The sequence below is a fragment of the Lytechinus variegatus genome, chromosome 13 (genome assembly GCF_018143015.1).
Source record: "Lytechinus variegatus isolate NC3 chromosome 13, Lvar_3.0, whole genome shotgun sequence".
In the NCBI taxonomy this organism is placed as follows: domain Eukaryota; kingdom Metazoa; phylum Echinodermata; class Echinoidea; order Temnopleuroida; family Toxopneustidae; genus Lytechinus; species Lytechinus variegatus.
Window position 1 is genome coordinate 14207429 of NC_054752.1, and position 144179 is coordinate 14351607.

The 144179-nt window shown below is 37.4% G+C and overlaps 3 protein-coding genes across 5 annotated transcripts; 2 read left to right on the forward strand and 1 right to left on the reverse strand.

Moving 5' to 3' along the window:
* Positions 1-34366: 34366 nt before the first annotated feature.
* Positions 34367-56841, forward strand: LOC121426776 (glucagon-like peptide 1 receptor). The gene is made up of 8 exons (XM_041623175.1): positions 34367-34545; positions 40855-40950; positions 44750-44835; positions 45605-45717; positions 47163-47343; positions 53349-53505; positions 55858-55987; positions 56760-56841. The coding sequence occupies exons 1-7, from the start codon at positions 34392-34394 to the stop codon at positions 55971-55973; spliced, it is 903 nt and encodes a 300-aa protein (XP_041479109.1). The 5' UTR covers positions 34367-34391; the 3' UTR covers positions 55974-55987; positions 56760-56841.
* LOC121426657 (diuretic hormone receptor-like) lies at positions 56826-59458 on the forward strand. The gene is made up of 4 exons (XM_041623028.1): positions 56826-56845; positions 57476-57614; positions 58445-58486; positions 59225-59458. Exons 1-4 carry the CDS (start codon positions 56826-56828, stop codon positions 59456-59458), a joined length of 435 nt encoding a protein of 144 aa, XP_041478962.1.
* Positions 59459-67776: 8318 nt separating this feature from the next.
* On the reverse strand, positions 67777-93425 carry LOC121426409 (calcitonin gene-related peptide type 1 receptor-like). 3 transcript variants are annotated; one of them, XM_041622702.1, is made up of 13 exons: positions 93224-93425; positions 88338-88497; positions 80016-80126; positions 79332-79435; positions 78540-78625; positions 77800-77926; positions 77216-77372; positions 75854-75914; positions 75115-75178; positions 74251-74336; positions 73660-73792; positions 71550-71687; positions 67777-69125 (listed from the first exon to the last, which is right to left on the reverse strand). In XM_041622702.1, exons 1-13 carry the CDS (start codon positions 93302-93304, stop codon positions 68673-68675), a joined length of 1761 nt encoding a protein of 586 aa, XP_041478636.1. In that variant the 5' UTR covers positions 93305-93425; the 3' UTR covers positions 67777-68672. The 3 variants fall into 3 exon arrangements, with proteins under 3 accessions (XP_041478636.1, XP_041478635.1, XP_041478637.1); XM_041622701.1 differs by having other exon boundaries at positions 67779-69125; positions 88338-88503; XM_041622703.1 differs by having other exon boundaries at positions 67780-69125; positions 71646-71687; positions 88338-88503.
* Between the last annotated feature and the right edge of the window lie 50754 nt (positions 93426-144179).

Sequence of the window (144179 nt, forward strand, 5' to 3'; positions counted from 1 at the left end):
TCATTTAATACTTATTTTAAGACTAATGGTCCAACGATCTTAATTTGCTGGTTTTGCTTTGGAATACATTACCCATGCAATTTTTCATGAAAATCATCCAGCGGAAATAGCGACGAAGATTTTATTTCATTTTAACTTTCATCAGGCGCCAACTATCGGCTGCTGAGCCTTGAAAAGATGAACGACTTAAAACCAATTCTGCGCTAAATCATCAAATTATCCTCAGATTTCCGGAAATGCAAGACACGAACAAATCTATATACAAGTAACGCCTCCACGAATCCTTGCATTGTTTTGTAAGAAAAAAAGAAAATAGTAGAAGAAGGCTGCATGGTCTAGCGATATCAGTTTCGGCGTGGATCCTAGTTTGCTGATTTCGGTCACGTCTTGCTGTTTCACGGAGACCTTTCGTGGGAAAATCTTGATCAGCAAAGATTCTTCAAGGACAATCAGCCCCAAGCACGTCCTATTAGAAATAGATCCATGATTGAGATTGGGATAGGGGCCAGGAGCAGCTTAGAGGCAGGAATGATTGGGGTGGTATGTATATGCAAAGTATATTTATACCATTCAACACTGTAAAAACTGTGGTGTTAAAACTGACACCAATTGGTGTTAATAGAGGACCATACCCTGAGGTGTTAAAATAGCACCCTAGAGATTGAACATAACACCAAAGAGTGTAAATATAACAACCATAGGTTGTCACAACTGTCTTAAAGTTAGGGCAAAATTCTTAGCCATGTTGTATTTGTGGAATACAGACTCTGCAGTTAAGAAAAAATAACTTAGCCATTCATCCTAAAACAAAATCCGCTCAAAAACTCTTAGCCAAATTCTAAGACAAAATTCTTGTCCAATTCCTTATGGAATGGTTTTGGCTAAGAATTTCGTCTTAGACAGAAAATAAGACAACATGCTTAGAGTTTTTTTTTACTTACACATGCTTATCTCGTTTATGGAATACGAACCCAGATTGCCGATTTTGGTAAAATAATTGGACACATGATCTATTCGAACATATTTTTTTTTTTTTTTTTTTTTTTTGGGGGGGGGGGGTGTAGTGTATTTTTGTGTTTTGGGGAGTAACTTAAGTTTTGTAAGGTTGTAAGGAATAACATAATTTTTTTTAAACTCATAGTTATAGTTTAAGCTTTAGCAAAATTGTATTTTTATTGATATCATTTTCATCATGATTTCGACTTTTTGTAGATACTACTATAATGGCCGTTGTCGTACCCCTGTCTTCATGATCCTTTCTATCATCTATTGACTTATACCTCGTTTATTGTCTATCTGGCAACCGTTGATATTCCATCAATAAAGGCACAATGACGCTTGGACGAATCTGAGATCGATGTTGGCAGGAGGGCTTAAAATGCACATATCCCATCCAATTTTAGCAAGAATTGGACTAACCAAACTCATGAAACGAAACGAGAAAGGTCAAGTCTTGGAAGTGTTTCCCGAAGGGGTAAGATCTGTTGTTGGTTATTTTGAGAAAACCTGATTTGGCGTGTTGGTTCTCTCAGCATCACTCATAGATGTATTTTCTAGGCTTACAGTATTCCGCTGAAAAATGGCTGACTTTAAAAGCTTGAGATAAGGCTGCAGTCACAACAACTAAACCGACTCCAGACCGATCAAAGCTACTAAACATTTTTCCTAGTGTCATATACTCTCGGTCGGTGTGAATTAAGTTTGTCGGTGTGACTGTCTTTAAGGGAAACCTCTAAACGGCCCTTAAATGTCTTGCAAGAAATGTGCTGTGCCTTCTGTTATTGATCAATTAAGAGCTTTGGTGAACAGGCGGTCCCTTTTCAATATCCACCTGCTTCTCGATGCTGTCAAGAAAACCAGTCATTATTTCTGCAAAATGTACACGATTCATCACCACACACCATTCGACAAGTTTTAAGCCGACAATCCACTATTCTTCGAGTGCTTGGCTTTGCTGCAGAGTGTGTCGGGAAGCCAGAAGCATATTGACATAGCAAGGGTAGATGTGTATTGTATTGGGTCAAGGATGTGCTTTTCCTCTGCAGTGCCTAGGCTCGATATGGGTTTCGCGACTCGTCGCCCTCTCCCAGTAATAGATTTTGATGGAGGGAATGTGTTTCGATTGATTGCTATCAGCTTAGGACATGGCAAAGCTGCGCCACCTGAGTGATATTATGAAAGTGGGTTCCGGGATTTAGGACGAGAAAAATCGTAATCATGCCAGCTTACGTACCTCTTAAGAGTTTAAAGTTTCCTGTATGCTTGTATATGTTTTCGTTTGCCTTTCCTGCCACTCATTATCTCCCTCTTAGATTTCCCACTCCCTATTTCGCCTCTTTTCTCTATCTTATTGATCTCTCTTTCTCTCTCCATCTATCTTCAAGACCCTTCCTTTAAATAGCTTCCCATCCCTCTTTCCCCTTACCCACATTCTCTCCTACTTTTCTTCGCTCATCTCCCCCTCTCTATCTCCCTCTCTCGCTTTCCCTCTATATTTTTCTCTCCATATTTTCTTCCACATATCCTCCGTCTCCCCTTCTTTCTAAATCCTTTTACCTATGAAATCATGGTCGAAATCTTATCTTGTTTACGCTTCTTACTAACCACCTACGCTCTTGATGACACTGGCTTAAAAAAAATCCCCTATCAATCAAAAACTTAACTTAATACCCCTGTCTCTCTTCCTGTATATTTTAATCGTCATTTGATTCGATAAAGTTAAAGCCTAAAGATCAATGTATTTATAAAATACATTTCACCGTATTTATAATGAAAAATATTTTATTTAAAGACATACGGTAACAATAGTCCAACATATCCAACAAAGTCAGAATGATATCAAGGCTATTCAGTGTATTATGATCTATATTTAGATTGACAATTCTGCTTCTATTTTGTAACTTCGGGGACAATTGTAGAATTTTTAGATGTTAGGTTTCCTCAGTGATGTGGTGATCAGGCAGCTGTCATATACGAGCAATTTAATGCAATAATCTCTTCAGGGCGAAAAAGAATTAAACACCATCTAAAAAGTGAATGAAAAAGGACACTCTTCTTTTGACGCTTGCATGTAATACTGCATGCAGTATGACGTTTTACGTGTAAAAAAAAATCCCACTAAGTCTAAGCGATGTTTACTCTACTCGTAAAAAACAGAAATCCAGAAATCATTTTGTCTTGCAGAAAGTGAGAATGTATGAACAAATAATTTGATCCTACAGCGAAGGAAAGGGGCTTAACGGCGAGAGTGAACATGAATATATAGAGAGGGAGAGAGAAAGGGGGAGAGACATTAATTCATATACAGACAGATGTAGAGAGAACACAGTTGAGAAGAGAGCGAGAGAGAGAGAGAGGGGTGGAATGCATAAAACTAGAATAAAAATCCAAGTGGTGATCTGAAGTAGATGTGAACGTAGTCATTATATTTTTCATTTCAAGCGTATCAGGTGTCAAAACAAGATAAGAATATAACTTTTGCCATTATCTTGGGTTAATGTGCATAACATTTAACCTTAAAACTAAAGGAGCAACAGAGACAAGGAGGGGGGGGGGGTGAAGTACAAAGAGAAGAGAATGAACTCAATATCAAGTAGACTGATGTTTACACACTTCAGAAGACCGCAAATTGAATATATTTCACTTTCTAAATCACTTACATACACTCTTTTACCCCCGAAAGTAACATTCCTTTTTTTTTATTTTGCCACTATGTTTCAATACATCATTTCTCCACAATAGTCTACGGCATATCTCTTAGAGATGTCTTGCAAGTAATCAATGCTCCTCGGACGTTCTAAGACAACTCTCCGAGCAACCAGCGAATTTCATTCGAAAATTTAGGTTTTCTCCTGAGAGACTTTCTATCCGACATGTCCGAGGGAGATGAACTCCTGCGGACTTTTCATATGGGACTCAGATCATCATCATGAGGAGTCAGGGGCGGAAATCGTTCCCAAAAGGTGGGGGGCAAGGAGCTCGAAAATTTGACAAGCAAAAAAAAAAGGTTATCACCCCAAACTTAAGGTAATTTCGACGAAAATGAATTTGACATGCAAAAAAAAAAGGTTTTCACCCCAAACTTAAGGTCATTTCGACGAAAATAAATTTGACAGGCAATAAAAAAATGTTATCATCCCAAAAGCAAGGTCATCTCGTCCTAAAATACAATGTACATTTCGATTTTGAATGAAGTATTTCTTACCATCATAAAAGACCACAAATACTAGGGGGGACATTTGATAGTGTGTCCCCCTGGGATTTCGCGTAAGGGGGTCACGTCCCCCCTGTCCCCCCCGGATTTCCGCCCATGGGGGGAGTTGCCCTGGGCAGCCCTGCTGGGTACGATAATCATAATGTCTGCCTTTACCTCTCTCATAATTATGCTTACTTCTCCATTCCAACTAAATGATGATTGTTTGTCAAAAATAAGGGACATATAAACTGAACACTTATAAGGTTAACTTGAGTATGTTCACATCTACTAAAGATTTGTCTACACAGGCATGCATCACACTGTGTCTCCTCTCTCCCACTTCCTCTTACCCACTCTCTATCTGTCTTGTTTTCTCTCGCTCTCTGCACTTTCTCTCTCCGTCTCTCTACCCTTCGTCCCCCTTTTCATCCCCCACTCTCGCTCTCCCCCTCTATCTGTGTATCCCATTGTCTCAACCTCACTTGTTTAAAATTCAACAAGGAAATTTTCAAAACTCAATTACATTTCCATTTTGATGTGATATGAGAAAATACCCACAATATGTCTGATTACATTTCAATCTACGTTTTCAAGAAGGACATTTACAAAACTCAGTTACACTTCCATTCATGCACGTTTCTTTCTGTGAGGAGAGTCAGTAGACGACAAGTCACTTAACCTCAACCACAGGTTATGACAATGTTTATGTTTCTATCTTGTTCTGAAAGAAAATATGCATTTGAAATTAAGAAATGATATGAACATGTTCACATCTGCTCTTTCTTTCCGTCTCTTCCGTTCCCTTTCCTCCTCCCTTCTCTATTCATACATTTTTTGTCTATTTCTCCTCTCTCCTTACTCTCTTTTGAAGTATGTATAACATTTAATTTTCATTTCTTTTAGGGACAAAGTCTGTGGACAAAAACTATTTCCTTAAAGGTCAAGTCCACCTCAGAAAAATGTTGATTTGAATCAATAGAAAAAAAATCAGACAAGCACAATGCTGAAAATTTCATCAAAATCCGATGTAAAATAAGAAAGTTATGACATTTCAAAATTTTTCCCTTATTTTCAACAAAATAGTTATATGAACGAGCCAGTTACATCCAAAATGAGAGAGTCGATGATATCACTATTTCTTTTGTTTTTTATTGTTTGAATTATACAATATTTCAATTTTTACGAATTTGACAATCAGGACCTCCTTGCCTGAAGCACAAAATGTTAAAATAATGGAATTCCACATGTTTAGGGAGGAATGAAACTGCATTTTACATGACAATGACGAGAAAATCCAAATATTTCATATGTCATATGATAAAATACAATAGAAATAGTGAGTGAGTGATGTCATCAACTCTCTCATTTGGATGTAACTGACTCGTTCATATATGACTACTTTGTTGAAAATAAGCAAAACTTTAAAATGCCATAACTTTCTTATTTTACATCCGATTTTGATGAAATTTTCAGTGTTGTGCTTGTTGAATTTCTCTCTTTTTATTCAAATCAAGTTTTAGTTGGGATGGACTTGTCCTTTAAACTCAGGATAGGGCAATCTTTATATTATATTTATGTTGCTCTGACACAAAAAATACTGAATATGTTAATATCTTCCTGAGATCATGCATAAATCCACACGCTCATTTTTTTGTCTACCTCTCCTCCCCCCCCCCCTCCTCCCCACTCTCACTTTGTTCTTTTTTTGCCTCTCCCTCTTTCTATCTCTCCCCTCTCGAGATTACATTTTACATGCAATATTACTTATGTGAGGTTCACAGTCAGTTCACGGCAACTTACTTTTCTTTAACCCCGGATTATGACAATGTTTGTATTTGTATTATGTGACGGGTTGCCGATAGCCAAGACTAAGAAAGCCCTCTTAAGTGATGACAATCTGTATTTATCTAATTGTTATACTGTTATGTTAGAGAAGCTCAAACTTAAATAGAGGCACAAATAATTCATTCTGTTAAATAATGACAACGTACCGTGTTGGTCGGACTCCTTGATGCATTTCTGAGATAAAGCTCAGTGAAGTCAAAGTTAAGTCTAGTCTTCGGAATTAATCTTGAAAGAAAATGTTTGAAATTGATCAAAAAAAGTTGTTTTATTGCTCTCATGTGATATAAGTTATCCACATCCTCCCGAAAGCCATAAGCACTGCAGATGTAAATGGAAATATGGAACAATACGCAAATTGTACCACCTGCCTTTTCATCTGTTTTGTCATCCTTTAAATGTGAGGTAGTTTGGAAATCACTCGTTTGGAGTGGCCCTTGTTTTTCGAAATTATATTTCTAAATATTTTGGAAGCTCACCATTCCTTTTAATAACAATCCTTTGAGCGACTGAAATATCACCTTAGTTGGGACGAATCTTGGATTGGTTGGATAGTTTCATTTCGTGCAGACATATAATCTTGGATGATTTCATGCACAACCTGTCCTTGTCACATATCAGCTCTTTTCCAGTCTCTTCAGAGTGATTTACTTCTTTTTCTTCGTCATCGCACCCAACTCTGACACCCGATCGCACCCCTATATCGGGAACCTTGTCCAATAGGCACCGTTAATTTCCTCCCAGTCTCGCCCTCCTATCACCAGGGGTCTCGACCGTGATATATGGCGGGAAACACCGTCCCACAATGGCCAATTAAACGCGCACCCCGATCGCACTGTGCGTCGTATATCGTGACAGTTTTGGCGAATTAACGGCCGAGGTGGCTTCGTCGGGTCGTGAGAAGAGGAAATGAGTTCTGTGTAAATTGAACTTGAAGTACCACAGGTGTTGACGTGCCACTGTTGATCTGGCATTTGTTGCTGTAGGCGATCCCGAAGGTTGTTTTATGATTATTGTCGAAGATACCTCACATGAGCTTTATGGTGTCATTCCAAATAAATTGATAAAAATAAATTGTATTTTTTTAACGTGTTTGTTAGCATTTTGATTAATGACTGACCGTGACCCACCTTTTTTAGGTATCCTGAATTCTGCAGCTTTCTTAAAAAGTACTTATGTTCATTTATTCACATTATTTTTAAGTCGATCAGCTTTGAATAACTTTAAAAAGTCAGAGACGGAAAGAAAAAAAAGTCTGTTGTCAATGGTCATTATAAAAGAAATATAATGAATAATTCATAATGCTTTAATATTTTGACCATGATTTGATGAATGCGAAATATGAATGCCTTTGCGTAAGACAGATTTTATTATTATTATTGTTATCACTAGTTCAAAGTATAAATCAAAATGAAACACATTAATAGCTATGAATTGATTCAAATCAATATATTAAATTCAATTCAAATAAAACATTTATTTTCTTCCATTTCACTACATTTTTCATAAACATAAATTCATACATTAATTAATTTGTTAAAAAAATATATAAATATGTACATATTGGGTTTAAGGAAGAAGGCGTACATGTATATCCTAAAAGCTTAGGCTTGTGGCGGGATACGCCTGGAGACAAAAATACAATACAATACACAAGACAAAGGAAATGGCAGATAAAAGAAAAGGAAAGGGAACAAGAGAGGGAGACGTGAGCGGGGAGGCGGGCATGAATTACTAAATAAAATAGAATGCTCAACAAAATATCAGTGGGGGCAAAGTATAAATGCCGCAACAACAATTTGTCCATGGTTCATGTTATCATGTTTGAAGTCAAAAAGGAGACGTAAGATGGGAAATATATATATATATATGTATATATATAATTAGCGGGTCGCATCCGGGTATGGAAAAAAGTACTGTTCAATATTAAACCGCGGTCTGCTCACACTTCCTCCTCTCCCCATACCAGAGGCACCCGAAATCGATTGAATTTTAGAGTACAACCTAATTTTTTGGGAAATATTCCGTAGTTTAGCTCTTTAAAATGTCTGGTGACGAAAATATTTTTGTCATGTTTTGCTAGGGAAAGAACAAAATTATTTCACGTCTCGTTTGTCCATTAGCTGCATCGCAACGTGTTCATGATGACCTTGTAACCCAGAAAATTAAAGTTTGCGTATTGTGACGTAGTCCTGCGATGCTAATGGGAATTTGTACAGGTTTTAGATAAGAGAACAGTTGGCAAATATATCTGAAACTCTGAAGGGTAGGGGATAAAGTTTACCAGCAAAATGCTGTCCTGCCGAGTTTCTACGGGAGTTACCATAAACAGAAAAAACTAACTTCTCGCATACGGTTGCGTTTTGTACCATTGTCTATCATTGGCATAACTCAGCACTTTACATGGAGTAAAAAAAAAATGAATTTGTTTGTGAATATACGGAATAAATTTGCTACTGAATACAATTTGTTTCTGACAAAAAAAACCAAAATCATTCAATCCTTCTTTTACGTCTTATTTAAAGAATTTTATAACCATAACACACTGTTTTTGGTTCGACGAATAGTATTTACCATAATGAAAATCGTTGACCAATCCCTCTTCAAAATGTGTTTAAAGCTTGGAAACTTTTCCTTTAGGCTTAAGACAGAAAACAAATGATATTAACAACTTCTTTAAATGCCTTTTTTTTACTGTAACTGAGCCGTATTGATACTTATTTATTGTTCCTTAATCTGAGTATTTACAAGCACTTTCCAGATCCGCAGCTTTCTTTTCCGACGCCTTGTTTATTTTCAAGAGTGACCCTTATGTCTGATAGCAACACCCGAACGGATAATCCTCACGTTCGAGTTGCAATCCATACATTATGCAAATGAGGCGTCTTCATCGGGAATAACAGCCATGAATCAATCTACTTACGGAGCTGTCACACTGAAACTGGAAATCTAGGGCCTGTTGCATAAAACTTTTTACCTGAGAAAACTCAGGTTGTTTTTACCGGAGTTTTTGCCCTGTGTTAAAGTCAACGGCAGAAATCAGACTAACCTGAGTTTTAAGTTTTTACCAGAGTTTTCTCAGGTAAAAATTTTCATGCAACAGGCTGCTAGAATTGCTTCTGGTAACAGCACAAATTATTATTAAAGGGAGAGCTCACTCACTGACCAACAATTTACGTTGTCTCTCATTGACTGTGTGTTACAAATGGCTAGTGTTAAAATATAACTTTGGGGAAAATTATTACAATTACAGATGGTAAGTGATCCCTTTTTGTACAGAAAATAAATTAGAATTTTGTAAGGGAAGGGACATGTTTACTACTTGGTAATGTTATTATTGCAATATGATTGCATCGAGTAGCGCATCTAATTTTGTCTGAAGGAGAGCAGCAATAGACATTTCTACTTTGATCGATGAACAGGCTTCGTCCTACAACATCGTTGGAGTAAACTAAACTAAACTAAATTAGTGGGCTATCATTCAAGTGGGTCTAAATTACAAGACTGCACTATTCAGAATGATGCACTGTGGGTATTGAACCTGTCCAGGTATAAGTATTTTAGGACTTCAGGTGGGGATATTAAGGCTGCTGATTCGTACACTCGTTAAGAGTGCGCTTTGAAGTTTGCAAAGCGACCCTTTTAATACTTACAGAAAACAACGTCTGTGAATACCATGTATGTTTCTGACACTGGGTCTTTCATGTTCTTCATCTAAAGAGTTCTTTGATATTTCATATTGTTAACAAAAAACATGCAATTCTTGATATCGAGTATGGCATGTTTGATATCAAGAGATATGATTAAAGGAGAAAATACCTGGCCACACGTACATAACGTCAGCATATGCTGGTTCCAATGTCCAGAGTCCCGTCTTACAATGAGTTGCGATCGATCTGCTCTCATTCAACTATATGGAAATCCATCAATGTCCCATGTTTCCTTTAAAGTTTGTACAATGTCCTTGGAAAACGAAGAGAAGCACACTGAATTTTCAAGAAAACAATGAAAGTATGAATATACATCGGAACCCCGTCTTACAAAAAGTTGCGATTGATCCAATCGATCGTAACTCTATGGAAATCCATCAGTGTCATATTTCTTTTTACAGGAAATTTGCAAAATGTCCTGTGTAAACAAAGGAAAAGCACCAAATTGTCAAGAAATCAAAGAATTTATGGATATACATTCATATCTAGATTCTTTTTTTTTTACAAACATGCATTTAATATGTTGACTTTGCTGGCTTTGCATAGGTGCGATTGATCGAATCAATGGCAATTCTTTGTAAAACGGACCCCTCAGCTAAAAAAAAAAAATATAAACAAACACGCACTGTAGATGTTGACGTTGCTGGCTTTCCATAGTTGTGGTTGATCGGATCAATAGCAACTCTTCGCAAGACTGGATCGATGTGTGACAGCCCCTCATAAGAATGGAATTTGAATCCGTCCTGGGTTTCCACCCCTGTTTTCCTTACGTCTGGTGAAAAGTAAACCAAAACGGGTGTTTAGACGTGACCAATCCGAGAAGATTTGCCTGTGAGTGTTTGGGATGAGAGGGGAAGTGCAAACTGATCCGATACATAACAGATGTCGGGAGATGGAGAGTATGTGTGTGTTGTCTCTGACGGGAAAAGAAGGGGAGGGGACACGTCGAAAATATCATTGTATCAAATATAATATTTTAGGAAGATATTTGTTCTCCCAATGGTTCTGCCAAGAAATGCAATCAAAATTAATTGGATATGGTTGGAGAGAGGGGCACGCACAGCGATTTTGTTAGATTTTCAGTCTCTCTGGGAATTGGGTGTCGAGATGGCCTACTTTTATAGGCTGCTATAGAAAATTCTAAATATGAGGGGGGGGGGACGTTTTTTTTTTCTCGGGATCTCCGATAATGGCTAAGGGGCAATCTCTTCGAGATGGCCAGCCAACAATATGATATTCTTACAGTATTGTTTGATATTGGGCGGTCTCCTTATCTGGAAAGGGGCCGTAAAGAATCAGGGGCGCCTCTTCATGGGCAAAGGGAGGAGCAAAAAATAAAAACAGAGAAAAAAATAAGAGGAATGAGAGGAGGAAGTAAGGGAATAAAGGCCTTTGTCATTTAAGTATTCAATACTACCACTTCTTTTCTTCATTTTGAAAATAGATCAAAATCACATTTAGGCCATGCCATCCTTCCCGAATACTTAAGTGTTTATTCCAAGGATGTGCAAGACAGACAAACGACTTAGCAAGGGTTAATTTACTCATATTTCCTATAATTATGACCCCTTCTGCGTAACATTTCTTTTTTCGTTTTCGACGTGAAGTGAAGTGTCTGCGTATCTAGATTGAAACCACCATTGGAAATTACACAGTAAAAAAAAAAACATTGCTTAAGTCTGTCACTCTAACAACAAGTTTTTTTTTTGTAATTGTTCAATTTCTTTACACAACTTGATCAAAAAAGTTTAAACAGTTTTTTAAAGTTTAAACAGTTTTTTTTAGAAAGATTGGCTTAAACAACAGGCTGAAAATTTTAAACAGCGTTTTCACACAGTGTGTGTATGAGAAGAAGTATTAACGAAGAGCTATCCAATTTATATATTTAAAAAATATCACAATTTATTACTAGTTATACGGCAAATATCCCCATGTGTTTCTGGCGCACTTAAGTGTTCTTTATAAATTTACACGTGTCTATTTCGAAGTTATGCTATAAAAATACACACCCAAAGACAATATGGAGAGCGCCACAATGGACTGGCGTCACAAGACTACATGACATTACGTGAACCTTGCATGAACTCCTCAAATTAGAGATCTTCTCAACCTGGTTTTGAAAACTTTCTCGGCTTGTCAAGTTTCGCCACACTGAGACAAAAAGTCTATAACGTTTGCTCCAGTCAATCAAATCTTCCTACCAAAAAGAATGCTATGCCCTTACCCCACCCCCTGACGGCAAATCTGTTTAATTAGAACGCCAGATAGGACTAATACACAGGGCCCTTTCTCTCTCTGGCTATCTCCCGGTTTCTTTAACTGCCTTCATGGCCATTTGACAAATCCGTTTCCCGAAGCGCCAGGTTCGAAACCTCTACGTCGGGCTCATGATCTCTCTCTATTACTATCCCCTTTTTCTGAACTCCCTTTACCTCTTGTTCAGTGTCATTTGTTCTCTCTTATTATTCCCTTTGAAATCTGTTTTGTTTCACCTATTTATATTCATTTTCCCGGATATAGTCATTTTGCTCTCACCCCTCTTCCTGTCACTTCCTGTCACTTCCAGAACTCCCCCTCCCCCTTCCTAACACAAGAACACCCAGATTTATAATTTGACAATCGGGAACTCACTATTAATCGACAAAGTGGGGACGTTTGTTTCCGGTCTCATACACTCAATAATTTGAATTCAATCCACTAACCTCGCACATTTTTAGACATACGTGGGCATAGTTGGCTAACCAAAGACTCTTCTTTCTGCTCACTTGCACCAACTTGAGTTTATAAGGTCGAACGGGGACGTTTAACGAATAACGAGTTTCCTTATGAAACCTTTTAAAATGAGGTGAGGTATTCATTGGCATTGTGATCTGGAGCGGGGACGTCCTAGGTTGTAGGGCGTCCCCAGTTGATGGCTAAGATCTAGGAAATTATTCCCAGAAGTAGGTAATTACAAACACTCACGCCCAATTGCACACAACCGCAAAACTAGGCATGCACAATTTCAAATAAACACATACCCGCACACAAACCCTCCAGAAATGAATATCCAAATGCACATACACTCGCGCATTCGCACATACCAAACACACACACACGCAGAACCCACCCACAAGCAGACACACCCACGCATGAATATTCAATAACACAAACATTCTCGAATGCACACCCTAACCCCCCCCACACACACTCATTCTGATTTCTTCAATGATAACTTTAATTAGTATCCGAAAAAACATAACGTAAATACAAGAACTGCCTCCAAACTCGATGTCCCAAAATGCAATACCGAATTCTCTAAATGCCCGATCACCCTCTCTAGTTTTTTTTTTAAAAAGAACTCAAATCATTTATTATGTCCGGCAAATGTTAAACTGTCAATGGTTCTTGTGTTTCAACTTTTTTTGAGGTTTCCGACTTTGTTTCCTTTATGTATTCTTATATGTATATATTATGTATTTACTTTGTATTTACTTTTTATCATTTGTATATACTTGTTTTGTTTTTATACTTTTAGGGCCCCTTTTAATTAGAGCTTTTGCTAATAGGGCAAACTATTGAAATATATTTTTTTCAAATGAATAAGAATAAATGAATCCTCACGCGGCCACCCTCACCCATGTTCATTTATGATCATGCGTCTATGAACCATATTAATATAGTCTTTAATATCTCCATCATGTTTTATATCTTTTAGCTCTCCGTCTCTCTCTCTCTCTTTGCCTGTGTCTCTCCCTCCCTCTCTTTCTCTCTCTCCTCCCGTCCCCGTGCCTTCTCTTCATCTAATCCTTTCTCTTTCTTCTCATTTTCCAAAGACATAACGACACTAAAATAGTATCATTCTTCCGCCATCTGTGGCTATCACATATCTTTATTTCTTATATTTAAAATTTGCTGGTTTGCTAAAACAATGCAAAGCTGTCTGCGTTGATAATATTACTACGAACGCTAATGTTAATATGCTTAAATAATGTGATTTACAGTGTACGAGTCCTATCCTGTGGACTGCTCAAAGGGCAATGGAGAGGGGGGGGGGGGGAATGAATGACACTTTAAAATCAGCCAATTCCAATTCGTTCCTTTATGATATGGATCACAGGGGATATTCTTTCTACCTCCACGATTCAATACAAGTCAGACTGTGAAAGTGGATTGATTGGGGATATTATGACGACATTCCAAGATATTTGCAAGAAGCGAAATAGGCCACATGGGCATGATCTGCGGTAGCGGAGCAAATCGATGAAAATTTCCCGAAACCGTCTCTTGGGGAAAAACGTAAAGCTTTGATTGTCTTTCTGGAAAGAGCGTCAGTACGATGCACTTAAATTACGGCTCTCGACCTTCAGGCAATCTCTTTCAATCATGTTTACACATTGTTTCAAACAAGAGGACCGAAGGGGGACAACCGAAAAACGAATCTTGATTGGCGCCAAAATTCCAACGGCGGCACAGCAGGATCAACACGCGAGACGCCGTTTGGGCAACAGGTCTCCCTCGCAATGGGCGGTCCACACTTTTCCCCTTTTCCAGGATATGAATATTTAGTTTTGCCGGATTATTGACTCTCTATTGAATATGAGCATTCAAGTTAAATATTCATTCAGAGTAACTCCATGTGTAGAGCATGCACTAAATCACCCAGTTAGGGCTTTTACATTGCCTGGACCGGTCGCACAGAAACGCCGGCTCTTACAATGCATGCGCAAACAGAGACTCTGTCACAACCGGTTATGTCACAGCTACATTGTATGCCTAATGTCCCAACCATTGGCGGCGGAAGCCAAAAATTTTAGGAGGGGACAACCAAAAAAAATTTGACAAGCAAAAAAAAAAAAGTTTCTCAACCCAAAAATTTTAGGGGGGACGTAGGAAAATAAAATGACAAGCAAAAAAAAAAAAAAAAAAAAAAAAAAGGTAATCAACAACAAATTTAGGGGGGGACCGTCCCCCCTTCCTCAAATTTAGGGGGGGACACGTCCCCCCCGTCCCCCCCCTTCCGCCGCCTATGGTCCCAACAACACAATTCTTACATCCAGGATCAACGTTTGACTTCACAATTATGAAGGTGTGACTGGGCTTACTGTCAGCACTCTGAAATTGTGAAGGGCTGTGATGAAAATATGAGCGACGTCGACATTATTTTAGTCACAGTTGGTGTTGGATTGAATATCGTGCAGGATGTGACTGACATAGCTTAATTAGTCCGACAAAGAGCCAAAGAGTTCCTTATGTATGATACATTAAAATTGACATAGTGTTTTACATTCTCTCGTTCAAGGACAATTCCTCCCCAACAATGATTTGAATAAAAAGAGAAAAATCCAACAAACATAACGCTCAAAATCTCATCAAAATCGGATGTAAGATAAAAAAGTTATGACCTTTCAAATTTTCGCTTGATTTCACAAAACAGTTATATGCACATACCGGTTGGTATGCAAAAAGGGAACTGATGATCACTCAAACGCCATTTCTTTTGTATTTCATTATATGAAATATTCTAATTTTCTTCCTTTGTCCTTTTATTCCTCCCTGAACATGTGGAATTACCATTGTTAAACATTTAATGCTTCAGTCAAGTTGGTCCTTGTTGTGAAATCTGTAAAAATTGAAATACAGGGTGTATTGTATAATTCAAACAATAAGAAACAAAATAAATAGTGGGTGAGGGACATCATCGTGTCTATCGTTTGCACATGACTAAATTGTGCATAAGTGGAGTTCTGTGAAAATAGGCAAAACATTATGCTAGTCTGTTTTTTCCTCCATTGATCAAATCAACATTTTTACCTTGACCTTTAAGCGGGGTTTGACCTACCCCTTCCCCCTTCACCACCTTTGTGACGGAAGAATATTCTCGTGAAAGATATAAGGCCATTGTGCTACAATCACACCGACGATTTCGACTACCATCGAAACCATTGATAGTATGTAATGGGAAATTGTCTATGAAAAATGAGAATCTATATTTTATTGGTCGAAATAGACATGAAATGAAATGCTCCGAAAATTTTCTTTGCCCTATTGGTCTTTGGCCCGACAGCCGCTGTGCAGCGCCAGATCGACGAGTCTCTATCCCTTTAATCGTTGAACGCCAAACAAGGTAGCAGCAACTCCCATCTTTTAACGTCTTTTGGTCTGACGCGGCCGGGGTTCGAACCCCCGACCTCACTTCATGACCTCCTATGGCTCTGTAGATCGTAACATAAAACTTAGGAATCATCGTAGAACATTTTTACGATTGATTACATTGACAACACAATTAATCTTGAAAATCAAGCGTACGAATAATCCATAACTTGTGTCGGGACCCTGGATTCGTTTTCGCCGGTGTGAATGTGCCGCCAGTACGGGTATATAGATCACGCAGGCGGTTTTGGTTATGCCATGGTCACATTTGTTCTACGGCGGCCGTACGGCGAGTCGAAAACAGCCGTTTTAACATTTTTTTTCCAAATAAATATAAGTGATTAGAATCAAAATTGATAAAACGGCTGTTTTCGACTCGCCGTACGGCCGCCGTAGAACAAATGTGACCATGGTATTAGTGGATACGTCGTAGAAAATGTAAGTGAACGACCCGGGTTCAAATACCGCCGTGCCATATGTATATTATGCGTCCTCGGGCAAAGCCCTGATCTTCACTCAGTGATATCCACTCATAACTTAAATGTACCCCTGACGGGGTTGCATGCCATTGTGTCTGCTAGTAATGTGAACACAACATGACTGCTAATTGCAACAATGTGTCACAGGGACTTGAGAATGTGTATACCTCCTGTAAGGGTCAATTTCATGTGTATCTACGGATGTCGCGTATGTCCCTCATCTGTTTGGGAATACCTCCACCAAAATGAATTGCTATATTGATTTATAGCATGTTTGATCAAGGCAGAACATAACCATAATACTCATTAGCGAATCAAGTATTGAAAAATGACATTCTTAAGGAAATAATTATAAATGCGAGTCAGTTTTACCGTAAATTGCTATCAAGTGGAAGACACTTAATGTCCTACTTATGACATGCGTGGGAAGAAAATAAAAATGATACAAAATTACAGTTTTTAAGAAAAAAATTGACAAAAAATACTATACCATTATCAGTTTATATTTAAAGTATAGAATGTTACATTCTCCGGATATCACCTGCAAGGGTAGTATGTGATTGCATGTAATCATCACAGTATCAGTGATTACTTAACATTTGTTCCGAGTCTAAACTTTTCATGGTGATGTACAATATGGCTCATTAGAATGATTTACTAGGGTTGGTTTTGGATTATCAAGTGATTTAGACGGTCATTTCGGGGTTTCATCGTCCGCGTATTACCCCCACAATTGCCAGCGTTTAGAGAAAACAACAGCAGAAGTACTGGAAAAAATAATGACGATAATAGTAATATAACATTTATGAGGAATATCCAATTGGCATTGCTCACAATATTTTCCGAGCTTATATAAGAACAGAGGTTCATTTTAACAATTGGACGCACAGTCTATCCTCTAGAAGACACTTTTACCGTTTCTTACTACCCTAAATGCAAATTGGCACTGCTTTCATCACTCACGTTGACTTTTATGTGTGTTTCTAAATATGAAAGAGAATATAAATTCACCGAGCGTTGCCAATTGAGGAGAAAAAAAATAATTTTTTGAACTTATTGAAAGTTAAATTTCAGGTGGGGAAAGATGAAATTATTAGTGAGCTTTCCGAAACCTTTACGTGATACCTAAAGAAAATGTCCACCACAAAAAGGTCTACTTATAGAACGAATTGCTTCCCTAAGACCATCAAATTGATACTGTGATATATAAGAACAGCTGAAAAACTCGGTCCGACAACCTTATTGTCCCATATATTCATTTATGTGTGCATACAGAGGACTCGAGACAGAATATCGTCAACATCGAATTCCAGTTCTTAGGGGCATAATAAACAGCCTTTCCCAATCGCTGAGGACAGTTTCCTTCTCCATCCAAACTAAATGATCACGACTTAAATTTATTTTTAATGTAACAGAACGGAGTTGATTAAATTTGTGAAGTCGTTCTCAAGAGACAACAGTAAATCCCAGGATGTGAACAGAATCCAGTTGTAAGATCAGTGTTCTCGTCTCGAGATGCTCTTTCGGAATTTCTATAGGTTGCTTTTTCAGGATACCGGGCCGGTGGCGACATTACGACGGAAAGTTCACAGGGCATAAATGTACAAATGCCATAGCAATCTTATTTCGGAATAAAATGTCTCGGTATAGGCAATTTCGGCTTGTTTGAATTAGCGGAGTTAATTTGCCAATCTGAGTGAATGTTAGAGGTTTCCGACCCGGGGCGAATAGCGAAGCAAAACGACCGATTGTGCCCATTTAATGAGATTGACGTACACCTTTTTTTCCATCAGGCTGGCGGTTGATTTTCTTTTTAAGTCGAAAAAAGCTTTAATTTAGAGTGAATTGATACATATTTATTAACCTTCTTCCCCTCGAACCCTCGAATTCAACTTGTCTGTTAGTACAGTGAAGAATACTTTCAGACCGCCTGAAGTCATTTTTAATGAATCGGATTATAATATTCTTTGAAGATATTCATTCGCTGATGTAGTGATATGCATGATCCACATTAAATGTAAACATAGGGCAGTTGAGATAAAAATGACATGTATTGATAAATGAACTCTGAAATTATTGTGAAGCGAAAGTAAAGAAAAAAAGTCAGGTGTGGATTTGGTGGAACTTCCGGTCCTACCCGGGTTAATTGTCCCAGGTAAAATGTCCGTGGTGGACATGAGCCCGTACAGTAGTACGGAAAGTTATGTGGTCTTTAGAATTATGATCCGTCAAATTCAGCTGAAATTTGAATGAAATAAAAGTTGATTCCCCCTTTCCCACATGGATATTTTTCATGAACCGTAATCCTCACCCAAATCTATGGAAAAATTGAGACTATTTTTAATCAGTTATTGAGCTCCATCTTGTAGCTCCTTTTTCTTTACCAAAAATAAAACAACAAAACATTCATACTTTATATTTAAAAAAAATATCGGTTTCAAGAATAGCTTTACAGTCAGTATTTACAAAGGAGCACATCACCATCACAACACAGAAAATTTTGTACACCAAATATTATCAATATAATAAACACACTGTGTTGTTGTGGAGTTTTGGATTTAACAGTACTTGACGTTGTCTTCTGAATGTGAAAAATTGTGACGCAGTCGTTTATTTTGGGGCAATGTACCGATCAACCTAACGATACGAATGTCATGTTTGCAACCTGTAAACCTTTTCATAATCCAGCAGGTCAAATAGAAATATGGGGCATCTTTCGATCAAAGCAAGAAAGAAGCTCGCCTCAATGAGTAAGCCTAGGCACATCATCGTCAATTTAGAAACCCTACAAAGTGATATGATTAAGGCTAAACCAAAACACCTATTATCGACGAATGCCTAAGCCCATCTAGTCCAACAAAAATATGTGACCCGATTTTCCTGCTTGTCTCATGTGCTTCTCACATTTCGCTTTCACCCATTCGCCCAATTCCTCGTCACAATTGCACAATTAATCCACTTACGGCTGCCCGGGCATCACGTTTCCACTAAAAGTTCATTGCCAGGAATAGAATGCCATTCTAAACTCTATCGGTTGCAATTGCTATCAAAAGGGCATTTTACTCCAACTTTCCCCTCTTTTGTCTCCTTCTGACAGAGGGTAGTCAGCCACTAATGCACCTTGGAGGAGAAGAGAATCCTTGCCGAGAAATCGCACTTTTCCCCGACATAGAACACTGTGGTAGATGAATCAGTAGAAAACGTGTTGATTCGCTATCTGTAATGAAATTGTCTTCTTTGGCCTACGACACCACTGTATACTATAAATAATTTAATATATTTAATTACTCACTGTAGTTGCAAGACATGCATTCAACTCAAAACATGTATTTCTTCTCATTATGTCTTCATATTTAACAATTTTCTTCTTTTTTTGGTCGTTTTTCGGATAGATCAAAGTGACGCCATTGCATTGGCAGATAAAGGTCGCACACCCCTAATCACTGACAACAAAGAGGGTCGCCGGGTTACAATGCATGTATACGCTTATACATTTACAGTACTTACTACTAAGGAATTTGTTTCCGAACTCTCGTACTCAAAATTTATCTGGCACATCCTTTTCCCTTCCCTCCTCTCCTTTCCATTTATACATTTTATGCCAGCACCAGAATGGGCTCTTTTTAGGATCGATTCGCTGTCTGAATGGATAAATTGCAATCAGCCACTGCAAGAGCGAATGTATTAAACACGTTCAAGCATTAATACACTCTGTCAGAGTTCTGACGGTTCATACCGCTTCCAAAATTGTTTCATCTGCCGATTATATTCTGGACTCTATCACCAAGACTCTACTCTTCATTTTCCTGGGTTTAGTTGTTGTAATAATATTCCTGCAAGATCGAACTTAAAACAATTGGTGCTCAACTTTGTAATAGATAATTTTTCATTGGGGAAAGTATGAATAGAATAAGACAAAAGCAAAATCATTAAGAAAATAATCATTCGTCAGGAATTATCACAAGCTGGGATCTTACGGTATCCTAATTTGATGGGCATCTTCCCAGGTTATGGATTGTTAAACAAACTTTTTGATCGTCCATGTTTTCATGGGGAAGATGAGATACATACGAGGTTATTCTAAAAGATGTCAGTACTGAACTAGCAATCTGTTTGTCTCTCGCTGAATACAATTGCTCATTTTTTTATATGTTCAATTAGTATTTTTACATTTTGAAAGTATATATGAAGTGTCTTGTCAGTGAATTTCAATGCATTTTTGAGAGACGGGTAGATGTTAAGATTTTAATGGCATTTAACATTAGTCAGTGAATGACACCGACTATTATTTTAAGTCATGAATGTTCCCCTGGATATGTTTTGTCAGGTTTTGAGAAATACAGACTGCAAGAAATTAGGGAGTCTAATGTATTTATGATCAAGGCTTCTTTTTTAATTCGAAGTTCGTAAAACCATGTCACTGACCGCTTCACTGTGCGCATATCGCCTTCTCAAGTTCTCCTTCCGACCGAATAGAATATTCTGTAACGACTGCCGTTAGGGCTCACCGTTTCTTGAGAATGAGCGATCCGGCTGCTTTCGATTTAAGATTCAGGAGATTCATGATCGTTGGCCTTCTGGAGTGCTTCTGAAGTGGTGTCCTCAAGGAAGTCCCTTTGTTGCTTTGCGTCCGCTCCCTGAGGCCCAAGTACGTAGCTTGAATCACATACATCATGAAAAAAAAAAGGTCCTAGCAAAGCACGTGGCATTTCTTTCTGGCGACTATTGCGGAACGCAGCCATAGGCCATGCGGACAATCAGAAATTCGCCGGAAGAGTTCACAGCTGATCTTAGCTAACACCCTGAAAGACATGTTACCCGATATCTGATGTTCCCATCTACAACAGTGGACCTTCAAAGTAAAATGGATATTGACAGTATGCTTTTCCATTCTGTTTTCTGAATTTCCCTCCTCGCTTCTCGAAAGCAGCTTTGTAAACAGATTGAAGAGAGTGTGAGTTGTACTTAAATTCCTCACAAAGAATGAGTCGCCTCATTCCGGAAGGACCTCGAGAATTCCGTTGTATCTGTCTCATCTGTTTGATTTTGAAGAGTTTGTAATGGTAAGTTGAAACCTTTGGTTCTCCTTTTTTCATTGTAGTCGACAAATTACTTGAATAATTTTCATTACTCTCTCTATGTAGATTGATTTGTGATTGTGTTTGTATGTGAACAGGTAACATCCACAAGTACATATGCTTCTATTAGTGGTTTGGATCTACGGCTATGCCAGGTAATGATTAATCTTTGAAGGTACCAGCATGGTTGTCGGCAAAATAAATCTATAAACCAGGGCACCAAATAAGGCAAACTAAGAGAGTGCCCAGAACAACCGCGCAATACATCTTTTTATCATAACATTGATCTAAAAAATATAAATCTAGCCATTCAATGGAAACCATTGGTAGTTTTTGTAAAAAAATAATGCAGGTAATAGAAAAAGGGAAACAATTACAGCGCGAAAGGTTCCGCATATTTTCACACCGAAGCGTGCTTTTTACACAGGTTACATATAACATTAATGTCAAATTGCGTTCCATATTTTAAAAGAAAGTAGAGAGCAATTCATCAATAACTGTTGTCATAATATGTATAAAAATATTCCACCGTTCACTCTTTAGTATTATTAATGAACTAACGATTAGGGGCATTTCGATGTTACCGCCCCAAACTTTGTATTTTCTAATTACAGGGGAAGATAGTTTCGTGTTTCCCAAACATACATGCAGCGCAATGCCAATCTCGCTTTGTTATTATCAATACTTAGACTTTAGATTTGATGCAGTGCACAGCTTTAACGCGTCTTTGATCTTAATTCGTATCAGCATTGCAATTCATTAGAGCATGTGGTGAAGAAGATTGGTTCACATTCTTTGCTTTGACGTATCCATACCCTTGCTGCGAGCGTACCGGCGAGATTATGTTCCACTCTTTATTGCAAGCAACATACCTCATTAAGTTACAAATTCTCTATGTTACCTTACATGTCTCTCTCTGTCTTTCTTCATTTTCTTTTTCCGGTCCACTATCTCACCCTTCACTCTCTCCTTTCTCTACCTCTTTTTAAATGTGTGGTGTTGAATCTTATCCGATATCCAATTTCCTCCAACAATTAATCCGTATCATTTCTCGTTCTTCTCGTTCTTAAAATCATTGTCAATGCTTGAAGAATTTCCTGTTGTTTTCCCCGTTTATCTTGCTTTTCCTTTTTACTATTCTTTTTCTTCTTCTTCTTCTTCTCCTTCGTCTTCTTCTTCTTCTAATTTTGTCTTCTTGTTGTACTTGTTGACCTTTTTGTTCTGGTTCCCCTTGTTTTTCGGTTTTTCTTTTGTTCTTGTTCTTAAGGTTTGTTGTTGCTTGTCCTTCGTCATCTCCTTCTTCCTTTTCTTCTTCTTCTCTTCTTCTTCTTCTTCTTTTCTCCTCCTCTTATACTTCTTCCTCTGCTTCATGTTCCTGTCCTTGTTCTTCTTGTTCGTTTTCTTCTTCTCCTCTTTCTCGTCATATACCATCTAACATCCGAATTCTCACATCTCTTAGAAAACACATTTTTCAACGTTTTTTTTTAGAATAGGGTACACTTTGAAAATCGACATTCAGTTTTCATTACGTTAGTCAAATGTCATGAGGTTTTTTTTTTATCCCTGGAATTATCCACATTAAATACGTTATTCAAAGTTGGGTAACAAACTTTGCTAACACAGCAAGCTTTCTACCACCCTCCCCCAAAAAGTAAATTGATAGATGATTTGGTTTAGTCAACATTTAACAAAACTTTCTTTGACAGTGGTTGACGAATTATATAGACTTAATATTATCCCCCGAGACCAATTTAATCTGGATAAACAAGCAAGAAATACAAAAAGCAGTGTAAGCAGTATACTATGTTTCGAATAAGATGAAGATCCACCAAAATCCCATAGTATTTATGTTTTTTCCATAATACGATTATATAAAAAGGTGATCTGCATAATTATGTTTAAACCTGATAAAGGGTAAAAATATATATTTTTTGTGTCAACTTTTGTTCTATATATTTTTTAACAACTTTTTCACATTTTAAAAATAGATATAAATGAGTAACATCCTGAATATGCTTTACTGATCACATCGCTAGGCAACAGTATTACATATTTGGAACGGACAAATGTGAATAAGAATAGTGTAAATGTAGATGTGAAAACAGATATTTGTGGTTTTGTGATATCATCATGCCTTTATACACAGCCGTGTTGACTTGTTTGGATACATCATTGCGAAAGTAAAAAGTCACACTTCCTGCCAATTTGTCTATAACATGAGCACTTCATTTTTTAAATTTCCCTTCTCTTTGGTCAATATGCATCCTCTATACTGCTGCTGGTTGTCGCTGATGGTTATTGCAGATGTATATATGCAGGGGCGGTGTATATCGGGGGGGGGGGGGTTCAAAGATGACCCCTTGTAAATTTTTAAGTAATGAATTCAAGAAATGGAAGGAAATGATCAAATTGGAAAAGGAACTAAGGAAGTATAAGAAAGAATTCAGAGGAGCATAAAGCAGAGAGTCATTCTTGGCACTATGTTACTCCATGATCCAGTGCCGCGATGAGACAAAAAATTGGGGGGGGGCAAGATATGGCTAATCTACAAAATTGCGAGCGAGCAATATTTTTGTGGCAAAAATCAAATTTTGTGATAGATTTTGACATAGTATCCATAAATATTATATTTACCCTTCTTTTTTTCCTTTTCCCCCTTTTCTTTTTTCTTGGTCGAGATTATTATTATTATTTTTTTTGGGGGGGGGGTATGAGCTCCTCTGCCCCCTCCATCTGTACAGTACGCCACTGCCGTAATCATTAAACTATTAAGAAACATTTTTTTACAGGCAATGCGACCTGAATTATTGAATCATGCCATTGTTCCGCTTCTGTGTAAGCATGTGTTTGTTTGAGCGTGTCTGTTGTCAGTGGTTGTTTGAGAGACAGAGAAACGTGTGGGTGTGTGTGTGTATGTGTGTTTGTGACGACATAGGGATTTTAAATTGAGCAAGTGAAAATGCAGTCAGACTTTTTTTTTCTTGTTGTTGGAAAACGTGGACACAGATGGAGCCAGTGAAAACTTAATTACTTCAACGGTTCATCCTTTTTCTTTTATTTAATGATACCATGATGTTTAAAATTCCTGTTTGTAGCTTTGCCGGGTTCTTCAATTCGGTAGTTACAACATAACACTTTAGGTGGCATGTTAGAGCAGCGTATGCAACAGGTCTTTTCTTACAAGCCTGTCAACGCCGCGCGGATGGAATCGCCGCATGCAGGAAGCACACGGTCCACCCCACTTCGGCGTATCAATCTCGGCGGGTCGGGTATCATGAGCGATGGAGCTAGCCCAAGGGCGTCCATACTCAATTACAATTACCTAATGATATACCCATGCTCCCCATATACATTACGCTGGGGCGGGCTGGGTTATTCCGTAGGGAGGGGGTCTGGTTGATGGCTATTTGTGATCGTACTCTACGAGGCTACCTGCAGTGTTACGATATTCTTCCAGACATTGCAAGCCTACGTTCACATCTAATTTAGATCATGCAATATCTCATCTCCCTCCTTGTCTCTCTTTCCTCCACTCACTCTCTCTCCTTTCACTCTCTCCCATTCTTTCCCTTCTCTCTCCCTCCTTCACTCATTTCTGTCAGCGTCGAATGTACTGTAAGATCTTCTGAATGTGTTTACATCCAAAGTAGGTCATGCTCTATCCTTCCCGTGTATTTTTCCTCCTTCCTCCTTATTCCCATTCTTTTCCCGTCTCTTCCCCCTCTCTCCTTTTCTATCACATTCTCTCCCTTTCTTCCTCTTTGTCTTTGTCCCTCCATATCTTTTCCTCTTTTGTTCAGCGTTGGATATAATACAACATGAGGGTGTTCACATCTAATATAGATCGGGCTATCCACTCTCTCTAATGCTCCCTCTCTCGAATCTTTCTCCTCTAACTCTCCCATTCCCCTTATCTCCTTCTCCCCTTCTTCCCTTTCCCACTCTCCTTCTTTATTCCTCTTTTCCTTTCTCCCCTCTCTTCCTTCAACATCGTCTGTGAGAGACTCCCAGTATGTTCACATCTAATGGAGATCGTGATCTTTGTTGTCTCACTGATACCCCTTTTCCTTTCCCTCTCTCCCCCTTTGCTTTTGCCGATCCATATCTCTCTCTCTTCCTGTCACTCCCTCTTCATTCTTTCTTGAATTCGTATGAGAGTCTGTTCACATCTACTCTGGATAACTCTCCCACACTCTTCCTCTCGCCCCCTCTCTCTAATCTTTCTCTCTCTCCCTCCCCTCTATATACCATTCTGTCCCCACCTCTCTCTCGTTCTGCAGTTGTTTTTACTTTTGTTAAATCTCACTCACTCATTCGGATTACATTCCAATCCGTAGGCAAGGGCATCTGGGGACCCCGCCCTTGTGTTTGGATTAAATCCCTGATCTTGGCGCGTTAGTGTTGTTGGCAATCGTCTGCATTTGGTTTAGTGATGGCTAATCTATCTGTATCGTGAAAATCCGATTCCTAAAAACAACTACAAGGTCTCCCCGAATCAATAAAGTACAAGGATAGCATTTTTGTTTGTATGTTTCTTCATTTCGTCTCTTTGTTACTGTCAATTCAATTGGCGACAAGGTCTGTCATTAAGTTGAAAAAATCAAAAAATTGTTTATCTCTTTCCAGAGTGCGTAGAGACTTTCATATATTGATTCCACATTCAACCCCTTATTGGCTTGTTGCTATACATGTAGTATAGAGAATGTATTTTTCTGTTATTTTACGTTGCACACGAAGTTTCATATATATATATATATATATATATATATATATATATATATATATATATATATATATTATATTATATATTGGTTTAGATCCTGATGAAGGGCATGTGCCCGAAAGCTTGATGAAGACGGGTATTGACATTGCTACGGCTCTCTCCATACTACTGATCTCATATATATATATATGTGTATATATATATATATATATATATATATATATATATATATATATATATATATATATATAACTGTGTCAAGATATCTGAAGATGCAAAACTGATGTAACAATGATTAGTTAACCTCATTGTTATACATAGTAAAACAAAAAATAAAATTGTCACGTAATTTTGGAAAAGAATAATTCCGTATCCTTTTCTACCCCTTACCACCCTTGCCCCACGACCCCAAGCATCTATTACATCTATGAACCCACTGCTCAGAGCTATGACATAATTCAATTCACCTAACGATATACGATGGCGGAAATTAAGCGCGGCGGTGCTAAGATTACCAACCCTGGCCGTGTGTAGGGAGGGAACCAGCTGAGTTAAATGTGAAGTTGCCATCGTACTTTGTGCACCTCTTAATCTAGCAACTTAATACGATGGAATGCCGTTGTTTATTCCGAACCGTATCCATAGCCTAAGAATGTAAACATCGTGTCCAATCTGAATTGCTTCTCACCATTTCTTTACGGTAAGTCTGGAGGTCGCTGTTTTCTAGGAACTGCCAATTCTCCGTTGTGTAAACGCAAAGTCGTAATGTTTGTACACAGCGTAAGTGTCGTGAAAAAATGTGATAGGTATACGATATTGATGGGGTTTGCTAACCCCTTGACTACTTATTTGTGTAATTCCCAGAGGCTTTACATTCCTGTCTTCTGCGGGTTAATAATGAAAATGTATAAGATTTCATGTTCCGACGTAAAGAGATCTGTGAAATCCGGAAATATATAACTCAGTAGAAGTAATGGGAAAATGGACCAGCACGACTGTAGGCACGGCCAGCCACTGTTTTTTTTTCTTGTTGATAAATCGGATTCTGAATCAACTCTTCAGCAAAGCGTTCAATTGTGTCCGATCTTTGTTGATTAAAATACTTGTTGTTTACAAGGACTTTTGTTTATACTTGAAGAAGTTTAGGGCATTTAAGGAGCAATTCTGTGCATTATACCATTTCCCCTTGATAGTCGTTCTCCTTGACTTGGGACAATGGTAATTCAAATCTTTCCCGCTACTTTAGTTCAGCTTTGAATGTAGTTTTCCAGATTGACAAGTCTTTTTTTATGCTGATGATCTATACATTGGTATATTATTCATATCTTATGCCAACGACCAGAATAACTCTTGGAGAAAATGATTGAAACTACGTCCTGAAAAATGGATGAACTTTACCGATAAGCAGGGGTGATTTAGAAGTAACACCATGACACTAATCTTTCAAGTCCAAACGAGGGTTGAATCGAAAAATAAACCCTTCGTCCTAAAAACCCAATAAAGCATTTATAAGTATAATAAATATATGTGAAATTGGAAACGACAGAATTCCCATTCGAGGGCTATAAATAGTAAACTGAAAAGAAGTTGATAATCGGTCTCTGCTTCAAGACTAGATACGAAGGAAAAGGTTATGGGAGCGATGCCGGTTTCATGTGCGAAGTTACTAATAATTTTAATATCAACTTGGACTTACAGTGCCAAATAGTAAACTTTAAGAAAGTATTTCAGTCTTAGTTCCAGGAAATGGTGCATATTATGTATATTTATTAAGATTTGATATATACAGATAGAGTTATAAAGATCTAATATTACATCAAGATAAAAAGTAGTCGTTGCCTTAAGAGAGTGTCTAACAGTTAAACAAAACATTAGTAATCAGTATTAAGTATATATGATTTATTATTTTGCAAGTGTGATTGAGATACAATCGTTAGTTGCATTTTTTGCACTAGGAGCTTTATAAAACTTTGTGGAAGAAAGTGTACTCACTTTAATAAATACCGTTCAATTTATCATTGTGAGTTACTTAAACTTTGCACCTTGTAAAAATAGACCTGATAGCAGCTACACAACTTGATCAATTAAAAGCTGACCCCAGATGGTGTCCATAGAGGGCCACACCCTAGTTTGTTAAACATACACCCTAGAGATTGATCAGAAACACCGAAAAGTTTCAAAGTAATACATGTAACTACAGGTGTTTTAATAATAACCATATAGGTGTTGATCGGACACCAACCATTAAGGAGAAGAGTAGAATGACTGGTGTGATCCGATATGCACACCAACTGACACCAAAGTTGTTGTTGTGCATGCCTCCTTTGATGACACCCGTTTGACGGGCTGTAACAGGTTACGGGGAATTAGAATCACCGTTTAGATGCCAGATTCATCCTTTCTCTCAACATTGTCAGGTCAGGTGACGTCCTCTGGTTCGGCTGGATAGAAAGATGAACCTTGCAATTTGGCGTGGAAGTTGGGGGAAAGATGAGAAAAATGAACATGACTCTGATCAGCAGTGAGTGGTTTCTTCTCATATCTCGGCCATCAAACACACTATACTGAGATAAAGGAAATCGTTCTTATTGGTTGAATAGGCGTATTAAGTCGTTGATTGTTTAATTCTGTATATCAATGTTGATCAGGCTCTACTGAGGTATGCATGTTAAACAGCATTTCTGTTCTGAGAGCGTTTCTAGAGACTTGACGAGAAGGTGCCTCCGTAAATAGAAGCAGCCTTTGACCTCATTTTTTGTTTTTAGGAAATTTTGTCCATCCTTTTTGAGGTTTTCGAGGTAGCCAATGGGTATTTTGTTACATATTTACCGACGAAAGTTCTCAGTTGCGCCTTACTTTGCCTCATGCAAAAGGAGGGTGAATACGCTAATGGTAACATCTTTTCGACATGAACTCCCACACGCCCAAAGTGATTCATGTCCTCCGACGGCTCTCTCGAAGTAAACGTGTCAAAAGAAATAAAGGTCGGGGAAATTCCCGCCAATCTCGATAAAAGGCGACCCAAACTACATGCTGTAAGAGGGGGCACATTATCAAAATATCCATATACTCCTTTGTGGAAATAAAACTCACACTTTCAAAGAATTTGCCAGCCTTCATTAATCAACAGAAAACCCAAGAAGTGGGTCAGTTAAGGAGAAAATATAAACTCGATTCTGAATATGACTTGCAAATGAGTTTCCCAACTCGATTCCTTACTCCTTCGTGAAGACATACACCCTCATAACCAAAAAACGGACTTCCTTTGTAATGAGGGTTGTTACATCTTGCATGTTAGACAAGAATAAACTGATATGCAACGCATTTCCCTCCATCAGCAATTGGCCCACATTATGTTCACTTTTCAAAAGGAACAAGAAGGACTGACAATGTCCAGGTGTTTCGTCGTAAGTAGTTGCTCTTAAAATTGAATTGAGGATAACTTTAATGCAGTGCATACGAATTTTGTCTGTTTCTGTCAAAAGCTCGTCCACATCTTTTACATTCTACTATACGCACTAGCATCATTTTTTCTTTCTTTTTTAAGTATGAGTGGGGGGGGGGGGTGAAGACACCAATATTGCGTAAATACAAGCAGTGAACTTATTATTGCTTGGGGTGAACTATTGTGTCACTCCCCTTACTATTATGAATAGTATGTATGACATCATGGATTTACGCCCGTGGAGGACACCACCCTAAAAATATATCGTCAAATCATGGTGTTTTTTAATAAAAATTTGGTGACTAAAATTATTTTACAATTATTTTGGTCAAAGTTCAGATATTTTAATGAAGCATCCACAAACGTTTGGCAAGCACAGGGCAGGGTACGAGCAACCCTCTGATCCATGCCGACTACACCCCTCCTGCCCGGTGCACTGTCTCTCTTCCTCTCTTTCTCTTTCCATCGTCGTGACGGACATCGCCCTGCAACGCTTTTCCGTAATACAATCAATCAATACATCCCCGGTGAACCCCCGCCAAGAGAGATCGATAGTTGTATCCCAAGACTCGGAGGAAGGGGGGGGGGGGGTGGTAGGGTGGTAAGGGGACTACTTTCGGCGACACATCAACCGGCCGCCACGGACCCACTGGGCTCAGAGGTCGACCATACACCCCGCCAATTCGTGGTGGATGTACACTCTCCCCGGATGTAGCAGGAAACACAAAATTAAAGTCTCCAGTTTCACTTCCCCAACGTGAACCGTCCTTTATTTCTTCCCCTTTATCGGTTAAAATTGATGACAATGTCTCCGTTTAGGCGCAGTCGGCCACCTTTGCATATTCTATTTCACGGGCATTTCGATAACCCTCTCTCGTAGAGTGTCCAGAATACGGTATGTCCACACTATCAGTCAGGCAAGGTGGCAAAATTGTGACATGAAGATACACATGTGGCATTATATAGCTCTGATAGTAAATGGATATCATGTAGGTATTGCTGCTTTAAATAGCTTTAAAGTCTTCATTCTTTGTAACATCATGGGGCTTAATATGCAATGGCGAATTTTAGCGGAATTAGGAAATAATCAATTATGGCAGTAAAATGGACAACGGGAAATAGGTGAACCTGAAGAGCAGTTCCGTCCCAAGTTTCGGAGGTGACTAATATGCCGTTGGCCCAGAGACCTGGGGCCGATTGCACGAAAGGGTCTTTGCAAGGGCCGTCTTTCGTGTCGCCCATCTTTTATGATACGCTAGAAGCGGGGTGTTTCTGAAATTTATGATAAAGAATGAGATTTGTTAGCTTGCTTTTAAATCAAATTTTATACAATTTCATGATATATCACATCATTTTATAAACAAATATTTTGTCTATTTTAACGGACGAATGAATTATGTTTGCAGATGATTTATTTAAAATGCGTTTCACATGGCGCATCATAAAAGATGGGCGACACGGAAGACGGTCCTTGCAAAGACCCTTTCGTGAAATCGCCCCTGGGCGAAACTTTTGTTTTGATTCACAATTTTTTTTCTAGATGCGACACCTTCATTATGAACCTTTGACATGTTTGAGGAACACTGAAATTTTAATCTGCTGTCTAGTAAAACCATCTGTGGTCAAATACAATTACATCAGATTTTTGTTTTCTCGCTAAATCTGGCCCAGGGTGAGATTAGGTCTCATTCATGAATTTGTTCATTTCTTCTCTCATCAAACATATCTATTCCGGATTTTCATGATTTCATTGATTATTTCGGTGATACAATTCGTGTTGCATCAATAAATAAATATAAAAGAAGGGCGTTAATTACTATAGGTGAAAATTAGACATGTCAGATGATTAGGTATGAAGGTGGACGTATGTAGAAACACAACATAATCTAATTATACAAAACACATACTTGAGGGCTTTTCATTGTGATCTGTGGTGTAATACACACATGTATATATTTCGAGGGTAATTATTTGTAGGAATGACGCATTTCCTTGTAACCTTATGCTTGAATTGCCGCTGGTGAGAATGTAACCATGGTGACGTTATCACATTTTATTTCATTTGTCCCCTTTTCTGTAAAGAAAATGCTTGCTCGTCTATGCGATGGACACAAACAATTGTATTGCTTTTGACATATGAAATTAGGCCCCCCAAAATGTATAATGATAAATGGGATGTGTTTGTGATGAATTTCCAGTTAATATTTTTTCCTGTTTTGACAGAGAATCTTACTCCAGGCTCTTGCTGGCTAATTCGAGAAGTTCCTTCAGTATAATAACACGCTCTACCTTGAAATGCGATAGACGGAATAGCAGGTATACGCCGTGTCTATACAGAAGAAACAATTCGGGAGGTACTCTTCAACGGATGATTTCAAGTTCAGTGTTGACTTTTTGGTGTTGGTGTTAGGTTAATTTTTTTACACGATTATGACACCAAACATAAAATGAAGATGGTCACGAAAAGTCACTCACTAGTTGTTGAGATGTCAGTAATGTGGATAAGTTTTACAAACTCTGAATAAGTTTTGGAGCTAGGGAAAGCAATCCAAATTCCAACGTCAACGCCAACACCAAGGCCAACACCGGACTGAAGTTTTCGAGGCGCAGATACACATTGACCTGTATTCAGAAGTCCGGTTTAACTAAGGCCATGGTCTAACCCTCTGCTAAAATTACGGAAAGCCTAAAAATGTAAAAACAGTACATGTATGCATCCTAAAGTATGTTCTTTGTTTAGGTGCTCTTTTCCCATGCTTCAAGAGTGAATAACACTATTTTACTTCTATTATACGAAATAATGACCTGCTCATGAGAGAAATGAGCTGGTAAATTGAACCTGCGTTGTTGGACATTTGTTTCACAACTGACTATCGGCAGTTAAACCACATCTGTAGACCCATGCAGGGGCCCGTTTCATCAAGGACTTGCGACTGTTGTAACATTGCCATAATGGCAACTACCATGGTAACAGGGCTCAGCAGCCAACCAGAATCAAGGTTTCCATGGTAGTCACCATAATGGCAAAGTTACAACGGTTGCAAGTCCTTTTATGAAACGGGCCTTCTGAGTTTACGTGTAAATGGCATCTGACTTCAGAATATGGGCCTGTACGTCCTTAAGTGAGCTGGATCCAATTCTGGATTTATTTCCTTGTTGAAGAAAAATAAGCGTCGCTGAGGGAATTCGAACCCAACTCTTCATTACAGGGAGTTTTTTGCAACCACTACGCAGACGCATTTCTGGAACGTAGAATATCTATTGTTAAAAGCCCTTTATGACAAAAAGTCTTTGTCGAAAATTGGTAAATCAAAACAGCAGTGTCATCCTGGGGACCGTTTCATCAACATTTCTGTCTGACAAGTTGTCAGATCTGACATCTTTCCTTGATTCTGATTGGCTGAGAGGCACTGTTACTATAGTAACTGTTGGATAAAACGTCTGACAAGTCCTTTCATGAAACGTTCCCCTGGACTCTTGACAAACGACTTATTTGCCACATATCTGCAATATTTGCGTCAGCACCGAATCTTATAACGATCCTTTGTCACGGTTTACCAATTGCGACAAAGACCTCTAATCTGTCCATTGTGGTTTGACGGCCACTTTCAATAGATTGCCTGTGTTGTAGAATTAGTCCCGTTGCATTCATGAGCTATCATAAGTAAATTAGACAACCACGTTTATTACTCCATAACTAAATCAAATTATCAAAGAACTTGTCACATCGCTTATGGCCTAACAGTCCGCTTGCACGGATACTACCCTGCGTAATCAAGTTATCCGAAATCTGATATATTTGCCGGGATTATATTTTATGTTTGACATTTTGTCATAACTGTCAAGGCATGGATCTATCAGAATTATGATACTCAGTCTTGGCGACTTTAAAAATTCCCTTTGGCCATTGTTATCATGGATCTAATTGCAATATTGTCAGACAATAAAAGGCAAAACAAATAAAAATGATAACATATTAAATAAGGAGGGTGGTAAGTATAGTAACAGTGGAAAAACATGAGAAGAAGTCGTTCGATTTCAAGGTTCATCATCCTTTTCGATATCCGAACAAATATCCGCCTTCAAGTCGGATATCTGGGACCTGTCTCATCATTGTTTACGCGGGAAAACGTCAACAGAATCGATTGTAATATCCTGGCGATCGAACTAATGCTATGAACTTTGATGGTTTAATTCATAACATTCATCACACCAGGGTACCCTCACTGACATATATTACTGCTCACCGTGCACCTAAAATCAAGATATCGTTCTGAACTTTTATATGTCAAAACTCTTTTCTCGGGATTAGGCTATATCGTTTGTACCAAGAACATTATGCTCGTTTGCCTCCGATTAAAGTGCACCTTAACAAAATTTAGGGTTCTAGATATTAGCCTGGGGACATGTCGAGTGTGTCTGTAATCCAAGATGTATTGGGAAAGTTTCAAATTGATACACCGGTTCACGAGCATGCACCGGTCACTCCTTTCGGAGGGTGATGATAATTGCCGGTACTATACTGGTATAAATGGTCATGTCTCCTTGATATACATCTTTGAAACTCATTTACACCTCAGAATGAATGGTATTTGGCTGGGCCCCAAAGATACAGCTAGATTGCAATGATTTATACTTTCTTTCACAAAACCTGGTATCAGCAAATTTTGAAAAGCAATCGATTAAAATAATTTTTTTTTTTATTGTTATTGCTATTTTTATATTCTGAACATATCTCTATCTCTCTGTCAATGCAGCCAGTGGCAGGGGATGCCATTCCAACCACGATGAGGGATCTGAATCCACCGCCGAGCCCTGCCTCACCTAGCAACGAGACTACCTTATCGTCTGTATCCGACTATGACTTCGTCCATGACCTCAGCAACTTGTTATGCGAGATGGAGTATCTCAATAAAACAAAGATGTTTATCGACAGAGGAGGTACGATATTTTTCAAACTCATTAAATAGAAAAATAAATTCCATGTTTTTTACTTTATTGCAATAGTCGCACCTTTTATTTTCTTTGAATGAAATTTACAAGTGACTGTCTATTTAAACCAACAGTGACATGACGTATGCCCATGGTGGAAAGAACACATTGTCACATTCTGTGTTCACAGTTCACATAGTTGACTGTTTCAAGATCTGATTAAAACTATCAAAATGCTGGAATTTTACATTGTGAAGAGAATTTCACACTGTGGATACCTCTCCAGTGTGATTGTTCACAGTGTGTTCACATATATACATGTAGTGGATATGTCTTGTGAACATGCGAGTCACGCAGTGTGAAGATGAGCTTTACAGATAATTCCACACAGTGAACTCACTGTAAGTCACTGTGTGCTTTCCAGCGGGATTATCACTCCACAAAACAGTTGTCCCCTTCCCTTTCCGCAGGTCGCCGCCTAGCCCACGAAATACAGGATACCCCATATCGCTATTATTGTTTACAATAATTCAACGCATGTCTGAACAGCAGTTCAGTGTCTTTTCTTTTTTGGCTGAGAAACCAAAAAGGAAATTTTTCCTAATCCCCGTGTCATCCGAGATATCCAATAGTCACCGGCCTAAAGGCGCGTGCCGTACTCTTGTGTCTATTGCCCCTTTCAGACCACCTTTCTGATCATCACTTGATGGTTAATTTTCTCGTGTGAACGCCGCTAAGCTGTAAAACCAGGAAGGGGAGGGTGGAAAATTTAAAAATATCTATTAACAAATAACTAAGTTATGGAATTTTACAGTTTAACAATATTTTGTGAAAATGGAATTTATTACACGCCGTCATGAATATTTATAAGGCCGGGGGGGGGGGGGCTGATGATAGCATGTATACACTTTCCTCTATCATATGAAATCATAATTATGATAGTATCATACATGTGTGTATAGTATGTCTCCCTTGTAAAAAAATGAGTTGGAGCAACGGATATCATATAATTAAACCAATGGTCAATCTATTTTTGCTATTCGTAGTGGACAATATCAGAATAAAATATTATAGTTTTATTTGATAAGACACACAAGAATAAGTAAAGATATGTCATTATCGGATTACTCACTGAATATTCATGAGGACGTGCATAGAGCTAATTTACAGAAATAATGCAAAGCAACGCCACAACGTCATGTTATTTCTTGTCCGTTTTTGATAAATTTTCATTGTTTTAATTGTCGTATTTTAATGGTTCAAATCAGGTCATTTTTCAGTCCGAAGCACCTCTGTGATCACCACCGTATCAATTCCATTACAAGTAAATTGTGAAACCCCTGGTATTTTTTTAAAAGATTGATCTTAGTAAATTGTGTAGATGTACCTAGGGTGCAGAGGGGCACAAGCTATTCAGCCAAGTCTTAAACAAACCAAAATATCAGATATGATTAATAGCCAAGTATGTCAAATCTTCAAGATACATAATAAAGGGAAGTATTTGCAGATGTTGTTTAAAAGATCTCTGATTTTCTTCACCTTCCATTCAGACTAATATATCCAGGAGCATATCGAAGATATGAATTTCCCAGTAACAAGCTTAAGGGATTTGATGGCATTGAAAATGCTGTTGCCATGTGTCATTTTATGCCATAAAACATATTATAACCTACAGTGTAAAGATGATTTGTCTGAAAGTCTTGCTTAAAAAAAAACAAAACATCGCAATGTACTCCAAAACTAGTCATTAAACCGAAATTATCAGATGCATTTCCTGTGCAGTTTTCCTAATTGACAGGATTGGGACATAAATATCTTAACAAAAACAGTTTATTCGTAGGATATTCATGTTATATGTTTTTCTTAACTATTGGTTTCATCAATCATGCCACAAAAATTGAAATAAAATAACTTTAAGAGAGTAACAAATGCGGCGCTCGTATGATTTTTCCCGATCTAAAAGGAGGACACGCTTCCGCAAAGGAACACGTTCTTCAAATTTATATATATCCATCGGCATTCGCTTGCGATCATTCCGATGTATTTAGGCTAAATCTCCCCTGACTTTGCAATGAGTACGTTGCGAAATATGCCTAGCAGTATTGCAAATCGCTGATTTTCATTTCGGCCTGCAGAAATGAGAATATTGAGGACGTTTGACTAACATTGAATAATGTTGCAAAACCGGATATATCATTGTTGACTAAAAGTTGAGTGTGTTCCCACAGGGGTTACAAGACGGAACTGCGAATGGCATACATGTTCGTAGAATTATTCTTTTGAATTTCAATTAATGAGAGGGAGACTATTAGTGAAATCGTGTTACATTTCTTAAATAAAGATCATTTCTTGAAGAACCTTAAATATTTCTTGAAAGACATGAATGAAAGATTTCGAATTTGATTCGCATTACATCGTCTGCGTACCTCAACATAAAAACAAGGAATACATTATTGACCAAAACAAAGTCACAGTGATATATTTCCAAGAAAATAACTCTACTTGTTACGAAAGCTGGATGTGAGGTTATATTTTGCTAACTATACGTCATTTTATTAATCAAGGTCAATCACCTAATTTCCAGTTTTCAACATTTTCGCTATCTTTGACCGCTTGCCAATGAACCTTTATATATCAAATTTTCGGTGGTCTTGGACTATATAGCCAAATGGAGAGAAGGAGAGAGGGTGAAATATTGAACCTTTATCAAACTTTTGACAGGTTAAAAAGTAAAAAAAAAAAAGTTTTGACTTATTTATGTTTTGAGACCTTAAATACGCCATCACGTTTCATATTCTACCAAGCAAATTGTATGAACTTGCGAGAGTGCTTTAAAAAAGACAGGTGTAGAAAAACGTTTGATTTCGATAAAAAATGAAATGTACAGGGATCCAATTTGTAAAGTTGGGCTTTTATCACGAAATATATGACTTTTTAGTTGATTTCCCTGGGCGCATACTAGTCATGTCCGTCTTTCGAAGCAAGGGGTCTTAAGCATCTCAAGAAGAGGGGTAATATCACATCGGGACTGAGGTGTTGGTGGTGGAGACATGGTAGGGGTAAGGGGAGGGGTGGGGCTATGGTGCATGAAATATGATCGCTTCTTTTTCATTGAAAGGGGCAAGGGGAGGGGTGTACAACGAGAGGGGTATACCCTTAGGGTCATCAGAATACCTGGGAATTGGGAGGGGCAAAATGTTACCCTGATGCTTTTTTTGCGTGTTGGAAAATTAATAGAGGAAACAAAATGCTGTCTGTTGCTCTCTTGAAATGCTTGTGCCCTTTTTTCAGTTGTTAGAAATGTTTTCCCCTTACCCTAACCCTTGAGATGAAGTTTTCCAGGTACCCTTTTCTGAGTATCTGCTATTGAGTAGTCTTTTACGAGTTCTTGTAATTTGCTGATTGCTTAGGCTTATTGTGCAGACAAGATCGCCCCAAAAACCAGACATACTATGCAAACATTAAAAAATAAATTGGTTATGAATATCGACGGAATTAGATTAGATCTAAACACAATGCCCAGCAGTTCTGTTGCCTGTACACCTTATCTGCTCACATGTTTTTCACCCCTTCATCCCTTTTCTGGTTGCGTGAGACCTGTCATTTTGTTTACCGGCTTTTTAAGGCGGATGCAGGGAAGGATTCATGCAATTTCAATCAGATATCTCCAAACTCGAGAAGGAGTCCCTCGAGTAACAAAATGATACGATTACACCAGCTGTGACCAGCGACAAATTGATGGCAAGGGGCTTTACTTTAATTCGGCGGGTGGCATCCTTCAGATTTTTTTTATATTGTTGATGAATAATATTACTTCGATGATATGACTTGATTTGAATTTGTTTACTCATTTTCAATTCAGTTCGAAAACTGACATGCAGAAACATATTAAGTTCTGATAAAAAGATACTTAAAATTCGCCATTTTAGTAAAGGGAACAGCGATGAGAGTTTAATTCCAAAAGGAACTATATCCATTTTTGCGAGGAAAAATACTTCTTATAAAGTGACATACATGTATCTTAGACATGGGGAAAGAAACAATATCGCATAAACAATTTGTTGACGGTTAGCAAAAATTGACTGCAAATTTAGGTTTAATTTCAAAATGAGCTGATCCGAAATAAAGATACATCATTGGTAGTTTCTTTATGTTATGTATAGAGTGTGGCAAGAAACTAACAATCAATATTGCAAGGAAACTTTTTGTTCACAAAATCAATAAATTGCCAGTGTGATTTTCAACACGAAGGTCAATTGCTTTGACATAGTTTAACTTGATCCAACAATGTTATATACCTGCACCAGGAATTTGCTCTTGATTGCAAATGTTATACTTCAACACCCCAGTAGTGTTACTATTCGGATGAATATTAATGTCAATGAAAACCAGAAGGCGAATAGTGTTATCTCAGTATAACAAAACATACCTGTAAAAATTGCTATAGAATAAGATAAATATTTCTTGTTCAACTGCAATCGCTCACTTGTCCAAGTATAGTCAGATTACAAATATCGCTTACGTTAATGATGAAGAATAATGATACCTAGGGGGTTCCCTGTGGTACTCCATGCGATAATTAAAAATAAAATAGCAGTTCAATTAACATTATATGACCAAGTAGATATTGGACGAATGGTGCATAGCCGAAACGGGAAAAGGCAAAATAGTGAGTAGCCTAAATGGGAATTATACCAAATGGTTAATGAACGAACTGGATGCAGACGAACTAAGATTATGCAGTTTACCTTATAAAGGAGTAGACAATGACCAAGAGTTCCTAAATCAGTAAAATGCCACTTCTCCGCTTATAAAAAGAATTCTGGTAGGATTGACACGAATTCGAGTCCATTCGTGCCAGTGACACGACATGTTTTCCTGCGACAATTGATCCGGGCCTTATTTCGTCTAAGATTTAGGGTTAGGTTTACGGTTGCAATATTCAGGGTTGAAGTTGGCCATTCCATCAGGATGTGGAATTTACAGCGGATCAATTGTCGCCGGGGCAAATGTCATGGAACCGTTGGTTCCACATCTCGCTCTGGGTTTCACAAAAAATGATATGGTGCGATATGGAATTCATTAATGTGTAAGAGTTTGTAAAAAGAAATAATCATGGAGCTATGAATGTGCATTGCTGTTTGACCAATATTGAACAGGTAAATTTTGATAATAGCAATGGAACTAATATGCAGCCTTGAAATGGGAATGTTGAGCAAAAAATTTATAGAAATAAAACATGTTTCCGGAATCCCGAGTTTGGAAAAGTTACGAGCTTGTTTCAATGGCAGCATTCTCCGGACAAATTAGAAAGTGAGATGCCGATTTAAGGCACAAAAATTGATATGGTGCGATATGGAATTCATTAATGTGTAAGAGTTTGTTAAAAGAAATAATCATGGAGCTAGGAATGTGCATTGCTGTTTGATCAATATTGAACGGATAAAGTGATATTGTGTTTCCATGTGATGGGTTTCTGTCGTGTAATCTAAATTTTCTTCAGGATGTTGAACTCCCAAGTACGGGTGTAATTTATTCGTAGCATCCATCATTTTGATAATAGCAATGGAACTAATATGCAGCCTTGAAATGGGAATGTTGAGCAAAACATTTATAGAAATAAAACATGTTTCCGGAATCCCGAGTTTGGAAAAAATTACGAGCTTGTTTTAATGGCAGCATTCTCCGGACAAATTAGAAAGTGAGATGCCGATTTAAGGCATTGTTTACTGTTAATAAAAATCATGAATGATGAGGTATCAAGTGATAAAGAGATCGTTCCGTACATGAGATGTTTTTTTATGGAGAGGAAAGATACTTCAAGGGCCCTTATTACTCTCTTTTCTTTTTATTGATGGACATTTTTCTAATGTTTTTTTGTTTTAAATCGTATTCTTATTTATTCCATAAGAGGAATAAGGGAGAATACTTTTTAATATCAATCACCCCTTTGTACCCTCCAAACCGATTGAATAAAAAAAATAAATTATAAATACATGAATAGAGGAATAACAAGACAAATAAATTAGAAAATTACTATTTAGAAATAAATAAAATATTTTGAAATAAAAGGGAAATGACACAGCACAGCAGAAATGCTTCACATTACTTATCTCTGTATATTTTTTGGTTCATGTTCAGGAGCATATAATACTCTCATTTGATGAGAATTGGCATGGTTGAATGAACGTCAGATGCACATAGTACACTCATTATCAGCTACATTGTGATGTTTCCATTTTGCTCAAATAAAAAAAACCCACTCAGTTTGTTAATGTTTTATTGTTCCTTTCTCTCTGTTCTCGGCTCCATCTTTAGTGAGTTTCTGCAATGCATCGCACGATAAACTGCTATGCTGGCCGCCGATAGAAGCAGGAGATAACGTGAGCATCCCATGTCCGCCGCGAACATATCGTAAGTAATAAAAGCAAAACACTGATATCTTTCTTTTAATATCTAACATTAACATTATTGTGAAAATATTTGATGAAACAATGACGAATTCAGTTCGCAGATCACCCCAAATATACATGTATCTTTATTTACTTCAGTATCAGCCACGCTAAATATTTTACCATGTTCACGCCCGCCTCAAACCAATGGTCGTGATGCCAGTTCAGCACACAAGGGTGTTATAATAATCTAAAAACTTTTGGTGTAATGCCCAACACCATCTGTGTAGATGTAGTTTATAACACATGAGGTTGTGGTCTTCCCAGAACACCGACTGGTATCGTTATCAATACCGACGTATTTAACGGTCTAGCAGTAATTATACAATCGCTATTCCAATGGGATATTGTTTTCTAAATTCTTTGTCCCAATATGCAATTGATAGAATAACCCTTGAAAATATATTAGTCCATGTCTCACAACACAAGAACCACCTTTCACACGCGGAATCTTATCCTAAATAATTATTGATAAGACATTACAATCACCACATATACGTCACTGTAATTCATGTGATCATCCTGAAGTTGATTAAACATAATCGGGACCATCGGGTTGTTCTCATATTCAAACTGCACATGCAAATACTACCTTGTTACATATTATCCATGATTGAAATTATTAGTGCTTAAAGGTTAAATTCACCCCTGGAAAAGAGTTTGTTTCAGTTATAGAGAAATATCAGACAGCATAATCATGATAATGCTGAAAATTTCATCGAAATCGAACATATATTTTTAGGTTGTTATATTCAAAAGCTTCTCGTATATTCACAAACGCATACATTCGTAATTCCGAAGCTTCGTTATTCCGAAGGTTCGGATATTCCGAAGGTTCGATATTCCGAAGGTTCGTATTTCCGAAGGTTCGTTAGTCCGAAAACGAAATGAGGTTCGTAATTCCGAAGGTTCGTTAGTCCGAAAAGTAAATGATTAACGAAACTTATTTCGTTTTCGGATTAACGAACCTTTGGAATAATGCTACAAATGTTCGGATTAACGAACCCTTTTACGTTTTCGGATTAAGGAACATCGAGGTATAGGCAATTTACGTGTTTCGGAGTTACGAACCTTCGGAATCACGAACCTACGGAATAAAGAACCTTCGGAATTACGAAGCGTAACCGTTATTTTTGCTCAATACAGGTGATAACAAGATCGGACGCCAACAATATACTGTAAAATACTGTAAAACTTATGATACTGTCCAGCATTATGTATATCTGATCCCCTTTTTTCTTTATTGAAATCAGCTTTGCATTCAATTGCATGGACTTGAGCTTTAAGTCAAAGAAAGTGCACCCATTATAATTACATCCTTGTCGAGTATCAAATAACCATTTATATCCACCGTTGGGTACTGGGTGATAGACCAGGTGAAACCAAATAGCGAGGGACAAGTCTGTAGGAAATTAAAGCTCACTAAGACGCAAAAAGTTAATGAAAAAGAGCTTATATTGATTCGTCTGCGAGAGTGTGATGCGCCACACCGATATGGAGTCGGGATTTTGCCGCAGTCACAAACTTCAAGCTTGCACCGATCTGTTGGTTTGTGTCGTACCATATTGATTTTAACTGTGTTTGGTCGGTTTCAGATTGTGCGTCGAAACTTCCGGTGTGACTGTATAAGTACACGGGTTCCATTTCAATGGCGTCTTATGAGCTTTCTTAGTCGTCCCCGATTTTTATTTTTCCCTTTTTTTTGACTGGCATTGCTTGCTCAGATGATCACTTAAGACTTCATGAACCCTAAATTAACACCTGGTTTTTGTTATGCTATTTACCCTATTTATTTGCCTATCTGGCGGAGGGAGGAGGGCAGGCAGGACCCTGGGAACTATTTTTTACTGGGGTGCTGGGAGAAATTCGACCCAAAAAAATCTGGTTATTTCAGTCCCGAACAATTTGACAAGCAAAAAAAAGGGGGGGGGGAGGTTTCACTACTTAATGAAGGTTATTCTGGCTTTATATTTCTCAATTTATTAACACCTACCGACATTCCTGGGGGTGCTGCCTATGACGAATAATACACGCAGCACCCCCAGCCCAGGTCATGGCGGCAAGATTACTCCAAAGTCAATCGTAGCTTACAAACAGCTTTATGAAACACCCAACAGGGGTTTCAATTCTTTTTAAATTTGAATCGGTGACTCCGAGTTATTTGGTTAAAATAATTTCACTTTACCAACATTTTCAAACATGGTAGGAAAGATCTGGAGACTTTTGATTTTTTAGTGTGTGTGCTATTTGTATTGTTCTTTTCTCAAATCATTTTAAGAATGCCTCTTTTCTCTTTTTTAAAATGACTGTCATTTCCTCTTTAACTTTGTATCCGTCTTCGGCCGATTTTCTTTCACAAACATCCCGGTGCACCTTTCAACTCTCATTGTCTCCATGCTCTTTGCCCCTGTCGTAGCAACTCCTCCCCTTCTTCCTACCTTCCACACTCAGCAAAATGCATCCTATTTCAATCTTTCGAAAGAATGACAAGCGAAAGGTTGCCATTGAGGAGCATGCCTTACATCCAGGGTATTCATTGCTACGACGAAATCAATCTTCGGATAGGTTACCCCGTCAGGAGATAAACGTTTGGTATCACGGCCAAGTGTTTTCACCCATTAAAGGATTTAGATGGTGAACATTAGTGGCGGCGATCGCTTTTGGGTCTAGCTCGTCGAAGATCCCGCTTCAGGTTAAATACCCTCGTTAATATGCCCCTTTTAATCCACCAGTAGATGGATTGCTGCCAAATTTAACCTCGGGTTTAAGAATGTAACAGTTTGCCCTTTTAAAGGGAGGTTTACCAGGAAGTCACAGTCACACGATAGGAACCTCCTACAGTCTGATTAAAACGATTACGCTATTTTGAGCAACATGCAATCGGTCGGTTTTGGGCTCGCTTCCATTGGTGCGACTGTGATATGACGTACTACAGAGCTAGTCAAAAAGGTTATGAAATATATCTCCACATATGACTTAGTGACACAGTCATCTCGAAGAAGATGAATTAGAAGGAATGAACAGTTTTCATATCTTCAACTGCATTCTACTATTCTACAGAATACCTTGTCGAGTTTGTCGGATCAGGCCTAAAATGTGATCTGACTTGATGCTACCTACTACTACTACTACTACTACTACTACTACTACTACTACTGCTGCTGCTACTACTACTACTACTACTACTACTACTACTACTACTACTACTACTACTACTACTACTACTACTACTACTACTACTACTACTACTACTACTACTACTACTACTACTACTACCACTACTACCTACTACTACTACTACTACTACTACTACTACTACTACTACTACTACTACTACTACTACTACTACTACTACTACTACTACTACTACTACTACAACTGCTACTATTGCTGATGCTACCTCTACTTCTGCTACTAATGATAATGATAACTGTTTAGTTACCCAGGGCAGCCAGCGGGGCCTGTATAACATAGTTATGTCATTATTACCCTTCCCCATTCTGAATGCCAGTCGCCTAGCAAGGAAAAAGAAGGTCTCATTTTGATTAGTCTTTAGTATGACACGGCCGAGGATCGAACCCACGACCTCCCGTTCATGAGGCGGACTCTCTGCCACTGAGCCACCTTGCCCGGTAATCGATTTTAACAATTCGGCATCGGGAATGAATATAAATGATAATCCATAACCTTAATTTGCATTTTTTAATCATACTCTCACCTTCTTTCTCCATTTCATTTGTTGTTATTTCTTATCGTTACAGCGTTCAAAGCAACTCGGTTTTGCTTGGACACAGGGGAATGGGCTGCCTTCACACATTACAATGACTGTCACACATTCATATTTCCGGTAAGTAGGCCTATATGAATTCATCAAGATAATCAAATCATTAAGAAGTCCGAGTACTATCGATTTTCCTTCAAGCTCTCCTTAAACAATGGGTAACTTTACCTAAGATTGGTAGCATGTTCGTAGTGTTTAATCAGATTGTTGATCATTTTGACCCCAGGCTTCTCGAGTTAAAATCCGATTTTGAAGATAAAGTTGCAAGGTTTAAAGCCGACATCTAAATCATGTTCTTTTTCAAAATTATTGATTGAAGGATGTGGTCTTTTAATTTGCAGGAAAAGTAAAGTCTTTCTCCTGGAATTCTAGGCGAGGTTTTTCTTGGTATATGTCTACTTCCACAGGTTCTTTATCGAATAGACATCCGAACCAGGAGGCTGTTTACCCTCAAGGATACGATTTGTCGCCTATACTCTTCAGAAAAAAGCACATGTTTTAAACATGGTTTTCTACATGAGTATAGTAACAAAGCCGTGGGATGGAAAACTTGAAATGATCATTGGCATCCCGCAAGTACTTAAAATTTGATCATGAGCTACTATTTAGACAAAATAGCACTAGAAGAACATAAAATATCTATTCATTAGTCACAACAGAAAGAGCTTGAACCAAAACGTCAAGAGGACGGGGGGGGGGGGCATGATAGCTTGTACCTCTTTTAGTGCTCCGTGAGTTTCGGCACTTCTGTCTTTACATTATCTTATATCTCGTCTATAGATCAACTTATCTGTGTTTTTGCCTTTTACTTTATATTTTATCTTGATTATTTTAGGAACAGCCAACGAGTCCTACTTTCTACCTTGCTCTCCGGTACGTTTACCTGATCGGCATCACGCTGTCCCTCGTCCTTCTTCTCATCACCCTCTTCATATTCTGCTACTTTAAGTAAGTCCAACTTCCGCTTCGTTGGCCATTAGACAGGCTTAGATTTGCGACACAGCTTCGATGACAAACCTGACTGGTCAAAAGTACTACTAAGCGCATGCGCAAGTTAAGGTGTATAGCTGTTGTGCGCAAGCAGAATGTTCTTTGTGCGAAGAAACCACGTGGCAGAAAGTTGTGTCACAAATCTAAAGCATTTTGTTGATACGAGACGGGAGAATAATTCACGAAGAGTTTAACTACAAGAAGAGCATAAATTCCTACTTTCTGCCAGAACAATCCAAAGATACAAAGTAATTGATTGATTAGTGCTTTACAGTGCGTTTCAGATATTCAAAGTCCATTTAACTCTGTATTTTTTTTGCTTGAATATGGGAAACTCCTCAGCGTTACAGTGTACCGTATGTATCACGCATCACCAGATTAATTGATGTTGATGACTATAGGTGCAGATACCACTTTTTCCAAGTTTTTGAAAAAATTGATGGACGGGCAGAGGCAGATATATATACTTTCATAGATGCCTGAGTTGGCAACAATCTTTTGATTCGACCCTTTTTCTTCCAAAGGGGTGTGAATGAACGAATGTACTTGCAGATGATCAACAAGATCGTACCACAGTTGGACCAACATTTTCAGAGACAGGTTCGAGGATGGTACAGGCATCTTTGGTAGTTTGGTGGATTTAGGACAGCGCTCCTGCCCATCGTTCAAGATAGACTCAGAGATGAACTATTTGGAAATCGAGTTGTTGCCCTAAACCATGACATTGAATGTCCACCAAGATCGCCTGATCTCACGCCCTGTGATTACTTCCATTGGGGAAACTTAAAACACAAGGTGTTTGTAACTTCACCCCAAGATCTTGGTGATTTGCAGGGCCGAATTCGCCTCGAGAGGGATGCTTTGCGCTCCGATCCTGCAACGGTGAGACGAGATGTCCAACATATCATTCCACGCTGCCGGCTTTGAGTACAAAGGAGATGAGGACATGTTTAAGCTGTGGGTGAATGAGACATTAACCTTTCAATCATCATTTCAGAGGAATGCCTTGACTCTTCATTCTAAAAATTACTTTGAAAACATTTATTCTATCAAGCGCACATTTTATCCACTTTACCAAAACTTGAAAAAAGTGGTATTTGCACCTCTTGTCTTCAACATGAATTAATCCGGTTATGCGTGACACAAATGGTACAAATAGGGTATCAATGGAAAACTGGTGAGTTTTTCTTTCATATCCATACAGAATAATTGCACGAAATTGAATATGATTCGAAAATCAGCCCTCTAGATTTGGATTACCTTTTTTTAAACGCACTTTATAATTGATAATACCTTTTGAAACAGACAGAACTTGGGCTTTAGTTTCACAAGTTACTATTTTTCATGGATGTATTTTACTTTCGTTAGTGCTCAATTCAATTGATTCCTCCTTTTTTTTACAGGGCGTTGCAATGCACTCGTATCGCCATCCACAAGAACCTCGTTGTATCGTTCATCTTTAGATATATTCTGATGATAATACAACTACAACCTCTTCTTACCATGGATTACAGCACTGAATTTCAGCTAAGTTCGTCCAATTTTCAAGATGACAACAAAAATGACTTCGTTCTCCATAAAGTTGTAAGTATATACCGTATTTAGGCTCGGACGTAGTACATTGATAGGGAATTGGCTAACATCAAGACCGGTTTCACTATAGAGGTGTTGTGGCTCAGTGGATAAGTCTTCGGACTTTGAACCACAAGGTCCGGGGTTCAAATCCCATCGCAGCACTAACGTCCTTTGGCAAGGTGTTTATCTATATTTGCCACTCTCGACCCAGGTGTAGTAAATGGGTACCCGGTAGGAAGGAATTCCTTGAATGCTCGTTGCGCCTGATCAGGGTAGCCGTGCTTAAGCCGGGGTAATAGTATGCAGCGCTTAGAAACATTTGTATTAAGTGCTATATAAATGTTGCATATTATTATTATTATTATAAATATACATCGATGGTGACGTAGCAATCATGACAACTACCATGGTAACAGGGCTCAGCTTCCAATCACTATCAAGATTCCAACGGTAGTTACAAATTACGATAATGACATGGTCTCCATAGTTGTAAGTCTTGATGAATCAGGCCTCAGCTGTTTAGGAAACATAACACCAGCAGTATGTGACTTTTTACGCTTTTATTTAATTTGTATTGCATACTGTCGAAGAAAAACTGTCTTGCCAAAAGAATATGACAATCATTTAGATATAAATTTTCTTTTGTATGGGAGACGAACTACTGAGACTGAAGTCGAGATACAACATATAGAGTGATCACTTTATGTGTTCAGCTGAAATATAAACATTTTGTTTAACCATATTTGTTACAAAAATGTCATGATTAGAATTATGTAAATAGCTCTGCGATTTAATTTTTGAGATGCATTTGCTTTTGGTTTATTAAAGGAGAAATTCACCCGGTCGTCAAGTTAGATTTGATAAATAAAATTGAAGAAAAACATAATAATGACGATTTTGGGAATAATTGATGAATTGTATAAAGATAGCAGTTACCTCATATCATGCAATATGATATAAATTGGACAAAATATCATTACAAAATTGTGGGATTTAGATGACATTACATATTGGGCAGCTCATGTCATGTGGCGTCAATTAAATAGAAATCAAACATATTTTTCTTTGGATTTCTTTAACTGTTCGGTGATATACTTTTGCTCTTTTCTGCCTTTGTCCAACTTAATCCTATATTCCCAGTTTTGTCGGACGTGGGCAAATATTGGATAGATTATTCATATATTCGTGGACTATCGGCCTGAGATCCAAAATAAAGGGATTTCTTTCAAAGTTTTTTTTACGTGGGAGAGAGAGTGAATCGGCAACGATTAAAATTTATTCCCTTGTATCTGAAGGAGATGCCTGCCTATGGGCTAAGCCGTCTCAGTTTACCGACATGATGGGTGATTTGTACAGCTTCGTCGTTTTTATCATATTGTTTGTTTCTTTAAATACCACCGTAGAATTCGCTGATACCCAACGTAGCTCAACCGTGCACGAGAGCAGCCGCTCTCATTGCTTGCCCGGTATCGCGGCGTGTTGGATTCCTTGATTAGGTATCTGTGGGGCGTAAGATTGATTGTTTGGCTTTGATACGGATATATGGTCCGTCGCCTCTGTTTTGTATTTTCTTTTCTTTGGACGCCCATGTAATGTTTTATACAACTCCCCTTAACATCGTATAAACGTAATCGATATTGCTTATTGAGTTACGGTATCGTCCATCTCATAGATCATTCGTCGATTGTCCGCTACTAAATAGATATCATTTGCACTCCTTCGCATGTAGCAAGGGCTCATGACTAAAACAGATAAAATAAGATAGAGTGAAGGAAATAGATAGGTAGATAGATAGATAGATAGATAAAATAAGAGAGAGTGAAGGAGAAAGATAGATAAATAGAGATAGAGAGGGGGGGGGGGGTGGAGGCAAAGCCATTTGAACCCCAATATTGAATATAATGACAACTTTTTTTTGTTACAGAGATATAGAAATATTAATATTATTATTCAATTCGAGAAAATCTCGTCATGTCTTGACCAATTTTCCCAATAAGAAATACCATTGCGCCGCTTCAATTACAAAAGTAATCATAGGTCATTTATTTGAATTATGCTAGCACTAGCCATTAAAACATATTTGCTTAAAAAATATATTTTTAGTCTGTAACTTGTTCGTAGCTCGTTGAAGATCGGTGTTTTCAACTCTTCTGCTCAGTCCCATATGATGCCTATCATTTTCGCTGCCCCTTTCCATTATAATTTTCACTGTCTTAAAATCAGGGAGAGGGGGCATTTCGGGGGGGGGGGGGGCTATTTGCAATCTAAACATAAGGCAAATTTTTCTCCATTGAGTAAGAGGGATGTAAAGAGATGAACGACCTCAAATTCACTTTTAAAAGATCTTCTTTCGTTCCTTCTTCCTCTCTCCTTTTCCTTTCGACTACCTGAACATTATGCGGTTTTAGGGAGGTGGTAGCCCCCACCACATTTGACGCCACTCCTGCTTAAAATTGAATGTTTCGTTTCCCTCCCTCTCTGCCCCGACCCAAACAACGCAGTTATTAAGAGATGACAAAAAGCTCTCGACAATAGATAACAGAAGAAAAATGATACATGAGCTTTACACTAAAGACCACATACAAATTGAAATTCCAAGAATGAAACATCAGAATTCCCCCGATTAATTTTACTTTCAATAGTTAAAAGTCACAAATTTCCAATACCCAAGCTCTTTAGAAAACGCATAGAGACGTCATCTTATATTAAGCGCCATAGGCCTGTAGGAATCGAATTGTTTTTGGTATTAATTTGATCGAACGTTCATGGTTATTCTCATAGGCCCACGTTTCACTTGACAGCTTAAGCTAGAAACATCACCAATTTCTATCGCCTTTAGTTATCATTTAAAGTACAAAAAAGGAGCTGCATCAGATATCCCAATGGCCCTGGTATGTATATCATCCTGTAGTTACCATGGCAACTGAAAGGCAAGCTTTGGAATGGATTGGTCTTTTTTGTTTCTTATCATAAGGTGTCAACTCAGATCATGCAGATAGTGCTCTCAATTTCATTTCTTGCTTAGGCATAGAATTCTCTTTTTTTTTACTTTCCTAAAATTCCCCCAATGCCTTCTATCTTTAAGTTAAACCTCTGTTTAGGCCTGGTTAGATGTCGAGCGATAAAGTCCGTCAACTATTTTGGAGATGTACATATCTACGATATTCAACTGTCAAATAAAATAAGCAAGTACACTCTAAAAAATATTGGTTACAAGTGTTCCATGAGGGTAATTATGTGTCCACCAACACTGAGCATTTCTATTGGGCATTTTCATTTATCGAGTAAGATGAAAATTTTGCCCATTCTAAAGTAATTGCTACTTATTCATTTTTTTTTACCTTACTTTGTTTGATGCATCATATGTCATTGAACTTCTACATAATTATGTTGCGTTTGTAAGATTTGCTCTAATCTCCACTCTATCTATAATTTTGGACAGACAGGCGGTGATGGATAAGTGGATATCTTATCTCTTGCCCAGGCCTGCATCTCCTTTTTTACCTTTTAATGGATTAAGGTATTTTTGGTATTCAGATATGGGAAAAATTTAATGAAGAATTTATTCAGTGATCTCCAATTACTAATTTGATCCAAGCAATCAGATGCAAGGATTTCAGTAGCATTTTACAATACTCAGTGAGACACCACTGCATGTATTTGTTTTATGAAATGCCCCCCCTCCTGCTTCCAAATGTTTACCATATAGATAAAATATTTTGAAATAGATACACTGTAAAAAAAATTGAATACAATTTTTACCACCCCGAGGGTAATTATGTGACCAACCAACTTGGGCAGCATTTTACCCAATACGGGAAGCATATATTGTCCAGTAAGGTTACAAAATAAGCCGATCAATTACTTTAGAACAATGATATATCACCTATCTCCTTGCTTTAGAGTGGGCAACATTTTCATCACACTAGATAAATAAAAATGCCCAAAAGAAATGCCCATTGTTGGTTGGACACATAAATACCGTCATGGAGCACTTTTACACAATATTATTAGAGTGTATGCGCAGTGTGAGACGAAGCTTGAAGGGTAAATATCAAAATATTAAATGTATAACTATATAAATTATATAATTTAAATTATATAGAGAAATATTAAAGTGCATAACAAATTTATTCAAATTATGGAATTTGAATAAATTGAATTGAATTGAATTGAATTATAGGAATTGATTAACATATTAACTCTAAAAACCTGAGCAGTAACGCTCATTTGTTACTTATATGTTCGTGAATTCGCTGTAAGAATGAAATCCTGAAAAAATACATTTGAAATCACTATTTATTGCAAAAATGCAAAGAGACTGGAAACACCATCCCAATTTTATTCCATATTGATCATGTTGTAATTAGAATCACAAGAATCGAAATCACATGATTTTTTTTTAGTCGCGGATAATTCAAGTGTCTGCACGTGTTTGATTTATTTTTTTCTTCTTGGGTGTTTTTTAAATCCATACCTTCTTCTGTCCACTCTCAATGCGAAATATATAATGTGGTTCCTTATCACACCTCAACTCACTCATTTTCGAGTGAGATTTGCGTCTTTCTAGAGTGGATTATACCCTTTTTTGAGTGAAAGTGTCTAAAAAGATGCAAAGTTCACTCCAGAAAGAGCTATAATTCACTCTATAAGGATGTGCAGTTCACTCCAAATGGATCGGTCCCTACTGTCACGCCGAGAGGAGTGTGATTAGGGACTACATGCACAGCAAAAACTATGGTGTTAACCGGTGTACATAGAGGACCACACCAGTTATTTTACACCGGTGTTAAATTTGTGGTGTTAGTTTTACACCTATATGGTGTTATTACAACACCTTTGGTTGTGACATTTACACTCTTTAGTGTTCTGTTCAATCTTTAGGGTGTAATTTTAACACCTCAGGGTGTGGTCCTCTATTAACACCAATTGGTGTCAGTTTTAACACCACAGTTTTTACAGTGTGTAAATAAGCTCTTTTGTATTCAGAGACTAGTCTGCTTCCTGCAATTCTTGCAGAATTCAGGTATGAAAATTATTAAATGGAACGCACACCAAAGTTCCTGATTTTTTTAAATTTTATTTGAAATGTTAACTGCTGTCTTTAAAATAAACAAACCATAAACGGTTAACCATTTCTTTATCTTGCTACATCAATCCACATCAATGTCCTTTCTTTGTAACTATTTGCTTTTTTGTTGCAATATCCATCCTTACTCTCGTAAAGAAGTTAACAGATTATTGCACCCTCTTGAGTGTTGATAATACTGATTGACTGATGAATCCGCGTAAATCATTGACCGGATAATTATATGTTTTATTGAAAAAAGACACTTAAAGCTCAGATTGTCAATCTGTGGTTTCCGTCGACGAGTTCAATGAAGATTTACTGTTTGAGAATAACCGGGAATTCCGTTGACGTCCACATTCTCTCCCATTTTTTTGTTTAATGTCCATATCTATCTCAGTATCTTCTTTCTATCAGTCTATGTCTTTCTTTCGTCCTCTACCCGTATATCTATATATTTATCTAAAGACCTTTCGAGATTGGAAGCAAGCACACTCGCAGATCCTCCCACCCGCACACACACTTTACTGCCAAACGAGGACTTAAAAAAATTAATATTTAACACGCTCTGCGACACGCATTCCTAAACATTGCTAAATGCGTCATGTATGTGGAGACGCGCCTGTGTGTGAGGGTGTGTGTGTGTAAAATAATGTACTGGGACATTAGGGGTGTGTGAAAATTTGGGCCATTTTTAATAATACTTTAGAGCCATCTACATCCACATTGAAGCTATTTGAGAGACTGAGAAACGGGGACTGTCCCGTTTTAGGAAAGGCCCCCGGTTAGATAGCGCAGTATCACACTTTCGTCCCCGCTTGTTAAAGGTGATGACAAGTTCACACACTCAAACGCGCACGCCCTCGACACACATGGCACATCAAAATATATTTAAATCAGTTCTCCATTATCTAATCATTCATTTGATTGTCCATTTCCGTTTCAGCCTGGATTTTGTCGGTTAATCCTTGTTCTGCTGGAGTATTTTAGTATGGCCAACATGTACTGGATGTTTGTAGAAGGCCTCTACCTAACCAGCCGGATTGCTGTCGCCGTCTTCAGCACCGAATCCAACTTCAAAATATACCTTGCCATCGGTTGGGGTAAGTATTTTTCTCCGTCATAGTTTTCAAACCACACCCAATATGAGCACACATAGTGACATACTTTCATCGATTCCTAAAATGGTTTAGTTACGTGTACCATAAACAAAAATAGGTTCATATCCACAAATGTCAAATTACTTTAATAATGTTTAAAGTGCATACTTTCGTTTGTCTGTCAAAACAGGTCATGCAACGATAAAACTCACGAGAAAAATTCAATCCATTATATTGATTTCTTCTATTTATGCACAGTCAATGTGGTATTTTGCGCCAATACAGATTCATTCTTTGCAATATGGAAAGGCAAAGTACTAATGTGAAAATGACAGTTGTCTCCTAGAGACGAATAAAGTATCACTCGGCAAAATTCTGATCAAACACTGTACACGATGTATGTTAATGAACGTGTTGAAGTATATTTGCTCTTGTCTTACTGTTCAATCCGTTTACCATAAGATATAGCATGTTTTTAGTAGTCATGACTGTATCTTAATTCGGGTTTAAATTCCCGTGTGAGCACGTCCTGTCGAACACCATTTGCCACGATTGCTGCCATGCATACCTTTAAACCAAGTCAGGGGACTAAGATAGTCTGAGGACATCTGACAGGTGATCCCACAGTTTATGGCTCAAAATGAAAAAAAAGGCTGGAAGGGAGAAAGTGCAAATGTTTTATTCAAGATGCCCTCTGTCGGCGATGATTAGAATGCTTCCATTGATTTTCGGCAGGTACGGAATAATCGCTCCCTCGTCTGAACCTGCCAAGCAACCCTGACTTTATACCTGTAATGAGAGCAGGTTGGCATTTTATTCAGTTTATCGATACATATGATATTCTGCTGAGCAATTTTTTTTTCAAAGTAATGATTGATTTCGATCGGAACGTTTCAATCTCAAATTACATTAAATATATAAAAGAGGGGAAAGTTTGAATGTGCCCATTGAAGGTCACTTTTATGGGCAATCAAAGGGCGAAAATTACCAGCATGTTGCATGAATTTGAAATGTTCAAAAGGATTTAAAAATGCAGGGGGACGAAACCATAAGAAATAAAGATAATATAAAACAATGTCGATAATCTTAGATTTAATACTGAAAGCAAAAATAACAAATGCATAAATTAAATAGTAACTTGGAAAATGGTTCTGGCTCCAGAAGTACAGACAAACCCACAAACAAGTTACTTGCTAAAACCCTACTGAATACTAATTTATTGCGAAAGTGTACAGTATATGTAAACTGTGAAGACCAAATGAGTGAAGACGATGGTAGAAATAGAAGTATTTTTTATTATTATTTGTGTGTTTCTTATTTCTGCATTTACGTGTGATTTTTAGATTCTATGCATTTTTTTTCAATCTTTGTTTATTGGGTTTCATTTTTTCTGCATGTAAATATATATTCAAAAGTACCTATATATAATTCGAACTATTTATTGAAGCCCTTTTGGTGGCCAATTCACAGTATGCGGTTTCTCAGGTACCCAAATGTGCAAAAGTTAAAGTAATATCTTAGATTTTTAAAGGACAAGTTCACCCCATAAAAACTTGATTTGAATAAAAAGAGTCAACAAGCATAACACTGAAAATTTCATCAAAATCGGATGTAAAATAAGAAAGTTTTGGCATTTTAAATTTTCGCTTCTTTTCACAAAATAGTTATATGCACATCTCAGTCGGTATGCAAATGAGGAACTGATGACATCACTCACTATTTCTTTTGTAATTTATTATATGAAATATGAAATATTTTTATTTACTCGTCATTGTCATGTGAAATCAAGTTTCATTCCTCCCTGAACACGTCGAATTCCATTATTTTAACATTTTGTGCTTCAGGCAAGGAGGCCCTAATCGTCAAATTCGTAAAAAATTGAAACATTGTATAATTCACACAATAAAAAAACAAAAGAAATAGTGACATCATTGACTCTCTCATTTGGATGTCACTATTTCTTTTGTTATGACATTTCAAAGTTTTGCTTATTTTTAACACAATAGTTATTAACTATTGTGTTAAAAATAAGCAAGACTTTGAAATGTCATAACTTCCTTATTTTACATCCGATTTTGATGAAATTTTCACCATTGGGCTTGTCTGATTTTTCTCTATTGATTCGAATCAACATTTTCTGAGGTGGACTTGACCTTTAATTTTTCATACTCGTATTCACTCTCTCTCTCACACCCCCCTCCCTCTCTTTTACCATCTCCGTGTCTCTATATATCTTTTACCCCTACGTCTCTCCCTCTCTTGCCCCCCTCTCTCTCTCTCTCTCCGTCCTTTCACTCCCCCTCTCTCTTCTCTTCCCTTCTTTCTCGCTTCTCTCTGTTGTTCACTCCATTACAGTCTCTCCGCTTCTGTTCACCATACCGTGGGCTATCGTGATGGGCTATCACAGCTCTTCCCCTGCTGGGTCGACTATCTTGATACAGCATACATATGGATTCTCAGAGCTCCTCTAATAGCTGCATTGGTGGTAGGTATATCCACATAGATATATCCTGTATAAAGATCCGAAATTTGCCCCTAGAGAGGGATGAGATCCCCCTCTCTCGGGAAATAAAACCAAAGAAAAGAAATAAAACCAAAAGAAATTAAAAAGATAAAAATAAAACAAAAGACAAGCAAAAAAAAATAATAATAAAATGAAAGAAAGAAAGAGAAAAAAAATGTTACCACTCACGAGGAACATTTATTTTGTCCGTGTAGAAAACATGACCAGCAAAAAAGAAGGGAAAAGGGGCCCTAAAGAGGAGGGTATCACTTAGCTCCCTCATCCCAAGGACCGGCGCGGCGCCTGTCCATATTTAAGGGAGAAGGTGCATCTAAAAGTACCATTGTAGTACCAGCCGCGGTGTAGTAATAGAAGTATAATGAACAGCTGTGGCAACAGCCGCTGACATTGTATATACATGTACATGTAGTTGATTTGAGAAAATGAACGACTTGACGTCATAACCCAAGTTTATTTCTCATAATGTAGAATTCAAATTTAACATTGTGAATATCAATGCACCTCCCAGTCAAACCTATAATGCGCTGACGCCCATGATTAAAACACATTAGCGAACCTGTATATCTGCATCGAGAAATGTACTGATTAGACGGTTTATTGTGAAAGTACCTTTCTGATTTTTTTCTCCTCCGCTATATAAGTGATACCTTGATATTAATATGTATTTTATGGTTGGTTATTTCGCTTTACTGTATTTAATTTTCTTCCATTTCTTTATTCTTTCCTTCCACAGATAAACACTTTATTCCTGATCAACATCATACGGATTCTCATTACCAAGTTACAGGCCAGTAACACCATGGAAACTAACCAAATGAGGTAAGGTAGTTTTCAAGTTGATTGTTTAAGTAATTTGTCGCATTTTCCTCGTCCAATTTCAGTTACGCCCTTTCAGTCCACACATTTCTTCTTCTTTGTTAGATTAATCCTTAGGTAATATTATAGTACTTGGCTATCTCTGATATTGGTTTTGAATTGTGACTTTTACCATCATAAGATTTTTTTTCTTTTAACCAGAATAATTACATTAACCTCAAAATAGTTTTTGAAGGCGGGATAAAAAGTGCATTGTTTTACCTTATCATAGCCGACTTGATCGAAAAGGAATCTGAACGCCGTTTGGTTGAAGGAAAAACCCACACGAATCTTTCATAGTACTTGAGATGATTTTCTTAATGAACATTTTTCCCTAAAACACAATCAAAGTACTGTCAATGAAATAGTTTAGTAATATTGGGGAACTTCATAATCTACTCTCTCGTTAATTACATTAACCACAAGTAGACAGCCGTGGAAATGCATAGAGAAAGTCGACTTCAAGTCGACAACTAAAGAATATTTAATTTACTTGCAAAACCGTTTTCTTGGACATAAGTGATGTCGACTGACTTGGCAGTTTGAAAACTTCTAACATTAAAATAAAGTCATTAATTTATTTTTATTGGATAGGAAAGCGACGAAAGCTGTTGCGGTCCTGTTTCCATTGCTTGGTTTGACCAATCTTATTTTCTTCTGGCATGGGAACAGTGAGAACGAGACAGAGATGAAAGCATTTACTGTAACTAATGCCGTCCTACAATCAACACAGGTAAAAAAAAAAACTATACACGTTCTAGCTTCTTATTCTTCTATCCATTCATTCCTTTCTCCTTCTCTTTCTTCTTCTTCTTCTTCTCGTCCTCCTCGTCCTCTTCCTCCTTCTTTTTAATCATCATCAATATCATCATCATCATCATCATCATTATCATCAAATTCTTCTACTACTTCTTTAGGTACTAGTGGTATCAATATTGCTTGAAAGTAACATATAGCAAAGAAGAAGCCGTCATGATCACAATAATTTTCAAGAAATTCTCTTTCTTCTTCTTCTCGTCCTCCTGGTCGTCGTCCTCTTCCTCCTCCTCCTTCTTTTTAATCATCATCATCATCATCATCATCATCATCAAATTCTTCTACTACTTTTTTAGGTATTAGTGGTATCAATATTGCTTGAAAATAACATAAAGCAAGGAAGAAGCCTTCATGATCACAATAATCTATCAAGTCAAGACATTATGTTCAAGCGCGTTTGTAAAGCGAAGATTACATCAATGATTTTCAAAGATTGTAATGGAAAAACAAATTAAGAGAATACCCGCCAGTTAAATTTGCTGAATACTTGATGACATTTGAAAGTGATAAAACGAGAGATCATTATAAAAAGTGATATTACATTGCAATATTTTTATGGTTAGCGCATTCTCTCATTCATTTTTTTCCTCGATGTGGTTTCAAATATTTAGCTTTTGTTCTGAATATGTCAGATATTCAAAATGCCTTAGTGTTGAATGGAGGGAGGGAGTGAGGGGGGGGGTGATAATGAGAGTGTAAATGTCGGATTTGTATCTAACCTGTATACATCTTTCTGATTTATTATAGGGTGTTTTTGTGGCGGTGATCTACTGTTTCTTGAATACAGAGGTGAGAAATTGGTTAAATTTTGCATGAACTTTGTTTTAAAAAATCGCAAGGAAACACAGCTATTATACAGTTTAAAGAGGCTTATCCAAATTATTCGATGATCATTTGTTAAATGCTTAATTTGAGAAAGGATGAAGGAAAATATAGGTCGCAATGAGACCCGGCTTCCCAACCTGGTTTTGAACACTTGGGCAGTTATCTCACGGATATAGAGGGCGCCCATTACAAATCACTTGGTAAGAGAGTTGATCGAGCGCTGCTCTTCTCTGAGAAATCGGTCGCAAGCGGCTTGAAAAGACAGATCAATGATCAATCACCTGAAGTATTACTAGACAAAGGCACATTCAATGGCTTTCACAATAAATATGGACTCTACGTTACAAGGCAGGAACCTTTCCGAGAACGCTTCTTCATCAGAATTCAATGGCCACGTACAATGATAGCCTCCAGTCAAGTTATATTAAAGGAAGGTTTCCCCGTACGCAAGTTATACGAAGGGTGTCTTGTATCGTCCCTTACATGGGAGGGTTCGGTTTAGTTTCATTAAATGTTATACATGTAGTGCTTAGAATTCTTGGGAACGTTCCCGTCTTATTACGTAAAATTAAGGCTAAGACGGGCATTGACTTTTGACAAGTTGCTTAATTCGCAACGCTGCATAGATGTCATTGCGTTTTAGGTAACATGATTCTGGTGTTTTCAGTAAACCACTTTTTTGGGGGCATTTTCCTTTCTCAGGTTCGGAAGCTGGTCAAACGCAAGGTGTTGGCAAGTCTGGACGAGTATGGCAAGCGAACTCCTCGTCGAAGTCATCAGTACCATACGACCAACGGCTCGTGCGGAGTGCCTACCACATCAGAGGTCGTCATGGCGGTGTCGTATCGGCGGAGTACGCATGATCAGTCAACGATAGCTGACCCAGAACAGTACACGGAAATGAAACCTTTTACTTCCGAGTGCGGCGAGAGTTGAGCAACCAGAGTTTGGACATAGCTTTGAATAAAGACAGAGACCAAGGAACTGTACTTGTAGGGTCAATTCCGATGCATCAAGGATCAAATGCTGTTTTTAAAAGATATCCCTTGCCAAATATATGTTTGTGATGCACTTCGCTGTAGCGGAAAAGCTGATTGGACTTGTATTTATTGTAAATATAAATTATTATCGTAACGATGAAAAAGACATTGGCGCACTACTTATGAAATTGCCTGTACAAGTGCTGAATCTACAGACTTTCGTATGTCGTTTGGAAGAGTAAGAGGTACCGTACCTCTTGAGCCGCGCTGGACGCCATTTTGTTTCTCTTGACAGCTGAAGGATTGACAATCATTGGTTCGTAATTCCATGGATATTCAACCCTCTTGGACTTGTTTTTTTTACTGTCGAATGTTATGTATATTGTCAATGATACAAGTAGTACCGTTAATCAATATTCCGATGTTTATTTAAAACTAAAAATGTGGAGATTTTTTTGTGTGATAAAAACAAACTGTGTATTGAATACAACCATACATTATTTAAAGTAACGAATAAACGCCACGGAGTCTCAGAAGAAAATGTTCACATTTTCCTGCTCCTTTCCGCCATGGGATTTGGAGTCGAAAACTGCGTTGGTTGGTCTATTGGGGGATTATGTAACGTATTACATGTACATACATAAGTGTAACACTAGGTATTGATTTTTGAATGTTGGATTTGAGATTACTACTATTGCTTTTTTACATGATTGTACATGTAGGTATTACGTGAATAATTTATGTGATTTTGTGAATCTTGTTTCCATTGACGCGTAACTAAGTGTACATCAGTGTATTGTATATAAAAATGAAATATATAATGTAAATACGAACGCGAGATAACGGTTGGTCAGTCTTTTATCATGTATGTATTTTTTTAATGTGCCAAGTTAATGTGTATTGAAAGAGATACGCAATCGAGAGCCAGTCCCAAAATAGTCAAACCGTTTTACAATTCATCCTCCATAACGTTCCATGAATTTACACACTTGTGTCGAACACTGCCGCCGGTCAGGCCCACACACCCTAAAGAGATGTAGATTTAGCTTGATGTTCATTATGTCTGCAAGATAATTCAGGCTTGATCTGGCCTTTACCTTCATCTCAACTATCCTTTTTTTTGGGGGGGGGGTGGGTCCAGGCTCATGTAAGGATGTTTGCAAGAATCATATTTCTTATGAGACATATATTTCAATACACAAAAAATCAAACTCTTTGAGAACAGACTAAACGTCACTGTAGAACTTGAGGGACAGCACAACTTGACTTTCCATTCTGATACCAAGATCAATCTACGTACCCGGACAGTTATCAAAATGTGTGGTAAAATACATAAGGTAGCCGTATTTCCCCCAAATAGCGACAGAAACTCTTATCAAGTATGCTGAACGTTATCTCAAGATAAGGGGGGGGGGGTGCCCCTCTAACAACCTATCAAATTGGCTTTGACTGAACTAACTTTTACTTGTGCTCAAAATCATATTATCCTCATAACCTATTGAATGCATTCTGTGCTGTCATAAAGATAATGACATTAATGAAGGATTGCTTAAGACTTTGATAAATTGCATCTTATGGAATTTGCGAACAAGCAAAGTATGGATGCTAATTGAAAGTTTATTTTTAAATAAAGTGTTTGTATATTTTCACAACCGTCCAATTGGAATAAGATACTTCCTTTTTAAAGTTGATTAACCTAGTGATGGTAATCTCTACCTCGTTCATCTGTATATTTATCTTTCAGATCAGCGAATAAAATAATGAAGATTGGGAGTAAATTTGACAATCCGTATTCCCTTTATTGATAAAATCCCGTGCAAGCTTGCTCGCATGGTTGTGAAACAGACCACTTGACTGCTGACATGATTTGTGAAATGACCCCCTTGACTGATTTGATTACCAGAAAATGATCAATGTACCAGGGTCCGTTGCAAAAGAAATGTAAATGATGACATTTCAGTCTGTATTTTCAATACTCACATTTCGGTATTGTGTTTGATTTACATGAGTTGCAATCAAACCCATCTCATTGTCCTACGTGTACCTTGAACTGATTAACTATGCGAAACAACACTGGACGTTACCTGGGCGCCATCTGACTTAAGAGTTACGCTTGATCTGATCATCCTAAACCCTATGGAAATCCGTTAATGTCGTATTTTTGTCTAAATTTGCACAATGTCCTTTGTATTAAAAAATAAAGTGTGCTTCTCTTGTTCTAGAGAAGCACACTGAATTCTTAAAGAAATAATGAATGTATGAATATACATCATATCTAGAAAATATTTTGGAACAAGAATGCATTTTAGATGTTGACGTTGCTGGCTTTTCCATACATGGCATAGCTGTGGTTGATCAAGTCAATCGCAACTCTTTGTCAGACGGGGCCCCCTGATGTCCCAGTCATTCTAACATCGCCGGTTCCAGACCGATGATATCAATTGCGATATTTGGAATGGCACAGCACTGGTGTGCTTCTAGATTGTTTCGTAGGTGTGACATCCGAAGCCGTTGCAACGGATCTGAGAACAATGTTTCACCACTTACTGCGCATGCGGAAAAGTCAACACGTTGTGGGGTGTTGCAAGAAAATATTTGCAATCACAAATATTCGGTTGCAATTTTACAGCTGACTGATCACTTTTAAGTGTAGCAAATCAGATTACACTCCTTGATTCATGGAGCAGATTAGCAATCAATTGCAAATTTGCAATTAATTGCATGGCATATGCTTGATTTCGGGAACGAAAATAGACCTGCAATTGATGGCAAATTTCTTGCAACGCCCCATATTTCTTATTTGTTTCCATGACGTCATTCTCCCAACAAAATAAGTTTGGTTCATGTGCATGGTTCTGTGAAAACAAAGTGGCGATGTTAATGACTTGGACGTTCATACTAGACCCGAAGGTTCCGACCAATTTCGTAAGTTTTGATGATCTGATCATGGACATCATGACAGTTATCTAGACTAACTGACCAGATTGACATGTTATCTAAGATCATTTCCCAACTTTACCTCCTAAAGGCTACCATTTTACACATTCGGCCCTCACTATTTGATGATGAGGGCTGGGGGGGCTTTCCACTTTGATGAATGAACCAGGAGCATGATAGGGGTTTTAGTATCAGCATCGGAGTGGTGTAGCGTAATGATAGAAAACGTTCACACTGAAACATTACATAAAACTTCAAATAGATTAATATAATTCTCTTCATATTATGCTGCCGACGAATTTAATCAGGGAGAATAAAATGGTTTTATTGACGATATGTTTTTATACTAAAAACAAAATGGTAGCAAACATTAAAACACAATGTGCTTCAGAATTGAAAATTAGTGAGAATTGTTATAATTCACAAAAAAATATTTCATGCATATAGTTCTTGAATATATTTCTTTTTATCGTAGCTATCTTTTGAGCATTGCTTTACTTCGCAGGTGGCATGTTTGCTAAACCATCTCCCCTGCCATGAGCTGGGTCCCAAGATCAATTAATGCTTGACCGAGTTGAATGGGAAGTTTACCCTGACAAAAAAGTTTTTCGTAAAAATCCCAAAAAGAAAAAAAATACTTAAATATTGGTGAAGTGCTGAGGAAAATCCATCGAAGATTAAGAAAGTTATAAGTTATATTAAGTTTTTGATTTGTGACGTCATATATATATATATATATATATATATATATGTATATATATATATATATATGTATATATATATATATATATATATATATATATATATATATATATATATATATATATACATATATGTGATGAGCTGCCACATACGTAGGTTATGAAATATAAAATGCATGAATTTCATTCTTAATGGTTCATTTTGTCTAAATAAAATAAAATCCTATCAGGAGCAGATATGAAATGATTTATACTGAAAGTATAATACACTCTAAAAATGAAGTGCTAATTCAGCTCTGCACTTCGGAGTGCTGTTTTGTCTAGTTCAAATTTGAACAAGAAAAATCAGCACTCCGAAGTGCAGTCACTATACACGCTCTTTAAGAGCTGAATTAGCACTTCATTTTTTAGAGTGTAACAACCATTTTCATTTTTTTAAGAAAATGAAATTTCATTGACTTTTTCTACGATGCTTGGAAGCTGCTCGCATATGACGTCACAAATAAAAAAAAATCTTTGATGGATTTTCTGAAAACTGTACCAATGATTTTAAATTATTTTTCTGCTATTTTTACGGAAAAAAACCTTTATCACTGTGAATATCCTTTTCAAGCCCGTCCATTTGTGCCAAAATTTACCCTAAGAACGGGTGTTATTGTTCAAAAAGAAATGAACAAGTTTGAGTGACTTCCAAAGTATGTTACATTTGTATAGCAGCATGTCAACGAACAATGTCGAGAACTCCAAATAATAACGTGTGGGATTTTCTTTGGTGGTTAAATATGATAAAGTATACCATATTCCGAAATGAATTCGATCTGTGAGGATGCCCTGTCATTTCACAAATTCCATTTAATCTGTAAAATGGCATATAAATTGTTTTCATCAATTTTTAGTGTTGTCTCTTTTTTTAACTAGATTTACATGTTTGATTGATTTATTGAACAAAAATTGTCTTAACTCTATTTCAATTAAATCATATGAAATGTCAAGCACATTTTGAATTTCTTGTCCGTTTTCCTACATTTGTTGCTCGTACACTGTGGATTCTTCCTCCGGATGATATTATTGCTGTTGTTGTACGGGGGGGGGGGGGCATAGTGTTCTGGAAGGGTGGTGGGGGATGACCAAAATTATCAGATCCATTTGTTTTCTACATGAGAGAGGGGGGGGGTATTGTAATAGTACATGCCCCCCCTTCGAACTTTCAATACTAATATTAACATTAATGAAGTCATACGGAAACAAATGTAATTCTTTCACAAAAATTCTGAATTATCTTCTAGCAATCTGGGTAAAAGTGTTTTTCTCATGTTTGACGTAAAGTTGCCCAAATTATTTTCTAAAATAAGTAACAATGCGGATGTACATGGACATCGACCTACGGGGAATGTGTAGCATCAGTAACGAAGTGTTAAAAGATATATAAAAAGATCTACTTACCCTTTTGGTAAGTGATGTGTGTGAGGGGGTGTATATATGTCTGTGCATGACTCTTGTTGGACATACGCGTGGGTGCGTATCTTGTTTAGATAACGTTCTTATCACATTTTAAACAGTTCAGATTTATAATGCATAATTTAAACTTTTCAAGTGTATAAGAAACGCGCTCCCATTTTGGAGGTTAATAATGTATAGGTTCTCTATTGGCACTTAACGAGAGTATGTGGGTTTATGGGGGTGGGGTTATGACAGATGAAGAGGAGGGTATTCACCGACCTTGGTGGGGATGGGGCGCATTTATATTCAAGGAACAACCACTCCCACAAAAGAAGGGGGCATTTTTCACCGAAATCCGGAAATAATCCCCAGCCATTTTTGTCAAGCAGTTATATTTTCAGGAAAACTGCGAAAATTGATAAACTAACTAATAAACTAATTACCTAGTTTGTAAATGATGGTGAAGCATTGACCGCGTCGGATCGGGAAAATAAGTAACTTGAAAGAAAGACAATTTTACGAGTCTATTATAAGCAAAAGATACATCGGGATACATTTTATTGTGGCAATCGCCCATGCGTAAATTGAACAACCACAATATCGTATTCAGCACGTATAAAATACATTTATTTTGTACAATATATACATTTTTTTTCCTTCTGAAATTTCATCCAGAATAAATTTATGAACCACATAGCAAGCACTCACTCAGCATGAAGTTTTGTTGATAGTGATTATAATAAGCATGGATCAATGAATCAAATCTTGAATGAAGAAAAATTCAATCAAAATATGAATTGAAGGAAGCAAAAATGTAAGAACAATCATCGAAAGCAGATGGAATAATATAAATGCAAGTTCTATTTTTTACGAAATCTAAGCTAACAGCCTTTGAATTTTAACGTAGCCTCTTTTACGTCTCAATGGAACAATAACCTTAGAACCTGCAGCTTCACCATTTTTCATTTCGATTTATTCATTTTCCAATGTTTTTGCTTTGACCTAATGGTTGATTTGAAATTAAATTTATCACAAACTACTTCAGTAACTACATGTTAGGCGTAAATGAGATCTAATATGAAAGATAGGTCTAGCATTCTAACAAACTCACTATTTCATATGTTCATATTTCAAAATAGCACAAGACCATTTGCTTTGTTGTTACGGTGGTAACTCAACACATAAATTATGCGGCGATAATTCCATGGCATGCTATTTTCATTATTTTAAATGGAAAACAAAATATCATCTAGAATTTGTAATTATGAGAAGTATACATGTAGGTGTAATATTGGCTGAAGCAATATGCGTTTCCAAAGCATTGCAATTTTTGAAGATCTGTCTAAAATGGCAATTAAAGTAGATCATTTTGGGGATTTATTCATGAAGTGGTATCACCTGCAAACAGGTAACCCTCATTTGGTTATTTTTTTTAATCATTAAGTTACGAAAAAAAATATGGATCAAAATTTTATACGAAATCCAAGAAAATTGTTCATGAAACGTCGAAACGATAACATATAAATTTGTGTAGCGTTCGAATTCATTGTCGTAGTACAGCTATATTTCAGGTTTATTACTGCATAATACTACTAATGGACGTCAAAGCAGAACGAAAATAAAGCACACCTACCAACTGCATCTAAATCATAAATCACATGACAGTAATGAGTAGTTTCGAATATGCAATGAAAAACACGAGAAGAGAACGTGTTAATGAGAAACTACACTGTAAAAAATGAAGTGCTAATTTAGCACTTACAGTGCTTGTATAATAACTGCACTACGAGTGCTGATTTTCTAGTTTAGATTTGAACTAGAAAATCAGCACTCGTATCGCAGTCTGTTTCTGTTTCATGCTATGTGAAATTAGTATTTTAGCAATCACTTCGCAGACGCCTTTCTAAACGCAGATAATCTTTTGTCAAAAGCCCTCCATGGCAAAGAAGCCTTTGTCAAAATCGATGAATAAAGAAAGCAATATCGTCCTGGACGAATGATATTATTTTCATTTTTCGTCCGTAACGGATCTGAAGACGATGTGCGGCCCTGGTTAACCAACTGTCGACAATGACCTCTAGTCTGTCCACTGTGATTTGACGCGCATAAACTGTGACCTGCTCTACAACTACTATGCCTAGCTCCGTTTGGTCTGGGCAGTAGGCTAAATGTTTGCACCAAACGATAATTAGTTCAAATCGATAGTAGTCCAAGTATTGCTAGGCGATCTGAAAATCAGGATATCCCATCTGGTATAAGAACAAATTGATATATTCCGAAATGAGGGCTTGATTATACACCGAGATTTTACGTTAACTATACGATTCCGAGAAAAAGTACCATAATTGTATACATGTAATCGAATCACAAGTAAAAATTTGTACAATATATTAATTCTACATAAAAACGAGAAAAACCGCCTGACAAGCATGCCAAAGTTGTTGTTGGAAGCAAAAAATTCCTTATTTTTTGTAAGGAGGGGGGGGGGGCAATTTTGGGTATTTCAAGCTGAATTACTGCATCTCGTTATGTTTGTTTGAATAAAATTATAGGATAATGTTGCCTTTACGAACAATGACTGCCATAAGTGTCGTGATAGTGCTCAGCACATTCTACAAATGACAAGTCGGCGAAGGAGCGACAACACATACATTTCCATAAATAAATTGTTGGGGGGCATTACCCCAACTTTTTTTTCAATAACCATGTATAAAAATGTAAAAAAAAATCATCAAATTTTGAATTGATTTGACGCACTTTCAGCTACCCCTCCTAGTTTTAAGACCGTTCCACGGCCTCCTGAATAGTATATCACTTCTCTTCCTATTTCTGCTACTGCACTCTGAGTATAACTTTACCCAATTGGGTAGAAAGGAAACATGCATGTTTGCTGGGTATTCTTTTTTTACCCCATATCGGGCAAAATGCATGTTTTAAGGGTAGATTAGAACGCAACATTAAGGAGAATTTACAAAATATTTGGTATCTTTTTATCAAACCATGCAATCTCCCATTTTATAAAATATTGGGCAAATCTTTTTTTTTTTTAGAGTGTACGACTAATTTTTGGTGATAATAATGACATTAATAATAATAAAATTTACAAAAATAATAAAATTAATGTTATAATCACAATAGTAAATTAATAATAGTGTAATAATAATGACAATATTCATAGTAATAATAATGATAATAACAGGAAATAATTCCATAAATAACGCAATATCGAACAACTAAAAGAACAAGGAGTCAATCTTGCGCGCGCGCACATGCATATAAAACCTAACAAATTAAATAAACTATTTCTCATCGGTTTTAGTAATTTCGAATGGACATTGGAAGATACATAGCTAGACGTTCTGGGAAATTCATCAGATTACATATAGCCTGAAAGCTGTTGAACTTCTCTACAAATACACTTCTTCATGCTGAGTGTAAAACGTAGACCGCAGCACGTACAATATTCGGCATGCCCAGATAAAGAAACTCTATTAAACGTAACGTTTTATCACCTAAATTCACTATTGAATATCTAAAACATTGCAGAACTTGAACACTTTCAATATGTTCATTTTCTTGTGGAGTGGACTAACTTTTGTGCACCGTTGTAGGTACAGCCTTAGAAGAAGCTTGCACATGGAGTACGAACAAAAGTTTAAACTTTTATCACAATAATTTTGTTTCTTAAACAAAATCAACAAGTGTCCCTTCCAACGGAACAAATCTACACTTATTTTTACAATGATATGGTAAAGGACATAGTTAAATATTACTCTACGGATTCATTCCATGTTCTTAGAACTTCGAAACTTTTAATCTTTACCTAAGTAAATAATGCAATCTATAAGTCAGATAAACTACCAGTTAGATGTGATGCACAGCACCACAATGTTCCAAGAGTCACAGCTACTAAATATTTATATTTGTATATGTATACTATGTATATGTATGAAGGCTTTTCTCGATAATCACGGTTCAAAAGTTGTTCGCCAGCTCCGATAGTTTCACGTGACTAGAGGCAGATAAACGAATGTCACAACATCATGCGTTTGATTAACCAAAATTTCCCACCTGTCCTTCCGTCCAGCATGTCTATACTTCAGTCGTTCTCGTATTTAATTCAACACTTTCCATCAGAGGGGACACAACATCGACTAAGTCGTCCTCCATCGCAGCATTGTCTCCAATATCACCATTCATTTTGTACGAATAATTTTCCACTTTCACCTCCGGGATTTCCTCGATCTCGGGTGTCTTTGAAACTGTACTTGCGCCACTTCCGGGTCGGTACTTGACCGCCAGGCTGCCGCCGCTGCTGCAACTGCTTCGTTGGCTTCCGCCGGGCATGGCACCGTTGCCGATAAAATTTGGGGATTTCTTGAGGAGAGGGCAGCCCTGGTCACCGCTGCTTATCCGGTTGTTAACGGGTGCGGTGACAGTACAGGCTTCGGTGACTGTGGTGGTGTTGGCATAGCGCCCTCTAAAATCACTGTCTCTCCGCCACCAATGGTGAGCAAACCACTTTCGCCTTACTTGCATTTTGACCTTTAGGTGAAAGAACAGAGCGAACAGACGATTAAATACCTTTCTGATGATGTATTTAACCATGTTCATTCGTAAGCTGTTATCCCTAATTCAACATTCCTTTAATTTGTTTTTATCTGACATCATTTGATAAAACAAGAAAGTTGTTGTTATGCTACAAGATATTATATTACCACGGACAAACATTCTTAGAATGTTAATTAAAATCTAATCTAAGATGCAACATAAACCGAATGAAACTAGATAAGAATGGATGGATAATCTAGCATGATGGCTATATACATGAATGGAATGTACTATGATGGAACAGATTGAAAAAGTACGAGTAATGTCATGGCTAACTACAAAGAATGATCAACTATCAAAGCCATGATAAACGTAAAACGAAACGAAACGTATGGAAGCAAAGTCGTACTTACTAGAAACATGGAATATAAACAGAAACTTAGACGCACACCTCTCTTTTTCACGGTCAGCACGGGTGAAAAAGGTTTGGACACATGAAGTAAACAAAAGGAAAGAAAAATCTGAAAAACCAGTATATACCCTTATATGATCCTGATAAAACGCGAGCAAGACAGTGAATAATGGAATCTCGCATGCTAACACTGACGAGGCAAGATGCAAACATAATATTTAACCATAGGCTTACTCAGTGCCGATTGTCAAATGTGGGATTTTCTTTCAACTCCAAGACATAATCCATTTTACCTTATCCCAAGCCTCTTAACAAAATTTGTGAATAATGTTTTTTGAAACTTGAATAGAATAAATCTCTATAACTTTTTATACACTTGAATAAAGGAGGTTCAACTTTGCACCTTGAGGAAAGCCGCTCAGAGAACACCTTATATAATTATGAATAAAGATTCATTCATTTTTGGTCAGAAAAGTGCAATGTTTTTACTTTAAAAGGCGTTCCCTCCGTGACATTTTGTTGCCGCTTTTAAAGGTGTAATGGTGAACAATCTCAGTGTTATCTTTTTAGGTTTATCTACGGTAAAGCCTGGTCACACCGCCCGAGCGTTGTTGGAGCGGTCGTGGAGCGGTAGGAAGAGGGGGTCGAATTTCGCTCACAAAATTGGGGAAAAAATAAAAAACAAAAATCGAAAACGAAATAAAAACAATTTAAATCGAAAATGGTGAACGGTAGCGAGCGGTGATGATTTTTTCTCTCCGCTCCACGACCGCTCCAACAACGCTCGGGCGGTGTGACCATGCCTTAAAGTGGTAAAGTGACCGTTAAATGTTTATTCACACCGCATCCATCATTTCTTTGTAGTGGGAAGCTATATTGACTGATGACGTAACGTGCAATTGCATTCATCATGCTTATTAGTTTATAGTACAGACGAACATGCAACATTAATTTGAACGAGAAATGCATCGACTCAGGTAGTGAAAAACACATTCCTCATGCATGGAAATAAATTAATAAAATCAGAACGAAAAGCTCTTGTCTAAAAGCTGAAAAATGCTAATGTCAGCATATATTTTTCAGTGGCAATGACATAATCTAGTGAAATCTAATACAGTCCATACAGATCATCCAGCCGGTGCTTTAAAGCGTAAAACAACCCAGTCTGTGAGTAGATATAGAACAAACCATATGACAAATTGGATAAGGGATGATAGAGTGATTTATCAAGTCAACTAACCTTGCAAAATGTACGAGCCATTATTCAAAGCACAGACAAAGATTAAAAGACAGACATGCAGAGTGCATTGCGAGGTGATTTAATGGTAATCATGATAGAAGTAGTTGATAATATAGGAACAAAATAACATTAATGATAATAAATGTATAATAAAGTGTAAAGAGGTAATTTTATTGTATAAATCTTCGGGGTAATTCTAGTGCTCACAATGACTGAGTAAATCCCCCATAGAGATTTGGTTCCCTTTATTAAGCGTCACCCGCCCTATCATTTAACGGAATAAACCCATTGTTCCCCTAACCTATATCCCCACCTATATTCAGTGATATCAGACAGAGAATACTCAATTTGTCATTGATAATGCTAATAACAATTTTTAATTGGGATAATAATACTAATAATACTTCTGATTTTAAGAAAGTTGATGATATTAAAATATTAATCATGATACTAACAATAATAATGAAAAAATAATAGTAATAAAGAAAAAAAATAAAAACTTACTATAAATAATGAAAAATGTAGCGTAATAATCATGTCAATATAATCACGAAAAAGTACAAGAGCTGTATAGACTATAGTGAATCGGAATGCAAACAATGCCTTGGAGGTACAAAATGGATACGGGGGAGACACGGGGGATGGGCTAGGGTAGCAAGGGCGGCAGAGTATATAGTTTGGCGGTATACCACGAGGAGTGATTGCTCTGTGTACTTTCAAGAGAGTGATCATTTTGTGTTGTTTAATTACCGGACCGTGAACTAACTTTGGTATGACGGGGAGGGCAGGCGGCCGAACCGAGAGAAGAAGAGGTGTGTGTCAGGGCAAAATTATTGAGGCACCTAGACACGGTTTGCATTACCTCGCCGTTGAAGAAGCAGAAAATGCAAGCCACGAACAGACCCTGAAAGAAAGAAAAAAAGAGAAAGTGATAAGTGAGAGGTGGAGGATATGGTATAGGAGAAGGGGGTAGAGATCGGGAAAGAAGGTGAGAGGAGAGTAAAAGGAATAGAAAGAATGAAGGTAAATTGTATGTAAAACAACAGATTGGCCACCAGAGGAATAATTTGGGCATGTAGGGGAGAGAGATAGTTTATGAATAAGTGTTCAGGGTTAAAACATTGAGACAGGATAAAGAGAGAAACAAAGAGATGGCCAACATGATAACATTGATGTAAAAGAAAGAGATGTATTACATCAAATGTGAAAGGAATGTATTGAGAATGGTGAATGAATATAAAAAATAGGCCATTGAATAAAAGTGCTAGTGTGAAATCAACCAAGTAGAATGAGAGAATGAGTGTCCTAACATCATCTACAATTTCGAATGAAGGGGAACATGTCTGGGACATTTTTTTGTTAAAAAAGTACTGGTATAGTTTTGTAGTTCACTTATAAAAGTGCCATTCAAACATGATTATTTCAGTCTTTGACGTGCATTTTCATGACAAGACACTGAAAGGATCAAACATTGCGCACATCGCTTTTCGCTCTAGCGCCACCTTCGATGATTCATGCGTCACTTCGTAAATTGTAAAGTACCATCGAGGTTACACGGGCCTAATCACTAGTGGCAGGCCATAGATATTCATTCGAGCCAACCTATTGCTATTTCTTTAATTTTGATATGGCTGATTGACAAAGTGTATGCATATGATTGTCCATCTAACACTGATTCTATTTTTGGTAATTACTGAACTTCCTTTTCCCAAATTGGGAAGAAATATCACCAATTTTGGACTATATTTTCACTGGCGGAAGGATTAGGGCTATTTTGCTGTTTGAGGTGATGAATCTGCTCCCCCCGAAGGTGTCTTCAAACACGCCAATTTATTTTTAAAATGAGCCGGTCGAGGGACCCTTTTCTGATCAGATATGGATTGCCAGATATATATCCTATCCACTGGTAGTAAACATTCGACCCCCGAATTTCATCCTTATTTTTTATGAATTTTTTAAAGTGCCAATTTAACACATGAGTCTATGGGGAATGAATTAGGCCTGTGATACCTGTAGTTCACAAAGCATGATAATGTGGCCGTATAGGACAATGTGAAAAAAAAATTAAATACAGTTCTGATTGAAACAGATACAAGAAAGATAAATCGTAAATAAATGCGCTCTTGAACTCACATTCCCGCAGAACGGCTTACTTGAAATGATAAAAAAGAAGCCATGACATAGGAGTAGACTCTGCAGTAAGCATATATACCAGTACTCACCCTCACGCACATTCCACACTCAGGTATAACCCCACACACGCCCGTACCCATTTTGGATTGATGCAGCCCGACTTACTTGTAATAAGAGAATAGGAGCCATGATGTAGGTGTAGATATCTACGACAATATTACACACACACACCCACATCCTCGCACACACCACACCCAGGTATACCCACACACTCACCCACAGTGTAAGGAAGCAGATCAACTTACTTGAAATGAGAGAATAAGTGCCATAACACAAGGATGCAGCAAGCATACATACACACGCACTCCCACCTCCCTATCCAAAACCCAGGTATACACACACATACACACACACACCCAGGCTAAAGCCAGGGTAATAATATCCAAGTCCTTTGGAAGCGCATAGGGACGATATGTCAAACAACCAGGTTTACCCCCACCACACACACACACACACACGCACGCACCCACTCACTAACCCACAGTGTATGGATACATCCCAGCTCACTTGAAAAGAGAGCATTAGAGCCATGACGTAGGAGTAGATATCTGCGGCAAGCCCAGGGGAGGAGCCGCGGATAGAAAGACCGAGGAGGGGTAATAGAATAAGGATAGCTTTAAACCTCACACTCACCCACAAAAATCACGGACACGCACACCCACACCCCATGCAGACTGACTTACTTGAAACGAGAGAATGAGAGCCATGACGTAGGAGTAGATGTCTGCGGCAAGCCCAGGGGGAGGAGCAGCGGGTAGGATGATATAATGAAGACCGAGGAGGGGTAGTAAAATGAGGGTTGCTCTAACAGCTCGTCTGAAAAATCATCATAGAAAAGATAGGACTATTATAGGTTAAAGGTACGAAGTTGGACTAATGGTCTCCAATTGATAATTTACGATGAAAATTGCGACATAGTCCGGTAAATCGAGGTATATTCGGAAAAATAGGAAAATATCAAAATTAAAGATAGATCAAATGGAATATACTAAATAGATATGTAGAGTTCGTTGTTGAGTTTGAATTTATTTGAGTGAAGAGGCCGAGGTGATGGGTTGGTGGTCTACAACAAAAACAATGAATAATATAAACCCCAAGCTAACCCCGTGATTAAAGTACATATGGTATGTACAGGTGTTTTGTTTTGTTTAAATCCGATTCATTTTAATTTCTGTTTTCTTTCATGTATGTATTAATACATTTATTAACCAAAGTGTACCCGTATATTCAAGTATGTATTCATTTTGAAGGGGCAAGTAATCCAAATGACTTACGTATAATTCTTTGATCCAGCCATAGGCGTTGCTCGTAGTTTGGTCACTAAAACTCTCACAATGTTTAATAAAAGGATTAGATTTACCTGAAGTAAAAGCATGAAATAAAGTACATCAATAATAACTAATGGGCCTATGATCGATTTTTTTTAAAATTCATTATTTTTTTTTACAAAAGATGTAATGTGAACCAGAATAGCCTGGTGGTTAAGTCGATGCCCGGAAAGCAGTAGATGGCAGGTTCGAATCCCACTGGTTACATTTTTTTCTGACTTATGATTTTCATTAAAGATCGAGCATGCGATCTTAAAACATAGGAGTAATGCCGAAAATTTGTTTACAAATTATGATTTCCTCCTATTAAAAAAAGCCTTATTTACTAAGACGTAATGTGGCACAATTAATAGACAAATAAGTGTTTTGTACCGCAAAATCGTAAAATAGCCTTAAAAACGGACACACTAAAGCTTTTCGACAGGCACTCTTCGGAGTAAAATCGCATGACTAGAACACTAGAGCGATGAGTGCCTGTCGAAAAGCTTCAGCGTGTAATTTAACAATAAATAGATAGGTCTTGTGTTTTACCGGATAAATCAAGATACATCAATCAATCAATCATTCCATTCGCCAATCCATCAATCAAAAAATCAAATCAGTCGATCGATTAAATACCCACACCCTGTAATTCAGACTTGCCTTTTGATTTAGGGGAATTTCATTCACCACGCTTCAAAAATATAAGGGAGGTATAACAAATCATTATCGAAAATGCATAGAGCGCATAATAATCGCAGTATGTGTATATACATGTATATATTTATACATATATTCTTTTAAGTTAATTGAAAAAAATAAGGTGCTCACCGCAAGTACAAAAATGACGAATCCTGCTATCAGCCATTCGAAGACTGTGCCCCCGACCCAGCACCTAAATAAATCAACAAAGAAAGTAAATTCAAATGAGAAAAAGAGGGGTACGAGGGAGAAAGTGTGAGAAAGAGGGAGAGAGAGACTGACAGATGGAGAGGGAGAGGGGGGGGGGGGGGAGAAATGATAGAGATGGGACATAAGAACCATGGAATTGAATGTAACGGGTATATATTTATTCATTCCAAATCGTTCTTTACTTAAAATCTAAAAAAATAAGATAGCAATTGGAATACAGATATTGACATAAAATATTTCATCAATGTCATTCCTTTCACCTCTCTCCAATACTTAAATTTGTATGAATTACGTCACTTGTTTAAAATTCATGATGAGTCAACCGTGTTAATTTAATTATAGAAAGAAAATCTTTAAACTTTCAAACTTTAAACTTGATTATTCTTTTAAAGTTTTAAACTTTGTTGAGATTTAATGATTGTCGTTCTCACGTACTAAAACAAGAGCATACAGCATTTCCATTAATTCGAATGCAGGATAAAAGAGCACTGTCGATTAAATGCCTTGTTCATGGTCATAGGTGCCGATAAATTGATTCTTAACCAATTAGATACTATCACTTTGGACTTTTGTTTGATATTTTGTCGCGGTTAAACACCAACCCATCTACGAGGAGCCCCAGATTGCTTGATTACGAACAAAACAAAAAAATACTTACGGTCCGGGAGGATAATGTGCTACAAATCCGGCATACAGACTCGCTGGGACAATAGGAATTGCTGTTGAGAAATATAAAGAAATTAACAAATTGATAAGCCTATAGGCAAAAATGACGAAAGCACCTGGGTGATGTTCAATGCAGTTTGCGGATAAGTTACGCCCGATTTCACTCGCGATATGTGACCCTATATACAATTATTATTCAGTCGTTATTCCCACTTACTTTGATACCGTTCAGCCATAAGGCGAAGAATCTGAATTTCAGCAAGCATTTTCCTACATTGAAATTCGATGTTTCAAGATCTAGTATAATACAGTTAGGGAAAACTGTATCCAAATTTGATATAATAACCATAACAACGTTGCGGGAAAGATCAATGTTCCACAGTGTATCCCATAGTGTGTTTACTGTGTGGAACACAATGTAGATTGTCTTTATTCTATCAAATTTGAGCAAGAGTGTGAATCACGCTGTCACATAGTCCAAAGTGTGAATACAATCATACAATGTACACTTCTTACATTGTCGAGATTTCCACAGTATAAAATGAACGTTATTCTATGTGAGTTATATGTTGACATAGTTCATGGTGTGAAAACACTGCTTGGCATTGTGAACACACTGTGTAAAAACTGTGTGACACTGTGAATATGGGGAACTCACCTTGATGACACCGTTTGACATTGTTAATATTCTGTGTGACAGCGTGGACGCACTGTGAGCACACTGGTTGACACTGGGTACGAATTGTGAACACACTGTTTGACACTGTGAAAACGCTGTATGACGCTGTGAACACGCTGGGTGACACTGTCACCACACTGTCGGACACTGAACGCATTGTGAATATGCTGTTTGATATTGTGAACACACTGTGTGATACTGTGTACAAATTGTTATCACACCGTTTGACACTGTGCAACACTGTGAACGCATTGTGAACACACTGTCTGGCGCTGTGCCAACACACTGCCACCACACTGTCGGACACTGAACGCATTGTGAATACGCTGTTTGATATTATGAACACACTGTGTGATACTGTGTACAAATTGTTATCACACCGTTTGACATTGTGAACACGTGTTTGACACTGTGCAACACTGTGAACGCATTGTGTGACACTGTGAACGCATTGTGAATACACTGTCTGGCGCTGCGAACACGCTGTGTGACATTGCCAACACACAGTGTGACATCGTGAAAGCACTGCTTGTTAACACTGTTTAACAATGTGAAAACATTGTTTGATACTATGAACGCACTGTGGATACACGATATGACACTGTGTTCTATCCCCCAAGGATGCCATGTGCATTTCTAAAACAGATCAACCCACCAATACCCGTCTATACTTACCCCATCCAATGATAAAGTATGGAACAAGTTGGTGATTTTCTGCCGAGAAAACAGCGACTACAATCACAGTATGGAGATAAAGACCTTCGCTCAGCATCCAAAAATAATTACATAGCTGGAAATACTGCTTTAAGACGTTATGAACCTTACAATATGCCTGAAAAATAAAGGAAAACATATTTGATCAAATAGTCGCCTAAACAATCAGGCAGCATTCTGTCAAAATGTGTTCATTAAAATATTTGAAAACAATGCATATTTGCACGATAAAAACAAAAGAAATACGTGAATTTGAGTGAGTGATTGAGTGATTGTGTCATTATGCAGGGTCGGATCTAAGATTTTCTTAAGGGGGGGGGGCATTTTTGTACAGGACAAAAATTGACAAGCTTCAACAAAAGGCTTCACTACGGATCGTGGTCAATTCCTGTAAGTAAAAATTTGACAAGCCCCTCCCCCATGACAAATTCCACTAAAACATGTTTTGGCCTCTCAAAGGGGGGGGGGGGGGGGGTGGGGGATATGCCCCTACCTTAATCCGTCACTGCCATTGTGGATGTAAAGATAACATAATTAAACCTTACCCCGTCATTCTGAATAACTTCCTTGTTGCTAGCGACCAGGGCGAAGAAAGTGATTTGAAAAAGAGCGTCAAAAATGAAGGAAAAGAAGAGATTCTTGTGGATCGTCACTCGAGGGCAGCTCAGCGATCTGTTCACAAGGAAGATGATTCGGAAAGCAACAATTAGCAATAAAATCCCTCGAACTGTGAAAAAAAAGCGACTAATGCCGCCAGTCATACCAATGAAACCGAAAAGCCATCGTGCAAAATTAATCATTGTTATGAAATTCATGAACACATTACGATATCATCAATTGACTACAGATAATATGATTGGAACGATACATGATTATTTTATGACAACTAAACACGATGTAATTAATCTTCAATGAACTATAAGTATAGAATCATTTTCATTTCAGAGTATTATGAATGTAAATTATATTTCCGAATTATGAATGATAGGAAAGGAATGAAATATGATGAGTTTGTTTAACTTGGTAATATGATTTTATAACAAAAGTCTTTTTTGAAAGCTCAAGACAGTTCTCACGAGTTAGTCGATAATTGGGGGCAGCTATGAAAACCTATGCGATGTCCTTCATATGCCATTGCGCCAGTTCCTGGATTCTGAACTTAGATTTATTTTAAACTCAGGTTTGAATTAAACCCTAGTTTTAAGTTGAAGTTCAACTATGGAGAGCCAATTGGGGCACAAATCCCAAGTTCAGAATACGGGCCAGAAACTTGAGGAAAACCTACTTGAAGTGGAAGAAGATGAACAAAGCGATCGATAGCGCTATGATGGAAGTGGTGTATCCAACGTAGAAAACAATCATCACATTGGTCTATAAGAGATGTTACAAAGAAGAATCAAAACATTATTCTATCGTCATATAGCTGAAAGCAGAACTATATTTATCTATTTATTTATTTATCTGAATTTATTTATAAAGGATAAATAAATTATTAATTTATTTATTTATTTATTTGAATTTATTTATACAGGATAATTGAATATATATATATTCACAAAAAAAATATCAAATAGATTAAAAATAACAAATACAATTAACAAAGTAACTAGGGAATTCATGATATAAAACTACAAAAAATAATATAGTAATCTAAGAGAATTTAAAGTCAAAACAAAGTATACATCAATAATTCACAAAAAAATGTAGAAGTGATTTATACATCAGAAAACATGAATGGGCCAATATTAGTGTAGATATCAATGAAATACATTTTTGTTAACTTTAGGAATAACACTAGATATTTCTCAGCACTTCAGTTCGAACAATAAAAATTTATATTCACCGATATTTTTATTTGTATTGAAGTATTCATATTTCATTAAAGGGAACCCTACATTAAGTGCCTTTAAAAGTGTGCTTGTTAGAAAGACGGTGCGATATACATTACATGTATATCCTTCAAGTTTCTCAATAATTATTTCTAGTTTTGGATAAAGTGCACCTTTAAAAAAATGCAGCTAACTTTACTGTTCTTCAGGGTGAACTTCCCCTTTGATTCGTACTGAATAGTACTTACTTCTTTGACAGGATGATGACAAGCTGAATAGTTGGTCCAAGTTTGGTTTGTAAAAGGGTTTACATACCATTCGCCGTTTGGCATGCAGATTTTGGTCGCATTTCCTAAAAATGAAGCAAATAAACAATAGGGTTTTATTGAATCATGTATGATGTGAATATGTTTCTATCAAACAGTGTAACACATTCGGTGTTTAATATGGAGTATCCATCATGCAATGACATTTCTTTCAAAGGGGGGGGGGGTGGATGGGAAGAAGAAAATGAGATAGCAATAACGTAGAAAGAATTTTTTTTAAGGGGTCTGGGTGTTGTAGATCTGTATTACCCTTGTTATTTCCCCCTCCCCAAAACAAAACAAAATGAAACATGCGATCCCTAACACGCCTTACCCCAGCCCTATTTTTACACTGCAAAAAAAGACGGTGTTAATTTAACACCAGCCCGTAATGCAAAGTTTAGATGTGAAACATCTAATTTGCGTTTTGAAACACCATCAGATTAGAACCATACCAGTGTTGTAACAAACCAATGTGGGCTAAGCGCCTGCCTAGTGTAAGCCAAACCCTAGATTTAGTGTTGTTTTCTACCGTTCTCTGATATCAGACTATAGTGTTAAATAAACACCGGTGCTTTTGGAGTGTATAGGACTTTGTGTTTAAACTCGTAGGCCTATTTTACTCACGCTCAGAATCAGATGATGGGATCCACCACGGACAAGGCTGAACAGCGACCTCTCCCGCCAATGTATAGTTCCAACAGTCAAAGTAGTCAAAAGTAAGATTGCAATACACTCCTGAACAAAAAAAATATATATACATATGATAATACTAACCATCATTATCATGAAAATGTATATGTACCCTCAAGGAGCGCTCATCCCTTATACCGCAGTCACACAATCAAAACAGACTCTAAACCGATCGATATTTTTTTTCAAAATAACGTCAAAGCTTTGATCGGCCTGGCGGTGGCTCCGTTGGTATGAGCGTATCATTGTGGAAAAAGATATATATATTTTCTTCATTTGCATATCGGGAATATGAATTGTGTTAGTGTTATAAAATCTTTAGTTCGTTGACAAAACCTTTTTTTGTTCTTGGCGGGTAAAAAATCGAGACTAAAATTGGGGCATGCCTCACAAGATATGTTTGATTTAATATTTTTGAACATCGAACAGGATGTACAGGACTCTTCTTCAGCTGCATTAAACCGTATTTGCTGCTTTTTTACGACATTTTCTGGAAACTGCATCTGCATATTACAGATATGTAACTTCTTCAGATCCTAACAGCCAAAACTAGGAGCCAAATGTGACAGCTTTCAAGTGTTTTAAATCAACATTACGGATGATTGTTCTGTGTGAGTAAGTGCTTTGATTTCTATACAGTCCCATCTATACCATTTGATGTTGCCAACTTGCCTGGTTATGTGTGAATGAACTGGCTGGGGCCTAGATCTATGTCAGAACTCAATTCGTGATTTGTTTACCTTGATTAACTACTACTGCCTCTTCTTGCCAATTAACTATGTCTACTAAAACAGTCAAGGCTGTAATGGCTGAGCTTTTTGAAAAAGAAGAGTTTTTCCAGGCAATCTCAGATGGTGTGGAGAAAAAACTTGGTACTATTTTAGACAGGCTTACTCAACAAGAAACTTGTATTGCTGAGTTGGAATCGCGTTGTAAAGTGAGGGATGTCAAAATACGTGACCTTGAGTTGAAACTGAGCAATTTGGAAACAAGATTTGATAAGATGGAAAGTGAGATGATGGATGTCCAGAATGGTAGAGACAAAGGGGAACAGCAGCTTGAATGTTTGAAGAAAGAGCTTCAAAACCGAAATCAGGAAGCCGGTGACCTCAAACGCAGTATGAATTCTTTGGAACAGTATTCGCGGCGAAATTGTGTGAGGATTTTTGGAGTCAAGGAAACGAATGGAGAGAATACTGATAAAATTGTTTGTGATGTTGCACAACAAATCGGAGTAGTTCTCGATGCAAGTGACATAGATCGCAGTCACCGTGTAGGGAAACCCCCAGCTGATAAGGCAAAGAGCAGGGGTATCATCGTAAAATTCTGCTCCTACAAGTCGTGTCAGCAGCTACTCGCAAATAGAAGGAGGCTGAAAGGATCGCACATATCACTATTTGAGGACCTGACAGCAACAAACTTCAAACTTCTACATGATGCTCAGACTTACCCAAAGACTCTTGCAGCTTGGACTTCGAGTGGACGGGTGTATGTAAGTGTGGCAACTACCGATGGTTCTACAAGAAAGCACCTTATAACATGTAAGGAAGATCTACGGAAGTTGTAACTTGATGACAGTATGAGCATAACTGATCCATGAGACATAAATAATTAACGTGATGTGGACTTGACGTTTTTATTTTTTTATCATTAGGCTCCTAGTGGCATTTCTTAAAAGACACAATAACATCAAACTTTTTATGTACTTTTCTTAAACCCATTTTTTTCTTCTTTTTTTGTATAATTAAGATGTGCTTGTGTGTGTGGTGTGAATATGTCTAAGAAACAATATTATAGAAATTCTTTAAAAACTGTTGATTTACAAACTGTTACTAAATATTTGTCACCTGAGATCAATGAAAATGAACACATGTTTCATTTTGGACCTTCTCAGTCTTTTTTTACCCTTGAGGAATTTAATGAATACAGTAATAATTTAGATTATGAAATATCATGTGCATTTAGTGTATTACATTGTAATTGTAGAAGTATTTCCAAGAATTTTGATAGTTATACCTCATTTCTTGATTCTATAGATGTACAATTCTCAGTCATGGGCATCACAGAAACATGGCTCAAAGAGGCAGATTCTTTTTATGATATTGAAAATTATTCATTTTTAGCTAAGGGTAGGGAATCTAAGAGAGGAGGTGGAATTGCATTTTATATCAGAAAAGATTTGACTTTTATATGTAGAGATGATTTAGATTTGAATAATGCATATTTTGAATCTTTATTTATTGAAATTAATAATTCTAATAAGAATATTATTATTGGAGTAATATATCGTCCACCGAATCAACCAGTGCAATCTTTTATTGAATCGTTTGATGAAATTTTAAATATTGTAAATAGAGAAAATGAATTATTGTATTTAATGGGTGATTTTAATTTGAATTTATTTGAAGTCACAACTTGTCAAAAGGTTCAAGAATTTCTTGATCTTTGCATGTCCTGCAACATATATCCACTTATTCATACTCCTACACGGGTAACCAATCATTCAGCTTCATTGTTGGACAATATTTTTACCAATGATTTAGACGAAATATCTGCAGGTGTCATCCTAGGTGACATAAGTGATCACCTTCCAGTTTTTTCCATTTCTAATCTGAAGCTACAGTTAAAAAAAGAACATCCATTTATGAAACGTACTTTCAGTACAGAAAGCAAAAATCTTTTCATTCAGAAAATGAGTAATGTATCTTGGAGTGTTAAAAGCTCCGATCCCAATGAAGAATACAATATGTTTTTACAAAAATTTCAAACCATTTACGAATTATGTTTTCCATTGAAACGTTTTGTGAAAAAGAAATTTAAAAATAAACCATGGTTTACTAAATCATTGCGAAAGCTATGTAATAAAAAATGTTGTTTATATAAAAAATATCTAAAAGAAAAAACTCAAGAAAATTTTATTAAATATAAAAAAATGAGAAATGCTGTAAATTATGAGATCAAAAAGGCTAAAAGGGTATATTTTAAAAGCAAATTTGAAAATGCTGCAGGTGATATGAAAAATACATGGAAGGTCATCAACAATGTATTAGGGCGGAGTGTGAAAAAGACTGTTATACCAAGTGCAATTCAGTATAATGATGAAACAATAAATGGGACAGGTGCAATATGCAATGCTTTTAATAAATATTTTGTAAACATAGGTCACTTACTATCTTCTTCTTTTACTGATTCTGGGGACTTTTTGCAATATGTAAATAGAAATGAATCATCAATGTTTTGTACTCCATGCACACCCAAAGAAATCATTGATATTGTTTTGAAGTTTAAGAATGGAAAGAGCCCTGGCTTTGATGGAGTACGTGGTGAATTGGTTAAAAGTGTTATTCATATTTTATGTCATCCTTTATGTGAGATAATCAATTTATCTCTGAATACTGGTATTGTACCTGACAAATTAAAAATCGCCAAAGTCATTCCATTTCATAAAAGTGGATTAAAAGATAGTATATCTAATTACAGACCTATATCTATTCTCCCTTTCTTTTCTAAAATTTTAGAGAAATGTGTGTATATACGTGTATATAAATTCTTGGACAAGTGCAATATCATTACTCCAAAGCAGTTTGGTTTTCGTGCAGGTCACTCTACATCTTCTGCCATTATCGAGTTAATACACAAAGTATCAATTGCCTTTGAAAAAAAAGAAGTAATGATTGGGTTGTTTTTAGACCTTAGTAAGGCCTTTGATTCTCTGGATCATAATATTTTATTAAAAAAGTTAGAGAGATATGGATTTAGAGGTGTTGTATTTGAATGGTTTAAAAATTATTTAAGTAATCGTAAACAGTATGTATTATTAGATGAATGTGAATCTCAGATGATGACAGTAAGGTGTGGAGTGCCCCAAGGCTCAATATTAGGCCCATTATTATTTCTTTTATTTGTAAATGACTTGTGCAATATTTCTGAACAATTTGAGCCAATATTATTTGCGGATGATACTAGTGTGTTTATGTCCCACCATGATATCATTACTCTACAAAATAACTTTAATACTGAATTTAACAAACTGGTTGTCTGGCTTAATAATAATAAACTTGTACTTAACATAAAAAAAACAAATTTCATGACTTTCACAAAAAAAACATATTGATGCAACCCAAATAAAATTAAAAATCAAAGACTCTTTCATATGTCAAGTCAAACAGACAACTTTTTTAGGGGTAACTATTGACAATAAACTAACATGGAATGAACACACTAGTGTCATCTGCAATAAAATATCCAAACGTATCGGTTTATTTTATAAACTGAAATCTTTTCCCAAAGAAACTCTAATGATCTTATACAACACATTGATATTGCCACATATGTATTACTGTATTCTTACATGGGCATGCTCTAGTATGCAAAATACTAATAGACTTTTTGTGCTGCAAAAGAAAATTATAAGACTTGTTTATCACAGCCAATACCTTGCCCATACCAGCCCTATGTTCTTTAATCTAAAGACTCTGAAAATGCCTGATATATATGTTTACCAATGTGCAATATTCATGTATTTATGTATCCACAAATTATTACCAACATCTATCATATCATATTTCCAACTGAACAGAAATATTCATGAATATCAAACTAGGCATTCAAACAATTTTCATTTTCCCTTAACAAAAACTTCAACTTACCAAAATACAATTTTTTATAAGGGTCCATTAATTTGGAATGAGTTACCATTTACAATAAGACAGAGTCCAACGCTGAATACTTTTAAAAGAAAAATGAAATTTTTACTATTACATAGGTACCTTTAAATTGTAACAGTTTGATATTTTAAATAAGAATGTATGTGTGTGTGTGTTTGCTGGTGTTTGATTATGAATGGTGTATGTGTGCTGATGTGAATGTATGGGTGTTAGATTTAAATGTACTGTTTTCAATTCATTTTAATTTGCTATTCTTAATCAACAATTCAATTTTTAATCTTCTTATCTGTATGGAGATTGGCTTTTTATATAAGGCTCTGCCTTTCTGCCTCTCCTAATACTTTCATTTGTACATTTGTATTGTTTGTTTTTATATGTTTTCTTTATACTCCTTTATATGTGTGTATATATCTACATTGTTTATATGTTTTTTAATGAAAGTATTGAATAAATGAAATGAAATGATTAATAAATGATAATTATAACTATTCCCTTACTACATTTGTAGCCACTTTTAACTCCCTGTCTCTGGTGGGGTACAAACCCGTCAACATTAAAGGAAGAAAAGTTCGTAAAAATACCAGGCAAAGTAATTATTATTATTATCATAACAACAATAAAACTTTGTGAGGGTTTGAGGAAAAATTCCATCAATGATTAAGAAAGTTATCAAGAGTTAATTATTTTTTTATTTTTGTGACTTCATATACGAGCAGCTGCCCCATAAGTATGTCATGTCTTGGATAATGCTTACAATTAATTTTTCAATGGCTTATGACTGAACGTTTTTCTTTCTTTTTTTAGGAGCGGATGTGAAATGATTTGTCCGTTGATATACTGAAAGTACAAAAATATATACATATATCTTTTAAAAGAAAATGGTATTTCATTGATTTTTACTACACGATAAACAGAAAATTCTTCGGATATAACGTCAAAAACAAAATAACTATTATTTTTGGTGACTTTTCTCAAACCTTCGTCATTTAAAAAAAAACATTTTCTGTTCCTTTTACAATAAACTTGTCAGTGTGAACTACACCTTTAAAATGAATGACTCTTGGTTTCATAAATCGATGGCACAAACTAGGTTTCATTACCTTGTCGCTTTGACCATGAACGTACTGTGGAATTTATTAGCACTTAATCAACAGATTAATCAGATTCTTAATGGAGAATGATTCAATGAACAATCCAGAAATATGGACAACATTAAAGGGAGTAGGATGTTCTCTTTTTTTTATGTGTTTTATTGGGGGAGTAGTATGTTGGCTCGTATCATGTATTTAACTTGGATTTAAACAACGGCTTTCATTAGCGAATCATTTTGCTTTTCCTCATGACTTTTAAATTCCAATATGTTGGGTTGATTTTATCATACTTTTAACACTTGACCGTGCGAAAACTTGTCTGAACATATTAAGAGAAGTAATATAAGAGCTAATAATAATAATAGCTCGTTATATAGCGCTTTACCCATAATGGCCCAACGCGCTTTACAGCATATTATTACCCCGGTCATTGGATTCATTTCACTCCTGCACGAAAAGTGCACAATTTCCACTCCCTGGGGATCATTCCTTGCATTTATCGCGGCCTCATAATAATTGCGCTGGCAATTTCAAGCATACAACAGCTTTCGCATTCTACCGGTTGCACCTGGGTCGAGAATCAAGTAGTGTGGGTTAACGCCTTGCCAAAAGACGCTAGACCACGGTGAGATTCGAACACATGACCCTCTGTTTACAAAGCGAGAGTCAGAACCATTTACACCATGGCTCTTAATCATAAGGTGGGTCGAACATTATGGGAATATGTAAAAAAAAATAGGCTTTGATATCTGTAATAACCATTCTTCGGATTTAGATAATACTCTTTAGCTTCAAATCTTAATTGGATTACACCATCACTTATTCACAAACTGCATCAGAATAATTATACTACAAGCTTCGACCATGATGGCAGTCTCAGGAACGCACATTCACCATGTTCATATTTAGTTCAAGCAAGAAATCAGTGCATCAACCTTCCCTTTTCATTCAGTACCCCCAAAGTCATTCATTTCTATATTACTTTTAAATATTGAAAATTCATTCGGAGTATGAAGCATGACTTAGAGTTCTCCCTCTCTCTCTCTCTCTCATGACTCTCTCGCTCTTCTAACTTTAGAGAGTCTACTGTCTTTTGTGATCCATGAATTATTCTGGTCTCCATTAGATCTAGAGAGTGCACTTGAACTCATTAGGGCATGTAGGTATTCTAAAAGCTTGTACTTTAATGTAGCGTGGGCATGGACAACTATGAAATGTAAATCAAAGAAAGAGTCGTCACTTAGTGCTGAATTGCCGCTGCAGACGAGTGAATGTTTAGGTAGAAAATAAGAGACCTTTCCTGTTCATCTTAGGTTTGGAAAATATAATGTTCAAACGACCAGTTGTGCCAAGTGCGCCGAGGTCAAAATCCTAAACTAACCGGGAAAACATTTTCATGTTAAAACAAACCACGTACAGTATTATTACTTCATTAGGATATGAAACTTACTGTTTCCTTTAGACAAACATAATGTCAGGAATGTAAGTAAAATATAAAAAAAGTAGCGATGAGTTTTGGACTATTTACAAAAAAACAAACAAGCAACCCCCCAAATAAGGAGAAAAATTCACTTTGAGCCGACAAATTTGTTACATTTCTTATATTATCGATAAGCAGCTGACACCGTGATTGGTGGTTATTCACACAACGGGAGCATTACATTCATAGAACGGTTGGATAGATTATAAAAGTCGCTTGCCCATTAGAGCCCAAATGTTCTAGAAACAATTTTATTATTCCAACAATTTGTCGATTTATATCTCAACTAATAGTAATATACTACTAAAACCGGTGGAAAAATGAGCCCCCCCCCAAAAAAAAAAAATATTGAATAAAAAGTACATATACATTGTAAAATAATAAAAATCAATATCAATGGTAATAAACGGTTGTGTCTTCGTAAAGTGCCATATGTTTGGACAAATCACGAGTGAGTGAAGCAAGGAAGGCAATTCCACAAGTATGTTGACGAATGCTGCCCATGAGTTACAGAGAGAGATTAAATAACATATGAATATTGAAAACAATTTACGCGACCCCGTCATTCTGCCGTTTACCCTCTGAATTGGAATAAATGTCATGTTGTTTAAAATGCTAGTAAAACGAATTGTTTGCCTCAAGCAACAGTTGGTAGAATCGTAATAAAGCAACTAAATTAATTTGTTAAATCAGAGAGAGATGAAAGAGAGGGTGTGTGTGTGCGTGTGTGTGTGAGGGTGTCTGTGTGTATATGTGAGGGAGGGTGTGTGTGCCTGGGTAGAGAGGGTGTGTAGAGCCCTTTGCGTGCGGAGCATTTGCGTTGATTAGAATACAGTCACACAAAAAGAAACCGACTCTCAAACGATCGATGGCCTGTCATTCACAATTCACAGCGAGCACCTGTGTTCGATCTGGAGTTTGTTTCACGGGTGTAACGGCAACATCGGTGTGGCGTTGCTCGCAGACATTTGATAGTTTTCATAGAAGCCATATTTTATATAGAGTCGTGATAACTTACCGTCGTCCGGGGGCTTTTCGACAAGTTCTCTGATCATGCAATCATATGCTACTGACAAATGCTTCTCTTTCTGGTCCGCATTCTTATGCTCTACTCCGAAAACCGGACCGTTGCTATCAAGCTCAGACTCCTCTTCTGTCGCCATGGTTTGTCCTCTGACCTGTAGCTATTTTTTTGGGGGGGGGGGGGCAGAGAAATAAAATAAAGTTATTATCAAATATCAGGCGCAGATCCGGAGGTGGGGGCTGAGGGTGAGGGGTGCCTTACAGATGAATGATGGCCCTTTTTGTGCTTGTTAATTTTAGCTGGAGACCAAATGCCCTTCATTTTCGTGTGATTACCATTTTTGTCTCTTCGCTTTGCTCGTCATCTTTTTCTGGATGTCAAGCAAGTCTTTTCTATTTAAAAAAGCGCGATAAAAAACTTAGGATCCATTGGAACAGTACAAGACAAACAAAAGATGGCAATTAGCTAAATCGATTATTATATGACTATTATATGAATTGTGAAATTTCCATTAACTCTTCTAGATCAGGACTAGTTTTTCCATCATTGCTTGTATTATGTTGTGAATTTTGTCAATAAAAATTCTGCATTACGTGGAAGTAAATAGTACTTGCCAGTTTTAGACGGCGGGCACACTGAATCTTCTTTAGAAAATGATTTTTCGTTCATACATTCATATTACTTATTGTCTGTCAACGTCCATTACTATTCAAAAAGGAGCTGTCGACTTCAGTCATATACATGATCAGTGAACTATCACATCGAATTAGCGCCGTAAATTACTACTAGAAAATGAACTTCTGACATGAAGAATGTTTCCATTGCCAATTAAATGCATTTCAACCATGAAACTATCTGACCACATGTCGACATGCTTAACATAACCTGCTTTAGATATCCAAAAATGTCATCGTTATTTTACTTTATTACCATTTCATTTTCATTTCATTTGATGTAATGTATATATTTTCTATACACAGTAAAAAAAATATACAACGCTGTTTACTATATGAACCTGATAGTAATTGTTCAAACAGTTTAAACAGCTGTTTAAATCTTAAACAACAAAGTTTATTTTTCATTATCTAATTTTCAATAAATTGAACATGATTGTTTAAACGGTTAAACAAATACTGTGATACAGCGTTGTATAAAATCTTAAACAGCGTTTTTACTGTGTAGGCCGTAGCTTATTGCTATTCTCTCAATCTCACATCATTATTTCAGGTCTAAGTATTTAAGTTATTTCGTATTAACTGTATCAGTGTCTTTTTTTATACCGTGATATTTCATATTCTTGATGAAAATAAATGAAGTCTGATCTTTAATCTTGCAATTGCCCTTATGAGTCGTCATGATGCCAGAAAAAAGTGACACAACAAACAACGTTCGATGACAAAGAAGCTAACAAACAAACCCATAAATACGCTATCACTGCATCATGGGTAGCATCTGCCTTGCAAAATAAACAAATAAAGACATTCATCACAAATGCAATAATACGGTAGGTCATCCAGTGGCTAGTATCCAAAAAACACGCGACATAAATAGACATTACACGTGAGGTCCATCTGTCATGAAAACCCATCCGCATCTATAAATATGACTAATTTCTTTTTGTTCTGATTTAACTGGTCCTTTATCACGTTTATCATTTCAGCCTGTTTTGGAAAATGCTTTTCACTTTCAGTATTTTTATAAAAAATGATGAATGTGAATCCTCGATTCAACAGCAAAGCTTATTCTGTTGGATGGCAATAGGAGACATCAGTGATGATTTTTACAACTCTCACGAGGAACAGGAACATCTTTTACAGCATCTTAGAAACAAGATGGAATCTTTCATATTTCATAAAATGAGAAAAAGCAAAAAGTGTGTGTGATTTAATCTGCTCCTCTATTCACGTCCGTAATGCGGATATATATCGCTCTCGGTGAACGCAAAAAAAATGAATAAATAAAAATGTCAGTTTTGTGGGCCGTTTAAGAATTTAAATATTCGGTGCTTTTGTTTTTACTATACTCACTGAATTCAACTTTACACATTGTGGTCAACTGAATGGAATAACGGAATCTTACCGTTCAGAACAATATTGCTATGAAAATTTACGACGTAAGTGGTGGCATGTAATGTATAGCATTTTATTTGGGAAAGGGACCTTGCGTTGGCGTCGACTGTCCAGTGCCAAATTGGCGGTCTTATCAGGAGAGCTCGATACACCGTTGATGAATCCTTAAACCTATTGGTGAGAACGGCTGTCGACTTCAGTCATGTGCATGATCAGTGGAATATCCCCTCGAATTAGCGAAGTAAATTATTACTAGAAATTGAGCTTATACTGACATGACGAAAGCTTCCATGGCTAATCACAGGCATTTCAACCATGAAACTATCTGACCACATGTCGACATGCATGGTCAACATAACCTGCTTTAGAGTTCCCAAATTGACATCGTTATTTTACGTTATTATCACTCTACTTTATGTTATAATATAATAAAGGAAGAAGCCGTCATAGGCCGAAGCTTATCGATATATTTTTTACATTTCATAGCATTCTTTTATTGGGAAAGGGACCTTGCGTTGGCGTCGACTGTCCAGTTATTTCGTATAAACTATATAAATTTTTGTTTTGATATCGTGATATTTTATATTCTTAATGAATTATGTATTTGTTTTTTGCAAAGATGTGAAAACGAATGAATCTTATCACGAGAGCTTGATACGCCCTTGGTGGATCTATAAAACTGTTGGAAAGAACGGCACCCCGTTCAATGCCATTCCGAATCCAATCGGAGCTTGACACACTGTGCAAAAGTCCTTACTTTTCTAGAACGACCCCCAATCAATACCGTTCTACATCATATCAGAGCTTGGAAACCCGGTTGAAGTCCAAAAGGATGTTTGTGAGAACGGCCCCCTTCCAATGCCGTTCCGGACCCAATCATTCGGATAATCTGTCATCATCACCGCGCATCACCTCGTAATGTCACCTGCCGTTATATCCGTGAAAACCATCGCTCTTTTCTCCCCCTGAGCCATCACCGATAAATGTCACAACAAGGAGCCCATCACCGATCCCACCTCATCCAAATTAATTCTTCTAATAGTTGGATGATAGGTTTTGGGTTCCTTATTTCTAAACAGATGGGACCACGGTAATAGCTTATTACACCATCCTGGTGCTCGGCATCGGATGTATGAGGGAACATCTTCGTCTTGTTAGATGATGTCTTCGTGATAGAAATTACGGAGGATAGATGGTTTACCAAGTGTTTTGCTTATTCAACCCCGTGTTCTATTGAGGTTTCAACTCTGTATTTGTGTCGGTTAAGAATTACTCGTTATTAATACAACGTACAAGTCCCCCTACCACCTTATCCCACAACTGAATTTTAGAATTGTGAAAGTACCAGGTGTGAAATCAGAAATGTTCAACATGTAGCAAAACGCTTCATTCATGACTTGTGAAAACGTAGATATAAAGGCTCAGGTGACATAGATCGCATACTAAAGGAGGAAGAAACTCTAGTTGGAACAAGTTAACGTTTGTGAAAACAGACATATCGAAGAAAAACAAATAAATGGAATTTCGAGGAAAATGAAAAAATAATAGGAAACCCATGGGCATTTAAATATTGACATCACTAATGCTGTGAACATCGTCCCCTTGGCAATACGACCAGCATCTGATGTCACCCTAAATAAAACACTAAAATTACTTTTCTTCAATATAAATTGTTATTTTTACCAAGTCTCTCTACAGAACATTTTTTTGGGGGGGTGGGAAGACATTATCATGGATGAGCAATTAACTTCAAATTCGCAAAAAAATTAGAATGATCGATTGCCGTATAAAGTGCTATCGACGAAACCGATACGTATGTAGGTGCCGTGGCCGAGTGGTCTAAGGCGCCTGGCTATACATCGAAAGTCCGGAGTTCGATCCCCGCGGCACCTATGCCCGTGAGCAAGGCATTTAATCTACAATGCTCTTTTATCCTGCTTTCAAATAAATGGAAATGCTATATGCATTATTGGTAACTAGGTGTGCACTTGTTTAAAAAAAAAAAAAAAAAAGATACGAGACCGACAGAAGCTATACTACGTTATTACAGGACAAGTCCACCCCATTAAAAATTAGACTTCAATAAAAAGAGAAAAATCAAATATGCACAACACTGAAAATACAATAGAATAAAATAAAAAGTTATGACATTTAAAGTTACGCTTACTTTCATAAAAACAGTTATATGCTCACCCTGGTAGGTATGCAAATGCGGAACTGATGAAATAATCATCTCACTATTTCTTTTGGCTGCCATTACTGGAAATAATTATGAAAGTTTCAATTTTCTCCTTCTTACTGTGTGAAATGAAGTTTTATTCCTACCTGAACATGTGTTATCACCAATGTTTTAATAATTTTTGGTTCAGCTAAGTTGGCCATTCTTTTCAAAAGACTAACAATTCATTAATTGAATATTTCAAACAATATAAAACAAAATAAAATAGTGAAGGACGTCATCGACTCGAGTCTCCCATTTGCACATCACCGAGTTGTGCATAATTAAATGTTTAGTGGAAAATAAGCGAATTTTTACAAAGTCATAACTTTCTTATTTTACATCCGATTTGGATAAAAAAATTCTGTATTATGCCTGTTTGATGGTTCTCGAATGATTCAAATCAGAATTTTTCTGAGGTAAACTTGACCTTTGACAATGACTTACCATCAGTCGGTTTCGAGTCGGTATCTTTTGTGCGACTTTTTCATAAGATTCTCACGTTGTAACACGATGTTTCTACCCCCTCCCCCCAAAAAACCCTCTTGTGCATACTTTCGATTTTTCATTTTTATTGACCAAAACAAACTCACCAGGACACCACAACCGATGGCAATGATGAAGGCAGTGTTGAAAACGTTTCGTAGAGAGATGGTCCATCTGATCAACCCCATTGCTGGATTGGTAGTGGACAATTCTGATCCTGGTAAAGTTTGAGGTAATATCTAATCAGTTCACAACCAATACTCCTTGGCAGTCCCCAAAACACCAAATACCTGTAATGAAAAGAAAATACAGTAACCTACTTTTGCGTACTGCTCTTTCTTAAGAGGAACAAGAAGAACTTGAATGGTTTTTCTGAGGGCAATGTCCATGGTGGGTCCCGGAGACTGATTGTAAGAATACAAAAGGAATCACTGTTAGACAGTGCGTAATAATGAGCAGGTATGGTTATTTACCCGTCTATATTACTCTTAAAGGACACACGTAATTACACATTACAGGAGTCCTTTTGATTGTGTTTACGAGTGCGATTGCGGAATGGGGGATCGTTCCTAGGGATTAATTGTCGGGACTGGAAAGGAATCACCACGATGACCACTGCATGCTGCCAATGTACGTGTCATATTGTTCCTCGAGGACACTGTGATTAACACTTCAGCAGCCTTACACGAAATTATAGGGCTACTCCTGTATAAAGGACATAAGACGATTGTTTTTGTATTGGAAAATATTGGAAAATAACGGTGTCTTGAATGTGAGACGAGACTACTACTTTGTTTACACCCTGCATCGGCTCGCGGTGCAGACCCGAGAGACGGTTCAGACTCACCCTTTTTACGTGTGAAAACGCGATTAACTTGCAGGCGGCTCGCGGTGCAGACACGGCCACTTTTCTGCGTGTAAACACGAAGCCGAATCTGCACCGGCAATTGGCGCCCGTTTCATGATGTCAATTTAATCCACTAATCTGTGTTTTTGCCCCGCGAGCTGGAGCGGCGTGTAAACGCGGCACAGGATAATCCGCAATCGACTTTGCACCGGCTCAGGGTCTGCACCGCGAGCCAATGCAGCGTGTAAACACGGTAGTTGCTTCAACTGCCCTCTAAGATTTCCTCAATGTTGGGTAAAAATGGAACATGTATGATTCTTCAGTAAATGCTGTATTTAAAGACAAAGCACATCTTGTGTGAAAATTCACAAAACCATATATGCGTCCCATCTATCATGGGACGAGATTTATATTATACAGTAAATTAATCATGCATGCCACGCTACAAGCTATACATTATAGTCGTACCAACTAATCCGACTCCAGATCGACAAAAGACATTCGGTTATTTCCATTGTAATACTATCATCATGATCGTTATTTTTCGTCTAAGTGTGTGTGTGTGTGTATTTAATTGATTTTTTGTTCGGACGTGTATGAATCAGATATGATTATTTACGTCTGGGACCGACCTTTAAGGTCACCATCCGAGAGACGTGACCAGGGTTGGAACCTCCTCACACGTAGCTTGGATTTATACAGGCATATGCCGCTAATTCCAATGTGACTGCGGCCATTAGTCTTCACCCAATATAAGATATTCTTCTAAAGAGTTTGATATCGCAAGCTTGTTAGTATTAGAGGCTGGGACACCAGCATCCAACATCTCCCTAGCAAGCTTTGGAAGACTGATCGGATGACGAATATATAAAATCATCTCATCGGATACGTTTTCAGTCAAATGGGAGGTCCCAGCAATCCATTACCACCAGAGCGCGGAGCGGCTGCCTTCATGTCAGCGTCACAATGGGGAAAGGAGTTTGTTTTGCGAGTCACGCTCGCCTGAAACAAGACTCCTCTTTCCATAATGTACAAACATGAATAGTCAAAACATAAATGGAATCCCAAGGCCAGCTTGTTGCATCCGAGACATCGCAGGTCTTCTATCTCCGAGTACTCTGTTGCATGACACGCTCTGCAACACGGCTCACCTCCTTGCCACCCTGCAAGCAGAATTGTTTTTCCTACAACCTTTTCGTCCCCCTTTCAGTACCGGTAACTGACAACTGAATAAGTTTTCAAGTCTGTGACTTGTATATTTTCAAAATTTCATCTCAATTTTAATCAAAATAAGATTGAAAAGCAATTCAATTTATTCGCTTTGCTTATACTGACGTGTGAACCCACAACCTTGTCATTATAGATGCAAATATTGTCTTTAATAAATGCGCCACATTTATGAGTTGCGTAACATGCGTAAGTTGTTGTGAAATAATCTGTACCTTTACGAATTGTGTTTCATGAAATGAACAATTTTCTGACGCTGAGCAGGAATTGTCGGAAAATATAGTATCCACCCACTCTCGATCTATGCCTTATTTTGATTCATTCTTATAAATTTTATTTCATTTTCTCATATAACCCGTCTCAGGAAATCTATGCAGTCTTTTTCCTTCTGCAATGATTATTCACTACTTGAAGTTAGCCATGTTTATGTGTTTTATTTCAACATATGGCGATTGTCGAAGTAAATGTGAGGGTAAGATAGGTGTGTGATGACATCTTAGCGGTAGGAGAAGATTTCTGCTTCACAAACGTAACATGATGAACCGAATCTTCCCGTCTAGCCATGGGGGATTTCTCCAATGTATTGCTGGTTTGATTTCTCTCAATATTCCCATTATCAAATTTGTCTTCCATTTTTATCGATTACTCCTAATTTTCCTTCTCAAAGGGAACGTGTCGATCCCATTCGTGCCCCTACCATTGGTATCAGGTTTATGTCTTCTCGTAACAATATGATTTCTCTATATCCTTTGAAAGGAAGAACTAAATACCCGGAATGATATTTCTATCTGGGCACAGAGGTCCATTACCTCCCAGACCTGGCGGCGGGGAATATTGCAACATCGATTTAGACTAAGCCAGAAGGAGTGATTAAGGTGGCAATGACGCCAGTCTTGGCGAACAAAAAATTCCTTAAAGATATTGCCTAAATATTGGAGTCTAGGGAGACAGAAACGCAAAGGAGGACGGCCACAAGGCGAATAACATTACCAACCTCCAGTCCAAGGTAGCGTTTCATGAAAGGATTTGTCGGACGTTTTATCTGACAAGTACCATTTATCCGACAGTTACCATAGTAACATTGCCTATCAGCCAATCAGAGTCAAGAAAAGATGTCAGATCTGACAACTTGTCGGATGAAAATGTTGATGAAACGCTCTCCAGGCCTCAAGTGATACAGATAACTATTACATCGACGAAGACGGTTGGTGCTCGTCTTGTTTCGATCTTAACCCGTTGACTCAGGGATCCGGGTCGCCCTTACAGCATGCAATCTTACATAGACTATGGGAATTAGGAAATTCAGTGGCCAGTGTGTTAAACAACCAGAGCCCCAAGTAGTCATCCCAGTTCATATATGATAATTGATATATAACATCGTGAACAACATGTGACCCCTTTCATAAAAAAGTTGAAAGTATTGTAACTTTGCAATTCTGGCAACTAAGATGGAAATCTCGATTGTGAATTGGCTTCTGAGCCTTAATTGTTACCATGGCAGTAGTTATAATGCCATAATTAAAAACAACAGTTGTAAGTCCTTTAAGAAATAAGCCCCAGGCCACTGCACGACGTTTACTTGAAGTCTCTTTGGAACTCTATGCACATTTTTATACTGTCATACAGTGGCGTACCTAGGATTTTCAAATTCGTCCGCCAAAAAAGGGGGGCTTCAACCACAAGTAAAGGACATTTTGCATTCAAAAAAATTGACAAAGAAAAAAAAGGTCTTTAAGTTCAAAGGAGGGGGCCACTTGTGGCTCAACGGGGGGAGGCAGACTGCCACGCCTGCCACCCCTGTCCCCCCCTTAGGTATGCTAATGCTGTCGTAGCAACGTCGCAAAAATGTCATCATGACGACGCCTTAACCATGTTAACCTACTGGTGATTGTAAATGCACTTCTTCTCCAGTGGATTTCACTGAAGGAAAGGCAAATATCGGGGAAAAGGAGACCATCTGGTCCAGAACTTCCAGTCGTTCCAGTCGTCCATGCTTTTCTGTTTAATAGTTAAGGTTTGGACCTTACGTCTAAGGCGAGGGAAATAAAAGGGGAAATTAAGAAGTCCAATCTCCCCCCCACAATTCTAGCCTTCCCTACTCGGTTTCATAATCGTGGTATCACGGGTACAGTGGCAGTAATACTACACTGCCTACACAGATGGGGTAAGATAGAAACGATATGAGATACTTCCCTATTTTTGCACGACAGATCCCAAAACAGCAACGATGAATCAAAAGAAATGGTACAAGCTTGACAGGTTACTAATTGATATCCCTCTCAGCCAGGGAAATGTAACAGAACCGTCTCTTTATGGATGCAGCGTTTCAAATTTTCCAAAATCTCAATTATAATACACTGTGCAAAAAAATGAATCCAAAGATGTTCGTGTCCCTGTTGTTGTTGTTGTGTTAGTATTGGTGATTCTGAAACGTTTCCTTTGCAGTTTGCTGATTTTTGCAAAAAAAAAATGTCCAGTTCATAATGTAACGCACAAAGACACACACTCTCCTCTTTTCCTCCGCCCTTCTCTTTATCTTTCCCCGTCATCATCATCGTCGTCATCTACATATGGTGGACATGGTGGCTCAGTGGTATAGAGCGCCCACCCCATGAATGGGAGGTCGTTGGTTCATTCTCCCACCGATTCATACCAGACCCTTATAAAAATTGAACTTTCTACCTTGTTGCCAGGCACTAAATGCATGGTCACACCGCCCGAACGTTGTTGTTGGAGCGGTCGTGGAGCGGAAGGGAAAGAGGGTCGAATTTCGCTCACAATATTGGGGGAAAAATCGAAAAAAAAAATCGAAATAAAAAACGGTAGCGAGCGGTGATGATTTTTTTTCTATCCGCTCAACGACCGCTCCAACAACGCTCGGGCGGTGTGACCATGCCCTAAGCATTTAGAGTGGAGAAGGGCAATAGTAACAAAATTACTATGATACGCAGAACCCTCTGGTCATCGGGTAGAGAGGTTTCCTAACTGAAAATGGCTACGCAGGGTAAATAAAATATTATTATATTATTATTTTCTTATTATCGCTATTTGTTTATCTCCATCATCGTCATGTTTAACTCAACCACCATAACTACCAGTATGAATAACGCGATACCTACATGTACTTATATCACCAGCATCATCTTCATTATTATCATCATCATCATCACCTTTATCATCATGAACATTCTCATCAGTATTCCTTTAGGTATAGTGTCAATTGCTACTGTAACCACCTGGAGAAAAAGGCACGTCGGCAAATCAGCAATCACCGTTGACATTGACAATTTAAATATTCAAATACGAAATATTTATTTGTCAGGTTTGTACAATAAAGGAATGCAAAATATAGATCATATCTCAGACAATTAATAAGAGGACGTTTTGGACCTCCTGTTTATGACACATATCTCTTGCAAAACGCGTTTTTTTTCTAAAGTTCGTGGTTACTATTACATTTCCTCGAAGCTGAACTCCAGACCCGCTGCACGTCTAAATAAATCGGGACACGCGTAAATCATCATTTCTGAAAGCACTCATTGGCACTCGTGATAACAGACAAACAAAAACATTATCAATGTGTCAGATGTGTGTGATTATTGCTATACATTAGGTGGTACCCGAACTCTAGATGACATTTTGTCCTGAGCCCTGCTTCGGTCTTTATCAGATGATCGATCGACATGACGCCAGATGAGCATGAAAATTTTGGCGCAATTTCCTCGTACTTTTGTTCTTTTACAAGGAATACGATCAGATCCCTGCCCCGAAGAAATATGGTAATGTAAAGAGATCGATCACTGTGATACTAGCATTTCATGAAGAATAAGCAAACTATAAACGCTGTTTGAAGGAAAACAGGAGTGTATTGGTAAATAAGGGTTAGAATAACTTGTTGATTGTGAGAAAATGAGCATGGAATACAAATGCAACGAACCCTATCTTCTACTCGATTTCTTTGAATGAATTTGAGACTATCCAACTGACTGTTTACTTTAAATCGATGTTTAAAATGCATGATTTGTTTGACTTGTTTGATGTTTCTTTTTTTAACCTCAGAACTTGCAATCATTGGTCACCAGTTGGACGCCTTTTTGAAAACAGTTCACAAGTTTTGATAGCAAAACTTGCCATCAATGTTCACCGTCTAACGATATCGGTGGCATTTTTTTTTACTACTTTCGTCATTAGATTCCTACTTGCGGATTGACATTGGCGACAATCCAGCTGTTGCACAGTTCTAGACAAAACAGCCATTCCTAAGATGCAATTAGTGGTCGCTAATCTTATGCTGACCGAAATCACAATCGAAAAACCATGTAATTTTTGCAAGCCACACACCCGTGGAATTGTTAGGCAGTACTTTTTCCCCAGAAATAATTTTGCCAGAGTAGACATGGCATATAGAAGTAAGGCGCAAAATAAAGCCCAAAATAAGTGACACAACCATTGGTGAAGTGCCATTTGCCCAAATCTCTCAAAGGCAAACCTTTAAGAAAAATATGTTACAAAATCGCCTGATATGTTCATCTCATGAACATGATGAACACGAACATGACGAGGGGTATTGGATTTATCCATTCCTTGCACGAATCTTCCATCCCATTCAGGATGGTATTGATCCGGTCATTCACTCAGAAGTATGTTGACAAATCAAGTCTTATAGATCGGGGAAACATCTCCAAGTATTTGTCCTCGGATGTTAGCCAGGAATACTTGGAGGGTTAAGCAAACGTTTTCCATGCTCTTCTCGGGGGGACAATCCGACATGATGAATTTCGTTGACGCTCTGATAGACCGCGTTGGTACAGCAAATCAGCGAAATAATTAGGCTGAATCACTAGAACCAAGTGACTTGGTTCTAAAAAAAAAAATTCATGAAAATGAATTCGTTTCCATCCTTTTGCGAATCCCATCCAATGCAATAAACCATTCAATTTCAACCAATCACGATTCTATTATTTAATGACTCTTTTCCACCATCATCATGAGTGTAACGAGTCAAATAGAACTTTACCATTGATCTAAATATAAAAAAGCATGTGATTTGTATTGTTTCGGTGGAATATTTTAACTTAGCAGATGATTTAACAAACATTTCCAGCGAATGTCTGTATTTCATTCTCATGACTTTCTTCGGTTTCAACGCAAACCGAGCAGTTAATTGGTGGGGTTCGCTTTTACGCTCTATATGACCGACCTTAATTCAGTCTGACAGGTCTTAATATTGGTCTTGCATGACCAAAGACAGGTGTCGAGTTCATCAAGTTCATTGCAGTGGTCAGTTGAAGAACTCTGTAGATTTCAACTTCGAAAGCTTGACAAATGACCATACTGATATCTTTGAACGCAAAGTGATCCTACGAGTGTCAGCAACCTACAACTATTGTGGGTGTTTGTTTTCCTGCTATACAGAGTACAATGCATCTTCTGGGACCCGGTGGGTGTTTCATAAAGCTGTTCGTAAGATACGAGGTGTCGAGTTCATCAAGTTCATTGCAGTGGTCAGTTGAAGAACACTGTAGATTTCAACTTCGAAAGCTTGACAAATGACCATACTGATATCTTTGAACGCAAAGTGATCCTACGAGTGTATCTACCTGGTCAACAGCCTACAACTTTTGTGGGTGTTTGTTTTCTTGATTCCGATACACAGTACAATGCATCTACTGGGTCCCGGCGGGTGTTTCATAAAGCTGTTCGTAAGAAACGAATGCCTTTACGAACGACTGGTGATCCTTTCTTGTGCTATGTGACATCCCTATGTAATTGAGTTATGACCCAAGAACATGTTCCAGTCGTGCGCGTAAAGTCGTTCGTAACTTTACGAACAGCTTTATGAAACACCCACCAGTTACCCCAATTGCCATCTACACTGGCATATCCAAGCAGTGAACCTATTATTCAGGGGGAGGGGAGAGGTGAACTATTGTTTCATTCCCCCTCCCCACTTGAATAGTTTGACGTCATGGATTTACGCCATTGACCATCTTCGCAGTATAAACCACTTCAATATATGCCATCGTGATCAAGATGTACAAAATTCATTTGTTCCCTTACTTGTTCATCTATTCATGAGTGGATTTGGTCATTTATTATCTATATAGTCATTCATATATGTGTATGAGTGTGTGGGAGGGTATGTGCGTGCGTGTGTGTTAATTGATTAAATTCATTCACATTTATTACTTGTTTTAATCTCTCTTTTTCTCTATTTTATCATCATTTTTCATATTTTTTTCTTATATTTTTCTATATTTTGTCACATGTCTATCAATCGTTATCGGTAACATTATCATTGTTATAATAATGGTATTGATTTGTATTGTTATTACTGTGTCTAAGAAAAGGCAATAAAACATGATAAAGACAGAAAAATTGTATACTTTCTGTTCCCACGAAAGCTTCAAATATGTTTTACATGAGTTACGGTTACACCCAACCTTCATCTTTAAATCGATCACCCTATATTCTAAAACTGATTTAAAATTGTCTTCCTGAAAGTATTCACGCTTGATATGACCTGGAAATGGAGAGTGAATGGCCAAGGCTACAGACATTTTAGGAACATTTTTGAAAGACGTTTATAGACACCTTAAAAACAAGAGTGAAAACAAAGCATGTAGATTGGCCCCAATACGCATGAGGAGAACTAGAAATCTTGGACACCTAATGTACGTTGACGAACGTTTGCGTCGTTTTAATGGTCAAGGTTGATTTCACGGGGGTTTATCTTTAAGAGGGTCTGATGTTCATCGAGACGGCTTAACTTCTGTAATTACCATTGTCAAGCAGCTTGTGATGCCTAACGTCTTGGTCAAGGTTAGAGGATGACTGGAATGTCTTAGTATCAGATGTGCTTTTTAAATGCCTGAGAGCCAAATTAGCCTGAAGCAGAGGAAAACTTAATCGACAATGAGGCTTGCGGAGGATGGACATCTTAGTCAACAAGTGTTCACTTGTTGATAAGAGGGATGTCAGTGAGAAGGTTCATGTATTTATATACACTGATATGTGTATATAACATGATTAATCGGAGTGTAAAGAGGAAAAAATAAAAAGATAATATTATATGAGTGTAAGATAAGTTGAGAGAGGAGATGAGGGGAAGGGGAGACAAAAATAGAGAGGGGGTGAGTGGGCGCGGGCGTGCGCGCGCGTGTGTGTACGAGAGAGAGAGAGAGAGAGAGAGAGAGGGGGGGGGGGAGAGGGGGACATTTCAGAATTGGAAATCTTCCGTGGATGATTTTCATGATTTACACGATTTAGTATTGTGCTACATTTAAATCTTACAACCAATACCCCATGTAGTTCATTTGTCATAAAAAATATACGTACTGGTAACATAAACTTTAAAGTAGCTTATTTTCCATATTAAAAAAAAAGAAAACATGCTTAGAGAGTAATGAAACAATTTAGTCTATAATTTTTACAAATCGTTACTTCATTTTCGTAAGGTTGCCAGTCCCGCAATAGAGGTAAATATATCATGCATTTTATACTAAGCATCCATGTTAAAATTCCAATGTGGACAAAATAATGTTTCTTCCAAAACTTTGTACTGCAAACTTCATTTTGATCAAACTTTCACATTCATCCCACCATCCTACAACACTTGCTTCAAGCACGGAAGGCGGAGAACCAACCTCCCTGGTTTTGATGAATTACATGTGCATTTCGATATTGCCCCGCTCCATTTTAGGTCGCGCGGGCCGACGGGTAATTTAAGCTGTACTTTTCCATTTATTCCATTGACTTTTCTTGTTAATCCCAAGCCAAATGTATAAGGCACTCAATAAATCAAGCTGGAATAAGGCCGGCTGATTGACTTAATCGTAAATGCTCTCTTTGGAAAGGCTCGGATGGGATTTAATGCAAATTGTAATGTCCTCTGTTTAGAGCTACCTCGGAAAGGTCAGCGGGAATTCGAGACAAAGGTAGGCAAAGATGGAATTGAACATGGCCCCGAAGGCGGGATGGCACCAGTAGGCAGAATGGGTAATTCCAGCACATCAAAGAATCTAATCCAAATCTTAATGATGTCTTTAGGTTCGCTTTATTCCACCACCCCCGTTGGCCTGTCTTACCAATGCATTTCCGAAACCCCTCCATCGCTTCATCCATGTCCTATCATGAAATGTATCTTAAAAAGGCGCCATAATGTTCGTCTTGGATCATTCTCCGTTTTTCAAAACTATTTCCATTACGACATCTATACTATCATATAATGTGTTTGCCTATGCTGCAGCACTACTTATTTTCAGAAATTACAAGACAATCTGTAAAAGTTCCATTGTCTTGCTGAAACGATATTTGCAAATTAAGATATGTATTTTTATAACAAACACCTTCACATTATGCATGCGTTATTGATCGCCCTGCCCTCACTAAAATATCTATATAAAGTTGGAATACAGTCAGAATAGGTCTAATTACGTCATGTTAATAAATAATCATCGGATCAAGAGCCATGTTTAATGAATTTTAATTGTTTTAGAAATCGGATGGTTGACGTCGTTTAGATTATTAATCATCTTACTATATTTCTGGTGTGCTTCGTTTTGTTTCCTATACGTACCGTTGGCTTATAAAAAATTAGTGACTATTTTTCAATTGCAGTTTAAGTTTTGGGGAAAAGAGGGGGTGAATTTGATAATACAAGAGCTGAATATAGCTCTTGGAATGCTCATTAAACTATATACAGTCTGTTTGTGGTAAATAAGAATCACATTGTTCTGCCCTTAGCTGGCCACCGGAGTTTTGCCGAACTGAAGGTTGTTGGCCTCCCCATAGTCCAGAAATTCGTTTGATTTTGTGCCGACGGCCCTGGTCGTCAGATCGGTGTCGGCTGGGAGTTTTCCGCTTTTAATACCGGTCCAGTGATTATCCGATCAGTACTGATATCGGTTTCGGTCCAGTGATTATCCGATCAGAATTGGTATCGGTTTCTGTCCAGTCGTACACTGTACGCCATCAATAGGCCTAACGTTAAGTAATGCCCCTGGGAGGCGACCGGTATTTAATCACATATTCTATTGTTGTCTCCGCGCAGTCCCCAATGAGGTGATTGGTTTGATATTGGTCCGTGGACGTGACTGTGGAATCTAGGTCGACTTGGTAGTTGTCCAGTTTTCAATCGGGACCCACGAGTATCGGATCGGTTGGTGTGACAGAGGTATAACGGAATGAGACGAATACAAACTAAAGGATCTCATCAATCTATGAATGAGAAAATGACAGAAACCAATTTGTGTACATATCGAAATGATCAATCAATGATGGAACTCGAAAGAAATGGGGAAAAAAGAACAAGAATCTTGGTTTCATCTAACTCCGCGCGAGCCCGCGCTCTCTTTCACTCTCTTTCCATTTCTTCCCATCTTACCCCTCATTCATCCAGTTCTTACTCTATATTCTCTCTCCTTTTTATATCTTTCTTTGCCATTACTTTGCTTTACCCTTTACTCCTTCTCAAATCATAATCTTGTTCTGTTTTGCTCGTCCTCTCCTCACCCTCTTCCCTCCCCTTCTTTTTTTCGTTTTTTGTCTTTCTTTCTTTCTTTCTTTCTTCCTTTCTTTCTTTCTTTCTTTCTTTCTTTCTTTCTCATTAACCTCCCTATCTCCCTTCAACACTGACACATTGCTTACTATTTCTCCCTCTCTTTCTATCTTTTCTTCTATCCTTTCATTTATCAGTTGTATTCACCATTACTCCTTATTAGCATTGTCTCTAATTTCAAATTCTATAAATGAGTTATCATTGCAGCCACCCCTCCCCGGCCTTCTTTCCTCCTTCCTTTCCCGCTTCTACCAATTTCCCTTCGCTATTCCATGCCATTCTAAAACATAAATGATTATATTCAATTCTCCACCCCTACCTTTCTTCTCTCTGTCTGAATCCCTATAATTCTCTGTTTATGAAAATCATACCATTCATTAGGCAGTAGACTCTTTCATCATTTTAAGGATTCAGCTTTCCCTTAATAGACGTGCCTGTGGACATAGTGGAGCTTAGGATTATGAACGACGAAGGAATGATCTTGATGTAGGGCTGGTGCTGGTTTTTACACCTCTTTCCTCCGTCAACAGAGGTTTCCTATTTCATATCCACTGGACAAAAATAGATTTCGTGTTGATGAAAATGCATTTGGTATTTTAGTTTCCATATATGATAGTGGCTTACAATAATTTTACATGTTAATACAGGAAGTAAGGTATTTGGTGTACTTTTTTTGTATTTTCTGAAGAAAAATATTCTTACATGTCTTATCAGAATGTAAGTGAAATGATAACCATATTGAATCAGGGCCCTCAACACTGGGCCAATCAATCGATCACATGACTTACTTTAACAATCTATAGCATTGATCCTAATGAGCAGTCAATCGTACAAACCAACCATACGATCATTCCCTATAACCTTGTTTTTAAGTCATGGTACATGTAATTTTGAACCCACGCGGATATCAAATCTTATTTTGTGTACTTCTCTTGGCAACCAGCAAGCGTTATCATTTTTTCCATACGACCCACCCCTTATTACGCACAACACCATAACATGAGATAATCACATCCATCTTCTTTGACATATATATGAGTACAATTTCAATACCTGTGTTGCTTCCTTTCACTACACTTTCCTATTCGGTCCAAAAGTTCTATAACTGAGCTCTGGGGGAGGTGCCATGCCAGGCGGCCGGGAAAGACGAGATCGGGACAGGAAGCTGGCTGGCTCGGTAATGACGTGGAATTAAATACAAGAAAATTGATGCCGCATCGGCGCTCCGCCATTAAAACGTGACGATCTGGTTGAAAAAGAGAAGTGGGGACGTATTGGTCGAGGCTGACAGAATCAGAACCCGAGCACATACAACGATTTTACCATTCATTATGTCGCTCGCTCGCACCATCCTATCTCTCTTTACTCTCCAGGATACCGCTTATATACCTCCCTTTCCTTCGCCTCTCTGAGACTCTTTAGGAGGTGTAAGCATGGTTTCCAGGCGAATGATATGCCATCATTCTTGCTTAACACCGGTAAGAAGGTTGACAGAGACTAATACGTTGCTTATAGAATGTGGCCTTGGTGGTGTAGAAGAAGAATCACTGGAAAATGTCACGGCTTGGGGATGATTCGCATTAAAATCCTAAGTATAGCTTTGCATAGCTCAATTACCAGTGTATTTTTATCCAAAGTATAATGTATACAGGTATAAGGAAATTAAAATGTAAAGAAAATGTTAAGTAATCTGCAATCACGGACCCCGTCTGACAGCACAGTGGTATAGATAGTAACAAAACAAAGATTCATTCTTTGTTTGATCTGTAAACGAGGAAGTTTGGTTGCCATTAGCATGATGGTAGTGGATAAATGATCAGTGTTCCTTCAGGCTTTATTACATTATAGATACATCTTCCACGCAGTTACACAATAAATTAGAACACACACACACACTCACTCATCACCCTACACACACACTCACCACCCTACATACACACACACTAAACGGTCTACTGCTCACGGAACACGGTCACTTCTCTGTGTCATGTTCATCTCTTGCTTAAGCATGTTACGTCGGCCTAAAATATGTGGCTGTGTAAAGATTAAGTTTTAATATCCTGATTTACACATCGCCACTGATTTTGAGTTCTATACAAGTGACGAAATGAGTTGACAGGTCTAATATTTAAACTTTTGCTTCTCCAAACTTGTTATGTGTTCTTTGCAAATATTGATTTTTTTCCAATAAACGTGACAGCTGTTATTAACGAACATAGTTAAATAAGACGAATCGTAAAAGTCTCGTTTGAAACGAGACTAGCCAACAAACGTGACGGCTGGTATAACGAAGATGATTAAATGCGACGAATCATGAAAGTCTCATTTGAAGTGAGATTAACCTTTTCGCGATCATATCAAAGAGTACTATTAACTTATAACAAACCCATTACTCCCAAGCGACAGTAACTATTGTTTAAACTTCAAAATTTCCCATTCTTGGAGAAAAGTAATATTGATGAAGATAGCATATTTTATTGCAACATCAATCATTACGTTTATCTGACACGGTGCCGTGTCGAAGTGAAAGGGAATAATGAAAGGGGGAAAGCGTGTGTTCAAATTGTAAGTCAAACAAGTGCTTGCATTTCCTATATGAGATGCTGGTTTATATATATGGGGAAAATTACTGTGTTCAAGTTGATAGACAGGAGAAGGAAATAGCAGCAATTTTTTTGTATGTTATGATGATTTTAGGCATCAAATTAGGAAGAAAACCCCTTTTGCTCTCTATCAATCTCAACAAAGTTATAATGATACTAATAATGATATGTTCATTTATATAGAGCAGTTACTATGTGCATATACTCAACTGCGCTTTGATACTTGGTATTATATTATTACCCGGCTGTAGCTAAGCCGCCATATTAATAGGCGCTAGAGCGTTCAAAGAAATAAATCCTACCGGGTACCCATTCATCTCACCTGGGTCGAGTAGAGCACAATGTGGATAAATTTCTTGCTGAAGGAAATTACGCCATGGCTGGGATTCGAACCACCACTATCTGTTTCAAAGTCCGGAGACTAATCCACTCGGCCACAACGCTCCAAGTTGAATAATAATAATAATAATAACTTGAACTTATATAGCGCTTTTCATGAAATCATATCAAAGCGCTTTACATTGTAGAACATACAAAATATACAAATTTGAAATCATTAAACTAAGAGAGAAAAAAAAAAAATAATAATAATAATAATAATAATAATAATTCAAGGACACTGTAAATGGGGCGATGTTGGATATGCTTTCTTCATGAGGTACGTTTTTAAATTTGATCGAAATGAAGTGATATTTGAGATGGAACGAAGGGAAGCTGGAAGAGTGTTCCAAAGACGTGGGGCAGAGCTTGAAAAGGACCTATCACCAAAAATTTTAGTTTTTGCTTTTTTGACTGTTAAGAAATTTTGATTTGCAGAACGAAGGGACCTACTTGGAGTATATGCCTGGACCAATTCGGAGAGATATTTTGGAGCATGTCCATGAAGAGATTTGAATGTTAGGAGTAGAATTTTGAATTGTATACGGAATTTAATGGGGAGCCAGTGCAATTGTTTAAGAGTAGGGGTTACATGGTCATGTTTTTTAGTGAGGGAAACTAGACGGGCTGCAGAGTTTTGAATTCTCTGCAGCTTAGAAATATCCTTTTCTGGAATTCCATGGAGCAGGCTATTGCAACTGTCAAGAAGTGAACTAATAAATGCATGAATGAGGACTTCAGTAGATGACTTTGAGAGATATTTTCGAATTTTACCAATTTTTCTGAGGGCGAAGGATGCTTTACGACAGATGCTGTTGACACGGGGACGCATTGAAAAGTTTTTATCAAACAAAACACCTAAGTTAGTAACCGTTTTAGAGGGATGTATATGAACATTTGCAATTTTAATTGGAGGTAGCTCAGGGGTAAGTCTACGATGGGAGGAGATATGCAGGACTTCCATCTTATTATCGTTAAGGAGTAAATAGTTCACAGTCATCCAGGAACGAATGGCACCAAGACAATCTTCCAGTTTCTGCAACATTCGGAGAGCTTGTCCAGACTTGAATGAGATATATAATTGTGTGTCATCAGCATATATCATAGACGAGAAACCATAGGAATGAATAAGATCTTCCAACGGTGTCGTGTAGCATGTAAAGAGTACAGGCCCGATAACCGAACCTTGCGGCACCCCCATTTAAGTAGAGTAGGATCAGATCGTGAGCCGTCAATGATCACCTGTTGATATCGTCCAGTGATGTAAGAGTCAAACCACTTTGCTGCAGTCCTAGAGACACCAAATCGTGTTTTCAGCCTGGAAAGAAGAACATCGTGATCAACTGTGTCGAAGGCTGATGTTAGGTCCAAAAGTATGAGGATAGCATCATCTCCGGTATCCAAAGCTTGTAGAATATCATCTTGAACACGAAGTAGCGCAGTTTCCACACTATGATCTTTTCGATACGCAGACTGTCGGGATGCGAGAAGGGAGTTAGCAGTAAGGTATTCAGTAAATTGATTTGAGACAACTCGTTCTATTACCTTACCCAAAAAAGGTAAATTTGAAATTGGTCTGTAGTTCCTTAAACTTTCTGCATCCAGTGACGATCTCTTTAGGGTGGGAATGACCAAAGCAGATTTGAGCGCCGAAGGGAAGACTCCGCATTCTAGTGAATCGTTGGTAATGTCCGTGATAGCCGGTACCAGGAACTCTAGACACTGGCTAAGAATTTGCGCTGGAAGAGGATCTAGGTCACATGATTTTATTTTATGTGACCTGATAATCTTTAGAACATCTGCTTGGGAAACTGGCGCAAACTTCTCAAGAAGATGATCACAGGCTTCCCCTCCACAACAATAGAAGAGGAAGAAAATGAAGATCTCAATTGTTGAATTTTACTGTCAAAAAACTTTGAGAACTTCTGGGCAATCTCAGCACTTGACTGATGTGATGGCAATGATTTATCAGACTATTCAGCAGTCATCTTGTCAATCACATGAAACAGTTGTTTGCTGTTGCTAGTGGATATAAGTTCTTGAAGATGCTGACGCTTAAAGTTATTGACAAGTTGGTAATATTCTCTCGTTGCTTTCTTCATGTCGTCAGATACAACTGTTGTAGATGAACGCTTGGTCTTTCTCCATCTCCTTTCCCTTGCACGAAGGTCTTGTTTGGCCTTGCGGATTGAGTCGTTGTACCAAGGAGCATAGGGACGCAATCTCACTTTCCTTTTCATGATTGGAGCGTGGCGATCGAGATTAGAAGCTAGAGAGTCATTAAAAACATGTACCTTCTGGTCAATTTCCATTTCCTCTAAGTTTGTAACTGCTTCGAAGGACTCGATGATATCTAACTTGAATTGATCAATGTCAAGTTCACGTAACATACGGGCATGAATGACATTAGATGTTGGCGATGGTCTCACAAAGGGGAGTGAAAAGATTATTGCAGAATGATCTGATGGCAAAGTCTGGGTAACCACAATGTCCCTAATTGAGTGATCATTATCCCTCATAATTACCAAATCAAGAGTGTGTCCTTTAATATGAGTTGGTTGGGATATACGCTGACTCAAACCCGCTGACTCGAGTAGATCTTTAAAATTCTTTGCATCTGCATTTGTGTCACTGTCAACATGAATATTGAAATCACCCAAGATAACCACTTGATTCAGAAGCAAGTTAGCCGATTCAAGAAGTTCTGAGAACTCGATCAGAAAATGTCCAAATGACTGGCCACGCAAGCACGATGGTGGTCTATAGATTACAAACAAAGAGAGACTTCTCTGGCTACTCGTCTTTCTAGAGCTTACAGTCACCTCAAGGCATTCAAATGTGTCAAACACATGTGGCTCCTTTTTAGTAGAAAGTAGAATAAACATGATATAAGTATATCCTTTAGAGAGGTCGACAAACACTGAAAATAAAACTACCATTCATTCATTACATAAGATATACAACTCCAATAAGCCCAGATGGGCGATTTCTGTCTTGGAGTCGTAAATACTCCCCCAATGGGTGGATAATTTGCATGTATTGTATATCTTTAATTTGTAAGAATACGCCACTAAGACGCATCTGCATACCAGTGCAATCAACGTCAGCACTTTCTTTCTAGATAATGTGCTGAGGTCGTAACAACTATGTACACCAATATATACTCCCCCAATGGGTGGATAATTTGCATGTATTGTATATCTTTAATTTGTAAGAATACGCCACTAAGACGCATCTGTATACCAGTGCAAACAACGTCAAGAGCACTTTCTTTCTAGATAATGTGCTGAGGTCGTAACAACTTTGTACACCAATATATACTCCCCCAATGGGTGGATGATTTGCATGTATTGTATATCTTTAATTTGTAAGAATACGCCACTAAGACGCATCTGTATACCAGTGCAAACAACGTCAGCACTTTCTTTCTAGAGAATGTGCTGAGGTCGTAACAACTTTGTACACCAATATATACTCCCAAATGGGTGGATAATTTGCATGTATTGTATATCTTTAATTTGTAAGAATACGCCACTAAGACGCATCTGTATACCAGTGCAAACAACGTCAGCACTTTCTTTCTAGATAATGTGCTGAGGTCGTAACAACTTTGTACACCAATATATACTCCCCCAATGGGTGGATAATTTGCATGTATTGTATATCTTTAATTTGTAAGAATACGCCACTAAGACGCATCTGTATACCAGTGCAAACAACGTCAAGAGCACTTTCTTTCTAGATAATGTGCTGAGGTCGTAACAACTTTGTACACCAATATATACTCCCCCAATGGGTGGATAATTTGCATGTATTGTATATCTTTAATTTGTAAGAATACGCCACTAAGACGCATCTGTATACCAGTGCAAACAACGTCAACACTTTCTTTCTAGAGAATGTGCTGAGGTCGTAACAACTTTGTTCACCAATATATACTCCCAAATGGGTGGATAATTTGCATGTATTTAAGACGCATATATATACCTGTGAAAACAACGTCAGCATTTTCTTTTTAGATAATGTGCTGAGGTCGTAACAGACTCAGACGTGTAATCTTAGATATAAAACCGAAATGAACAAAAACTCATTCCTGGCGAGAACACCCCACCCCCTAGTGAGTGGGGAATGTTTGCTCATCACTAGCGTACCTACGGGGGGGGCAGAGGGGGCAGTCTGCCCTCCTGACGAGTCACAACCCATACAAAAGACATATCCCTGCCCCCCCTGACGATCTTGAATTTTTTTTTAATTATTTTTTTTTGGCTTGTCAAATTTTTCGACCGGTTTTGCCCCCCCCCCTGTGGAAAATCCCAGGTACGCCACTGGTGCTCATTGCATAATAATTTTTGTTTTAAAAATAAAATAATTACCAAATTAAGACGCATCGGCTATGAACAGGTGTGCTATATGAGGTAGATATGAAATTGCTACATGTATTACAGCAAACCGGTTATTCCTGGATATAACGCTTACGGCCGAGTGGAGAATGTGCATATATAGATTGTATCATCATTATTAGTGTCCACTACTTAACGCACCCGAAAGAAAATGGCTTGCTATCTGATGTAGATATCAAGCTCGTTTCGACAACAGTTCATTTCTGGTTGGAATATTTCAAAGAGAGTAGGAATCGCGCATTGATATACACTATTGGTATACACCACTACATGTACACAAGTGAGATATATGAGGCAATTCATTCCTTCAAAGACCCTGTCATTTTTAATAGTGTGAATCAAAAGATACATCGAACGGGCATCTTAGGTAGATATGAAACCCTGATAATCGCCAACCACGCATCGTTTTATTCCTTGCAAGTATACTCTCTGAAAGTACGTTTGCGTCTTGTACCATTTTGAATAATGTACAATTTGAGCAAAAGTACACATCCTCAAGCTTTGTTACAGATTGCACATTTTATTATATTCATTTAGGATTTTAATACATTTACTATTTCATGTACTATTTCATATCATAAAAGTAAATTTACATTTTTATGAGATAGAGAAAGGTAAATGAAGCTCTATACTGCGCTTGGGCTTGGACATATTGAGCTACTACTTCCTGTAATTATATAGGTGTGTGTGTTCAAACCATTTAACATTTCGAGCATGCTTGATCAGTTCTACATCAACACCGTCTTCTTCCATGCGTTTAAAACGGGGATAATCCACATCGATGTTCCGAGATCTTAACTCCATTTAATATCACACATAAATTTATAAAACACACTCCCAAAAGGTACCAATTTATTGACTCTAATGGGGCGAGGTAATCGGTGAAGCGTGTGTGTCCTTTGGTCGTTAGCCAGGGTTCATTCTAAAATGTGTCAACATGACTTGTGAACACTATTCCTTAAGTAAATCAAATTTGCCTATGCTTATTATTTAAAAATTTTAAATTGAAAGTATATGTAATTTATTCTAAATGAATTGACATTTTGGGATTTTTTGTGAGGTTAATCAAGGTGAAAAGATGCTGGTGAAGCAAACATGTTGAAAGAAAATCTTAACTTTAATAAAATGAAAAAGGACCCGACGGACAGCTGACTCAATATGAAATTCAATGATAGAATAATTGCAATCGATCTATGAATAATTATGGCCTGGAACACTGCGCCCTCTCCATCATTGCCAAATTACTTCTTTAATAAGCTCATCAGATTTTCCGTATATACCGTAGTAATTCCGCTGCTATACATGGAATTGCCAAGAAATCCTGTGATGTCGAATGGTTTATTGACTTTTAGTTAGTGATCATTTTGGACTACGCAGAAGTATATTAGCCCGACGTATTTTCGAAATTGAATTAACAAATTAGGAAAGTAATTTGATCGAACTTTCTTCGACCCAGCAATGTATTGCTATGAGAGGAGGTACCTTCAACAAAACTATCAAGATGATTAAAGAATGATTGTTTTCTAGGAACGCTATAATGGTTTAGAGGCACATTCGATATCGCGGAGAGATTTATTAACCACGGAACCTCCATTTATGCCCTCGTCCGGTGACAACCTCTTTCATCCATCATGCGTCAAACAGAAGAAAGATTAATTGTGCACTACCATGAATTCGTAGTGCTTCTTCACTTTGCAACATTTCTTTACGAAACGTTCATCGCAGAAAATGAAAAGCAAGAATAGTGAAAATGTGGCGCATTGCATTTCTATAAAAAAAAAACACGTGTTTGGAAGAAATACTGACCCCAGTGCATTCCTTGATTACAGGCGTAAAGGAATATGGATCCGATTACACACCCCTCTTCCCAAGATTAAGAAAAATCAATCCATTGTACACACAGGCTAATCTTCGCCCAATACTGCTTTCTATCCTGGCAAGGGGAAACCTTGCTTACATTCGCCCAGTTTAGCCGGAGGTCCTCAGGGAACTCCGTTCGGGCCTCTTCTATTCGTTCACGTTTCAACAACACTAGTAGATCAAGGCAATGGTAACCTGATATGTAGAGGAGGGTAACCGATATACGGATTCCTCTGGGATACGGAGGCTGATATGCGCTCTTTTAGGGTCAAGTGTTTTACTGCTAACAACGTCCGATTGAAAAAAAAGGTGTCAAAGCGAATGGCTCAGTCAAAAAATTCTTTCCCTTACATCTGCAGATCTTTAAGGATGTGACTATATATATATTTTTTATACCTTCACAATTAAACAAGTATGAGTTTAGTTTCCATTAATTGCTCAAATTTCACAAAGTAAGAAACATGAAATTATGGACTAAAATACTTGAAAGATCATAAGTACATTTCACACCGCTATAGCTAAAAAAAAAAGAATAGAGAAAACTGAATAACAATGAATAGGCTCAAGTGCAACACATTGTGAATGGAAAAAGTGGCCAAATTAAAGATACTATAACTTTAGTGGAACTAAAGAAGTTACAAATGGATACAACCTGCATTGTACACGCAACGCCAATCTCTTTTATAAAATTGAACTTTACATCTATCAGGATAACTCTTGTCTCTGCACTCTGCACTTATGGCATGAAATGATTTCTAAAGAACCACACCCCCCCCCCTACCTGATCATCAGAACAACAAAGTTAAAGTCCAAAACGCAAATGTAGGTCAATCACAGAAGATGTCCGCATTCCCTTTACCTTGGGTTACAATTATCATATTGCATCACCCATACTTCTTTATTTTTGTTTAGTTTATTCTTGGTGTATCCGATCAGGTTTACATTCCGAAGTAACCTGAAATACGACCAAGAAGTAAGAAGCCTTGTCGACATACGATACAAAACCTATCTTGCCTGAACATGTTGTACGAGCACGAGGCCCGGAGCAATAGCAATTTTCTTAATGTATTCGATGGAAATATTTGATCCGATTGTCGAGTTACCATTACCTCCGCGATGTGGATCATGCCCCCAAAACAAGAGCTGGGGTGAAATGTATTTGCGACACTTTTCGACATGGAAATGACAGAGAATAATAATCTTGATCTTCATCGTCTGCCAGACAAGTGATGTCTTAGAAGCCTGACTAAGATGATCGAGCCCCCGGGGAGAAGTCGTCTGTATCAATATTTGTTATTGCCCTCCATATTCGTTTATTTCTTTTAGGTCAGGCCAGAAGTATCAAGCACGCAATGACTGGAGACTGGCCGAACACGAGGTATCAATGAACATATCCATATATTTTTTTTTACCTCTTTTATTATCACACAATTGACAAATGCATTGCGATTCGGAAAATGCATCATGCAATAAAAAACCAATGCATGGAAATGACAATTTATGGATATGTGTATCAAGAAAGTGATCGCTGCTTGATATTGATATTACTTAGAAAGAGCTATCATTTAGGTATTGTGTTCGCTAGAAAATCGAATTAGATTGAAAAAAAGAGAGTATAAAGCACCTATTTACATGAACAAGAATTATATTTCCCCACATCTAGTCCTCTGCGTAGACGAATCCAACCCTTTAAAGGTCAAGTCCATCTCAGAAAAAAGTTGTTTTGAATCAACAGAGAAAAATCAGACAAGCATAATGCTGAAAATTTTATCAAAATCGGATGTAAAATAAGTTATGTCATTTTGAAATTTCGCTTATTTTTCACAAAATAGTTATATGCACAAATTAGTCACATGCATATGAGAGAATCGATGATGTCCCTCACTATTTCTTTTGTTTTTTATTGTTTGAATTATACAATATTTCAATTTTTACAGATTTGACAATAAGGACCAACTTGACTGAACCATATAATGTTAAGCAATGGTAACGCCACAGGTTCAATGATAAATAAACCTTTGTTTCACAGGACAATGAGGAGAAAATTAGAATATTTCATATTTTAAATAATAAAATACAAAAGAAAAGTGAGTGATGTCATCAGTTCCCTCATCTGCATACCGACCAGGATGTGCGTATAACTATGAAATTAAGCGAAAATGTCATAACTTTCTTATTTTACATCCGATTTTGATAAAATATTTTAGTCTTATGCTCGTTGGATTCTTCTCCCTTTATTAAAATCAACTTTTTGTTGGGGGTGGACTTGACCTTTAATGTCTTGACAAGGTTGTTTGAAACCACGAGATGTCACCAGAGAATTATGAATCACCATCCTACTTAAGCAGCTTACGCAAAGTTGTCAGGGTGTAGTGGTTATGTCTGTGAACTGTATATCACAGGGTTTTGAGTTCGAATCCCACTGCGGCACCAATCTCCTTTGGCACGACATTGATTTTAATACACTACTCTTGTGGGGTTTATGTTCAACCTGAACTAATTGACAACGTGAAGTGATGTTGTAATGTGTAGGTCCTGGTGATAACTATTGGGTGTCAGAAGTGACATTTTGTTCAACAAAGACCGCGTTTAAAGATAAAAAAAAAATTAGCGAATAATCATAATTCCTCACAATTGAAGGAAGATTAAAATGCACTGATTGTCCCGTTGAAGGGATAATCCTGAAAATACGGGCATGGCAAGGAAGTTATTTAATGTAACTCATATGATTGTACAAAGTGCTTGGCATAGAGGTACTAAAGATATTTCTTAAAAATGTTCGTAACATTTAATGTGTGGCTTTTCAACGACAAGAAGTTCTATCGAAAATCTTTGGGGTACAGATTAACTTCCTTACTGTGAACAGTAATTAAACAGTGATACAACATGTATATGAAAAATATCAAGATTCTTATCGATTCATGTCGATTTTGAATATCAATTTTGTTCTATTCTCTGGTCAACAACAAACTGTTTGGGTTTTTATTTGCATCATAGTTTATGTCGACTCGGTTAACATGACATTGCTATCAATAAACAGGAATTCTTTTTTTTTTCTCAACAGCGCAGTTGTTTGTCAAGATAATTTTACGATCATTTTAGTGAAATTGTCCCCGATCAATTATTAGGTCAATGCAGGCCAACCTCAACCCGTGGCCGGAACTTGCGTTTTTTCTACGTTCCATTTCCATGCCTATTATCCAATAATTTAGCCTTGTCGTTTTCAATGTATCAAACAAATTCTTGGCTAGGTAAGGCCTACTTGCGTTTGTCATGATGCTTGAGCATAAATCCCATTCTAAGCCAGCATCTATTCGTTAAATTTTGTGGTCGTGCTTTGTTCACAGAACACGCCAGTTAAGGCATAACCTCATCAAAATTGTATTTCCCACAACATGCAGAGACTAGACAGGAAGGCTGGTAAAAATAAAAAGCCAATAAGTCGGCCTTCACTTGTAATATATCAAAAAGGAAATGGAATCATTTCCAATAACTCTGATCTTTTTACATCCATTTTTTTTTCTTATTTAATTCATATCTGCAAAAAAAATCCCTCCGAATGATGCCTATGGCTATAAAAGGTCAAGAAGATGTATTTGGTCTTGTAAAATATGTTTTTTGCTGCTATAATGGTATCTTGACTCCATTATGGTGATTACTTAAGACGTCTGCACGAACGAAATGATCTTTGATCGCAGCAAAATTTTTATTTAAAAATTGCGCGAAATTTGAAAAAAATATCAATAGATGAAATCAAATCGATGCATGAATTCAAGAGGTTGGTGCAGTATGACTTAGTATTAACATCATTTAATAATGCAAGTTAGGAAATCTAGATTGTTAACCTTTAAGGCTAAGATGTGTCAAAAATTGAAAGTGTTCGGAATTAGATTGTCTTATAAGCTTTCTGATTACAATATTCCGGATTAAGCCTCTCTATTTACAGTTAAATTTCATCTGGGCATGGTGGGATCATTTTCAAGAATTTCCATTTCTCCATTGAAATAAAAGTAAAATATCGCAACCATCACTCCCCGGTCCATAACAACCTCAAGTCCCAGCCCACTCTTACATCTTCCATTCGTTGGCTTATACTCTTAAAAGGATAAAGAAAAAAAATAGTAATTACCATTCACTGATTGAATTTGCTTGAAGGCTAGTTCCAAGGATCCACAAGGAATTAGACTGGATTAATTGAGGTTCGGAGGAGAGGATGACAAAAAAGCAGTGATGGATCGGGGAATTAAATCATGGGCACGGTGTTGTATGGGTATGGGTCGCCGGGTAAAACGCCGCGCCGTTTCCTTTCGTGACCTTGTCCTCAATATGCATTCTCAGCGAGGTCGCGCACCCAAACAGGATTTCTAACGTCAAGATTCGGTTAAAGTGGCGACACTTATTGCTGAGCACAAGCTCATGAATAATCTTATCTTTTCGTATCAAGTATCTGATTATTTTGGTAACAGCGAGGAAGAAATAGCCCACTTGACCTATCCTTAGCCAACCAATCAATCTTTAAAATATTCATATCTATTATACAGACTTATCATTACGTATTACTTGTCTTAAATATGATAATTCACGTTCTTTTTCTGTATGCTTGTTTTGATTTGCTTGCGTTTATTGATCAATTCTTGATTAAAAAAAATTGATACGTAGACAATACACTGCTTCTTGATGTGTTAAGAAGAATGTCTAAACACCAAAGAAAAGGAATACATCACAGCCGTGGTTATAAAATCAATATGCTTACAGTTTTATGTATGAACCTTATGAGTGTCCTTAGCTATTTTTAAGGATGTTAGGAGAAAGAAAAATGCAAATGCTGTGTGCGCTTTAAATAATAAATAAATTAAAAAAGAAATAAACAAACTAATAATGAATTAAACTGAAATAATTGTATCAAAACGAAAATTAAATAGAAACAATAAAAAGGGAGGCCCAGCAAATAATAAGATAAAAAAGAAATCGAAATAAATCTACTTCAAGAATTAAGACATCACTTTTGTGCAGTTTTTACACGTGATTAATACATGTAGCTAATGATCTGTCTAGCCTCATACTACTTTCACACCAAGGTACGGTCGCTGAGACCGCATCAAGCGACCGATGAAATTTTGGTGGGAAAGCATTTTACCAAAACGATCGGTCGCTGAGTCTGACCTAAGAGGTACATGTATTTCAGCGACCGATGCAAGCTTGATGTGAAAGCACATCGTACTCAGCGACCGATCGAAATGCAATGACCCCCCCCCCCATACGTGCCCATCCGCTTTCTCTACTTCAGCTTCCGGCTAGGTCAGCTATACAGCGACCGATCGCTCTGGACCTGACGGCGGTGTGAAAGCACGTCTGATCGGTCGCTGGGTACGGTCTCTGTGTGAAAGCGGTATTGTCTCTACATGTGTTTAAAAAAAAACCCTGAAATATTGGGATTGCCTTAAAAAACACAAAAAAAATATTTCTCTGGCACATGCTGCATGTTCAGTATTATATAGAATGAAATGCGCATCAGTATGATTACTCGATGAGAGTTTCACCTTGGCTGCAGAATAGTTTGCCTGCAGAATAGTTTGCCATCCAGAAACACCATCTTTAACCTATACCCCGATGAAAACATCACGGCATGCACTCACTGCTACACCAAGCGTGCTAATATTCTTCTCCCAAGCGTCTCCGAAATCTAAAGATTGTGATTCAATTTGGATCCTCCTCCTACAGTTTCCCAATTCAAGGCAGCATGCTATCGTTAACATAGATGGCTGAACAATTGAGATGGGTATAAAAGATACTACTCACCCAACTGGGTGTAATCCAGCAGAATTTGCACATAATTGATAGCCGTATCGCATCTGATATCATTGTTTGGGTTCCGGTGCTACAAGCTCTTATGCTTGGGTGGATGGTTTGCATGCAAAATGTGGCAAGCAACATTTATAAACAGCGTGACTTTGAGAAGAGTTTCCGGTTTTAGTTTACACCTTATTCCCGACCTTTCGTTTGAGGACGCGTACGCTTATTTAGAACGGTAGTTCATTTTGGAAGAGACTTTTGGGCCCGTCGTCATGGTCGTAAAACTCCGTCCTGTAATGCAAATTGTGTGACATGAGATTTTTTTTTCGTTTCGCATCTGGAACGGAAACATTCAATCTGCGTTTCGTGTGCAAAATTCTGGTTGCTACTATGGTAACAGCGATATATCTGATTTAGGACGACTTTCCAAATCCAAATTTGGTTCCTCCCAGAGCTCGAGAGGCCGCCCGGGGGACCCACTTCCATTGAATGGTGGATACCAGGCGCGATGACCCCACGTAAAAAGGGAAAGAGTGGGTAAGTACGTTACGTATAGGCCTATGTAGCGTTATAAGGGTGTGAGAAACAATGATTAAAATACTGAAAAGGGATATATTTCCACTACTTGTAGGGTGTCACAACCCAAATACTTGTTGAGAGATGCATTTTCATAATCTGGAAAAGACCTTCCCTTGTTTAGGGTGCTTTTCGAAACCCCATGGTCGCGCCTGGTACCCACTCATCAATGGAAGTGTACCCCCCGGCAAACCCCCCATTTCTGCGGAAAAGTAAAACATACTGCCCATTACATTGTGTGCTAGAGGCATATCGTTTATGTAGAAGGTGCAGGCAAAAGAAAAAACTCCGCAAATGTAGACGGTTTATGGCCTGTTGCATGCTGTGTTAATGTCAACGCATGGGAAATGATTCGGATTGAGAGGTGATCTGACTCATGAAATCAATTGCCAGTGATCCACAAATAATGCACATTAAATGCAATATCGATTCGATGGACTGTAATGATCTATATCTAAGCCTTAATTCGGTAAGTTTTTCCTTACTCAATATGTACTTGATTTGTTTGAAAAACCACTTTCTTATCCATGTCATAATCTACATTTCGCATGTCTCCAGCCAGCTGGAGTCATAGCCATGATACAGGTACAGTCCCGCCGCGAGCTTAGGCAGGCAAATGGCATGGCATGGCATGCTGGTATCGTATGAAAGAGCTTTGCACACGAAAAGCAAGATCTATAGGGCCTGTAACACAAAGCTTGGCAATGATTGCAAAACAGTTTTCTACGTTTGATTGTATTGACTGTAATGTATAATCAATCTAGAAATTCGAGTCTATGATTAATCGTTAACTTTTGAGTTACCCGACTCTAATCTCGCGTTGTAGAGATTTGCGAAAGGTGCCTATTGTCCAACATGACAATTCTCAATCGTGTAGTAGTCAAATATGCTTCAATGAATTAAGAAGTCAATCGTATAGAACATCGGCCTAATAAAACACAATCTTCAACTGCCTTTTAACTGAATATTTATTACTAATGAATTCACTTTTTGGCCAACTGAAGCTCATTAGGTGAGTTTGAAACTACTTTCCTTATGTACATGCATATAAATTATGCATTTGTAATTGTGGACTGGTCATGTATGGTAATCAGAATAAGGCCTTCGAGACAAAACACTACAAAATCTTAAATCAGATATAAATTTTGACTTCATTTTCTTTAAAAGGCCTATAGCAGAAGTTCAATAAGAGGAAGAAAATGATGACAGGTGTGTATATTCATTTTTTTACGTCTGATGCAGGTAATTCCGTGTTATGAAAAAGAAATAGACCTAAATACAATCAATTTCATTCTTGTAATTGTAAATAATGACTATTGATTTTTGTTTGATCATGCAGATGTGTGCAAAATTATGTATTACACGACTTTAGTTTCAGTAAAAATTATACTTTATTCGGTTGTTATTACGTAACGTATGGGGGAGCTGCTTGCATGTGACGTTACAAAGTCAAACTACACTACTGTAATTATTGCTCAACTTTCATTAATCTAGTATCTTACTGTTTTATCAAAAAGTAAAACGACAAAAGTAAAATACACGAGGAGAATTCCACTTTAATCGTCTTGTCCTTCGTTTTTAAAGAAGAATGTCATCTGTATATCAGCGTTAGATTAAGCTCAAAAGAACTATACAAAGGTATCGCCGTTGACATTTGTCATCAATGCTACGATAGACATCCTTTCATGGTCGATGTTTCTAAAAAGAGCTGGAAATGCAGAATAGAACCCGAATGTTCAAAACACATTCTACACAACGTTGAAATTAACGACGTCCTCCACCGTGCACATTACGCCAGATTAGGTTTTGTATCTTTACTTGGCTGCGGAAATGGAGAAAATGACTTGTAAAACGCGTTCACGCTCTCGGAATCGGAACGAGTTTGTCGTAGATGACAGAACGATCGGGAACGATTAAGCCTTCTGATCAGGTAAGGAGCGTTGGAAAAGTTAATTTCAAGTTCACGTTAAGCGTTTATTTCCTTCATAACATGTGACATATTTCTGTTCTTTTCAAACAGAAATAACTTCAATAAAGTAAATGAACTAGGAAAATTTAATACTTCCACAACCCTTTTGACAAAATGCTTACTAATAATTTTAACTTGTGGTCACCAATCAATAAACCAATAGCAGGCATTACGCATATAAGTCAGAGCTCGATTGCACAAAATTACATAATCACATTAACAATTCTCTTGTAAAGCAAATTATTCATAATACAAAATCAGTGTAAACGTGGTCAAGCAGTTCACATGGTACAGATAACGCAATCAACTTTCGTGGTGATCAAGAACGTTTTATTCTTTTTGCCTCTGTTTTCTCTCTTGTTCGCCCTCTTGATTGTACTATTTCCTACTGCTACATATTCTTGAGCCGAATCAGCGGTATTGTTGTACACATGTAAGATCTGCAAGTCGGATAAACACTACAAATCATTCCCATATTAATTGAGGAATTATGGATCATAGCGACAATAAGACCAACATGGCGCAAAGTAGATACCCTGTAATACGAGAAGAAATAAAATTGAGAAACATACCCTTTACTTTGGTTTGGCCAAAGTAATGATTTATTATTTTCGATATTTTACTTTTTTATAGTCCTCCTAAACGCATCGACACGCGCATGACGCGCATATTTCGCCTCAGCCAGCAAAATGTACAATTTTGGTCGCGCATGCGTTCGGTTAAAGTGCCCTGGGGATTCTTGCTCGTCACATCTGTATATAGCAGTTACAGTTCTGATAGGTTTACATATGCAGTTCTTACACCTGTATGACGAGGGGACTGGCTGGAAGTGCAAACCATACCGAAATTTGTCGAGGCACTCCGTCCGGAAACCATTTTCAATCAGTCAGAGACATGGCCACAATGGGAACACGTTCCAAGTAGTAATGGGTTTTAGATTAAACCTCACGATGGACAAGTCGATTAAAGTGGATACTCAAACGCCAGCCATGGCAGGCTGGCGAAGAGCGGAAAACCGCACAGCGTAAGGACGAGGCGCAAAAAGTTCAAGTGGTATTATGGAAATTGGCTTCGTCTTAGGACACAACTTCTTCCATTTGAATGTCAGATACGTTAAACAAACGCGGGGGATGTCCGAGTGTTATTCTATCACTTGGGAATAATGAAGGGGTGTTTACGGCGAACCCGTGAAGATGAGATGCCAGTCAAGTAACAGACATATGGGAACACCGCAACAAAAAACAGCAGAACTGATGTCATTAAAGGGAATTCCTATTAAAGAGTTAAACTTTTCAGGTAGACAAGTCGAGTACACCGATAGATGAATCTCTGGCAAAGTATATAAAATCAAAAATATTTTGTCTCCAGGAAGCATTTCATAGTAACTTGTGTCATTGAAAACGCCAGTGTAAGCAGGGCTCAGCAGCCAATTACAGTCAAATCTTCCTATGACAAATATACCAAATGTGTTATAGCCCTACTAAGCATGTTTAGTGATCATTTCTGTTAGAATTCATTGTGTGACCGTTACTGCAACTGGAATTTATCTTTTAACCCAGCACTCTCGTAAGTTTCATAACACGAGTATAGCCATATTGTTCCAAACATATTATTGGGCTTGTTCTGCAGTTGCCTCTTCCTATTTTGTTGGTGGTAACTCTTAAACCGGTTCTATATAGGTTGAATCCACCTAAGAAAGAAAAAAAACATAAATATTGGACTAGATCCTCAAGATCGTTCCATCAAAGTAAGGAAATGTAATCTTGTTTTATATCATGGATTAAAAACCGTTCCAATTATTTTGTTATATAACATTCCAAGAGAGGCCTTCTAGTAATTAAGTAACGACTTTAGTGAAGGGTTCGCGAAGGAGAGCATGCGATAAAAAGAATAGCCCTTTTTAATAACTATTAAACAAATGAAATTGGACGTCCCTCTGATTTTACTTTGAATAATCCAGATCGATTTTTATTAAAATAGCACAGGATCCATATTATTTGTATTTATTTAGACTGGAATATAGGGGGAAAAAGTTGGGGTGTGTGTTTGTGGGGGGAGGGGATCTTCAAAATAAAAGGTACAACGAAAAGAGTGAAAAAGCCTAAATATAGCAAAAGTGTTATAACTTTAATAGAGATTTTCCAATTGTTTATTAAGATTTCTTAATAAGTCTGGGAAGAAGTCTGATCTGTTTTATGATTCACAATACCAACTAGATAAACCGTTGAACGGTTTTATCACATGGAAAATGTCTCTCAGCGCTTCTTAAGCACAATGACGATTGAGAGGCTGTAGTGTCCCTTTGAAGCCTGCTATAAACTATAAATGTTAAGGAGGGAGTTTTTTTTTTCAAGATACAAAATAACAGGAATATTGGTCATATATTCCCTTTTCTTCAAACCCCAACTATTGCATGTCCTCACACAATCTCCAAACGCCCGCACACAATTTCCTGTACGCCCCCCCCCCCAACACACACACACGAAAGTACGTGCTAACAGTGAAATCGAGAATGACCAGGGCGCCTCTACATAATTCACAACCTCAATGCCTAATTTACTACTTTAATTACATTATTAATCGCCCATCTAGGAGGTATTTGCCCTTCGTTTATATTGAATGCGGTGACAGAGGGAGGGTAGAGATAATTACATGCCGACACTTACATTCCCATGTCAATGCGCCCATCCACCGGATCGGACCTCACTCCACAATTAGTAGCGCCAGCCATGCCACGGTCATACTGGCGTAACCGACTCCAGGCCGGTCAATGCTTTTACGTTATTTCAAATGACAAACTCTCGGAAGTTTGGGAGTCGCTTCTTTGGATGCGACTGAGCATCTCAGACTGCACGTGAAGCGTAGCAAATAATGCACGGTAACTATCCGTTTAATGAGTATTACCTCAATGAAAATAACCAGTGTATGATAATCAGGTAATTTGTTATGCTCCACAGCGCATAATCACAATCGTCAAGTACAAACAGTGATTTTTAAGAAGGTAATTATTCCGCTACTTAAAAACACAAAACTTAAGTATCGTCAAATATGTGATAAACATGTTTGATGATGTAAGTATTGCAATTATATTATCTGTTGGTCGTACAAAATATCTCTGCTTCTATCTTACGTCTATCTGTCTCTCTCCAGCCTTTGCTCTATGTCAGGTGCACGCTGAATAATATACTCCTTGTAATTTTAGATTAGAGTGCTAGATTTCACTCTATCCAATCATAAATGTAAAAAATGAAATAAAAGAATCGATATCATAACCAGCAACATTGTTGTGAAGTAAATTTAGAAATTGATTGCCTAAACTTGAGCTGATAAACTCAATTTACGATGCAGAAATGTGAAGTGTATTTATGGCATGCCTAATTCATGTATACGGAACCTTATTCCGGTTGGTCCCTGCTTTAAAAGCAACTACAACAACGACAACATCAACACAATAATAGGGAAAAAACAAAGAATTGAAGAGATACGATAGAAAGTGCCGTGGAGTTCTAGAGAACAATTCAACCTCTTAACCTCCGTTCTCAAAAAAAAAAATACCATGATGGTAGTTCATAATGTCACAAAAAATCAAAATATAAATCAAGGTGATTGTTATATCGTTATATCGCCACTTTAACCATCTCTATGTTGCTAAAAAGGGTGATGAGAAACCTCCTCGACTAAACTATTATATCAGTAGGGCATACAAGGTATTGAAGGCAATTCAGTCGCCCACGAAGGCGGACTATATTTATTTATTTATTCATTCATTCATTCATTTATGATATTTATAAAGGGTGGCACATACCGCCAATTTGGTGGTATTCCATTTTGCCCTGTTACCAAAACAATAAATAGTATCAATAATCGAAATATTAGGTAATCAATGAACAAAATATAATAATGTAATAAATAATATGCACAGGCACAAAATATATGTAAATGTGTAATATTAAAAACAATATTGGTATCCTTGGGAATCATGTTCATTTCATAATCAATTTTGACAATTTGAATGAAATCTGTGAATTTAAATTTTAAAGGTAGAGCATAAAATAACATAACAATAGATTAGAACGAAAAAGAAGTTACCAAATATGAACAGCGAGAGAATGATTGACAGTCAACACTGATTCCAATAATTTCTAAATACATATTTACATTTTTCACTACATTTTCAACCGCTCACAAGACCGCTGAAAATCGATACATCGACAAGGGTCATATCTAGAAATAAGATATGCATAGTATAGTTTCCTTCAAATATGAATATACTTATATCCTTGGAATAAATTTACACCTGCAGATAACATAGATTTCAGATTGTGTTTAAAACTTTGCAAAGTAGGTGACATTTTGAAAGAACTTTCAAGTTGGTTACATACTGTAATTTCTGAAATCAAATGATTATGTTTGTACGTATCTGTCTTAATTTTACAGGGTAGGGTGTACGTGGCCAGTAGAGGGTTAATTTGGTAGGCCCTATGCAATGTCAAAGCATTATTTGAAAAAAAAGGCCCTGTAGGAGCGTGTCCCAGCTAACAGATCATGTCCAAGATCTGTGTTCATTGTGTTCGAAAATGAGCATGGAAAGTAGATTGAAAATAATAATAAACAAAAATCAAATTGAATTCCATTCGATGTCAACGTGTAAATACGTATGGGAGTGAAAGTGTGCGTGGGAAGAAGGGTGGAGTGAGGACCCGTTTGTGTGTGTGAGAGTGTTGTGTGTATGGAGTGATATCAATGAAGTATGTTGATATGTTGATAGAGTACGTGCAGACAAGGATACTAGATGTACTATTTAAAAAAGGGATCCGTTAAATCAATAGTACGGATTTTAGATGATGTTCACGCGTTATTTTAATTACTTCTTACGAGATCCTACATTTTTTTAGCAAAATGAATGAAACAAAATTAAATCACATTACATATTTTTGCTGCACTTATGAATTCATCGATTATTTCTGACAGGCCAATTCGGAGTAGGCCACTCCCGTCGAAGAACCGTTTTCAAATAAACAGAATTGCTTCTGGAGATATGCGGCAGGATTGTTTGCACGAGAAAGAGAGCGGGGCCGGCGTCTATTTATAAATACAAATGCTTCCAATTTATCTGTTTATATTAAATATCATACTGCGAGGGCGGGAGTTTTTAGAATGCGACAAAAGTGCACCGTAACCTGTGGATGACTTAAGACGCGATGCTAACTATGCTCACCCTACTCTAATATTCCAGCTCACTACACTGCAAAAACTCCAGTGTTGATTTAACACCAGCCTGGAATCTAAATATGTCCAGACCAGAGAAGTGTTAAAGGACAAGTCCACCTCAGAAAAATGTTGATTTGAATTAATAGAGAAAAATCAGACAAGCACAATGCTGAAAATTTCATCAAAATCGGATGTAAAATAATAAAGTTATGACATTTCAAAGTTTCGCTTATTTTAACAAAATAGTTATATGAACGAGCCAGTTACACCCAAATGAGTAAGTTCATGATGTCACTCACTCACTATTTCTTTTGTTTTTTATTGTTTGCATTATACAATATTTCGAATTTGAAGAATTTGACGATTTTGAACTCCTTGCCTGAAGCACAAAATGTTAAAATAATGAAATACCACATGTTCAGGGAGGAATGAAAATTTCATTTCACTGACAATGACGAGAAAATAAAAATATTTTATATTTCATATAATAAAATACAAAAGAAATAGGGAGTGAGTGATGTGATCATTTCCTCATTTGCATACCGACCGAAATGTGCATATAACTGTTTTGTGAAATCAAGCGAAACTTTAAAATGCCATAACTTTCTTATTTTACATCCGATTTTAATGAAGTTTTCAGTGTTATGCTTGTTAGATTTTCCTCTTTTTATTCAAATCAAGTTTTTGTTGGAGTGGACTTGTCCTTTAAGTAAACAACACCGGTTTGATTTTGGGTCTAACACTAGACAGGTGTTTATACAACACCAATTAGTATCAAAACAGCATCGTTTTGATTGCAAACTGGTGTTGTTTCAATACTTCTCTGGTGTGGAATAATTTATGTAGATACCGGTCTGGTGTTAAATCAACACCGAAGTTTTTGCAGTGTACTAACCTCCCTTCTCTATCTTTCTAATCTTTACACTTCCCAAGAATCCTAACCAAGTCAACTTCATTTTTCTTCTAATTCATCTTCTCCATCTTCTTCTTCTTCTCCTCCTTCTTATCCTCCTTTATCGTATACAGGGCCATATACGACATACACCAGCCAAAAGATCCAGGTAAAATACGACTACCATTCACCATTTCATATCATTTTATGTCATACTTATACACATTAAGATATACATGTGCACATATATGTTTATGGCCTGGCTATTATAACTGTACATACATGCATCTCTTACTCTATTTATATTATGTTTTAATTTTTTCATGTGTTCTAGAGCCATGAAGAAGGCTGAAAGGTATGATTTTGATCAAAATCGGATAACAAATAACAAAGTTATTGAATTTCAAAGATTTGCATTATTCCGGTGAAACAGTTCGAGGCATGTCTTCAGGAATATTCACTAGGTAGGCTGATGATGTCATATCACCACTGTCTTGTTCTTTTGTATCTTATATGAAATTATGTTTATTCAAAAACTTTCTTCCAAGTACTTAAACAATTTGATTGACAACTGATAAAGTGCATTAGTTACGTATTGCTGCAACTAATTTCATCATAATGGAGACTTATCATGTAATATCATAAAAAAAGGGAATGTGGGGACAGGATCAGCCCACCTGATGAATATTCATGACGATATCCATATAACTGTTTTCACAAGATATTGCTTTTTTCAACCCAATAACTTCGTTATTTGTTATTCGATTTTGATAAAATTTTCAACATTTTGCTCTGTGAATTTGACTCTATTTATTTAGATATAACTATTCTCAGGTTGGAGCATCCCTTTAATGCCGAAAGCTTGGCTGAATAAATTTGTGGTTTTAACAGCGTATCGTCTTGCATTTTTTTTCGTCTACGTATCGGTCAAGACAACCGAGCCATGTAAATGAGTAGCTGCCTCCTTATATATATTGTATATACATACACAAAGTGCAAAACTAAGAAGTACTCGCTATGATTTTCTTGTATATCAGGAGGGCATTAGAAAGATACACATTTTTATCTACCTGAATTTTATATGGCTTGTATTATAACGTGATGTCAGGAAACTTGGATAATACTGTAGCCTTTACGCCGGATTAGTTGTGACATTCACAATACCGTACAAGGGTAACCAGAACGTTTTGGGGCATTGTGTTTTTGTTTATTCCGCGTATATTTAGTTTATAGTTGGAAGCCTGGATGGTTATACATCGGTATCGGTCCAAGTTACACAGTACCTCTGACACATGTCTCATGGCCATGCATTTTCCCCACAAATTCAAGTTCCACAAAGCCTTCAAGCCAAATTCCTACATGAGCGAGTACCTTATAAAGTGTGAACTGTCAGGCCTTTTGTGACGACCTACAAGTCAACCTGGGCAGGTGTTCCGATGCATGCAGTTGGTTTCAGTAGTCATCGCAAGTGAAACTATCTCTTTTCAAAGTCACTTCGAGGTCACTTTCGGCTACAAATCATGCGATATACAGTACGTGTATACTAGCTAATCTAGAAACTTGTTTTCATGTCATATAGGAGGATAGCTGAGCAATGGAAGGGTTGTTCAATTTAATAGGCATATATACCTTCCGTATTTGAAAAAAAGTCAAGTGATATCGTGAATGTATCCTGTCATTCAATGCCGAGTAATCGAATACAACAGAAAGGGTCGAAATTCACTCAAAACTTGAAAATGCATCAATACATAAAAAACAATGATTTTTCACGAAGATGTCAAAATATCCAATATCTGATCCCTTTAGTATAGTAGTATAGTATTTATTTTCCGTATAAAAAACACAAAAAATGCAAAACGGGTGGATAGTCGACATGACTATACTGTTCTTCCATGTGGTCCCCAATATGTAATATCTAAAGATATCGAATATCTAATAGTTTTTAATATGTAATATACATTAATGACTATAATTTTTCGAATTATATAGCGCTCGACAAGTGTTTTTAACACTACAATAACTGAGCGTAACAGCCTGGCATTTAATAGCAGAGCAGCTGATTAGAAATGCTTAAAAATACTCCCTCAGATTTTTAAAAAAATACTTTTCAAACTGTTTGAATTCCTGGTCTTTCCACATTTACATCTGTACATCGACGTGCATATTATGTTAACTCCCCAAAATGTGATTTACCTCTCCCCGTCAACATTATGAAATATAATGTAATAAATCTTAAATAAACATTGGTGCCTGGCGAGGCAGCCTATTGTGCGACGTTCTTTCTTCATGAAAACGAACTGCCTTATTTAGACGGTTTTTATTTCCAGCCGTAAATCTTATCATCTGGGAGTCGTTTTATCTTGTCTTTCAGCCACTAACACGGGGGCATGTCTGCGCATCTATTTGCGGGCTTATTTTGACGTCGTATTGGGCTGGGCAAATTGAGGAGTCGTGACTTTTTGTCAAAAACTCAAGATGGTACGCGATTATCCTCTGTTTGGGGATGTTAAAAAGAAATGGGGGAAAATGAGATGGAGAGGTACATGGAGAATGTGTGTTGATCGTTGCTTTTGATTGCTGCCTAGTATAAACAATGTTTTATTTGTCTAATAACTGCTGCACTTTGTTGCATGTAGACCGAATCGGCAGCCGATATTCTTTTTCATTGACGATTGTGCGAAAGACACGACAGAGGATAAAAAGGGAGGAGGGGGAAGACGGAAAATGCACTTGTTGATGGATTTTTGTTGGTGTTGTCATTTCGTTCATTTCTGGTGCTCTTAAAGTAAATTGAAAGTATGAATACATAACAGCAAATTGTCTGTAAATTCTACCCCCAAATATATGTTTCATCACTCTTGTCAATTTCAATGATTCGGAGATCGAAAGAACGGCATCAAAAACGGACACTGGGTCGTACTCATTCTAGAAATGGTTTAAAAATTGTTCAACACACGCTAGTTTGTTTATCACTTTATTTTGCATGTTCCGTGGAATCTCTTTTTACTGTACAACACATGATTTCTCTTTATATCTAGACCGCTAAACAAGATTGCCTCCTTAACTGTAATTAATTTTGCAAACCTTGGAACGATGTTCAATTTACAACGCGACCTCTCTCGCTAACAAAAAGGCCATACGGATGTAAAGAGATACATGTAGAATGAATGAAGGAAAGAAAGAGAGAGAGGGGGGGGGGAGATGAGGATAAAAAGGGAGATGAGGGTAATTCGGGAAGAATGAAAGATGGAGAGGGATGGAAACCAAAGTCCAACACAATCAGAGCACTATCTATTCGAAGCATTCATGATGACTAGAAATATTGTGTGGGTTGTCGATAGTTTTATTTTCTTCCTTGCTCCCTGTTGCTTGACCAATCTAGATTTTGCATTGCATTCCGATCGCCTAAACAATGTCAAATGTCGTAATCTTTGAATTCAATCTATCTTGTCCATAAGGTCTGGAGAGGGTGTCGGTTGGTCCTAGGGAGTCAATGCTTAATAATCATGCTCAAAATGCAGTTGAAGGTTACTTTACGTATGAAAAAAAGATATCTGGGTTTTTTTGGTGCAAACAAGACAATCTGGAGGATTCGATATCACGCTAATAATAAATGTCTAGACATTAGTAATTGTTTGGGGAGGAGTATGCACATGCTACACCACTGAAAAGTTTAAAAAAGAAAAATGTGGTCTGGTGGGTGCAGTGTTATAGTGTGAAAAAGACAGAGGGGTGTAAATTTCAGCCACTGGCCCATCTTACTATATCGCTAAAGATTTTCACATCTGGAGACTTTATTTCAAAGCAAATAATTTCACCTTTAAAAATGTCCGTGAAATATTGATATCGAATGCGAGGAAACAATGCAGCCTCTAGTCATTGTAATCATATATGGTATCACGGAATTGATGAAGCAAGTGTTAATTACTATATAAATATATAAGATTAGGAATATATTAGTAATAACGGTGACATCGTAATGACATTACGACTATAATTTGAGGAATAGTGTCGTCTGCTTGAACATAAGATAGTAATAAATGTCACTACTGCCCGATTGATCACATACGAAATCAAAACTACCAATGCGAATTGTGCCATTAATAATATTTTTAAACGCACACAACGAGCAAAGCAATATGATATCGATGTTGAATAATAATGTTCAAGTGAGGAAGAAATCCGGAATTTGGAGAGACATGAAATATACGCAGAGTCGTATCAAAAGGGACAGAGTACATTTGAACTCGGTATATATTCATTCTTGAGCACATTTGTGTCTTTGAATAATACACATTGTTTCCTTCCTGCCATGCAGGCCATACGGTTACATAAAAAAATAATAACAATGGTGGTCACTTATATCGCGCTCATGTCCACCTTTCGGCGCTCATGGTGAATACACAAATTAAGAGTGAAATGGTGACCATTTACAATGCTCCAGGCTATCTCAAACCATCGTACAAAACACATCTCGCATAATCATGTTATGCATGATGTAAATGTATCCGCCTTTAAGGGGGTGAAGTCCCGTGAAAATGCCAGGCATTCACAAGTGAGGAAGAAATCCTCAAGTCCCCCTAGAGAACTGGATAAACTGTCGGTTCGAAAATCAAAAGGATGTACTTGTCGTTTGTCAATATTGACTAAGAAAACAAAATATGCATAAATACGAACTCTCTTGAGAATAACAAATAATATTATGAAGTGTGTTGAAATTGACGTTTGATGCAAAAATACTTTATTAAGATTGACATGGAATGCTCCATAACACTTACCAAATTGGTTGAAGTGTGTCCAGATAAACCTCTTTGTTAAAATCTTCTTGATTATCAACCGACGTTTTCTTGTAGTAAAAGTCCGTTAAGAAGAGGTGATGTCCCCAAAAAGGGTGTCATTCAGATGCCAGGGAATGTACCCATGTGCAGTTCATGCTTCAAACATTCATTCTAAAGCTAGAAATTAAATTTCCTTTCCATCAAAATCTCATTGATTCAAAGAGCCAGTAGATACTTTTCCATTGCTTTCCATCGACACCTTTGGTTCATACCATGCCGACTGGTATATTCTCAAATTGTGGTATATTCTTAAAGAATCATATTTTACAAATCCGTGCTGAGCAGTTGCGCCAAAGACGTTATGTGAAACAAAGTTAACAGATGGATAACTAGATGAGAACAAGCAGCAAGGCATAAATCTCGAAAATGGTTTAGTTTGTGATCAATATCATGTAGAATTTGTTCAGCTGCGATATCAATAGAGATAAGGATCAAAGGAAATTCACCAAGGCAGTGGTATCACGTCGAAATGAAAAGAAGAGCTTTCAGGAAGGAGATAAAATATGAGCGAAGAATAGAAGATGGGTAGAATCTCAGAACTATAAGCTTTCGCGCTACGTTGATCCGTAAAATGGGGCAAGCTGGCATGGAGCGAAAAGTCGCCTTTTGGGAGAGCACTCTTTATCGATCCGATTGCTTTGAAGGTGAAGGTAGAGACTGTGAAATTCCTCGCGCCTTTTTTTTTACCCCCTCCACCAGTGATGCTCGATCGCTCGCTCGTAATTTGCGATCGCGATCTCCGATCCTTGATCTCTCTTCAGCGACCTGTGTGCAGAGAAATGGAAAATACGATTATTCTTAGGGTGGTGTTTCATGTACGTATGACAGAATGCACCAAATACAATGTTTATCGGCGAATATACCATAACACGATTAGGCAGGTTCGGTGATGTTTTGAAGTGCAGGGATGGAATGGGTGGTAGAGTGAATCGACAAAAAGGAATGAAAGAAAGAATATGGAATTAACAGGATAAGAAAATGCGCTTACATTGAAATAAGTGGTTAAAAACTAAGATAAAGTTTCAAAAGAGAGGAGAGAAAGAGAAAGATGTGAAAATGTGAAAGTAAAGATTTCTAGTCAAAACGGACGGCAGAGACGTTGTTGAGAGAAATGTTTGTAGTAACAGGTTGGAAGAGGAAAAAAAGAGGAAAAATACAGGAGGACAGGAAAGAGTAGTTATAGAGCGATAGAAAGCAATGAAGATGTACTTCGATATGCATCGGTATGCATGCAAGATAATGTGCAACGAGGTTGCCAAAAGAGAAAACAGTAAATACTCCGTGTTTGCGTTAAACGCGCGCATTCAAGGAAGGGTATACGGTGCATCCTGAGGAGGCGTTCACGCGGAGATAGCAAAGTGGTATCAGGGGACGGAATTATCCTTTTAGCCCGTTCCTGATATCTGAGACGCGTGTGCGTACGCGGGTCGTGCGCACGCTCTGGTTTTCGTTCGGCCTTCCGTCTCGTTTCTTCCTCTCGTCTCTTCCTCCCGTCTCGCCTTTTTTTTCATGTCGCACGCACGTCTGGCCTGGATCTTCGCTACCGGGGACACGAACACCCCCCGGAATCGAAAGTCAGGCGACTTCTTCTTTACCTTTTTCAACCCCAAGCGGCTCCCATGCATGCCTGGGGTAAGCTAAACGAGGAGTGTGTGTGTTTAGCAAATTAGACCGAATTCTATCGATTCTACGCTGCTTGTTCTACACCCATCTTCGTGATTTTGCATGTATTTAAACACGTCACGTGACTGCATGTTATCACACGAGTCAATCAATAGTCTTGTTGAGCCATATTAAAAAAACAAATCTCACACTTGTCTCTAAATGATTTTTCCTCCTTCATCATCATCAGGGAGGCTGTAACACATGCTCCTCATCATGATTAATTGGTTTTTGTGATTCGTTCTCACTTCTTAATTGTTTTCCCCTTTACTCTCCTTTTCTTAAAAAAAGTCGTTGGCATAAGCCTGACAAAACCTCAAACTGGTTCGCAGTGAGCATAGTGGTTTCTTTTCTTCACCTTTTCCAATCCGGTCATTTCTTATAGTGAGAAACGATATACAAAATGGCAACGTAAATCGTCGCTTACCATGCTTACGTGGCAACAGACATGAAAATTAGAATTCATATAAAAAACATTGAATATGTGATTTACGATTTTCTTATACTAGTGAATGCGTTCCCATCAAACCTGACGAACGAAAGTATATTCTAACAAAAAATAGATGTTTAAGAACGTACTTCATTTCAATACCATTCTAGGAACATCAATCTTAATCAAATATTTTTTGTTGTAAATAATGTTTCTGCAATCAAGACAATGGATACCTTCCTTAGAACGTTCCAAAACACTTCAAATCTTGCTGAAAGCAATTATTTTTTTTTTATATATATCAAGCAAACCAGATAATAATTTTAAACTATTCCAAGAAAGGCTATGATTCATTTACGGGTCCTTCAGAACATTTCTTTTTTTTAATTTTATTTATATGGCCCATTTCTCTAATTTCCTACAGAGTCTCATCGAATATGAGATCTACATGTACGTTTCATCTAATTTTTAGATGCATACATGTATATACCATTGTGGAAGAAAAGAAAGGACGTAGTTTAAAATGAATGAACGTTGTATGTTGTAAGCCATGTTTGCCGAAGATGGTCATTTCAAACCGTTGGCATATTTGCTAGGAATCAAGAATTGAAAGTCAAGTTGTTTGCTGCTGCGAGTATCAATAAGAGGCAGGTGGAAATCCCAATACCCTAAAGGAATCTCCGAAATCCGGTATTCACATCCCGACCTCACGTGTGGAATTCATCGGTGAAATTGAAGATACGGGCTTTTTCGGTTTTAACTTCGGCGACTAAGGGCCTTTTCACACGTGAATCTTGAATCATCATTGTAATAATGATTGTGATTGTAATCGTTACTGTGATTAGCGTTCGCGATTCTAATCATGATCTAGTTGGTTTCACACGTGCTAAATATTCGTCATTAGCCTTATTTTTCACTGGAATCATCATCCAAATTGCGATTTTTTTTTACCGTGTGAAAGGGCGGTAAGTCTTGTTAATTGGCAGGTTTCAATCGGGGTTTGCACTTATTCATTGAAATTACATTTCAGTTTGGTCACGTCTGAACACTCCTCTAAACGTTATCAATCGTCGTCTTTGAGTCTTCTTGTTTTCCTTCAATTTCCATGTGAGGGAGAAATGGAATCACTTCTTCAACATTGTACAAATACTACACATCATAGATGGCATGAAAAAGAATACACACACGAGCTGCGTTTGGTATAGTTCTCCCTCTCCCAAGGTAGATGCGAGGGTGTTTTAAAGGTAACAAGAATTGGTAAATATTAGATATTGAAGTTGATTCCAGTCGCGTGCGCATGCCCTATTATATTCTTTAGGATCCACTTCATTTATAATAGTAAGAACGAGCACGTATTGGAAACAAAGGGAATTCACTTTAAAATGCACTATTACTGACAAAACCAACTTTGGCCCAGCAAAATCAGAAAATGGCGCCCAGTGGATACATGAAGCCATTTCTACTTGCACTCTTAAAAAAAATGTAAAAGACAAGAGTGAACACCAGGAATAAGGACTGTGTATTATTTGTAAGTGGTAAGCTGAATAAGAAAAGGGTTAAGACAAAGCTTAATACAAGACCATGCTCATCATGGTTCAAGATATGCACAAAGTGGCAAATGCATGGATATCAGCCATTTAATATATATACTTTTGAGGAAAAACTTGAAGAAAGCTCATTTTCATCACAAATTTACCAGATGCAATTTTTAAAAACATATAAAAGCACCAAGCACAGTGCGATATAAAGTAATACGAGCAATTGATCTTCTTGCTCCCATATACTTCCCAATCAATGGATTCTGATATTTGTACCGCAGACATTAAGTCTCCATTCCGTCCATTAAACATAGATTAATTGAATATCATTTCCATTCCCTCTTTGTGTGTGCGAGTGGTAAAATTGACGCCATGAAACGCAAATGCTAATAGTAAACTTATCAACTCTTTGAAGACGCCAGCGCGTCTTAGGCGCAGCCATACCAATTGTGTCGATCGACAATGGACTGTGCGGGGAAAGCAATACCCCAATGGTGGTCAAGGTTCGGTCGACGAGAAATTGGTTATTTCGGATGCAGATGTGACAGAGGCAATGGTGCTTTGATCACTGCTTGAAGCCCCCGAAATCAAGTTACATAGATGGCTCTTAAAAGTGAGGATATTGACGTTTTTACTAGCGTGGAGAGCAGAGGACGCATGAAAGAAAAAAAATAAAGAGAGAAAGAAAGAATGACAGAAAGGAAGGATGGAAGGAGGAAAGAAAGAAATAAAGATAGAAATAAAGAAAAAAGAAAAAAACAAGAAAGAAAAAAGGAACGAAAAATTGTGAAAGGGAATAAAAGAGATAGAGAGAGAAAAGTATACCAGAAAAGAGGTGTATTTGGGAGGGTAGATGGAAAGAGTGAGGGGGGGGGGAGGCAGAAAGAGAATGGTGTGAAAAGGAAAACAAGATGTTCTCCACGTTTAACATTAATCCACATCAATGGCAAGGTCATTTTATATGATTGGTTTCTTTATAGTGTTTTTTAAACATATTCATAACATGGAAATAATGGGGCTGTCAGTGCATTAAACATTGTTAAAATGTTATGATAATAATAACTCTTAATTACTCAGGGTAGCCACTCTCGGCTGTAAGCTGTTCTTCCAGCGGTCCCTACATTTTCTCCATTTTCAGACGTCGAGCGCATAACAAGATGACAGAATGTCCTATTAAAGTATTTGGTATGATTCGGCCGGGGATCGAACCCACAACCACCCGTTCATGAGGCGGGCGCTCTACCACTGAGCCACCATGCTGGGTAACGGTGCAGATTTCAATTTTACATTAAAATAAAAATTAATAGGAGGGATAAATAAGATTAAGTGACATCGAACTACCGTTCAACCTTTCACCAAATTCACTGATGTCCCAAACTCAGATTTATTAACCGAATCATTTCCCGATGAGTTCTAACTCCATACAAGCATTGAATAAGCGCCATATCATCTTGTATTACGAATGACCCAAGCATGCGACATAATAGAGATCTTTGAAAACAAAATTCGACCATTCTTTAGCCTCAAGAAGTGGGTTTTAATTGACAGGAACTGCCTTGAACATGGAAAGTAAATATTTGTAAAAATTTAAAGGTTTAATTCTGCAACTGAAGCCTAATTTGGACCCGTTTCCCCTCGCCTAGCTGATTACCTATCTGGGTCAAACTTACATGAAATTGATTCGGGAATCATTGGGCATATAGACGGTTCCCCTGAGGACAATCGGAGAAGTCGAATCATGCATGCTAAATTGGTGAATGAATGAATGAAATACTATTCAATTTGCCTTTGACTTGGGTGACCTTAGGTACTGTTTAGGTTGCGACTTTTTTCATCCTAAAGATATTCTGGAGATTTTTATTTTTTGTTTGCAAATGCTCCGAACAGTCCTAGAGCACACAAATATTCCTCTACGTTTGATTCCACACCAATTACCGCATGCAGGAATTACTTTAAAATTCCTTTACGCAATTGGGCGAAAAAATCAAGAGATAAATTTAGGAAACATGGAATGTTTAAGAAATGCTATATACCATGTATGCTATAATGTAAATCATTTTTTCCCTTAATTTTGAAAATCTCCTTCAGGCAGGAGCCATTTTAACCAGTCTTCTTCTTTATTTTTATAAAAGTCTTTTGTACTGTTCTAATGCCACGGAGGAAGAAATTCAAGTATTTCCTTGCACGACAATAAACAAAATCAAATTGTAGTTCGTAGGCCATGTTAGCACTGAACATGTGAATTTAAACTGTGTGTTTCTTGAACATGTTGCTTTATTACTTGTTTTCCTGATGTAAATAGTTTAACCTAAAGTCAGCTAAGAGTGTTATAATTGTGTCTATTCTCTCTTCTTTTTATTTTTCTTCGGGGATCAATATAAGTTTTGATGATATTCGTATAAGCAGCGTTTTCATTATTTTATCATTTTTCATCTGCGTGGCTGTCACAGGGTGATTTTCGAGTACCCTAAATTTGCTATGCAATATTTATAGCAACAGAAACAATGTTATACCTGACTTTTATGGCCCTTGCCCAGTTCAAATCTGGTTTATTTATGTATTTTAGCTATTTCAGAATATACCCCCTCAATTATGTGAATACATAGCTCAAACCTGTCGTTTCTAATTCTAAATTTGATTTTATTACCCTGTGCCCCATATATTCTTCCGTATATTGATTTCGAGGTATGAAACAAGAAATACTTTTCAATATTGCCCTGGAAACGGAGGGTATATTGGCATGGTTCACTTCAAATAGTTTTCAAAGGCACTCGACTTTTAGCATTCTCTACAGAGACGAGGATCGAGTGCCTTCTTCAAATTCACCCAAGAGTGTATCTATTTCCGTGTGTTTTCCGAAAACCACTTACAGAAATAATAAATGGGTTTCTGGCACTCCAGTCTAGCACACTTCTAGAGAATCAAATGCAGGCCTGAGCTAGAAGTACCCCCATTTGTCCCATCCGAATAAATCTAGTTTTTTAGTTTTTGTTTTAGAGTGAGGGTGGTAACATGTTTCTAGATGGTATCTATGGAGTGGGATGGCGGTATTGATAAGGTTATTCTGACATTAACGGTCTGGTTTATATCATCGCAATAATGGGGTTCGTGCAGAGGCTCCTCTGTGATGAATGGATGGTACTTCTGAATGTTCGTCAAGGGCCAGTTGATAGAGATGCAACAGGGAATCTTTTCACTAACTTTACCAACATGACCAATGACAAAGACAAAATTGAAAAATATGTTGACGTTTTTGTATTTGCTACATAGTTTCTGTAAAAGGTCACTTCCGTTCAAATGTGGCAGAGAGAAAAAAATAAAACTAAAAAAAGTTTACATTTGTTCCTGAGTACTATGAATATCGTAAAAAAGTTTTCGTTTAAAGGAAAGAATCGTTACCGCATCAGGATATCATATTTGATCTATCATTAAAAGATTATTCAAAAGAAAGTGAGCTTCAAAAGATCATTGTGTTCTTACAGCTTTTGTGCTACAAACCATTGTTTTAGTGCAATATTTTGACTTTCCCGAATCTATTCGCATGGTTAGTCTGGCATTAAACTTTCTTAAGCTCACGTTGAAGACCTTCGATTTTAAGGGACTCTACCAAAGGTTTTTTTTTAATGAAAGACATTAATGAATGTATTAATGGAATAAAATATTTTCTTGGTTTTTCATTGTAGGTGTAACTGATTACTTTGGGGTTGCCCTTTCTTAGAGTGCTTTCGCAATCTATTCGTTTCTGTTTTATTTTCTCAGCATACTGGCAATACCTCGTATAAAAGATACTAAACGCATATACCTCTCAAATATCCTTTAAGTGTTTTAAAAAGTCATCGATGTCAACATATCTATTTCACCCGACACACATAGCGCCATTGTAGAACGTGGTGTCGTGGCTTTAATTACAGAACGTGCGGACGAAGATCGACCTGGCACTGTAATTGAATGTATAAATCAAAGATGTTTATTGGAAGACTCGACACCTCCTAACTTTATGGGTCTCTTACACGATTATAAATCTGTGTGATCTTTGGACGACCACTCAAGACAATCAGCAAGCAGACCTGTCGCCCTCAATCAACATTCAAACTCTATCTAAGCTCTTAAGAGAAGGGGTTGAGTAAAACAATTGCCCAACAGTGGATGATTGGTTAAAAAGGAAACATGTTTGTTGGGTAAAATGTTTCATTAATTTAATGAGCAAATAAACATGGACACACAACATTGCTTTAAGACGATAAGTTATTTCGATTACCTTCTACCCATACACAGGAAGTATTTCGTTATTTACTCAACATTATCCGTTTTAAAATGCAAAAGGATATGATACAAGGATTTATCACTTTAACTAGTTTTCCTATAAATGAATGTCGACATGTATATGCTTCTTAAGATTTCTCTCTCTCTCTCTCTCTCTTTTTTTTTTGGGGGGGGCAATGAGTGCAAAAAATAATATTCATCTATCTGTAGCAATGAATTTCGTAATTGGTAATGCTTTGAAAGCGCACACATTCGTAATTCCGAAGGTAAGCTTCGTTATTCCGAAGGTTCGGATATTCCGAAGGTTCGTTATTCCGAAGGTTCGTATTTCCGAAGGTACGTAATTCCGAAGGTTCGTAAGTCCGAAAACGTAATGATTAACGATCCCTTATTTCGTTTTCGGACTAACGAACCTTCGGAACATCGAACCTTATTTCGTTTTCGGATTATCGAACCTTCGGAATAACGCCACAAATGTTCAGATTAACGAATATCGAGGTATAAGCAATTTACGTGTTTCGGAATTACGAACCTTCGGAATTACGAAGTTAAACCCTTTGAAAGAGGTTCAGTAGAAAATCCCTTTTTGCTCAGATAAACGCAATGACCCCTACATGCCATATGCGATGCCCCATTATACCCAATAAGCTTCATGTATTACATTTTGATAAAAGGGGGAATATTCTAACACTCACCCAAGGTATTATCTTAAAGGCGTGTCAAAATTAATTACGATTCATCGGATCGCGCGCTGTGAGCAGTTGTTCTTCGGTTAATTGGACACGCCATGGATCTAGGCCGAGACTAAAGGGCACAGTCTCACCAACGAAACCGGCTCCAAACCGATATATAGTCTGTCATTGGGAATAGCATGATATCGTTTTTAGCGGTTTCGGATCGGTTTTGCCGGTTTGACTGTAACATTGAACCCGACTTTGTATCTTGGGTATCAAACCTAGGATCCTCAAACAATGACCTCTTCTTACTTCCGGGATGGCAACACATTCTCGCCCTAAATACCCCAGTCTATCACGTCTTTAATGAGGAAGGTATTTCAAGCATCGTCGAGGATACAATTTTACTTTTGGTCTAACTATTCCAGAGCAGTGAAAATTACATGCAAATGTTCCGAAAAGATCCCTCGGGTAATAGTTCATGTAGCCATGCGAGCCGTTAACCGAATAGGTTAGCATCACAAAGCAAGCAAACCACAAACAAACAATAATAAAAAAAAGACAAGCGTTTAAGGTCTTTAAACCTCTACATCAGAACACTATCGTATCTTCAACCAAATCTTATCATTAAAGCCATTCTTTTCCAAACACACACCTTTAAATCGACTAAAAGTAAGTGTTATGAAGAACGTGCTATTGATTTTGGATTGAAAATATTTCTAATGAAAAATAAACTATATTAAAATCGACTGAATCGACTGAACACCAAACATCGTTAACAACGTCTTGTTAATTCCGGATTTAGGCATTATGTGGCCATGATAAATCACCGTTTCAAATCGAATAAACTCCAAGCGTCACTAAAAATGTGTTATGGATTGAAGATTGACAATATTGACTACGAAAGGCATCCTTCAACAGCGTCTTTGAAGAACGTACTCCGCAATCACCCCCCCCCCCCCCATTCTCAACAGCCAATATTCCGATGTTACTATCCATCCAAAGTCCGAGTAGTTGTATTTCCTGTATGTCTAAAGCTGGTGGTGGTGGAGGGAGGGAGGGGGTATTTCATTTAACTGATCGTAAACCTACGTATGAATAAAGAATATATTATAAAAAGCCAGGTAGCCAAAAGCCAAGATCCAGTATATTGATATACATGTATTCCAATGGTGATTGATATTCATAGCGTTGATACTGTTCCAGGTGCAAAGAAGTTGAATTGTGCTAATAAATCAATGAAATTATCAGGTTAGTTAATGTACAATGTTGATAAAACTCAAGGCGAAAACTTCGGCTGTAATTTTGGTTTTCCATGTTCACCTCGCGCTCACAATTCGCATTTATTTCGCGTGTATTTATGGACGGCTTTATGAACTATTTAGCCAGGATTCTTAACAGCGAAAGATTAGCTATCCAAAGTAGATATGAACAAACTCAGTGACAATGGGGGGTAAGATCATCAATCTTTTATCCCCTCTAAGAGTCTCATTACATAACCCTATCCGTGGATTAACCCACTAATATATGTCCCAACCCCCTCTCCTGCATTTCCTGCCTCTATTACTTCCTCTCTCCCTCTCTCTTCCTCTCTCCCCCTCTTCCTCTCTCTCTCCACCTCTCTATCTTAACTCTTCTTTCCATCTCTCTTACTCATCATCAATATCTTTCATTATATTCAGCTCACACGCACGCAATCTCACATTAACACACACAAACAGAAGACATGAACTTTACATTTGTACCAAGAACAAACAATGCATCGAATGCATCCCCGGTCTGTGGGGCCATGCAAAAAGTTATAACCCTTCTCAGGGAGGGGGATAAAAGAAATACTGTTGTGCTGCATTGTTGAGATCTTATCTAAATGTTGTAATGATCTTCGAAATACCTGAACGTACAAGATTTTTTTTCCTTTTTTTACAGAAATAAATGTCTGGTAATTATTATTTTTAAGATTACCAACATGACCAATATGTGTCTATTTTTTTTTATAGCAGAATAAACACTGACTGGCTGATGGATCATCCTGAATGACAAGATTAGTTATTCTTGTTTTATAACATGCATTTCATCGTCTCTAATTATTCTTATTCCTAAGAAAAGCAGATGCATTAAACTGTAAGAAGTTTGAGGTTACTGACTCCAAGAAAACTAATATCCACCTCCAATTTCAATCTACTTTCCCCATTGCGTTTAAATCCATATCGTAAATCATGATTTCAACTTGTCAGACATGTTCTTTTTTGCTAAAGGCGATAATCTATTTCCTAACATTGTTCCTACCATCATAATAGATCGTGTAACGGAGTAAAACGTAATCAAATTGGCATACAATGAATA

Excerpts from the sequence above, each read along its gene's own strand:
- LOC121426776 (XM_041623175.1), top strand. The coding sequence starts at position 34,392 with ATGAGGGATCTGAATCCACCGCCGAGCCCTGCCTCACCTAGCAACGAG. Across the intron at positions 34,546-40,854 it reads GATGTTTATCGACAGAGGAG|TGAGTTTCTGCAATGCATCG; the intron begins GTACGATATTTT and ends CTCCATCTTTAG. Across the intron at positions 45,718-47,162 it reads TTCATATTCTGCTACTTTAA|GGCGTTGCAATGCACTCGTA; the intron begins GTAAGTCCAACT and ends TTTTTTTTACAG.
- LOC121426657 (XM_041623028.1), top strand. The coding sequence starts at position 56,826 with ATGGAAACTAACCAAATGAG. Across the intron at positions 57,615-58,444 it reads CCGTCCTACAATCAACACAG|GGTGTTTTTGTGGCGGTGAT; the intron begins GTAAAAAAAAAA and ends GATTTATTATAG. Across the intron at positions 58,487-59,224 it reads ACTGTTTCTTGAATACAGAG|GTTCGGAAGCTGGTCAAACG; the intron begins GTGAGAAATTGG and ends TTCCTTTCTCAG.
- LOC121426409 (XM_041622701.1), bottom strand. The coding sequence starts at position 93,304 with ATGGGGTTGATCAGATGGACCATCTCTCTACGAAACGTTTTCAACACT. Across the intron at positions 77,373-77,799 it reads AAGTTATTCAGAATGACGGG|GCATATTGTAAGGTTCATAA; the intron begins GTAAGGTTTAAT and ends TTTATTTTTCAG. Across the intron at positions 75,915-77,215 it reads ATACTTTATCATTGGATGGG|CAATTCCTATTGTCCCAGCG; the intron begins GTAAGTATAGAC and ends ATTTCTCAACAG.